The 129,110-nt window shown below is 36.8% G+C and overlaps 31 protein-coding genes across 31 annotated transcripts; 9 read left to right on the top strand and 22 right to left on the bottom strand.

Moving 5' to 3' along the window:
- Nucleotides 1-10,373: 10,373 nt before the first annotated feature.
- GCK72_012728 (uncharacterized protein) lies at nt 10,374-10,812 on the bottom strand (the record flags this gene model as incomplete). The annotated part of the gene is made up of 2 exons (XM_053729353.1): nt 10,374-10,637; nt 10,681-10,812. The coding sequence occupies 2 exons, from the start codon at nt 10,810-10,812 to the stop codon at nt 10,374-10,376; spliced, it is 396 nt and encodes a 131-aa protein (XP_053584125.1).
- A 4,855-nt stretch (nt 10,813-15,667) lies between these two features.
- GCK72_012727 (uncharacterized protein) lies at nt 15,668-16,279 on the bottom strand (the record flags this gene model as incomplete). The annotated part of the gene is made up of 3 exons (XM_053729352.1): nt 15,668-15,931; nt 16,074-16,142; nt 16,187-16,279. 3 exons carry the CDS (start codon nt 16,277-16,279, stop codon nt 15,668-15,670), a joined length of 426 nt encoding a protein of 141 aa, XP_053584124.1.
- Nucleotides 16,280-24,154: 7,875 nt separating this feature from the next.
- Nucleotides 24,155-25,758, bottom strand: GCK72_012726 (uncharacterized protein; the record flags this gene model as incomplete). Its single annotated transcript, XM_003089866.2, has 6 exons — nt 24,155-24,356; nt 24,405-24,786; nt 24,837-24,995; nt 25,100-25,235; nt 25,294-25,460; nt 25,569-25,758. 6 exons carry the CDS (start codon nt 25,756-25,758, stop codon nt 24,155-24,157), a joined length of 1,236 nt encoding a protein of 411 aa, XP_003089914.2.
- Nucleotides 25,759-27,077: 1,319 nt separating this feature from the next.
- GCK72_012725 (uncharacterized protein) lies at nt 27,078-31,863 on the bottom strand (the record flags this gene model as incomplete). Its single annotated transcript, XM_053729351.1, has 11 exons — nt 27,078-27,439; nt 27,486-27,539; nt 27,763-27,825; nt 27,869-28,069; nt 28,247-28,465; nt 29,339-29,548; nt 29,591-29,731; nt 29,779-30,039; nt 30,167-30,394; nt 30,787-31,215; nt 31,293-31,863. The coding sequence occupies 11 exons, from the start codon at nt 31,861-31,863 to the stop codon at nt 27,078-27,080; spliced, it is 2,739 nt and encodes a 912-aa protein (XP_053584123.1).
- Nucleotides 31,864-32,844: 981 nt separating this feature from the next.
- Nucleotides 32,845-34,077, top strand: GCK72_012724 (uncharacterized protein; the record flags this gene model as incomplete). Its single annotated transcript, XM_053729350.1, has 4 exons — nt 32,845-32,973; nt 33,018-33,147; nt 33,377-33,830; nt 33,879-34,077. 4 exons carry the CDS (start codon nt 32,845-32,847, stop codon nt 34,075-34,077), a joined length of 912 nt encoding a protein of 303 aa, XP_053584122.1.
- Nucleotides 34,078-34,779: 702 nt separating this feature from the next.
- GCK72_012723 (uncharacterized protein) lies at nt 34,780-36,358 on the top strand (the record flags this gene model as incomplete). The annotated part of the gene is made up of 6 exons (XM_053729349.1): nt 34,780-34,969; nt 35,062-35,228; nt 35,287-35,422; nt 35,539-35,673; nt 35,728-36,109; nt 36,157-36,358. The coding sequence occupies 6 exons, from the start codon at nt 34,780-34,782 to the stop codon at nt 36,356-36,358; spliced, it is 1,212 nt and encodes a 403-aa protein (XP_053584121.1).
- Nucleotides 36,359-36,685: 327 nt separating this feature from the next.
- On the bottom strand, nt 36,686-37,779 carry GCK72_012722 (uncharacterized protein; the record flags this gene model as incomplete). Its single annotated transcript, XM_003089863.2, has 2 exons — nt 36,686-37,215; nt 37,293-37,779. 2 exons carry the CDS (start codon nt 37,777-37,779, stop codon nt 36,686-36,688), a joined length of 1,017 nt encoding a protein of 338 aa, XP_003089911.2.
- Nucleotides 37,780-38,728: 949 nt separating this feature from the next.
- Nucleotides 38,729-39,990, bottom strand: GCK72_012721 (uncharacterized protein; the record flags this gene model as incomplete). Its single annotated transcript, XM_003097402.2, has 4 exons — nt 38,729-38,927; nt 38,976-39,429; nt 39,688-39,817; nt 39,862-39,990. The coding sequence occupies 4 exons, from the start codon at nt 39,988-39,990 to the stop codon at nt 38,729-38,731; spliced, it is 912 nt and encodes a 303-aa protein (XP_003097450.2).
- Nucleotides 39,991-41,384: 1,394 nt separating this feature from the next.
- GCK72_012720 (uncharacterized protein) lies at nt 41,385-42,381 on the top strand (the record flags this gene model as incomplete). Its single annotated transcript, XM_003090040.2, has 2 exons — nt 41,385-41,769; nt 41,846-42,381. 2 exons carry the CDS (start codon nt 41,385-41,387, stop codon nt 42,379-42,381), a joined length of 921 nt encoding a protein of 306 aa, XP_003090088.2.
- A 539-nt stretch (nt 42,382-42,920) lies between these two features.
- GCK72_012719 (uncharacterized protein) lies at nt 42,921-44,192 on the bottom strand (the record flags this gene model as incomplete). The annotated part of the gene is made up of 6 exons (XM_003097399.2): nt 42,921-43,312; nt 43,359-43,449; nt 43,497-43,561; nt 43,607-43,786; nt 43,852-43,974; nt 44,018-44,192. 6 exons carry the CDS (start codon nt 44,190-44,192, stop codon nt 42,921-42,923), a joined length of 1,026 nt encoding a protein of 341 aa, XP_003097447.2.
- Nucleotides 44,193-44,750: 558 nt separating this feature from the next.
- On the bottom strand, nt 44,751-48,336 carry GCK72_012718 (uncharacterized protein; the record flags this gene model as incomplete). The annotated part of the gene is made up of 10 exons (XM_053729348.1): nt 44,751-44,847; nt 44,895-45,246; nt 45,300-45,364; nt 45,414-45,735; nt 47,049-47,158; nt 47,208-47,541; nt 47,591-47,732; nt 47,781-47,911; nt 47,963-48,055; nt 48,111-48,336. The coding sequence occupies 10 exons, from the start codon at nt 48,334-48,336 to the stop codon at nt 44,751-44,753; spliced, it is 1,872 nt and encodes a 623-aa protein (XP_053584120.1).
- Nucleotides 48,337-48,735: 399 nt separating this feature from the next.
- On the bottom strand, nt 48,736-50,627 carry GCK72_012717 (uncharacterized protein; the record flags this gene model as incomplete). Its single annotated transcript, XM_053729347.1, has 7 exons — nt 48,736-48,757; nt 48,806-49,206; nt 49,254-49,480; nt 49,529-49,654; nt 50,124-50,282; nt 50,335-50,400; nt 50,453-50,627. The coding sequence occupies 7 exons, from the start codon at nt 50,625-50,627 to the stop codon at nt 48,736-48,738; spliced, it is 1,176 nt and encodes a 391-aa protein (XP_053584119.1).
- A 1,413-nt stretch (nt 50,628-52,040) lies between these two features.
- Nucleotides 52,041-53,840, bottom strand: GCK72_012716 (uncharacterized protein; the record flags this gene model as incomplete). Its single annotated transcript, XM_053729346.1, has 7 exons — nt 52,041-52,230; nt 52,282-52,576; nt 52,657-52,674; nt 52,723-52,855; nt 52,902-52,966; nt 53,447-53,605; nt 53,657-53,840. 7 exons carry the CDS (start codon nt 53,838-53,840, stop codon nt 52,041-52,043), a joined length of 1,044 nt encoding a protein of 347 aa, XP_053584118.1.
- A 640-nt stretch (nt 53,841-54,480) lies between these two features.
- On the top strand, nt 54,481-55,766 carry GCK72_012715 (uncharacterized protein; the record flags this gene model as incomplete). The annotated part of the gene is made up of 6 exons (XM_003097366.2): nt 54,481-54,511; nt 54,580-54,729; nt 54,796-54,981; nt 55,045-55,254; nt 55,316-55,456; nt 55,510-55,766. 6 exons carry the CDS (start codon nt 54,481-54,483, stop codon nt 55,764-55,766), a joined length of 975 nt encoding a protein of 324 aa, XP_003097414.2.
- A 5,630-nt stretch (nt 55,767-61,396) lies between these two features.
- On the bottom strand, nt 61,397-64,762 carry GCK72_012714 (uncharacterized protein; the record flags this gene model as incomplete). Its single annotated transcript, XM_053729345.1, has 11 exons — nt 61,397-61,424; nt 61,469-61,847; nt 61,901-62,041; nt 62,103-62,330; nt 62,394-62,591; nt 62,736-62,855; nt 62,969-63,109; nt 63,178-63,347; nt 63,554-63,607; nt 63,655-64,095; nt 64,479-64,762. The coding sequence occupies 11 exons, from the start codon at nt 64,760-64,762 to the stop codon at nt 61,397-61,399; spliced, it is 2,184 nt and encodes a 727-aa protein (XP_053584117.1).
- A 965-nt stretch (nt 64,763-65,727) lies between these two features.
- On the bottom strand, nt 65,728-67,917 carry GCK72_012713 (uncharacterized protein; the record flags this gene model as incomplete). The annotated part of the gene is made up of 5 exons (XM_053729344.1): nt 65,728-65,833; nt 65,879-66,232; nt 66,280-66,744; nt 66,793-67,245; nt 67,634-67,917. 5 exons carry the CDS (start codon nt 67,915-67,917, stop codon nt 65,728-65,730), a joined length of 1,662 nt encoding a protein of 553 aa, XP_053584116.1.
- Nucleotides 67,918-70,329: 2,412 nt separating this feature from the next.
- On the bottom strand, nt 70,330-72,012 carry GCK72_012712 (uncharacterized protein; the record flags this gene model as incomplete). Its single annotated transcript, XM_053729343.1, has 7 exons — nt 70,330-70,390; nt 70,439-70,938; nt 70,990-71,054; nt 71,105-71,419; nt 71,475-71,591; nt 71,636-71,773; nt 71,820-72,012. The coding sequence occupies 7 exons, from the start codon at nt 72,010-72,012 to the stop codon at nt 70,330-70,332; spliced, it is 1,389 nt and encodes a 462-aa protein (XP_053584115.1).
- A 3,389-nt stretch (nt 72,013-75,401) lies between these two features.
- Nucleotides 75,402-76,397, bottom strand: GCK72_012711 (uncharacterized protein; the record flags this gene model as incomplete). The annotated part of the gene is made up of 3 exons (XM_053729342.1): nt 75,402-75,621; nt 75,669-76,122; nt 76,169-76,397. The coding sequence occupies 3 exons, from the start codon at nt 76,395-76,397 to the stop codon at nt 75,402-75,404; spliced, it is 903 nt and encodes a 300-aa protein (XP_053584114.1).
- A 3,521-nt stretch (nt 76,398-79,918) lies between these two features.
- On the bottom strand, nt 79,919-80,364 carry GCK72_012710 (uncharacterized protein; the record flags this gene model as incomplete). Its single annotated transcript, XM_053729341.1, has 2 exons — nt 79,919-80,184; nt 80,265-80,364. 2 exons carry the CDS (start codon nt 80,362-80,364, stop codon nt 79,919-79,921), a joined length of 366 nt encoding a protein of 121 aa, XP_053584113.1.
- Nucleotides 80,365-80,650: 286 nt separating this feature from the next.
- Nucleotides 80,651-84,137, bottom strand: GCK72_012709 (uncharacterized protein; the record flags this gene model as incomplete). The annotated part of the gene is made up of 5 exons (XM_053729340.1): nt 80,651-80,829; nt 82,302-82,684; nt 82,729-83,106; nt 83,155-83,622; nt 83,671-84,137. The coding sequence occupies 5 exons, from the start codon at nt 84,135-84,137 to the stop codon at nt 80,651-80,653; spliced, it is 1,875 nt and encodes a 624-aa protein (XP_053584112.1).
- An 814-nt stretch (nt 84,138-84,951) lies between these two features.
- GCK72_012708 (uncharacterized protein) lies at nt 84,952-86,283 on the bottom strand (the record flags this gene model as incomplete). The annotated part of the gene is made up of 3 exons (XM_053729339.1): nt 84,952-85,227; nt 85,384-85,893; nt 86,107-86,283. The coding sequence occupies 3 exons, from the start codon at nt 86,281-86,283 to the stop codon at nt 84,952-84,954; spliced, it is 963 nt and encodes a 320-aa protein (XP_053584111.1).
- A 540-nt stretch (nt 86,284-86,823) lies between these two features.
- Nucleotides 86,824-88,509, bottom strand: GCK72_012707 (uncharacterized protein; the record flags this gene model as incomplete). The annotated part of the gene is made up of 8 exons (XM_053729338.1): nt 86,824-86,884; nt 86,933-87,432; nt 87,485-87,549; nt 87,602-87,675; nt 87,759-87,890; nt 87,943-88,087; nt 88,134-88,271; nt 88,317-88,509. The coding sequence occupies 8 exons, from the start codon at nt 88,507-88,509 to the stop codon at nt 86,824-86,826; spliced, it is 1,308 nt and encodes a 435-aa protein (XP_053584110.1).
- Nucleotides 88,510-90,185: 1,676 nt separating this feature from the next.
- On the bottom strand, nt 90,186-91,654 carry GCK72_012706 (uncharacterized protein; the record flags this gene model as incomplete). The annotated part of the gene is made up of 3 exons (XM_053729337.1): nt 90,186-90,461; nt 90,778-91,279; nt 91,467-91,654. 3 exons carry the CDS (start codon nt 91,652-91,654, stop codon nt 90,186-90,188), a joined length of 966 nt encoding a protein of 321 aa, XP_053584109.1.
- A 2,010-nt stretch (nt 91,655-93,664) lies between these two features.
- On the bottom strand, nt 93,665-94,939 carry GCK72_012705 (uncharacterized protein; the record flags this gene model as incomplete). Its single annotated transcript, XM_053729336.1, has 5 exons — nt 93,665-93,829; nt 93,873-93,992; nt 94,039-94,111; nt 94,154-94,326; nt 94,841-94,939. 5 exons carry the CDS (start codon nt 94,937-94,939, stop codon nt 93,665-93,667), a joined length of 630 nt encoding a protein of 209 aa, XP_053584108.1.
- On the top strand, nt 94,699-95,319 carry GCK72_012704 (uncharacterized protein; the record flags this gene model as incomplete). Its single annotated transcript, XM_053729335.1, has 1 exon — nt 94,699-95,319. The coding sequence occupies one exon, from the start codon at nt 94,699-94,701 to the stop codon at nt 95,317-95,319; it is 621 nt and encodes a 206-aa protein (XP_053584107.1).
- Nucleotides 95,320-95,341: 22 nt separating this feature from the next.
- GCK72_012703 (uncharacterized protein) lies at nt 95,342-95,686 on the top strand (the record flags this gene model as incomplete). The annotated part of the gene is made up of 1 exon (XM_053729334.1): nt 95,342-95,686. One exon carries the CDS (start codon nt 95,342-95,344, stop codon nt 95,684-95,686), a length of 345 nt encoding a protein of 114 aa, XP_053584106.1.
- A 2,790-nt stretch (nt 95,687-98,476) lies between these two features.
- Nucleotides 98,477-100,311, bottom strand: GCK72_012702 (uncharacterized protein; the record flags this gene model as incomplete). The annotated part of the gene is made up of 4 exons (XM_053729333.1): nt 98,477-98,683; nt 98,733-98,933; nt 99,791-99,884; nt 100,109-100,311. 4 exons carry the CDS (start codon nt 100,309-100,311, stop codon nt 98,477-98,479), a joined length of 705 nt encoding a protein of 234 aa, XP_053584105.1.
- Nucleotides 100,312-102,983: 2,672 nt separating this feature from the next.
- On the top strand, nt 102,984-106,113 carry GCK72_012701 (uncharacterized protein; the record flags this gene model as incomplete). The annotated part of the gene is made up of 15 exons (XM_053729332.1): nt 102,984-103,017; nt 103,062-103,220; nt 103,266-103,510; nt 103,557-103,681; nt 103,727-103,853; nt 103,899-104,038; nt 104,086-104,226; nt 104,270-104,369; nt 104,418-104,607; nt 104,655-104,747; nt 104,797-104,957; nt 105,003-105,206; nt 105,256-105,395; nt 105,451-105,666; nt 105,714-106,113. The coding sequence occupies 15 exons, from the start codon at nt 102,984-102,986 to the stop codon at nt 106,111-106,113; spliced, it is 2,475 nt and encodes an 824-aa protein (XP_053584104.1).
- Nucleotides 106,114-106,235: 122 nt separating this feature from the next.
- Nucleotides 106,236-107,484, top strand: GCK72_012700 (uncharacterized protein; the record flags this gene model as incomplete). Its single annotated transcript, XM_053729331.1, has 6 exons — nt 106,236-106,377; nt 106,423-106,643; nt 106,689-107,043; nt 107,087-107,282; nt 107,327-107,399; nt 107,443-107,484. The coding sequence occupies 6 exons, from the start codon at nt 106,236-106,238 to the stop codon at nt 107,482-107,484; spliced, it is 1,029 nt and encodes a 342-aa protein (XP_053584103.1).
- Nucleotides 107,485-113,033: 5,549 nt separating this feature from the next.
- On the top strand, nt 113,034-115,243 carry GCK72_012699 (uncharacterized protein; the record flags this gene model as incomplete). Its single annotated transcript, XM_053729330.1, has 3 exons — nt 113,034-113,307; nt 113,368-113,921; nt 114,578-115,243. 3 exons carry the CDS (start codon nt 113,034-113,036, stop codon nt 115,241-115,243), a joined length of 1,494 nt encoding a protein of 497 aa, XP_053584102.1.
- Nucleotides 115,244-119,868: 4,625 nt separating this feature from the next.
- GCK72_012698 (uncharacterized protein) lies at nt 119,869-124,380 on the bottom strand (the record flags this gene model as incomplete). Its single annotated transcript, XM_053729329.1, has 7 exons — nt 119,869-119,920; nt 119,970-120,571; nt 121,254-121,825; nt 121,876-122,139; nt 123,454-123,708; nt 123,757-124,014; nt 124,068-124,380. The coding sequence occupies 7 exons, from the start codon at nt 124,378-124,380 to the stop codon at nt 119,869-119,871; spliced, it is 2,316 nt and encodes a 771-aa protein (XP_053584101.1).
- Between the last annotated feature and the right edge of the window lie 4,730 nt (nt 124,381-129,110).

The raw sequence follows: 129,110 nt of genomic DNA, 5'->3' as shown, positions 1-129,110 counted from the left end.
AGAATAGACTCAACTTCTTTATGCAGAATCAAGCAAGTCTTCGGTCCGAGCAAATGTCTGGACTCCAAGATTACGTGGCCGGAGAAGAAAAAGGACCAGTTGGAGTACGGATAATACTTCCAGCTTCTCACACTGGATCTCCTCGAGACATGGTGCAGAAGTATCAGGATGCCATGAGTGTTGTTGCGAAGTACGGAAAACCGGACTTCTTCATTACCATCACGTGCAATCCGAAATGGGATGAGATTCAGGAATGTTTGGCGAATGGACAAACTGCGACGGATCGTCCAGACGTCGTGGCTCGAGTTTTCAAGATGAAAATCGACGAGATCAAACGAGATCTGTTCCAGAGAAATGGCCTTGGGGAGGTGATGGCATACATATATGTCGTCGAATTCCAAAAAAGAGGACTTCCACATGTCCACATGCTTCTGATAATGAAGCCAGGCTCCAAACCACGGTAAGTTTTGAAGTCACAATTCGGCATATTTTCTTTATCTATTTTCAGAACGGCTGCTGACGTGGACCGTCTGATTTCTGCCGAGATTCCGTACAAAGATAAGAATCCTCTTCTCTACGAGTTAGTAACAACGATGATGATGCATCGTCCATGCGGGGTCCACAATCCGAATTCTCCATGTATGCGAGGAGATGTTTGCACGAAGAAGTTCCCGAAGGAATTCAGAGAGACAACTTCAACCGACAACGATGGATTCTCCCTCTACAGAAGACGTGACGACGGACGATTCTTTGAGTACAAAATGGGCCGGAATCGTGTGAAGCTGACAAATCAACACGTGGTTCCCTACAATTCATGGTTTCTGATGAAGTACAAGTGCCATATCAATGTAGAAGTTTGTGGAGCTATTTCTTCAGTGAAATATCTCTACAAATATGTTTATAAGGGCACCACGAGAGCTTCTATCGTCCTTCGCTTCGATGAAGCTGGAAATCCGAATCAAGTGATTGATGAAATCAAACAATACTTGGATACAAGATACGTGTGCGCTCCAGAAGCCGCACATCATCTATTCGGATTTCCGATGTCAGAGAGAAGTGTGTCAGTCGTTCAGTTGCCAGTACATCTTCCAGGAGATCAAACAGTTCTATTTCAACAAGGACAAGAAGCTGAAGCTTTGGCCAGGGCTGAGTCCAAGAATTCAAAATTGACAGCATGGTTTGAAGCCAATAAGAAGTCTGCTGGAGCTGTTCTTCCAGATGGCACTTTTCCGCTGACTCTACGTGACTCCAGAAGCTTCTACTACCATGAGATGCCCGAACATTTCATCTTCAACTCCAAGACGGGTACCTGGAATTCCAGGAAGACGAAAGAGTTCTCGATTGGACGCATGTACTTTATATCTCCCAGGAATCGTGAAAAATTTGCTCTTCGACAGCTTCTTCTGTATACAAAAGGATCCACAAGTTTTGAGGATCTTCGGACAGTCCAGGGCCACAAATGGGACACTTTTGTGGAAGCAGCAAGAGCATCTGGATTCCTATCTGATGACACAATTTATGAGCAAACACTCCAAGAAGCTGCACTCTTCCATTCTCCGTGTCAGCTTCGTGGGCTCTTCGTGACTCTTCTCCTCTTCGAGACAATCGATAATGCGGAAGCCCTCTGGGATAAGTAAGAATCTGCACTTTGAAACGTTTAAAATATAGATCAATTTCAGATTTCTTGATGATCTATCCGAAGATTTTGAACATCAAGGATATTCAAAATCTGAATCTGAAGCTATGGCCTATTTCGACATGTTCGACAGAATGGAGGCAATGAATGAGGATCTCAAAAAGTGGATTAAAAAATCGTACACCCGAGTTCATCGATATGGACAAGTCATCGACTATGAGATGTGCAAGAAGTTAGGAGAGCAGATGAGGGAATCTCTCAACAAGGAGCAAGCTGAATTCATAGATGCAGTTCTGAATTCACTAGATGTCGGCGGTCTTTTCTTCTTAGATGGCCCAGGAGGCAGTGGGAAGACTTATGTCTACAACTGTCTCGCAAACATCATCATGGGAATGAAGAAGAAGATTCTGACGATGGCCTGGGTTGGTATCGCGGCCGCTCTTCTTCCGAACGGCAGAACTGTGGCTTCAATCATGAAGCTTGACATCAACAATGGATGCAAGACGTGCCGAATCAACCTGAGATCCGATCTGGCTAAATGGCTTCTGGAATGCGAATTTGTATTGTGGGACGAGGCTCCGATGTCCCCAAAGGCTTCTATGGAGACAGTCGACAGATTTATGAGAGAAGTCACAGGAATCGATCTCCCATTTGGTGGAAAAGTTGTCGTTTTGGGTGGTGACTTTAGACAGGTCTTACCTGTCATTGAAAGAGGTGGAGCGGATGAGCAAATCGCCAATTGCATCAGTCGGTCACTTCTTTGGAAAGATTTCCAGATCTTCCACCTCACCACAAACATGAGACTCACGGGAGGAGCTCTCGATTGGAAGAAGCGACTTCTGGAGATTGGTGATGGAAAAATGGGCGATCCTGTGACTGGAGAGATGCAGATTCCTGAAGGACTTGAATCAACTGGAGATTTGGCTGATGAGGTATTTGGAGATCTTTTGGAAAATGGAGACGTGGAGAAGTTGGCAAAAGTTGCCATTCTGACACCACGAAACAAAGAAGCATTGGAGATGAATAACTCAGTGTTGGATAAGATGCCAGGAACACTGAGAAGTTACTATTCGCTCGATGAAATCTCTAACAAGGATGGAAAACCAGAGATCCGTGACAGCATGCACTTCACTACGGAGTTTCTCAATAAGATGACGCCTTCAGGAATGCCTCCGCACGAACTTCGTTTGAAGGTATTTCATTACTGAAAAAATATTAAATTCAAATTTTCCTGTTTCAGAAAGGTGCAATCGTCATGCTCCTTCGGAATCTCGACGTCAAAAACTCTCTCTGCAATGGCACGAGATTCGTTGTGGTGGAAATGGGGGATCGAGTTCTTCAATGCAAGTTTGTCAGTGGAGCTCGACAAGGGCAGACTGTGCTCATCCCAAGGATCAAGCTCAACTACGAGAAGAATCTGCCATTCACAATGAGTAGATTGCAGTTTCCTCTTCGTCTTTCATTCGCGATGACAATCAATAAGAGCCAGGGTCAGACATTCGACAAGATTGGCCTTCGTCTGGATGAGCCCATTTTCAGTCATGGCCAACTTTATGTTGCTCTGTCCAGGACAACAACCAGAGAAGGAATCCACATTCAAGCGCCATCTGGAGTTGTCAACAACGTCGTATACAAAGAAGTCCTTCTTTAAATTTTTCCCTGTTCCTATTTGATTTTTCTAATTTTTGTTTTTACTTCTTCCTTTCCATTTTTTTTCGTAATTTTTCGTTTAAAAATATGTTCATGCTTTAAAATGTTTCTAATAAAAATAAAAATCTAAATAGAGGATTCTGAATGTGTCGTCTGTTTTTGAATTAATTACAATCCACTGCAACACTTAGAAGGGTGGTGTTTAGAAGGAGGTTTAGTCGCCGTTAGGCGACGTGAACCGACTGGTACTTGTACGATGACATAGAGTAGAAAAACTATAAAAACAATAGCGATGAAAAGCGCATCTTGGGTGTTTCTGAAGGCTCTTTTGAAACTCTGTGGCAATTGTAGAAGAACTCACTCATAACCATTTCTGGCAGTATACCAAGCTAGTAAGATGCAAAGAAGAAGCCAGCTTAATAAGTAATAGAATTTTTTGATTGTCTCATAAAAATGATTGATGACTGGAAAGATTGATATCTGAAATCATTGAAGTTGATTTGCTGAAAGGAGACATGTCATTTTATCACTCTCTCGATTAACTTTGATGACATAAATATATAATGGTAGGAGTATCAAACGAATTATAATGAATTATAGTGTTCCAACAAGAGATGCATATTTTACGCAGACCGCAACATACGCAGTAACATCTTCAATAGAAGTTTCTTTGTCGAATAAATCCAAAAACCCTTAAGCAAACGTTTCAGATTGAGATAAGTTGCTTGATAAATAACAATGCAATTATATATTTTATTTTATTAGTATACATAATTTGCTTCTAAACGGGTGTGAAGCGTGGACACTGAATACTGAAGATGTAGCACAGAGGAGAATGAAGCGATCAATACCTGGGATCACTTGACTCGATCGAATAAGAAACAAAGAAATTGCAGAAATCGAAGAGGAAATCGAGCTGCGCCTCAGACAAACAGACAAACACTTCTTGTCTTTCATATATAAGAATGATATAATTATGATATAATACAATTTCAAATCATTTAGAAATTTAGAATTAAGCTCTAGACATGTTTTCAACATTTTATTTAAAAATCGTCTGTGTACAAAAAATAATGAGTAAATTCGATTTATTCCGTAATATTAGACCACATACTGAGCACTTGACTGTGTAAAACTCATTGGTTGAACTGGAGCTTCCACCTTCAGATTCAGAATAACTTTGAGGAATTGAATTAGATCAAACGATGATAACAATGTTTTCACGTTCCTCTTGTTGCAAAACAAATATGAGAATTGAATTATCACAGGAATCACAAAAATGTCTAATACGTAAAACAAAAATTTTATCGAAAGGAAATTCGATTCCACGTCGCTCCACGCCAAGAAAATTGGAATGCAAGTCTACAAATCATTAAATTATCAGCTTAATTTTTTTTGGAACCTACTGATTTGAAAACCAAAGTGGCCACCATCTGTATTAGTATATATCGCTCCGGTTTGTTTTGTCTAGCCACTGGCAAATGAGATAATTTGCGAATGCTGATAATGATTGGTATATATAGAAGAGCAGACAAAACAAGAAGAAAATTATAAAATAACCATGTTACCTGAAATAAGAGTTCAATTTAACAATAACAAAAAAAAAGAAACACGCCAGAAAAAACATTTTCGCTTGAAATATCTTTCGTTCATTGCACGGATCAATCATTGGAACGAGAAAGAGGTTGATGAAATCTAATGCAATGAACAGAATGTACAAATACCAAATCTTGCTCAATATCTTATTCTGAACAACAACAAATTGTTTTTCGAACGAGTCGAATAGAAATAGTAGACATCTTTGAATAGCCAAGTATGATATGAGAAGGTGAAGAACTTCCACAATAATATGAAGTAGGAAAATGATAAAAATCATTACTGTTGACACTGCGTCTCGGGCTGTCCTAAATGTATTGCTCTCGAATAATGAACAAGTGATGAGATTACCCCTCATTGCTGATATAATGGACAAAAATTATGCATGGAATAACGCAGGACACAAGATAGTAAAACTTCTTTATCATTTCGTAAAGATGATCGAAAATTGGAAAGACTGCAATCTGAAATGAAAATAATGTAGTATTAGTGTTCGCACGACACGCTTCTTACAACCGCGCTCTACCGGAATCGAAAAAAAGTGTGCCAAATTGGGAGAATGAGAGAAAAAGAGAAATTTTTCAAGGGCATTTTCGTGGAGCGAAGTTGTAAGAACTTGCTGAGCTACCACAACCGTGCTCCATTGAACTTCACGGAAAGATGATTCAATAACTGTCAGCATTTAACCTTTTCATCTTGCTCTCGATTGATTTTGTACACATACGCAAAAAATGGAAGTAGCACGCAAAAACAGATCAAAACAAAAATAACTCCAATGATATATGCAAAGACGAGCAATTCTCGCCAGTGTTGAATATCAAACTCGTCAAAAAAAGCCATAAGTTTTTTTGATAATGAGTCTTTGAAGTGAATAATAGAGAATCGGATTGAAATTTTTATTTTAACATAAAACAATTTTGTGACGTTCATCTGTCGAAATCGCGAAAATCGAAAAGGAAATTTAACTGGGTGTGGAAGGTTGGCAACTCGGATGTCGGAAAGTTGTGACTTAAGATTTCAGAATGATGTGCACTAGATTTCAAGCGTGTTTGTGGTCGACCGATATTAAGGTGCCACCAGGATGAGAATGGCAAAATGTGACATCAAGGAGTGGGTTTTCTTCACAACTCTAGTTAAAAAGGGAAATATATACAACTCCCTTTAAGCTTTCAATTTTTTGACCCTGCCTGATAACTGAAATTCACCTGGATGTGTTGCGTCATGTTAGAGGGACAATGAATTTATGTCACATTTAGAGAGTGAAAAAGATTATCCGAACCACGGTGCCAAACATTATCATCGGTAGACAGTCGAACGCATAGAGTGTAGAGTGACTGAGAGACGACGGCATGCTGACCATTTCCTCTTCCTCATATGCACAGTAAAAATACATACATATACTGTAGTTTTAATACTTACAACCGTGTACTCGATTAAATAGAGAACACAGCTTACTGTAGAGAGGTTCACAGTTTCAAATCACAGTTTTAGTTAAATGCGTTTTGCCGTATCGAAGATCTATTCATGTTTTCAACGTGTTTTCAAAAGTCGTCTGTTTACAAGAGTTGATTTTAATTCTCAAAAAAACCCATTTATTCCGTAATATTAAACCACATAGCGAACACTTGAATGTATAAAACTTATTGGTTGGACTGGAGCTTCCACCCTCAGATTCAGAATAACTTTGAGAAATTGAATTAGATCAAATGATGATAGCAATGTTGTCACGTTCCTCTTGTTGCAAAATAAGTAAGATAATTGAATAATCACAGGAATCACAAAAATATCTATTATGCAAAACATACATTTAATCGAAAAAATATAAGACTCCGACTCACTCGTCGCCATGAGAATTGGAATGCAAATCTACAAATTATTGAATTATCAGCTACATCTATTTTAAACCTACTGATTTAAAAACCAAAGTGACCATCATTTGTATTAGTATATATCGCTCCGGTTTGTTTTACTTGGCCACTGGTAAATGAGAAAATTTTCGGATGCTGATAATGATCGGTATATAGAGAAAAGCAGACAGAAAAAGAAGACAATTATAAAATAGCCATGTTACCTGAAATAAGAGTTCACCTTAACAATAACAAAACAAAAGAAAACATGCCAGAAAAAACATTTTCGCTTGAAATATCTTTCGTTCATTGCATGGATGACACAATGGATCGAAGAACAAGTTGATGAAATCTAATGCAATGAACAGAATATACAAATACCACACTTTGCTCAATATTTTAGTCTGAACAGCGACTAGTTGTTTCTCGAACGAGTCGAATCGAAAGAGTAGACATCTTTGAATGGCCAAGTATGATATGAGAAGGTGAAGAACTTCCACAATAATATGAAGTAGGAAAATTATAAAAATCATTACAATTGACACTGCTTTTTGGGCTGTCCTAAATTTTTTGCACTCGATTGATGAACAAATGATGAGATTACCCACTGGAAACGGTCATCGCTGGTAAGAGAGACGAAAATGACACATGGAATAAAGCAGGACACAAGATAGTAAAACTTTTTTATCATTTCGAAAAGATGATCGACAATCGGGAAAACAGCAGACTGAAATTAAAATACTGTAGTTTCAGAACCGTGCTCCATTGAATTTCACGGATATATGATTTAATAACTATCAGCATTTTACCTTTTTATCTTGCTTTCGATTGATTTTGTACACATACGCATAAAACGGAAGAATTACGCAAAAACATATCAAAATGAAAAGAATACCAAAGTTGAAAATAGCATCGAGAAACGGTTTTGGCAGGAGGTGAATATCGAACTCGTCGAAAAAAGGCATAAGTTCTTTTTTTGTGTGTTTGAAATAAAAAATAGAGAATTGGATTGCAATTTTTATTTAATCAAAAAGAATTATGTAGAGTTCACCTGTCGCAGCAAACAATTTACTGAAGAGAGTTTTGCCTATTGGAGAGACCGAACTGGGTGCATTATCGCCAACAATAACAAATTCAGTAAACTGGAAATTAATATTTTCTGTTTCGACAAACCTTAAGGACGAAAGTTAAACAAAGTTCTATGTGATTTCAACACCTAGTTGAACTGTCTATATATTTATTTATTGGCAAGAAAAAAATCCATAGTGAACACTGAAGACCTGATCAAGCCCATCACGAGGCGACTGATTTTATTCTTCTCAATCAAAAAATAAATGAGATGGTCGGTAAAAAAATTAACCAACATTCACTCACAATAAAAGTTGCTTTCATGGAAAAATTCATATCCGGGTGAAAAAAAACTTTCAGATTGAGAGTTGCTTGATAAAATGATAATAAATTTATTGAATAGTATCATTCACCTACTGAAGAGAACGATTGACTTTCACTCTTTCTGTTTTCATTAGAAAAAAGTGATTGCATTTTTTGTATACTCATAAATATTAAATGATGTTTTTCAAGAGTTGTTTGCTGAGAACACAGCCTACTGTAGAGAGGTTCACAGTTTCAAATCACAGTTTTAGTTAAATGCGTTTCGCCGTATCGAAGATCTATTCATGTTTTCAACGTGTTTTCAAAAGTCGCCTGTTTACAAGAGTTGATTTTAATTTTCAAAAAAACCCATTTATTCCGTAATATTAAACCACATACTGAGCACTTGACTGTGTAAAACTTATTGGTTGGACTGGAACTTCCACCCTCAGATTCAGAACAACTTTCAGAAATTGAATTAGATCAAATGATGATAGCAATGTTGTCACGTTCCTCTTGTTGCAAAACAAGTAAGATAATTGAATAATCACAGGAATCACCAAAATATCTATTATGTAAAATGTAAATTTCATCGTAGTAATGTCAATGTCCCACTCGCTCCACGCCAAGACAATTGGAATGCAAGTCTACAAATCGTTAAATTATTAGTAGCATCTATTTGGAACCTACTGATTTGAAAAGCAAAGTGGCCACCATCTGTATCAGTATATATCGCTCTGGTTTGTTTTGCCTAGACACTGGTAAATGAGAAAATTTGCGGATGCTGATAATGATTGGTATATATAGAAAAGCAGACAAGAAAAGAAGAGCATTATAAAAAGTCCATGTTACCTAAAATAAGAGTTTAATTCAACATTAACAAAAAAACAAAAGAAAACATGCCAGAAAAAACATTTTGGCTTGAAATATCTTTCGTTCACTGCAAGGATTCATTGCACACATTGGATCTAACATAATGTTGATGAAGTCAAATGCAATGAACAGAATGTACAAATACCAAATCTTGCTCAATATCTTATTCTGAACAACAACAAGTTGTTTCTCGTAAGATTCGAATAGAAAGAGTAGACATCTTTGAATAGCCAAGTATGATATGAGAAGGTGAAGGACTTCCACAATAATATGAAGTAGGAAAATGATAAAAATCATTACTGTTGACACTGCGTTTCGGGCTGTCCTAAATTTATTGCACTCGATTGATGAACAAGTGATGAGATTACCCACTGGAAACGGTCATTGCTGGTAAGTGAGACGAAAATGACACATGGAATAAAGCAGGACACAAGATAGTAAAATTTCTTTATCATTTCGAAAAAATGATCGACAATCGGGAAAACAGCAGACTGAAATGAAAATACTGTAGTTTCTAGTAGTTTTTTTGGCTCTATTCCAGTTTAGATGTCTTTTAAAAACTGAAACGTCCCAAAAAACACTTAAACGTCCCTTAAAACACTTAAACGTCCTTTCGCACTCAAATTTTTTAAAACGTCCTTTCAAAAGTTTAGACGCCCCAAAAAACGTATAAACGTCCCATAAAATGTTTAGACTCCCTTGAAGTCCAAAAATACAGTTCAGAAGATTTAGACATCCCAAAAACATTTAGACGTCCAAAAAAGTATTTAGACGTCCCGTGAAAACTTTCAGTGACGTCTAAACATTTTTTGGGACATCTTAATGTTTTTTGGGACGTTTAAACATTTTTGAACATATTTGGGATCCGAAAGGACGTTTAAATGTTTCAAAGAACGTTTAAGTGTTTTTTGGGGCGTTCAAGTTTTTAAAGGATTCAGTACAACCGTGCTCCATTGAACTTCACGGAGGGATGATTTAATAACTGTCAGCACTTTACCTTTTTATCTCGCTCTCGATTGATTTTGTACACATACGCATAAAATGGAAGTAGCACGCAAAAACAGATCAAAACAAAAATAACTCCAATGATATATGCAAAGAGGAGCAATTCTGGCAAGTGTTGAATATCAAATTCGTCAAAAAAAGTCATAAGTTCTTCTTGATAATGAGTTTTTAAAGTGAATAATTGAGAACTGAATTGCAATTTATATGTTAGCATAAATTAATTGTGTGAAGTTCACCTGTCGCAGTAAACAATTGACTGAAGAATGTTCTCCTATTTTTTCAATAAAATAGGAGCACTATTATTTTTCAGTTTTGACATATCTTGAAAACAAAAATTAAACAAAGTGCAACAATGAAGTTGGTATTCCAGTTTCCAGCGCAGTTGATCTCATATTTCATATGAAAGCTTGGCTACTAGCAAATGTGAATTCAACACCCGGTTGAACTGTCGCCTGTCGTTTTCGATCTGACAGAACACGAATGAATTTGATCAAAGTAAAAGATGATATCAAAGTGTTCACATTCCGTTTGTTGCATCCCAAATAAGAGACTTGAATAATGAGAGGAATTAAGACAATATCAGCACAAACTAGAGTGAATATGATAGCCCATAAAGGGGTTTCAATGATGGACAGGTGAACGACACTTGGGAAAAAGCTCTGAATTTTTTGTTTGGAAGATAATTGTAGGTGTGCAGCTTACAAATTTGAATATCAGGATGATGACTGTCTGCCAGAGAATAAACTTCTGTGGTTTGTTATCCTGAGATGAGGGAAGATAGGAGAATTTCCTAATGCTCAGCATGATTGGGATGTAGAGAAACGAGGATGCCATGAGTAAAATGTTGAGGAATAGGAAGATGGACTGAAAAGGATAGCATAAATTATTAATTTGACTCAAAATGACCAACAAGAGAAACAGTTAATTACATAATTGCAATCCGGATCGAGACGGGACCGATACGGGCTAAAGTGTAACTCGCTTAAATCGCAATCTTATGAGCTGAATAATATACCAAAATGTAGATATCATAAGGAATCCTTTTAATGGTCCTTAATGCCAGGAAAAACGACTTTTTCACATACTTGTCACGGGCCGGGCCGGGCCGAAATCAGGAAAAATCTCGGCCCGGCCCGGCCCGGCCCGTGGCCCGGCCCGGCCCGCTCGGCCCGTTTTGAAACATTTTTTCAAAACATTTTGAGTTTTTGAATTTTTTTTGGAAATTTTTTGAAAAAAGTATAGTTTTCGAATAAACATTTAAAATTGAATCAAAATGTGAATATGTAATGATAATTTAAGCATTTTTACTTTTTTTTTTCGAAAAATTTCAAAAAAAAATTGGTAAAAATGGGTACCCATTTTTGAATCCGGGCCGACCGGGCCGGGCCGGGCCGACGGGCCGAGCCGGGCCGGCCCGATTTTTGACAAGTATGCTTTTTCAGATCAAAAGAAGATGTTTCAAAACCTATAAAGCAACTATATATTTTGTTTTTTAATGGTCAATTTTACAAACTCGAGAATAAGAAACTAATAGCTGTACATAAAAAAAGGAAAGTACTGAAACGGGAAAATTCTAGGGTGGAAGTTCAAATAATCTCAACACTTACAGATCACGGAAGCAACTTTTGAAAGTTAATTGATAGGTTTAAAAACATCCTCTTTCGATCTGCATGGGTCGTTTTTCCTGGCATTAAGGATCACCCAAAAGGTTCTTTTGTTAAATGACTCTCGTTAATGCGCCGTGGGCCGGGCAAGAATGGTTTTTTTTAACCATTTTCGCTTTTTTCGGCAGTTTTTCCCGGCCTGCAACATATCAACGATCCTTAATGGGTCACACACATAGAACTCGCTAAGATCTACATTTTGGTGTATTTTTGAACTCATAAAATTCAGTTTGAAGTTTGAAGTTGGTTGAGAAGTATAAATTTCCCTGCGTTCTTTAACTTACTACGTAAACGGCATTAAAAACAAACTTTGCATCCTCACTATAATCCAGGAACAAAGATAGGAATATCCAAACACCAGATGCTAATTCTTTAATTCCAAAAATGACATAAACCACCGTAATATGATTGTAAAGACTTTTTTGAACAGCTATTGCAGGTTTCTCAACTGCCGGAAAAAAGTAAATGAGTAACTTTTGAAGAGCCATCAACGAAATCAATAAGTGGCATACTTGAACAACAGTGGTTAGGAATAGTAGACTCAGAATGGTTACTATCATAATTCCAGAACTGATATATCTGAAATCTTGTAACTTTTAGTTGAGAGCGTGAATACTTAACTCACGTGTATTTCATGTTGTCGCTATAGAGTTTTTGCACAAAACAGGATACCATAAGATATAGGAATACCACATAAATTATTTTCATTAATTCGTAAAAATGACTGATTATTGGAAAGAATAGGGTCTGAACAAAACATTATATGGGCACTAAACCATCAAGTACTAACCGTTTCCTCCCGCACACGATTCACTTTATAGACATATGCATAAAATGGGAAAATAACTAAATAACCAGCAATAATTATTTGAAAGGCCACCTGTAAAACTGAGCCAAAGGAAGAAAGATAAACGTTGTGAATAGCGGAAGAATCATCGGAAGTATTGAGGAAATTCATCGGAGAGACTTATTGAGAAAAACAAGTGCGGAGTAAGATTAATAAACGATGAAAGCTCAAAAAACACCTGCATCAGGTAATTATTGGGTTTTCATGTGGTGGTCATGAGGTCTTTGGTAAAAATAAGAGATTGTAACGGAGAATCAAGGAGAGATTTTAAAAGAATATTTGTATTACACTCTACGTGCTATGGATCGCTTCTGGCTATTCGAAAATGTGAATATACAGGGTTGGAAACAGAAAATAATTTTTGTTTAATACTTAAAGGAGGATTGAAGTCATTTTTTAAAATTTCAGTTTATGATAATTCAGACAATTCTAAGAAACTTTCATCGTTGAAGTATATGCGAAAAATTGCTCTAAAAGCCCCAAATTCCCATACTCTTGACTCAAATGGAGTCATCATGGAAGATATTTTTCCATGCGGCCATGTAGTCCTCTCGGACAAGTCTTGCTGTTTTCCGCTTTTTTCCGTTTAAAAATATGACTTCAGCCCTTTTTAAATTTTGTCTTACTGCTTTCAGTTTTCGTACAGCTCTAATGGACCGCTAATGGTTTTTCAAAAATGAGAATATACACGGTCGGAAACAGAAAAATACACTGTTAAAACCCTATGTTAAAGTGAGAGATGTATGAAAATGCAGTACCATGAAATTTAAAATCATAAGTTTATAATTTTTCACACAAAAGCCTTGCTTTTTTCCACAAACTTGCATGGTTTTTTTTTCAATTTATATCTCAAAAAAAAACGAAAAACTAGGGAAAATTGTTGAAAAACGGTGAAAAAAAAAGAGAAATTGAACAGAAATCTTATCTGAGAGAACTACACTTCCGCGCTGAAAAACTTTTACACCTAGGGTCATTTCGAGCCAGGAGAATGGGAATCGTAGCGTTTATGGCGTATACTTTAATGATGAAAGTGTTGTGTAATCGTCTTAAAATCTGAAATAAAAATACGAATTCAGTCCTCCTTTAAGTTTGTCTTACTGCCCATTCAAAATGGATCGCTTCTGGGTTATACACGATTGAAAACAGAAAAATGCTGAAAAATATTTTACAATCCAAATTACATCATTGTTTCTGAAACCACGTGTTAAAGTGGCAAATTGATCAAAATGCAATACCATGAAATTTAAAACCATACGTTTATAAATTTTCACACAAAAGCAGGATTACTGGAATCTGTGAATTGGATACTTGGGTGAACTTCAGAATCTCTTTTGATATCCAGCAAAACATGAATAAACTTAATCAGAGTAAACGAAGACATAAACGTATTTACATTCCTTTTGTTACATCCTAAGTAGGAAATTTGAATTATCAAAGGAACAAGGAAAATGTCGCAGAAAATAGTGTTAAGGAAGACCATCCAAGCCGGAGTGTCGGTGAGGAACAAATGCATGGTACTGGGAATTGCGCCCTGAAATATTATTCATGCTACTTGAAAATCAGATGAATACAAGTCTTTACAAGTTTAAAAATGATGACTATTAGTGTTTGCCACAAAATGTACTTCTGGGGTTTGTTTTCATGGAAGGATGGTAGATATGAAAATTTACTAACGTTCAGCATGATTGGGACGTAGAGTAAAGAAGATATAATGAGGACGGTGTTGAGTATAATGAACGCACCCTGTAGAAATTAAGATTCTTGGCTTGTTCTAAAAACAACACTTACTCCAAAAATCATATTAATTCTCCACTTGACACTTTTGTTATAGTCGTGAAACGCGCATGACACATACCAAAGCGATGCGACAATATCTTTCATCAAGAAGAATAAATAAACTTTTCGAATGTTATTGTAAATACTATTCTGGGTAAATATGGAATATTTTTCAATTGATGGAAAAAAATAAATCAACAATTTTTGAATTGCTAGAAAAGCAACCAGCAGATGACAGACTTCCGCAATCACATAGAGCAAGAGCACACTAACAATAAGTATCACCCATAGTAACCAGATAAGAACGCTAAAAGCATAGATTAGAGATTTCCGAATAGCAGACTTACAAGTTGTCCTCCGTCAGAAGAAATGACAATCCGTATGAAGCGTAAGCACATAAAAACAAACCATAAACTGCTCTCATTACTTCATAAAAATGGTTGGTTGTTGGAAATAGTGGGGTCTAAATTTTTTCAATATCATACTGGACGTCGAAAAAAACTACTACCATTTGATCCCGTGTATATTTTATCTTATGAACGTAAATATAAAATGGGTAAGAAATAAGCAGAAGTAACTGAAACCCAAATTCTATTGCAGTCGATACCATAGTCACACTGTTATCAAAAAAGATATCAAAACTTGAATTTGTAGAGAATTGTATGAAGTTCATGGTGACGGAAAATCAAAAAAAGAATGATTTCTTGGAAAGTGATGAGAGTCAAAGGAGCAGGTGCTCAAAATTAATTGATAAATTCGCACTTGAAAATATGTGCATATATTATTGGACTATTCACCTGCTGAAACCGATTGACTCTTTTACTCTTTAGAGTTCTGATTAGAATAAAGTGATTGACTCTCATAAATATTAAATGATTTTTTTCAATAGTAGTTTCCTACTGTAGAGAGGCACACAATTTGCCTTTTTCCAAAAACTTGCATGTTTCTTTTTCAATTTATATCTCAAAAAAACGAAAAAATAGGAAAAATTGTTGAAAAACAGTGAAAAAAAAAAGAGAAATTGAACAGAAATCTTGTCCGAGAGAACTACATGGCCGGGTGGAAAAACTTTTACACCTAGGCCCATTTCGAGACAGGAGAATGGGAATCGTAGCGTTTATAGCATATAATCCAATGATAAAAGTCTATTGGTATTGTCTGAAAATCTGAAATTAAAATATGACTTCAGTCCTCTTTTAATTTTGTCATAATTCCGTTTTTGATTCTTCAGAGCTCCGCATTGTATCGCTTCTGGGTTTTCGAAAATGTGAATATATGTAACGGTGGGAAGCAGAAAAATACTGAAGAATATTTTACAATCCAAACTAGATCATTGTTAAAACCTCGTGTTTAAGTTAAAAATGCAATACCATGAAATTTAAAATCATAAGTTTATAAATTTTCACACAAAAGCAGGACTACTGGAATCTGTGAAATGGATACTTGGGTGAACTTCAGAATCTCTTTTGATATCCAGCAAAACATGAATAAACTTAGTCAGAGTAAACGAAGACATGAACGTATTTACATTCCTTTTGTTACATCCTAAGTAGGAAATTTGAATTATCAAAGGAACAAGGTAAATATCGCAGAAAATAGTGTTTATGATGATCGCCCATGTTGTAGAGTAGTTGAGAAACAAATAAATGGTGCTGGGAATCGAGCCCTGAAATATGATTCATGTCCGTTCAAACCAGATAAATACAAGTTCTTACAAGTTTAAAAATGATGACTATTAGTGTCTGCCACAAAATGTACTTCTGGGGTTTGTTTTCATGGAAGGATGGTAGATATGAAAATTTACTAACATTCAGCATGATTGGGACATAGAGCAAGGAAGATATAATAAGGACGGAGTTGAGTATAATGAACGCACCCTGTAAACATTAAAGTTCTTGGCTAATAAAAAAACAGTACTTACTCCAAAAATCATATTAATTCTCCACTTGACACTTTCGTTATAGTCGTGAATCGCGCATGACAAAAACCAAAGTGTGGCGACGATATCTTTCATCAAGAAGAATAAATAAACATTCTGAATGTTCTTGTAAATACTATTCTGAGTAATTACTGCATATTTTTCAATTGATGGGAAAAAATATATCAACAATTTCTGAATAGCTAGAAAAGCAACCAGCAGATGACAGACTTCCGCAATCACATAGAGCAAGAGAAAACTAACAGTGAGTATCACCGATATTAAACAGCCAAGAAGGCTAAAAACAGAGATTAGAGATTTCCGAATAGCAGACTTACAAGTTTTTCCCCGCCAGATGGCACGATAATCCGTATGAAGCGAAAGAACAGAAAAACAAAAGATAAACTGGTTTCATTACTTCATAAAAATGGTTGGTTGTTGCAAACAGTGGTGTCTAAATACTTTCAAGATAATATTAGAGCCCGAAAAAAGTACTACCATTTGATCCCGTGTATAGTTTATCTTATGAACGTATATATAAAATGGATAAGTAATCAGCAAAAGTAACTGAAACCCAAATTGTATTGCAGTCAATACGATAGTCACACCGTCACCAAAAAAGATTTGGAAATTTGAATCTGTGGAGAGTTGTGTGATGTTCATGATAACAGATAGTCAACGAAAGAATTGTTTGTTGGAAAAAATAAAGCCGAAGGAGCAGGTGCTCAAAATTAATTTAAAAATTTTCACTTGAAAAATAGGTGGATACAAAGTTGGACTCTGGGAAACCAAAAGCAAAACGAATATGTTTCAACCACTACTCAAATGCTATCCTTGTTTTTCCCATACTTGTCAACCGGGCCGAAACGGGCCGACCACGGGCCGAAACGGTCCGACACGGGCGCGCGCGTAACTCGCGTCAAACTCAATATATATGAGCTGAAAAATATACCAAAATGTATATTTATGCGGTTTGCTCTGTTGAACTGAAGGTAAGTAGGATAGTTTCTGAACTTGAATCATAATTGGGATGTAGAGAAATGCAGAAAATACTAGAAGAAAGTTGAAAACTGCGAATGTCAGCTGGAAAATCAGTTTAAGCAATTTTATTTTTACGGCTAGACATGTCTTACCAGATAAAATGATTGATAAGACGAACAACTGTTTTCAATTTTATCACTTTGCATACAAAACAATAATAAGGCAATCCCAAATAGGTCTTTGAAACCCACAGTTATATACAGATACCGAATATTTGTATGCAATTTCTTTTGTACGGCTAGAATAGTTTTTTCAGCAGATGGAAAAAAATATATTGCTGATCTTTGGATTGCTAATAGAGAAGTTAGGAGAGTGCAGGTCTGGACAATTATGAAGATAATTACATGGGTTAGAAGAATCAATGCAAAGAATATAGCACATAAGGGACTGAAAAATATGCATACTTATTTTGAAAAAAGTTTAATATTGAGGACTTACGAGTTGCGATTTGCAAAAATAACCATCAAAACAGTCCAAGAGATTGAAAGGAAGAAAAGCATATAAATAACTTTGATGATTTCGTAAAAATGATTGGTGATGGGAAATACGATTGCCTGAAAATTGACAGCATTATATAATACATATTGCAAAATATAGCATACCGTCTTATCCCGTTCTCGATTCACTTTATTGACGTATAAATAGAATGGGAACAGTAGAAAAAAGACAGAACACAAGTTACGCAAAGGATAAAGTAAAAGAATGCAACATAGAGAACATTTGAGTGAATTTTTTCGTTTTCGAGTAAGGCTGTGATATTCATTGGTTCGAATAAAGAATGATTAGTTTGCGGTCACATTGTGAAAGGGAATTTGCAGATGTTTTTGGTTAATCTTCGATTAATATGCTCTGTTTAATTGTGTCTAACATAATAATCAGAGACTAAAGTTAGTTACTTTGGAAATTATGTTATGAATTTATTTGGGCAAAGTGTAAGGAAATCATGATCTTAACAAGATTTGGACATGTTTTGAATTTTTCTTAATGGTTATGATTAATAAGAAAGAAAAATGCAATGTTTTCATTGAACTAAAAATCAAGATGTTCCTGAGTACACCGGCTGTATAACAAACAAAACCTTACGCTTTTTCAGATGAAACAATTGTGATGGGAACAGTAGAAAAAACAGCAGAACACAAGTATAGCATAGGATAATGTAAAACATTACAACAAGGCTGAAATTTGTGGGAATATCTTCGTTCTCGATTAAGGCTGTAATATTCATTGTTTTATATAAGATTCATTGTTTTATGTAATATTCATTGTTTAATAAACCACCTGTCACCTGTCGCTGTGACTTTTAGTTGGGCGTTAGATTTTAAGAAAACAAATCAGAGATGAAGTGCTAATTAAGAGGAATCAATGAAAAGTGGAAGAATAAATTATTAGTTTTGCAGCTGTATTCAATCATAGTAGTGAAATGTTTAATTGAATCACAGATACTGAAGAGATCATCGAAATATGTAGCGTTCGAAAAGATAACTAGCAAAAATGAAACTGGAGTGTGAATTATTCGATTTTGAATTTATTTGATTATCAGTTGTTCTGAAAATATGATTCGGTCGATATTAACCGGTTGGAGAACAATTTTTGAGGCAAGATTTTGCATCGAATTCATATAATAAAGTTGATTCAGAATTTAAGACTCGGTGAAACGGGTAAAAACCCATAGGGCGTGATGAAGCTTTGAAATTTCTCATCTTTAAATTTTAAAATTATTCATTTCCTGTGAAGCGAAACAACTGATGTCAGTTAGTCAAACATGTCGACCCTGCGGAATAATTTCAAAAATCAAACTGGGAATTTCTAGAAACAATGATACAGTGAACATTTTTCTCAGTAATTGTGTGCTTGTGACATATAAATGAGCTCGTCTTTATTGTCTAGTAGAATCTCCAGAGGCGAAGGTCAGTGACTCCTGAGGTGTCACTGTCGATTCCATTTTTATATTCAATAATACTGCAACAAATGTCTCCAAATGAAACGATTGTAGCAATGTGGTGAGGTTCCGTCTGTTGCAACCCAAATAGGAAACTTGGATTATCAGTGGAAGAATAAAAGTGTCGGTTATAACGAAATAGAATAAAACACCAATTGGAGAAACGGGATTAAAATATTGATTTACAATAATAAATGGCAGAAAGAACTCGAATTTAAAAAAAAGTAAATGTGTATGTACATATTATAACTTTTTCAGAACTAACCGATTTCAAAACTAGAATTGTGACGGTTTGCCATAAGATATACTTATGCGGTTTACTCTGCTGAACTGAAGGTAAGTAGGATAGTTTCTGAACTTGAATCATAATTGGGATGTAGAGAAATGCAGAAAATACTAGAAGAAAGTTGAAAACTGCGAATGTCAGCTGGAAAATCAGTTCCAGTTATTTTATTTTTACTGATAGATATGTCTTACCAGATAAAAAGATTGATAAGATGAACAACTGGTTTCAATTTTATCACTTTGCAAACAATACAATAATAGGGCAATCCCAAATAGGTCTTTGAAACTCACAGTTATATACAGATACCAGATATTTGTGTGCAATTTTTTTTGTACGGCTAGAATAGTTTTTTCAGCAGATGGAAAAAAATATATTGCTGATCTTTGGATTGCTAATAGAGAAGTTAGGAGAGTACAGGTTTGAACAATTATGAAGATAATTAGATGGGTTAGAAGAATCAATGCAAAGAATATAGCACATAAGGGACTGAAAAATATGTATACTTATTTTGAAAAAAGTTTAATATTGAGGACTTACGAGTTGCGATTTGAAAAAATAACCATCAAAACAGTCCAAGAGATTGATAGGAAGAAAAGCATATAAATAACATTGATGATTTCGTAAAAATGATTGGTAATGGGAAATACGATTGCCTGAAAATTTATAGTATTATATTAGCACGGCACGCTTCTTACAATTGCGCTCTACTGAAACTAAAGAAAAGTGTGTGGGAAATTAAGAGGTGGAGCGCAGTTTTAAAAACTGTGTCGGGCTAATACATATAATAAAATATATCATACCGTCCTATCCCGTTCCCGATTCACTTTATTGACATATACATAGAATGGGAAAAGAAGAAAAAAGAGCAGAAAACAAGTGAAGCATAGGATAATGTAGAAGAGTATAACAATGCCAAAACTTGTGTGAATTTCTTCGTTTTCGAGTAAGGCTGTGATATTCATTGTATCAAACAAAGAATGATTAGTTTGCAGTCACGTTGTGAAAGGTTTGTGAATTTGCACCTGTTAATGTTGGTTGATCTTCGATTAATTGTTAATTGTGTCTAACATAATGATCAGAGATTAGAGTAAGGTGCTCTGGAAAGTATGGAATAAAGTTCTTCCCTTTACTTGAGCAAAGTGTTCTTTGAAATATGTGAAAACCATGATTTTACCAAGATTTGAACATGTTTTAATTTAATGTTTTCATCGATCTATATATCAAAATATTATTAAGTACACCGTTCAACAGTCGATCAAACAAAATACAAAACATGTAAAACGTTATCAAACAAAACCTTGACACATTATTTTCACATTAAACAAATATGTAACAATATAGAAACATTCCTATTGTTCGAACACATACATATGGTATTTGAATGATCATTGGGATAACATAGAACCACAGTGACTACGATACATTATAATATAGCAAATGGACTGTCGCCAGAGTAAACTATTTAGTATTTCCCCTTGATATATTATTTGATATTTTACGTGAAAGCTATTGTTTGCGTACCCTTCATTTAGCACGACAGAATGATGAAAAAATGAAAAGGAAGGCTAGCAATTGAACTGCAGAATATTTACAATGAGGTTTTTGGAGAAAGAAGGAACACTTTGCAGAGTTAATGAAACGTGAAATGAGGTTCAGATTGGATCAGCTGCTCATTCAACAAATGAGTCGCTTGTTTATCACATCATGCACATTATGCAACAAATCACGCAAAGCTATGAAAATATTTTTCAAACTACATGCCTTCAATTTTCCTGGATGCACTATTGTTTGTTCATGTTTCAAACAATTATGATTTAAAGACATGTTCTGTGTGCGATGATTTTTGAATAAAGGTTACTCCAACAAGTTAATAAATTATCTTTTTCTTTTGCAAATCGAGCAGCGCTTTGTAACTCAAAATTCGAAGAATTTCAGATCGGGAAGTTTCCGCATGACATTTTTTGTTGTTGAGATATGTTCAATAATAATATCCAAACCAAATAGAAACAGTGTTTATTGTCTAGTAGAATGTCTAGTAGAACTAAAATTAGTTAAAGTTATCTGCGGCTCAACAGTTGTTTCCACTTCAAAATCTAACAAAACTCTGACGAATCTGGTCAAATTAAATGAATGAAACAAAGTATTGATATTCCGTTTGTTACATCCAAGATAAGAGATTTGTATGATAAGAGGAATTATTATGATATCCATGGATGCCACAAATACAATCGAATAGTTTATGGAGTATTCGAGAAGCAAGAATACGATGACCGCGGGGACACAAGCCTAGAAGTACTTAAAATTGAAATACTGCTTGTTGGAAAAAGTTCCAATTATGAAAACTGTTGGAAACTGAAAAAAATAGCTTACCGATTTGAAAATCAAAATTACAACTGTCTGAAAGAATATATATTTCTGTGGTTTGTCCTGATTCATGGTTAAACTAGTTAGTTTCCATATGCTCAGAGTGATAGGAATGTAGAGAAGAGCAGATGTCACGAGGAAGGCGTTGAGGAAGAAGAAGGTGGACTGGAAAACATAATGTTTCAATCAGAAATAATAGGCTTGATATAGAGAGCTAAATCAAAATTTTACTTACCAGGTAAAATATCCTGAATGTCATCTGCTTACTTGGATTACAATCCGCAAACGCGCACACACAGAGGCATACGATTCCGATTATCTCTTTCAAACCAAAAGCAATGTAGATATACCAAATGTTTCCGTATAATTTATTCTGTACCCAAATTGTTTGCTTTTCCATGGATGGCACAAAGTAGATCACGAGACGCTGCACCGCTAGCAAAGAAATCAATAAATGAAATACTTGCACAATAATGTAAAGAGCAAAACATGTTAGAAAAGATGTGAGAAGGGCTAGGAGCACATAAGTTCTAAAAATTAAGAACATAATCTAGAATCTAGAAACTTAAATACTTACGATTCATTAAATGCAAGAACAAAAAATAATATGAAAGAAATAACAAGATACAGAAATAAGAAATAAGACTTTTTGACCATTTCATAGAAGTGATTGGTTATCGGGAAAATGAAGATCTGAATTCTTGTCCATTAACCTCAATTACTGGTTAGTCACTCACCGATTCATCTCTAACCCGATTTACTTTATTCACGTAAACATAAAATGGGAGGAGACCAAAGAAAATCAGCATAAGGACCATGAAACATATTCCATATGACAATGCAAATCCGTTTTCTGCATATTCCAACAGTTTTTTGGATGTTAGTTGGTTTAATGGCACCATGACAAAGTTTTAAAAATTTTCCAGTTAAGAAATGTTGTTCACAAAAAAGTGTCAAGTGACTCGATCTTGTTCTGATGGTATAAGTTAAAATCACCTGTTTTCGAAAGTTTAGAAAACAAAAGTTTATTGGTTTTTGTGTTTTTTTTGAAGGCTTTATTTAATTTATTTCAACAACCTTCGAGATTTGAACACCTGCTCACAGGATATGGCAAAAGCTACGTATGCAAACACGCTCTAAAATGTTTGTTAAAATGTTAAAAATACACGTGGTCCGCATTACGTGGCGGTGAACATTTGAAACAATTTACCTACAGGAATTTTTAGGGTATGTGAAAATATGAAATTTACAAGTTTTTTTTCTCATTGGAGCGTGTTCGCATTGGTAGTGTTTGTCATATACTGTGAGCAGCAATTGAATTATTGGATCAATTAGAGATCGATTGCCTTTTCGAACATGCAGTACAGTACGCTAGTTAGAGAATGCTTCACAATACACGCGATTTGAAATATAATTATCATAAAGTCTATTGTATATTTTATATTTCAGGTGACCGACAACTTCATGAACATTGTAAGACTTCTGTTCCCTCAATAATCCATGTACCTACATATACACCATAATCTTTTTCCCAGGTGCATATTTCTATGTATCCGTAATTTCCCTCTTTTTTTGCCGTTTCAGCTACATTATTCCCAGAAACAATTTTAGTTGATTACTAGTTTAGTTAAATTATAAGAAAAAACTATATTTTTTCTCGACTCAGAATGAAAGTCGAAAAACTTCTGAAGTAAAAATTGATCAAATGAAATAGAAAAATAACCAAAATGAGAATTTGAGTCTAGGCAGTTTCTTGAGATAAGACACGTAATGAGCAACCGGTAACGGTCTATCTATGGATGCACATGTTCCGTTCTCACAATCAGTTACTTATCGTATTCTGCTTTCTGGTGATTTTGGCCATCACTTTCCGTTTTCCGTCTTCCGTGAAATTTATTTCATTTCCGGCTTCCGTCTTCCGTCTATTTTAGAATTGTATTCCGTGCATCACAGATGCACATCAAGAAAAATTTCGAATGCCAAATTGCATCAAAACTGATATTCAACGGTTTTTCTAGCTTAGTTTCCTTGAAAATATACTAGAAACATCTGAAAAGTAAAAATCTGTGCTAGAAAAGCAAACTTATTCCTAAATGAGAACAATTGCATTCTCATTTTTCACCTCCGCGATTGCAGGGTCTTCCGCCTCGAAAATTGTCTTCCGTTCATAGTTTTCCTTGCATAACCGGTTCCCTGTTTAGTGCAGCCATAGACATCTTATCTGGGTTTCATGAAATTTTAACCATCAACTAGCCAACCAAAAAATTTCATAACGACATTACATAATACAAGTCAAAATAACAGAAAAAATTAATCAGAAAACCACATATAATCACATAATTCACATTTTATCATCGTCTTTCTTGAGATTCTTTCGATAATTGTCTAAGAAAGCCTCGACACTTTTCACTGGAAGTTGAACATGTCTCGATATTTTTTCAATCACCGCCTCTGATGGATTCGGGCATTGGGAGAAGATTTCGGTGAGGATAGTTTGTTGCTCGAAATAGTTCCAGTCATTGCATTTTCCGATTGACACTCTGCTGGAAAAAAGTTTTAAAAAATAGTCAAATTTTGATAATAGAACTCACAATTTAGGCTTATCATTCTCTCCATAAAGATCTAAACCAATGATTTCTTGTTTTATGCTCTCCGGTGTAATCATCCAATTGTATAATTTTTTATACAGATCTCTCCTCTTCCTCAATTCAAATGGATTGTCTACAAGATTTTTGTATGTTCCTTTTGGTTGTCCCAGAATTTTGGTATCCATCAGTGATTCGTGTTGCGAGAGTAGATCATCTCCATACCGCCAAAATTCGATTTGCTTAATGAGGTGTTGTGAAGGGGGAAGACCCAAAAAGCTATCATCAGTTAAAATTAATCTTGCCCCTGGGGCCGACATTGGTGGGATTGGGAATTTCAATTCTGAAGTGCTTCGAGTGAGAACTTGATCCTTCTTTTTGTTAGGTTCTGGAAAAAATCAGAATGATAATTTGTTATACAGAAAAAATACAGAATACCTCCAGTTGCCACTTGGTGGAATGTTTTTGGAGAAGAAGAAGATTTCAGTGAAGTCGAATTGGCGTGTTTCTTCTTTGGTGTAGATGTCAGATTTGAAGGTTTTCGAGTGACAATTGGGTGGATAGGACTCACGTACGGATTGGAAATCTTGTGGAAATCTAAAAATTGTTTGGATGAGAATTCAGGAAAACAACTGATACCCAGTCGTTTCTATTTCCTTTCATGTCCTCATTGAAAAACAATTTCACAAAAAACCACTCACTTTTCTTTTTCACAACCTCTTTTTGATTGACTTCTCCCAATGGTTTCCTCTTTCCTTCCTCTTTTGGTTTTCTAACTGACAATTTACTTAAATCGATTTCACTGATTCCAGCAGAATTATCGGGAACATTACCCTTCTGAAACAAAAAATAATTTTCAAATTTCTTTTTCATCGATTCCCTCTGAATAACTCACCTCATTTTGATTTTCTTTCGAGTCTCTTTCACGTCGAACCATCTCACGTGACCATGGTGAATCGTCCAGTAAATCCTCTGGAAATGTGTCGTCGACTCCACTTTGGACAAGTTTTGAGTAGGTGTTTCCATGGTGTTTCATCAGGTACCAGGGAAAGGGAATGTCTTCTGAAAGAATTGACGGTTTCAGTAAAATAATTTGGTAATGATTTTTTCAGGCAATTATTGAAGTACGGAACTGTTTTATTCCGATTATAAATCTTCATTTGCACTCACCGGAAGTGGAAGGTACAAAGACCGGAAGTGGAAGGGACAACACTTCATCAGAAGTCGATGGATTTTGTTTGCGAGAAGAAGTGGTAGGTGAATATATCAATTGAAAATATGGATCTTCATCTCCGGAAGAGGCACTTGTCACACCGTTCTTCGATTTTTGTGGTCGGTATGTGGGATTCATGTTGGACATTTCTTCTGGAAGAAAAATTTTTAAATTAGTTGAAATCAAGTCAAACAAAAATGAGTCATTTGCGAAATGAGGAAAATCGATTGAAGAGAACTGCGGTCGACATTGGGAAGAAGAGGAAATGTGTTGGCGGGTAGGTAGATCAAATGGTCTCGCGACGATGGGAATGGTCAAAAAGAATTTATTTTTTGTTTTTGGGAATGAAGATTCGAGCTTGGATGAACAATATTTTTTGGTATTGACTCTTTTGGGATTGCAGATTTTGGTGGTGTGAAGGGTGTTTTTTGTGCAGATGCCAGGTTTGAAGTACTTCGAGGGATAATTGGTTTGGTAAGACTCGCACACAGAGTTACCTTTTTTTAGGAATCTGAAAACAATTTTGTTGTGAATTTCTTGGTGGAATTGATGACCAGTCGGTTTTCTTTGCTGTTTCACTTTTTTGATAAAAGTTGAAAAGTTCACAAATATTAGTTTTCGATTTGCCTGCCGCGATCACTCACTTCAGAGCTGTGCGGCAGTGTGGTCGGGAATTCCGACTTCCGACTTATCTCATTTCATAACTGTGGAATTTACGAAGTGTAAATATCGCAGAAATACTTGGAAAAATGGTCTAAAAGGACAGAAAATAGGCTTTTCTTCTGCCAAACACGAATTTTTCACAAATTTTTACAAATTTTTTGATCTTTTCTCTTGGAGTTTGTGAGTTTTTGCGAAAAAATATATACTTCCGACTTCCGACTTCCGGTTAAAGAATTTTTTACTTCTCTGCTCTGCGGAAGTAAAATTTTCAAAACGGAAGTCGGAAGTAAATTTTTTGAAAAAGAAGTAGAAAGTCGAAAGTCGGAAGTCGGAAGTGAAGAAAAGCCGGATTTTGAACAAAAAATAATTCAAATATTTTCAATTTCAGTTGATTTATTATACATAAAATGATCAATTTACTATCACAATTTTATACCGAAAAATACAACAAATAACCTTAAAATATACTTAAACAATCAAATATATCAAGTAATCATGAAATATATCGATATTAAAGAAGTTATTCAAGCTCTCGCCCTCTTCTTCTTCTTATTTTTCTCCTTCTTCTCTCTGATTTTATTTCTACAAAAATTATTGACTGACAGAAAATCCAGTTTCTTCTCTTTTGCGATTTGACGCATTTCTTTATCACTCAGGGCACTTCCCTTGAGATTTATTTTCTCCTTTAAGAGTTTTCTTATGTCTTCAGGCAACATCGGTCGCTCGTATTTACCCTCCAGTTTGTTAGGATGTTTCTCTCTGAAATGTTACTCATACCGTATGAGAAATGATAATTTCAGCGATTACCTATATGCATTTAGATCCAACGCCAAAACTTTCTCCTTCTCTTCTGCTGATAACTGCAACCAATTATGCATCCGAAGGTACAAAATCTTCTCCTTTCCACACTTGTCCCATGGCTGAGGTGTGACCAAATAAGCGGATATTGTTCTCCCATCCATACCGAAAATTTTCTTAATGTTGGCATTACCAGGACGACGTTCTTGTCTCCAATTCTTGTATTTCTTAACAATTTCTTTGGGGTGTAGAGGATTCGGCACGTTGTAATTATCTATCCTTTCTACTGCATTTTTTGTAGCCTCCGCATTGTCACAAATAAGAGATTTTGGATGCTGGACGGTATTATCTGGAGATTGGAGAGCACCTGAAGAAGTCATCGATATATGTAAATTTTTTGATAGACAACTTACCCATTGCTCTTTCATCATCCTGTGGGACAGAGGTATCTGGGGACTGGAGAGCACCTGAAAATAAAAATGTAATAAAATTAGATTGAGAAACTCACTTTCGCTTCGATCTATTGAAGGAGACTTCACTTCTTGGTAATTCCCTCCATCATCGTCCGAGAACCATACTTTTTTCAAATTCTGATAGGTTGGATTGTGTGTGGGACTGTAGAGAGTTGATGGATCTTCTGAAAAGTGATTTCAATTTTAAGAAAGGTATTACAAAAACTCAAAAACTCACGTCCAGTCGAAGACGTCAGATTTGGATTCAAAGGATTGTATACTGTTTCTGTTTGTAGGATATCTGAAAGTGAGACATTTAAAAAAGTTCACATGGATGAACTCACCTTGTTCGATGGACGGATGTAATTTCTTCATCTCAGATAATGCATCTCTTAAGTTCCAAGTATTTGCTTCCTGATTCCACTCATTAGAAGTGGAGGGGGTAGGGTCTAGATTCTGATGATAAATTGAAGGAGGATGGTCATTTGATCCGTTGTTTTCCGATTGTTCTTCTTCGACATTCGAATCCATGTCAGATATGTCTTCTGGAAATTTAAATTTTTAAAGCCATTCGAAAAATTCTTTTTGATCATGTCTGGAGTCTTATCTCTGGAATTTCAACGTCTGCAGTCTCAAAAAAAAAGCGTTAAAAACTGAATGAGCTGAACATAGAAAGGAGAGACGTTGGTGGACAAGATCCATATAAAGAAATCTCAACCCACGTTCCTCACTAGACGACTCTTGGCTCCTGAAAGCTGTGTCGGATATCAGGTTCGAATCACCGGGAGTGAAAGGAACAGAGACCGTCATCTGATCAGAAGTCGATGGAGTTTGTGTGTGAGAGGAAGGGGTCAATTGATAATCTGGATCTCCATCTCCGGAAGATCCACAATTCTTCGATTCTTGTGGTTCGTCCGGAGGATTCATAATGGACATCTCTTCTGGAAAACAATGATTTTTTAAAGTGCTATTATCGAAATAAAAAAGTTCCGACATTTTTTCCTCGTCGGTGTTTGCGGACTCAAGCCAAAATTTGATAATTTTGGCTTGAGTCCGCAAACACCGAGGGGGAAAAAATGTCGGAACTTTTTTGTTGCGACAATAATCATATTGAAAAAAAGGAATTCCTTGTGAAAACAGAAATAATGATTGAACAGAACACCGGTTGACATTGAAAAGAAAAGGAAATGTGTAGCCGGGTAGGTAGATCAAATGGTCTCGCGAGGATGGGAATGGTCGGAAAGAATTTGAAAATTAGGGTGAGAAAAACAAAGATTAATTTATTATCACAATTTAAGAACAAAATAAAAACAAAAATAAAGAAAACTTAAAAATTGACAATAAATAAATTGAAAATAATATTTTACTTAAAACAATATCAACAACACATATCAGATATTAAAGCTACCTCATTTCTTCTTCTCCTTCTCTAAACTTCTACAAAAGCCTTTGACTGTCGGAAAATTAAGATTGTTGGAAATTGCTATATCGCTCATTTCTTGAAAAATCAGTGGCCTTCTCATGAATTGAAACTTGTTTGTTATGAAATTTCTCATGCCATTAGGCAATCTGGTTCGTGCGTATTTAATTTTCGGTTCCATACAATATTTGCTTCTGAAATATCAAAATATGGCAAAATAAATTTTTGTACCAATACCTGTATTCGTTTAGTTTCAATTTCATAATTTGCTCCTGCTCATCTTCTGGTATCTGGAACCAATTATGCATCCGAAGATAATAAATCTTCTCCTTTCCACACTTGTCCCATGGTTGAGGTGTGACCAAATAATCGGATATTGTTCTCGAGCTTTTACCGAAAATTGTCTTAATGTTGACATCACCAGGGCATCTTTGATCTTTCCATTTAATGTATTTCTCAACAATTTCTATAGGGTGTGGAGGGTTCACTACATCGAAATTATCTATCTTTTCTACTGCATTTTTTGTAGCCACGAAGTCAGGGTCGTCGTCAGAAAAATGAGTTTCTGGATGGTGGAGCGAGGTATCGGGAGACTGGAAAGCGCCTGAAGAAGTTATCGGTATAAATATTTCAATGGAGAACTCACTCATTGTTTCATCATCACATTCAGTAAGAGACCTTCTTGACAAAACTTCTTGGTAATCCAGTGGATCGCTCGAGAAGTCAACTGATGTCAGTATATGAAAGATGGGATCGTAATCGGAACTATAGAGATTTGATGGATCTTCTAAAGAATATAAATTTAAAAAAGCGACTAGTCAATCAAAAACTTACGTAGGACAGATTCAGATGTGGAGGAATTGCCTACTGGTAGTTGGAAATCTGAAGGTGAGCGTAGAATAAACTCACGTTTTGCAATGGATGGATCTAATCGCTTGACCTCAGATAATGCATCTCCCAAATTCCGAATATTTGTTTCCTGATTCCACTCATTGGAAGTTGAATGGGCAAGAGCTGGATTCTGATGAGAAAATCCGTTGTTTTTCAATCTTTGTGGATCTTCTTCGACATTCGAATCCATGTCAGATATGTCTTCTGGAAATTTAAACTTTGGCTGAAAACCTGGCTGAAAAGTTCACTGGAGTCTCAAAAAAGGTTGAAAACTGAATGAACTTCAGCCACAGAAAGCAGAGATCCATATTTTATCAAAATCTCAACTCACGTTCCTCACTAGACGACTCTTGGTTTCTGGAAGTCGTCTCGGATATCAGGTTTGAATCGCCGGAAGTGGAAGGAACAGAGGCCGTTGTTTGATGAGAAATCGATGGAATTTGTGGGTGAGAGGAAGTGGAAAGTATCGATTGATCATCTGGATCTCCATCTCCTGAAGTGACACTTTTCGATGAGTTCGTCTCGTCGTTTTTCGGAGGATTCATGGTGGACTTCTTTTCTGGAAAAAAGAAATTTTCAAAGTGCTAATCATATTGAGAAAAAAAACATTACTTGTGAAAACAAAAAAGATCGATTGAACAGAACACCGGCAGACATTGAGAAGAAGAGGAAGTGAGTTGGCGGGTAGGTAGATCAAATGGTCTCGCGAGGATGGGAATTATCAAGAAGAATAAATGCGGGAATAGTAACCGTATTTTTATGATGAAATAGGAAACAGAACATTTCGAAAAAATAACAATTTATTCGAATAAAAAGTTATCCCAAAAACAATAGAATGTATATTTTACAAGTTAGATTTCTTGGCACGCCGACGTCTGTTCAGGAAGAAGTCCTTGATTTGATTGGAAGTGAGATTCAATTTAGCTGCAAGTTCATCAATTAATTCCTTACCTGGACGGTCGTTGACCTCGTATATTCCCATCAGAACCTCCATCTGCTCCTTCGGGAAAGTGAACCGAGTCTTCTTCTTTTTTTCCTGTAAATTATTTTTCTCACTCACCTTCTCAACACTCAGAATCTTCATCTTCTCCTCATCCGACAACTTCATCCAGTTGTGCATCCTTACAAAGACTGCTCTTCCGGGTGCCAAGAGCTCCTCCCATGGTGCCGGATTTCTTGAGATCACCGAATAGTGTCCTTGCGTTTTTTCCAGCACCTTCTCCGCGAACTTTGTTTGATTGACACGATTCAGCTTCAACCAGTTATTCACATCTCCAACTGTTCTCTTCGTGTCGATGGCGTCGGCGACTGGAGAATCGAGGATGTGTCTGACTTCTGGAGCGGTGACATCTCGGTGGACTGAAGCATCAACTGGAGCTGCTGAAAATATAACTATTGGGAAATGAGAGTTCTATTTTTAATGACCACAGGTAAAGTTAATTTTTGGAATAACTCACCAAGTTCATATGGTTTCGAAACTTTCTTCTTCTTTTCCGTCTTACGAATTGGTCCAACTGTAGAAGCCGCTTGTTGATTTGGGTAATGCCCAAACAAAACATTATTGTAGGGTTGTTGTCCATAAAAAACATTTCCGAAAGGATCCTCGTTTTCATCGATTTCCTTTTCGACAGCATCTTCGGTGCAAATTTGATCCAACATGTGAGAGAGAGGGTCTTCTGGTGCACCGGTTGATTCTTCATCCAAGAAGTAATCTAGAAATCCATCCAGGTGTCCGGTTTCAGCTTGTTCGATGATTTCTTCTAGATTTCCATCCTTGCCAATTGAATCCATGTTCTCCTTGTTTTCCTTCTCCACAGCATCTTTCTCGCAAATTTGCTCCAACAAGTGACACAGTGGGTCTTCTGATGCTGATCCATCTTCCAAAAAATAATCCAAAAATCCGTCGAGGAGTCCAGTTTCGGCTTGCTCGACGATCTCTTCCAGACTTCCTTCCTTTCCAACCAACTCCTTGATTGTCGCCTCTTCTTCGATATCCATAGCAGTCTTGACTCCGTTAGCGGTGTTCATTTTGATAGTGATCTAAAAATAGCTTGAATTAATTGAAATAGAAAAACCAGAAAAAGGTGATAAAGAGGGAGGAAAACTAGAAACAGTGGGAAATGATAGAGACACGACCGTCAGAAGACTGACGACTGAAGTGTGCTCCCATCGGAAAAGAGGGTCATAACGTGGGCGGGGCCAAACCTATATGACTCCACCTGCCTGACTTCCCATTACGCTAATTATATGCATACTGCCCGCCCAATTCACACGTTTTATCATCACATTTTCTTTGGGAAGAGTTTCGAATAGTTGGAAAACAAAAAAGAACATCTGCCTATAACAGTGGGAGGAACTGTGTTCTGGGAAACAATGCATCTCAATTTTCACCTGTATGTTGTAAATTAAAACTAACATCTGTCAATACGGATATGAGAGACTGCATAGTTATCGTAGGTATTGAGGACAGCAAGTGTGAGAAAAAAATCTTTATAAAAGTCTCATCTTAAACATATCTTCTGGATGATAAGACTGTTAGGGACACCCTAAAACAGAAAAATAAAAGAAACTGACAACGGAAGAAAAAAAACGGTTTGGCGTGTAAGTACATGAATCGGAAGTTGCTGAAAGCAGAACTATTAGATCATAAAATTATCAATGCTGCAACAATAAAATTCATTCCCAAGACCTTTATGACCTACCTACCCGCCAACTTATTCATATTTCTCCAAATGTCTTCTTGTGTCCAACTCAATTATTTTCACTAAATTCTCTCCTTGACTTTTCAAAGTGCTATTTTCTTCTTAATATCTAATTGAAATAAACAATTAAACATTTTCATCTTCTTTTTCGAAAAATAAAGTTGTTTCGATAGTTGCAAGACCATTTGATCTACCTACCCGCCAAGACTTCTCCTCTTTTTCTTAATGTCAGCTAATTTATTTTTCTGTTTTTCACAGTTTCTTCTTTTCAATATCTATCTGAAAAAACTGTTATTTTCCAGAAGACATGTATTTCAACGACCCCGGAAACACGTACCAAAAACATCTCCAAAGTGGAGTCGACGGCACTTTTCCAGAGGATTTTCTGGACGATTCATCATGGCCACGTGGAAGAGACTCTGAAAATCATTATCAGGTGAGTGATTCAGAAGAAACTGTTTAAAAAATATTTCGTTTCAGAATAAAAATGTTCGTGATGGCTGTGAAATCGATAGAATCAACTTCAATGTGTTTTCAATCGGAGAATCACCAAAAAGAAAGAGGAAACCATTGGAAGAAGTCAATCGGCAAGGAACACTGAACAAGAGAAGTGAGTGGAGTGGAACGTTTCGCAACCAGACGTTTGGAAACTGAGACATTTCGACATTAAACGTGGAAAAAATCGGGAAAAATGGGAAAAAACTTGAAAATAAACTGAAAATAAGTCATTTTAAAGCAATTTTCTTCACATTTAGTCTCAAAATGTCTTGGTTTCGGAACGTTCTGAATCAAACACATCACCTCCACCTACAAATTATTCTCCATTAAATCATTTCCAGATTTCCTTCAGAAAACACACATTCCACGCGAAAAGCCCCCCATTCAACCCATTCTTCCTCAAAACACTTCAAAATTGAAATCTACACCTAAAAAGATCGCTCATCCAACCCCTCCGAAATCCCCTTTTCCAAAAATGTCGATCCAGATGGCAATGATGATTCTGACTGCAGATGTTCCAGAAGAATGGATGCTTCCAGATGCGAATAGACTCCTTTTTGAAGTGGAAACCTGGCGGAGAGGAGACGATGTATTCTCGAAATGCCTCACACTAATCGATACGAAAATTCTGGGATGTCGAAACGAAACATACAAAAGTCTGCTGATGAAACCAAACCGTTTGACTAAGAATAGCGATCTGTATTTGAAGCTTTACAATTTTTTGAAAACACCGGAGAATATGAAACAAGAGATTATCAGTTTGGATGTTTATGGAGATGAGGATAAGGTGAAGTTGTGAGTTCATAAAACTTTTAAAAATATGATTATCATTTTCAATTCCAGCAATGGAGAAGTCATCAAAAAACGTAAGAACTGGTATTCTTTTGAGCAGCAATTCGTCCTTACCGACATCTTCCACGAACGACAGAATCCAACGGAGAAGTTTTTGGAAAATGTATCGGAACAAATCCATCTTCCAGTGGAATGTGTCAAGGATTTCTTCCACAATTCTCGTCGGAATCTCAAGAAATATTATGATTGAATATGAATTTTGTGAATGTTTCTGATTTTTATATGTATTATATACTGTATTCTAATTTTTCAATTTTCTTTTCTTAACCCCGATTTCCATATACTAAGGCTGTTATATAAAATATGATATTATTTAAAAAGTCTCCACATTTTCAGATTCCCAGTATCTCTCAACAAAAAAGTGATGCAAATCGTAATGGGTCGAAGAATAACATTTATGAATTTCTCAACTCTCATCAAAAAATGAAACAGAAAAAAACCCACCAATAATACTTTTTGAAAATTCCCATAGTCGCTGGACCTTTTGATATACCTGCTAGCTAAACCGCGTTCATTTCTTCCCAATATCGATCAGGTGTTCAGTTTTGTTATTTCTTTTGTTTTCAAAAGGGATCCATTTTCGTTTGACCCGATTTGCACTTATTTGAAAATCTTTCATCCCGAAGAATTTATTTATTTTAATTTTAATAAAAGTAAACTTCCAAAAACTGTTATCTTTTTTTCAGCCTATAATAACGATTACTACCACCGTTTAGTTCATTTTGAAAATTCACTTCGACCAAGACCATTTGATCTACCTACCCGCCAACACATTTCCTCTTCTTCCCAGTGTCGACCGGTGTTCAGTGTAGTCATTTCTTCTATTTTTGCAAGGAATACCTTTTTGTTTGGCTTGATTTTCACATATTCAAAAATCTTTCTTCCAGAAGAGATGCCCAACATGAATCCCACATACCGACCACAAAAATCGAAGAACGGTGTGGCAAGTGCCTCTTCCGGAGATGAAGATCCATATTTTCAATCGATATATTCACCTAGCACTTCTTCTCGCAAACAAAATACATCGACTTCTGATGAAGAGTTGCTCCTTCCACTTCCGGTCTTTGTTCCTTCCACTTCCGGTGAGTGCAAATGAAGATATATTGGAATAAAACAGTTCCGTACTTCAATAGTCATTACCAAATTATTTTACTGAAACCGTCAATTCTTTCAGAAGACATTCAGTTTCCCTGGTACCTGATGAAACACCATGGAAACACCTACTCAAAACTTGTTCAAAGTGGAGTCGACGACACTTTTCCAGAGGATTTACTGGACGATTCACCATGGTCACGTGAGATGGTTCGACGGGGAAGAGACTCTAAAGAAAATCAAAATGAGGTGAGTGATTCAAAGGGAATCGAAGAAAACAAATTTGAAAATTATTTTATGGTTTCAGAAGGGTAATGTTCTCAATAATTCTGCTGGAATCGGTGAAATCGATTTGAGTAAATTATCAGTTAGAGACTCGAAAGAGAAAGGAAAGAGGAAACCATTGGGAGAAGTCCATCGAAAGCAGGTTGTGGATAAGAAAAGTGAGTGATCTACACAGTATTAATGAAATGTTTACTTTTTCATAGAGAAAATAAAAGGAAGTAAAAACGACTGGATATCAGTAGTTGTCCCGAATCCTCACCCAAACTATTTTCAGATTCCCATCCTATCCAACCAATTGTCACTCGAAAATCTTCAAATCTGACATATACACCAAAGAAGAAAAACGAGAATTCAACTCCACTGAAATCTTCTTCTTATCCAAAAACATCACTCCAAGTGGTAACTGGAGGTACATATTTTGATGTTGTTCTGTACAACAAATCATAAATCTGACATTTTACAGAACCCAACAAAAAGAAGGATCAAGTTCTCACTGAAAGCACTTCAGAATTGAAATTTCCAATTCCACCAATGTCGGCCCCAGGGGCAAGATTAATTTTAACTGATGATAGCTTTTTGGGTCTTCCCCCTTCACAACACCTCATTAAGCAAATCGAATTTTGGCGGTATGGAGATGATCTACTCTCGCAACACGAATCACTGATGGATACCAAAATTCTGGGACAACCAAAAGGAACATACAAAAATCTTGTAGACAATCCATTTGAATTGTTGAAGAGGATAGATCTGTATAAAAAATTATACAATTGGATGATTACTCCGGAGAGCATAAAACAAGAAATCATTGGTTTGGATCTTTATGGAGAGAATGATAAGCCTAAATTGTGAGTTCTGCTATCTGAATATGAATATCTAAATAACTAATTCTCAGCAGAGTGTCAATCGGAAAATGCAATGACTGGAACTATTTCGAGCAACAGACTATTCTCACCGAAATCTTCTCCCAATGTCCGAATCCATCAGAGGCGGTGATTGAAAAAATATCGAGACATGTTCAACTTCCAGTGAAAAGTGTCGAGGCTTTCTTAGACAATTATCGAAAGAATCTCAAAAAAGACGATGATAAAATGTGAAATATGTGATTATATGTGGTTTTCTGATTAATTTTTTTTCTGTTATTGTGACCTGTATTATGTGATGTCTTTATGAAATTTTTCAGTTCGTACGATGGTCAGAGGAACACTTATTGAGAATGATAACATAATGATAAGGAATGATTTTCCATTTGCCTGTCGGAAACGTGTTGGTGTGTAGTAAGATCGAATGACCCGCAACGATGGGAAATGTCAAAAAGAATAAAACCGGGAATAGTATCCGTATTGGTATGATCAAAAAAGAAAACATAACATGTCGAAAAATACTTATTTATTCGAAACAAAAAAATTTAATTTTGTAAAAAATTACAAGTTATATTTCTTGGCACGCCGACGTCTGTTTAGGAAGAAGTCCTTGATTTGATTGGAAGAGAGACTGAACTTTTCTGCAAGATCTTCAATTAATTCTTTACCTGGACGGTCGTTGACCTCGTATATTCCCATCAGAACCTCCATCTGCTCCTTCGGAAAAGTGAATCGAGTCTTCTTCATTTTTTCCTGCAAATCCTTTTTCCTACTTACCTCCTCTACACTCAGAATCTTGTTTTTCTCCTCATCCGACAGTTTCATCCAGTTGTACATCCTCACAAAGACGGCTCTTCCAGGTGCCAAGAGCTCCTCCCATGGTGCCGGATTCCTCGAAATCGCCGAAAAGTGACCTTGAGTTTTTTCCAGCACCTTCTCCGCGAACGTTGTTTGATTAATTCCTGCCTTCTTCAACCATGTTTTGGTGTCTCCCACAACTTCTTTCGTGTTGATCACTCCGGAGACTGGGGTATCCAGGATGTGTGTGACTTCTTGGGAAGAGAAATCCGGGTTGACTAGAACTGGAGCTGCTGAAAATAAAACAATTAGGAAACGGGAATCTGATTTTTCATGACCAAAGATAAACTTAATTTTTGAAATAACTCACGGATGTTATATGGTTTTTTAGCCTTCAAAATTCTCTTCTTTTCCCCAGATCGAATGGCTCTGATTGATGAATCCTTTTGTTGATCTGGGTAAAGTCCAAACGAGGCAACATTGTAAGACCAACGTGCACCCAATCCATTTCCGAAAGGATCCTTGTTTTCCTTGTCGACAACATTCTCCCGCAACATTTTATTATCAGTCGTGAACACGTCTGGATTCAAAATTGTTCCCGAGACATCCGATGGTGGGGATTCTGAGCAAATGTCGTCGAGCATGTTGATGAGATTCTTCTCCGTGCATTCGTTGTCTGCTGGTTCCACTGCTTCGTCATTCAAAAAGAAATCCAAAAAATTCGACGAAATAATGTTTTCAGAATCTTCGATCACATTTTCAATGTCTCCATTCTTGCCAACCAATTCCTTGAGCGTCGCCTCTTCTTGATATCCTTCGAAATCCTTAGCAGTCTTGATTCCGTTCGTGGTGTTCATGTTGATAGTTATCTGAAAATAATTGGAATTAATTGAAATAGAAAAACCAGAAAAATGATAAAGAGAAAGGAAAACTAGAAATAGAGGGAAATGAGAGAGACACGACCGTCAGAAGACTGACGACTGAAGTGTGCTCCCATCGGATGGGTGGGTCATAAAGGGGGCGGGGCCAAATCTATATGACTCCACCTGCCTTACTTCACATTCCGCTAATTATATGCGTACTGCCCGCCCAATTCACACGTTTTATCATCACATTTTCTTTGGGAAGAGTTCCGAATAGTTGGAAAACAAAAAAGAACATCTGCCTATAACAGTGGGAGGAACTGTGTTCTGGGAAACAATGCATCTCAATTTTCACCTCTATGTTGTAAATTAAAACTAACATCTGTCAATACGGATATAAGAGACTGCATAGTTATCGTAGGTATTGAGGACAGCAAGTGTGAGAAAATCTGCGATTGTGCTGTAATCTTGCATTTCCAGATCAAAGAAGAGGTTGTCAAAAGATGAAGGAAGTGGAACAGTGGCTTCTTGTTATCTAGGGTATCAATTGTCTATGATTTTCAGTTCTGTTTCAGGAATCATGAAATCGGGGAGCTAACAGGAAAAAATGTGTGGATTCCCTTGGAGATCCAGGAATCAGGACGGACGTGTTTGGAGACTGGAGGGCACCTAAAAATGGAAAGTTATTCGAAAATTTTAATGAAATACTTACTCATTGCTCTTCTATCTCTCCAGCGTCAGAAAAGCGTAGTGATGTCAAATATGATAGGTGGGAAATAGTCTCTGTACTGGGAATCTGAAAATGTGGAGACTTTCTAAATAATATCATATTTTATCCAGCAGGCTTAGTACATGAAAAAAAAGGTGTTGAGGGGGAAATGAATAAAAAAGTAGAGTACAATATACATATATAAAGAATCAGAAACATTCACAAGATAAATATTCAATCATAGCATTTCTTGAGATTCAGGCGAGAATTGTGGAAGAAATCCTTGACACATTCCACTGGAAGATGAATTTGTTCCGATACATTTTCCAAAAACTTCTCCGTTGGATTCTGACGTTCGTGGAAGATATCGGTAAGGACGAATTGTTGCTCAAAAGAATACCAGTTCATACGTTTTTTGATGACTTGTCCATTGCTGGAATTGAAAATAATAATCATATTTTTTAAAGTTTTAAGAACTCACAATTTCACCATATCCTCATATCCATAAACATCCAAACTGATAATCTCTTGTTTCATATTCTCCGGTGTTTTCAAAAAATTGTAAAGCTTCAAATACAGATCGCAATTCTTAGTCAAAGGGTTTGGTTTCATCAGCAGACTTTTGTATGTTTCTTTTCGACATCCCAGAATCTTCGTATCGATTAGTGTGAGACATTTCGAGAATACATCGTCTCCTCTTCGCCAGGTTTCCACTTCAAAAAGGAGTCTATTCGCATCTGGAAGCATCCATTCTTCTGGAATATCTGCAGTCAGAATCATCATTGCCATTTGGATCGACATTTTTGGAAAAGGGGATTTCGGAGGGGTTGGGTGAGCGATCTCTTTTGGTGTAGATTCCAGTTTTGAAATGTTTCGCGGAAGAATGGGTTGAATAGAGGGCTTTGCGCGTGGAATGTGTGTCTTCTGATTGAAATCTGAAAACGGTTTAATGGAGGATTCGTTGGAAGAGCCGATGGATTGGATCCAGGACGATATAAAACCAGACGTTTGGAAACCGGGACATTTCATGAAGAAATTTCTTCAAAATGAACATGAAGAAAATTTCTTCAAAATGACATATTTTCAGTTTTTTTTCGTTTTTTTTTTTCCATTTTCCCCCGATTTTTCTGCGTTTAATGTCGAAATATCATGGTTGCCAAACGTCTGGTTTCGAAACGTCCCACACCACTCACTTCTCTTGTCCAATGTTCCTTGTCGATTGATTTCTTCCAATGGTTTTCTCTTTCTTTTTGGTGATTCTCCGATTGAAAACACATTGAAGTTGATTCTATTGATTTCGGAGCCATCGCAAACATTTTCATTCTGAAACGAAATATTTTTTTAACAGTTTCTTCTGAATCACTCACCTGATAATAATTTTCAGAATCTCCTCCACATGAACATGGAGAATCGTCCAGAAAATCCTCTGGAAAAGTGTCGTCTACTCCACTTTGGAGATGTTTTTGGTACGTGTTTCCGGGGTCGTGGAAATACATTTCTTCTGGAAAATAACAGTTTTAAAATTCTAAAAGAAGAAACTGTGAAGAACAAGAAAATCTTTTGAGTTCATTGGTCGACATTGAGAAAATGAGGAGATATGTTGGCGGGTAGGTAGGTAGATCAAATGGTCTTGCCACGACAGAAACAAATTTAGTCTCAGAAAAAGAAGATGAACACATTTAATTGTTCATTTCATTCAGAAGAAACTAGTAATATTGAAAATTCAAGCAGAGAATTTAGTCATAATAATTGAGTTGGACACAAGAAGAAATGAGGAGAAAGAGGAATACTTTGGCGGGTAGGTAGGTCACAAAATGAGATTTTCATGGTCCAATAATTTTGTTTTAGGCAACTTTAGTGACACTACCGGCTTTCCATTTTTCTTTTCAAGTTTCAACATGATAAGACCAATTGATCTACCTACCCGCCAAACCATTTTTTTTCATTCATTGTCGACAACTGTTCAAGCAAATCATTCTGATTTTCTTTTATTTTTCTGTTTTTGTGTGTCCTTAAAATTCAATTTTTCCAGACGATATGTTCAAATTCGTTGGATTTTGGAATAAAAACAAACTTTCAAATATAACGTCACTGTCTACTTTTCCACCACAAACTTCTTCAACTTCTCATCAGAATCAGCACTCTACCCCCTTAACTTCCAATGATTATAATCTGGAAACAAAGTCTATCTAAGAAATTTATCATGTCGAAATTGTTCTATTAATAACTCTATTTTTAGGTGCTCTCTAGTCTCCAGATATCTTCTTTCAGCATCCAGAATCTCCCGAACCAATACACACCTCTTCCTAATAGAGCCCTCAAACAAAAAATGATAAATAATTGGATCACCTGATCCTACTGTAGCCGTTCATAGTCAATCCAACATTTATTTCTCCCACAATGCTGATTATAAGTTAACTTACAGATTCGGTATATTTCTCCCACTTCCTGTGTTTAATCCCACAATAACTACGCGGTCTTTCCTATCTGTATTGGCAGGTGTTCTTTTTAATTTACAACATACAGGTGAAAATTGAGATGCATTGTTTCCCAGAGAACACAGTTCCTCTCACAGTTATAGGCAGATGTTCTTTTTTGTTTTCCAACTATTCGGAACTCTTCCCAAAGAAAATGTGATGATAAAACGTGTAAATTGGGCGGGCAGTACGCATATAATTAGCGGAATGGGAAGTCAGGCAGGTGGAGTCATATAGGTTGGCCCCGCCCACTTTATGACCCTCCCATCCGATGGGAGCACACTTCAGTCGTCAGTCTTCTGACGGTCGTGTCTCTCTCATTTCCCCCTGTTTCTAGTTTTCCTCCCTCTTCATCACCTTTTTCTGGTTTTTCTATTTCAATTAATTCACGTTATTTTCAGATAACTATCAACATGAACACCACGAACGGACTCAAGATTGCTGTGGATTTCGAAGAAGATGCGACGATCAAGGAGTTGGTTGGAAAAGATGGAAATCTTGAAGAAATCATCGAACAAGCCGAAACTGGACTCGAGGACGGATTTCTGGATTATTTTTTGGAAGATGGAGCAGCATCAGAAGACCCATTGTGCCACTTGTTGGACCAGATATGCACGGAAGATGTTGTGGAGAAGGAAAACGATGAAAACAAAGATCCTTCTGGAAATGGATTGTATGGAGAACAACACTTCAATGCTCTCACATTTGGAGTTTATCAAAATCAACAAGTGGACTCTTCAATCGGACCGATTCGACAGACGGAAAAGAAGAGAATGTTTTCGAAACCATATGAAATTGGTGAGTTATTTCAAAGTCTATTTTACTTTCAGCCATAAAAAATATGATTCCCATTTCCCAATAGTTTTATTTTCAGGAGCTCCAGGTCATGCTGCTGTCATCCGGGATATCACTGCTGAAGAACTCAAAAATCGCCTGGACACTCCAGTGGCCGACGCCATTGACACGAGAAAAACTGTTGGAGATGTGAAGAATTGGCTGAAGATGAACGGGATCAATCAAACCAAGTTCGCGGAGATGGTGCTGGAAAAGACTCAAGGTCACTTTTCGGTGATCTCGAGGAATCCGGCACCATGGGAGGAGCTGTTGGCACCTGGAAGAGCGGTTTTCGTGAGGATGCACAACTGGATGAAGCTATCGGAAGAAGAAAAGAACAAGATTCTGAGTGTTGAGAAGGTAAGTATGAGAAAGGATTTACAGGAAAAAATGAAGAAAACTAGATTCACTTTTTCGAAGGAGCAGATGGAAGTTTTGATGGGAATCTACGAGATCAACAACCGTCCAGGTAAGGAATTAATTGAAGAACTTGCAGCTAAATTCAGTCTCTCCTTCAACCAAATCAAGGACTTCTTCTTGAACAGGCGTCGGCGTGCCAAGAAATCTAATTTGTAAAATATAATCTTTTTTTTTTGGGATAACTTTTTTTATTTTGAATAAATTGGTATTTTTTCGAAATGTTGTGTATTCTCTTTCATCACACAAATACGGTTACTATTCCCGTTTTGATTCTTTTTGGAAAATTCCCATTGTGGCAAGACCATTTGATCTCCCTACCCGCCGACACATTTTCTCTTCTTCTCAATGTCGAAAACTCTAGATGAGTAAGAAATTCTCCAAAAAGACGCGAGAGACGCTGATAAAAACCGTACCGTTTTCATCTCCCTTCAGACATTTTTCTGAAAACGACCTGAAATATATGTTCAATTTTTCTAATTTGAAATAACACTTTTTGTAAATATTAAAATATCAGAAATTAATTGAGAATAAAACAATACATGTGAATATAGCCACCAGAAGATAAATAATACAGAAATCACGGCGCATCATTGCCTTTTCTCTTCTTTGCCAAAGGCTCGCTTTTCAGCTTCTCCGCTCATTATCAACTTTTTTTCATTTACCCTGAAATGATGGAATGTTTTACACTTGAAAATCTAAATTGCTCCGTACCATGCCTCTCTCACTTCTTCATGGTACACTAACATCGCCTCTCTCTCATTTTCCTTCAACCAATTGTGCAATCGTAAGCATGCCATTCGCTGATCTACATAATCGTATTGGGAGATGGCTGTTGCTAATAGATATCCTCTGTCTATTCCAAGTGTATCACGGAATTTTCGTCTTTTCTTTGAATTATCCTGCCACTTTTTGAACTGTGCAGCGAGTTCGTTTTTATCTATAGCTTCTCCCTCTTCCAGAGGCTTTTCCAACTTCTTCACAATTTCCAGAGCCTTCTCGCGTTTAAATTCAGCTGATTTAATATGAGATTCGATAAATGAATAGACAGTTCCGGGGTTGAGTTGACTTCTTGAACTCGTAGGATGTTCTGAAATCAAAAAGGATTTATGAGGCTGAAAATAACAACAACTCACGACTAAATTCAGCTCCACCAAGAGATATCTCATTTTGCGCCTGTATTCCAGCTGGCAGACCATAATGGTTTCTATCGTATATTGGCTGCATCTGTAAAATATATCATCACCATGTTTATCTAGATTGCGATTGCATACCGGGACAGGATTAGCTAGAAATCTCTGGGGCTCATTCGGATAATTGTATTGCATTGGCGGATTCTCTGAAAATCTGTTGATAGTGATGACGTTGATGATTGAAAACTCACGTTGTGCATTCCATGGATTCTGGTACATTGAGTGTTGAGTTGGGATGAAAGCGCCTCTCGGATTGAGATCTCCAAGAGGTTGGTTGCGATCGACAAGAGGATTGAATTCACCAGAGAAAAGCCTCTGCAGTGGAGGATAGTGATTTCTCTGTTGAATGTCCTGATAGTAGTTTGGATCTTCTGAAAATACAAGAATTTAAGACAAGAATTTAGAAAGAGGCAGATTGATATTGTCTTTTACTTACGTCCATGGGGATGACCCATCGGCCCGCTTCCTGCGTGAGATATCATTGGTCCACCAACAACATCAGCAAATTGAGGATTTGGGCGATTCTGTGGGGGAATGGGGTAGCCAGGCGTCACGTTTTCTGTGAAATACTATTTTATAGGAATTGCTAATTAAGAACTTACGTTGCACATTTGGAGGTACCCATTGGTCTCCCGATTGTTGGACTCCCCAAGGGTTCCACGAATTAGGATTCCACAGTGAAGGTGGTTGAGGCATTGGATTTTGAGAAGGGTCTGGTCCGTTATTCCCACTTTGTCCTGGTTGATCGTTCACGTTTCTAGGATGCATGTTAGACATCTCTACTAAAAATATGAACTACATAAAAGTTTGGAATGAGTGGAAAAGGGAAAATTGAAAACGGAGCACGTAAAATCCAAACAAACGAACAAAAAAAAGAAGAAGAAAACGAGTGGAAAATACTTTAATGAAACAGAAATATATTATTGTGGCGGGCGGGTAGATCAAATGGGTCTCACCACGATATGTGGGTTTTTGGATCTTGGTGTCTCTCTCTCTCTCTTTCTCTCTTACTCTTTCATCCAACCTGGTTTTTGGACGAATTGTCTTTCTTTTCTTTCTTCGGGTTTCAGATATTTTTCAAATCGACATCGTAAAACATTCCATGATCTCTAGCTGGTCCAAAAGACGCAAGACGCGCTGAGAAATGTTTTGCAGATGAAGACGGTACCGTTTTCATCTTCCTTGGGCATTTTTCTGAAAACGACATGAAAAATCCACATTTCTAATTTAAAATAACACTTTTTGTAAATAAATAAAATATCAGAAATAAATTCACAATAAAACAATATGAATAAACCATACAATATAGCCACCAGAAGATAAATAAATAAAAAATCACGGCGTATCATTGCGCTTTCTCTTTTTTGCCAATGGCTCCTGCTCTTCCATTCCTCTCTCTTTTTTGATCATTATCAACTCGCCTTTCGTTTCCCTGAAATGATTCAAAGTTTACAATTAAACATCTAAATTGCTCCGTACCATACTTTCCTCACTTCTTTATGGTAATCTAACATCTCCATTCTCTCTTCCTCCTTCAACCAATTGTGGAATCGTAAGCACACCTGTTGCTGATATTTATCGGCGCATTTAGTGATAGCTGCTCCAAATTGATAGTTTTCACCGATACCAAGAATATCACGAAGTTTACTATAATGCCATTGTTTCGTCCAACGACGAAATTGTTCAGTAAGATGATTTTTATCGATACTTTCTTCATCTTCCAGAGATTTACTTAATTTCTTGACTATTTCCAGGATTCTCTCGGTTTTGGGTTCAGCTGTGGGCAGAAGGTATGTTTGAGAGACTTTGACCAGTGATATCGATTTATTGTCTGAAATTATTAAAAATAGTCCTATGATATTTCTAATCCACTACCATCAGTACCCGGATTTTGTTGCACTTGCGATTTGCGTTTCATACGATTCTCCCACTTCCTTGTGTCTTTTCCCCTGAAGTTTTGAAACATTCAAAATTTGTAAATCGAGATTTTATCTGTACCTCGCTTTTATCAATTCATTGCACATATTCATAATCTTTTCTCTCTCTGCGTCATCACAATCCAACCAATTGTGCAATCGCCTGAAGATGTTTTTCTGCGCACCTTTCATTTCGCTGTATTCTTTCGGGTTTTCAATGTCAATAAAATGTTTTTTGAAATCCCTTAGATCGACACCAACCATTAAAGATATAGGCGTTCTTTTGACCACATCAAGATGTATCAAGTGTTTAACTCTCTTGGCAACATCACGAGTATCGACACTTTCGGTTGGTTCATCCAGCTGTTTGCTGACTTTTAGAGCTTCTTCTCGGCTGACACTTTCTGCAACAGAAGGTGAAGGTTTGTATGGTGGAAAGAATACTCGGAGGTACAGTACCGGTCAAAAGTTTATGTACTGGCCGCTTTAAGTTGAAATTTTCAAAATTTGAGAGTGTGTCATAGTCATTCTGATTGTCACACCACGTAGGTTTTTAATGAATCATGCAGATCAAAGGTGGAGCTTCATTTTTGTAGTTCACAGTCTCCCAGACTCCGAGTAAGAACTGCAAGGAAATTTTTGATCTACCCTCATGAAACGAAAAATTTGAGAAATTAGCAGGTCTAAAACGTTATTACTTTAATTTTTAGCGTAAAGCTCAATGTCAGAAGTAAGAAAATTTCAGTTTTAGAATTATTCTGAGAGCATTATCCACCCATTCAATCCAAAAAATCCTCGTTTTAGATACTTTTTCAAGTCGAAAAGGCAATTTTTTATTTTGATTTCGGAAAAATCTACGGGATTTGTTCATTTTTCAATATTATCCAACGAATGATAGCTCAAAACGTGCTCCGGAGATTTGTACACATTTCTGTAGGACGGTTTTTCAATTTGCTCATTAGTTTTCGAGAAATCGATCAAATTCCGAATTTCTTTCAATTTTTTGTTATTTTCTCGAAAACTAATGAACAAATTAAAAAACCATCCTACAGAAATGTGTACAAATCTCCGGAGCACGTTTTGAGTTATCATTCGTTGGATGATATTGAGAAATAAACAAATCCCGTAGATTTTTCCGAAATCAAAATAAAAAATTGCCTTTTCGACTTGAAAAAGTATCTGAAACCAGGATTTTTTGGATTGAATGCGTGGATAATGCTCTCAGAATAATTCTAAAACTGAAATTTTCTTACTTCTGACCTTGAGCTTTACGCTAAAAATTATAGAAATAATGTTCTAGACCTGCTAATTTCTCAAATTTTTCGTTTCGTGAGGGTAGATCAAAAATTTCCTTGCAGTTCTTTCTCGGAGTCTGGGAGACCGTGTAGTTGACAACTTTTTTGTGCGGACACTTCCTAGCGGGTTATAGTCATTTTAAGAATAAAGCTCAAAAAAGATTTGAAATCAGTCGCAGAAATTACTTTGTCGATAACTTACTAGGAAAAACCAGTACAAAAAAGTTGTCAACTACAAAAATGAAGCTCTACTTTTGATCTATATGACTCATCAAAAAACTACTGAGTGTGACAATCAGTATTACCATGACACTCTCTTAAAGTTGGACAATTTTAACTGAAAACTGCCAAAGTCCTTATTCTTCTGACCGGTACTGTACATGCAAAAAAGACCACTTCTCAATCAAAGCCTTCGAACTTACGAGTCCTATCGAAAGGTCTTGCTGAATTGCCACTATCGAGTCCACGATCATTAGAAGCGCCCTCGTTTTGTGCGTACTTCTCCCTGCTCTTTTTTTTGGTCTTTTGTATCCTGAAATAAAAAGAAGATTTAAATTTGAGCAGGGACTATTCTTTTTTACCATGCTTCCGCCATTTCCTCATACAATTCTAGAATAGTTACGATTCCTTTGTTACTAAATCTCAATAAATTGTTCAATCGCGAGTACATAACTTTCTGTTCGTTATTCATTTCGCTGTAGACTACAGGTGTTTTTATTTGGGCATTGAAATAATCCAAATCCGTATGAATCGTCATGGCAAGTTTTATTCTGTTATCTGGATAACTGCCGTCCCATTTGATAAAATTCCTCGCTATTTTCTTAGTATTGAGTGTTTTATGCATTTTATTCAACTGTTCGACATAATCTAAGGCTTGATTTTGTCTGGAACTTTTAGGTGGACTTGTAGAGTGTTCTGAAATAGAAATGAAACTAATGAAATCAATTAATACAATCAAACTTACGACTCGTAGAGCAAGGTCCTGCTAACACTTCTTCATCGTATTCAGAATTACCGAGAGTTTCCTCACTTTGCGCGTCTCTTTCAGCTGGTACATCTCTCTGATCATTATAAATGTTTTCGTATGCATCGATTGTCGGCTCGACCTAAAAAAATGTATCATAACCATGTTCATTCGGATTGCAACTGCAAACCTGATGTTCATCTGGATAATCACGCTGTAACGCTTCCAACATTTCTTTGTCAGCATCAGAAAAAATGTCTTCTTCTGGAGCCGGAAGATTTGGTCGCCTGTCTTGAATGTCCTGATAGTAGTTTGGATTTTCTGAAAGTGGAAGAATTGTTCTGATATATGGAAACATGACTGAAAACTCACGTATTCCAACTTCAAGCCTCATTGATTGATCATCAGGTACTTGAGCCAGAGGAATGAATTGGTGGGGATTATGATAAGGAAGAACTGGATTCTCTGAAAAAAAGCATGAGTGTCTGGTAGCTACATATAACTTTGAACAATCACGTACGTTGTATGCCTAACATCACGTAATCCCGAGCAAAAGCTAAATGATTGATATTCATTCTCTCATATTCCGAGGGTTGCAATCCTCCAGTGGCGTTATGCGGTTGATTAGGATTCATAAAGGGAGGTTCTTGGTGATGTTGAGGTGGAGGATTTGGGAAGAAATATGGTGGGTTTTGTCCCATTTCTCCAGGTTGATTGTCGAGGTTTTCAGGATACATGTCATCCATCTCTACTGAAAATGAGTACTAAAAATTATAGAAAATGGGAATTTCAACAGAAGGGCTGTAAAAGCAATAACAGACGAAAAAAGCAATAATGACTAAAAACGACAATTCTGGACATAGTGTGAAAATGAGACCGGTACACAAGTAGATCAAATGGGTCTCATAACGAATTTGGTTTAAAAACAGAATAAACATGGACGGTACCTTGTCAGATAAGAAATAGAACTCGTGTAAACTCAGAAAACTTTTGCTCTCTCAAATTGAAAATCTACATCAATATAATTGATTAAATGGAAAATATTCACAATAAAAGATACAAATAACCGATTAAAATAATAATAAACTTGAGAATTCATCATATGAAAGTGCTGATTGTCCATATTGTTGCGTATCGCTCATGATTTAATAACGGTTCGGCCTGTTTCTGAATGAATTGAACTATCATAATTAATCAAATTCCCATAGAACTTACTGTTCAATGTCGGGAACCACAGACACAATTCTTAATTTAACATCTTCGGTATTATGCCACCAATTGTGCATTCTCTTGTATATCTCTTTGTACTCTTCTGACATCAAGTCGAAATCTTTAGCATTGTTCATTATAGTTCCAAAGTTTTTATTACTATTAAGGACATTTCGAGTAAGCTGTCCTTTCAATTGTTTCGATAGTTTAAACTCTGCGAACTCTGAGACCTCTTTCTTGAGCTTCAACGGATCAATTTTCCCAACGATACGCTTCTTCAATATCTCGAGAGCTTTCTCTTCAGTTATTAAATAGTGCTTTGGTAAACCGGGGATTAGCTCCTCAGAACTTGGAGACGTCCGGTATTGTGGATAATTTTCCCCGTGAACATCATGGTGCGGTGGGGTCTGAAAGAAATTGAAGAGACATAGAAACTTGAATTACAATTGATTACCTGAGGAAAAGGTGCTGAGAACATCTGTTGAGAAACCTGCCGCTGAGCTTCTGGCCATGTGTGAAAATTGGCAGTGTGCTCAGGCTGGCCTGTCAAACTGGGTTGTCCTTGGAAAGGACCGGAAGTATCAGGCATCTGAGGTTGTCTTCTTCCTGTCGGCCTATTGCCTCTCCGCGAGTTGACAGTTGGTGGATTGCCTTGAGGAAAGTATGGACTCAGCTGACGTTCTGAAAATTGCCACGTCATCGTTTCACCTGATAATGTCTTCAACTTACGTCCAGGGTGTTGACCCATCGGCCCGGTTCCTGGGGGAAATCTTACTGGTCCACCAACACTAGTCGCTGGAGCCTGGTGAATAAGTGGATTCTGTGGGGGAAACTGATAGTCAGGCGCCATATTTTCTGCAAAAAAGAGCAATTACAGTACCGCTCAAAAGTGAATTAATTTTTGCCTTTTTCAGTTGAAAATGTCCAACTTTGAGAGTGTGTCATAGTAAAACTAACTGTCTTTCAAAATAATTTTTATGGGATCAAACAGACCGTGAATAGAACTTCATTTTTGTAGTTGGCAACATTTTGCACGGCGCTCTAGCAAGTGACATATCGTCAAAGTAATCATCTCATTTCAGTGCAAAATAGAGTGATTTTTGAGCTGTCCAGTTAAAATGACTATATCTCTCTGGGAAGTGCTTGCACAAAAAAGTTGTAATGCAAAAATGAAGTTCTATTCTTGGTCTGTTCGATGCCATAAAAAGTTATTTTGTGGGACAGTTAGTTTTACCATGGCACACTCTTAAAATGGGCATTTTTAACTGAAAAAGCAAAACTTAAAACACTTTACTGTGTATATGCTAGGAACTAATAAACTTACGTGGTTGATATTCTCCAGGAACAGTTTCCGGTTGATAAGGTTGCATGTGAAGTTCTCGAAGAAATGAGTGTTGAGGATTTGGGAATCCATCAGGTTGGTTTTGTTCCATTCCTCCAGGTTGAGTGTCGGGGTTCCGAGGATCCATGTTAGCCATCGGTTCTGAAAATACTAAAAATTGTATATCTAAAGAATGAGCATTTCATGAACATACGTTGTACATTTGGCAGTGCCCATTGGTCCCCTTGTCCTGGTTGATCGTTCGGGTTTCGAGGATGCTCTGAAAATACTAACAATTTTATTCCTAAAAAATGGGAATTTCAAAAACATACGGTGCATATTTGGTGCTACTATTTGGCTTTGAGCAGGCCATTGTTGGGCTCCCAAATGAGGGTTCCACGGGGGGTGGAGGTGTTCGATAGGAAGTGGAGATGTTCGATTTTGGGGAGGGTTCCGTCTGTTACTCCGTCTTTGTTCTGGTTGATCGTTCGGGTGTTGAGGATACATGTTAGATATCTCTTCTGAAAAATACTAGAAATTTTAGTAGAAGTGAAAACAAAACATCTGAAAATTAGCCGAGACAAAACACAAAAAATTCAAACAAAATCGATGAAAAAGAGAAGAAATGACCGATGGTGAGATGGAGACGAATAGTTTTAGGTAGATGTAGGTAGATCAAATGGGTCTCACCACGATTTTAACGTTTCAAAGTACGGAGGGTTAGGCATCTATTCTGAGAAGGTAGAAGTTTTGGAATAAAGAAATATTATTTTCCAAAAACATGATGAAAAATATCTGAAAACCGAAGAAAATAAGAACATTTCGGCCAAGAACCAGGTTAGATGAAAGAGAGAGAGAGAAAGAGAGAGCAAAATTAGCGGGCAGGTAGATCAAATGGGTCTCACCACGATTTTCACAAGATTGAAAACCAATCTTGAAATCTTTTTCCAATAGAGAACCGGAAATTGTTTAAAAATTCAAATACTGTCGAAAAAATAAAGTTTCGACAAGGATTTTCAAAAAAAATTTCGCGCGCTCAAACGCGCAAGCGCATAAAGTTCTGGGCGGAGCTTAAACTGCAAGCGGCGCGGTTCTTAATTTGGAAAAAACAACTGGAATTAGAACCGCGCCGCTTATTTAAGCTTGCAGTTTAAGCTCCGCCCAGAACTTTATGCGCTTGCGCGTTTCAGCGCGCGAAATTTTTTTTGAAAATCCTTGTCGAAACTTTATTTTTTCGACAGTAAGTATTTTATTAGAATTATAAAAATGAAATAAAATTTATAAATATTCAAAATTATGTTAAACCAGCCTGGCTGCCGCGCCTTCGGCGCTTCATCCGGCTGGCCTCTCCTTATTTAAGTGTTCACCTTCTCTGAAATGTGTCCGCGTGGCCGAGTGGTCCAAGGCGGCGATCTCTGCGCAAAGAGCGCAAGTTCGATTTTGGGCCCGGCCGCCTTTCTTTCTCATTTCTCAAAATTTGCGGACATTGGGACAGATGGACAGACTCCACATGCGTTTTATATATAAGAATGATATCACAACCTTTTTTGAAAAGTTTCTTCTTATAAGCATGGTAACTCTTGACTTTCGGAAAATCGAGTTGATTTGTCTTCGAATATTTCTTCATATATGGCTCATTCAAAATGTGACCCTCTGCATTTTTCATTTCGTTCAAGATAAGTTCCTTCACTTCATCTGGCAAGCAACCAATTGTGAATTTCTTCCGTTAATGAAGTCGACTCAAAGCTTGAGAGTAAAACAGGAAACGAGTGAGCGGACGGGCAGGAGTAGATCAAATGGATCATTTATGTATCGAATTCTAAAATTTCAAAATAAAACCAATATAATTAAGAAATAACATTTGAAATAAAAAATAACAGACCAGATAACAAGTGATACAAGAAATAACAATTATCAGAATTACTTTCTTCCTTTCATCAATGCTTTTTCCTCTCGCGTCTTCTTTTTCTCCTCTTTTTTTCTTGCGTTCTTCTCTTCTCTAACCCGATTTTTCTCGTCTACCGCATCACTCTTCCTTTTCAATTCCTGGTTTCTCAGTTTCAGCTTATTTTCGATTCTTTCGGCATTTTTCGCACTTCTCATGTTAAACCTGAAATGTTAAAAATTGCAATTTGCAAATAACAATTGAATGCTCTCCCACCATTCAGTTTTAAGCGTTTCATGCATATTCAATATCGATTTTCTTTTCTCATCATCCGGAATATTCCACCAATTGTACCACCGACGAAATACATCTTGCCCTTCTTCATTCAATTCCTTGTACTCTTTGAGATCATAGAAAACATCTATGTACTTTTTATAATTTTTCATTTTGCCACCAACACATTCGAAATATTTTCCTTTTCCGGATGGGGTATTGTTTATCAAATTCGTAATCTTTCTAGCGACCTCTGCAGTATCAATACGTTCTCCATCTCCAAGAGGTTTTTCCAAATCTGAATCACTTTTCGAACTGTTAGTCGTTCCCAGTTAACCGGGGAATCTGGAGCGTTAGGGTGGAGTGGATTCATAGAACCTTGCGGATTTGGATTATCTGGAAAATATAGATATTGAAAAACCGTATTCCTCACGTCAAACTCACGTCTCATATCTGCTAAACCTCCCATCTCGAATCCTCCAGCAGTCATAAGCCTCGCATTTTGCGCGTAATTTTCACCGAATGTGAATGGTGGATATCCTTCGGTGTTTATATTGTTTGTCGGATGAGTCTGAGTCTGAAAAATCACTGAAATTCAATGAATTTCAGTTAAAACTGCATACCTGGAGTGGAGGAGTAGATAAACTATGTGAGCTGCTTGTATAGTTGGCTCGAGTTGATAGATATTCTGAAATTTCGAAAACTACAGTATCGACCAAAAATATTTCCGATTTTTCTTTTTTCAGTTGAAAATCTCAACTTTGAGAATGTGTTACGGTATCAGTGATTGTCCCACCAAGTTAATTTCAAATCAATCATACATATCAAAAGTTGAGCTTCATTTTTCTAGTTGACAACTTTTTTGTATAAACGATCCCTAGTGAGTTATGATCATTTTAAGAGGACAGCTCAAAAATCATCAAAAATCGATTTAAGGGGAATTTACTTTGTCGATACGTAACTTGTTAGGGACTAACTACAAAAAAGTGAGTTATCAACTACAAAAATGAAGTTCTATTCGTGGACTGTTTGATAACATAAAAAGTTATTTTGTACGACAGTTAGTTTTACTATGACACACTCTTTAATTGAGCATTTTTAACTGAAAATGGCAAAACATAATATACTCTTAAGGTACTGTATATATCTTTGGAACTAATGAACTTACGTGGTTGATATTCTTCAGGAACAACTTCCGGCTGATAAGGTTGCATGTGAAGTTCTCGAAGAAATGGAAGTTGTGGATTAGGGAATGCATCAGGTTGGTTTTGTTCCATTCCTCCAGGTTGAGTGTCGGGGTTCCGAGGATCCATGTTAGCCATCGGTTCTGAAAATACTAATAATTTTATACCTGAAAATGGGAATTTCAAAAACATACGGTGCATATTTGGTGCTACTATTTGGCTTTGAGATGTCCATTGTTGGGCTCCCAAATGAGGGTTCCACGGGGGATTGAGTTGTTCGATAGGAGGTGGAGGTGTCCGATTTTGGGGAGGGTTCTGTCTGTTACTCCGTCTTTGTCCTGGTTGATCGTTCGGGTTTTGAGGATACATGTTAGACATCTCTTCTGAAAAATACTAGAAATTTTAGTAGAAGTGAAAACAAAACATTTGAAAAATAGCCGAGACAAAACACAAAAATTTCTAACAAAATCGATGAAAAAGAGAAGAAATGACCGATGGTGAGATGGAGACGAATAGTTTTGGCGGGTAGGTAGATCAAATGGGTCTCACCACGATTTTCACGTTTCAAGGTACGGAGGGTTAGGCATCTTTTCTAATAAATAGAAACTTCGGAATGAAGGAAAATGATATTAATATCTTAAAGCAAAAGAAAATAAAGAACATTTCGGCCAAGAACCAGGTTAGATGAAAGAGAAAGGGAGAAAGAGAGAGCAAAATTAGCGGGCAGGTAGATCAAATGGGTCTCACCACGATTTGAGGATTTTTGGAACTCGTGTTCACTCTCTCTCTCTTTTTCTCAAACGTTTTTTCAATTGCCGAAATGAAAACGAGTAGAAATTACTGACATGTAAACAAGTAGAAACATAACTTCCTGGAAAAATCATTTATCCGAAAAACAATATTCAATCATGTAGTTTTCGGCAAATAAATGGAATATGAAAGTTACTTTGACTTAGAGAAATACACGAAATATACAGGAAAATATAAAAATAATCTACTCACTCCTGATATTAGAATCATGCATTACGCAGCCCAGCATAGTATACCAGGTGAGTTTGTAAATGGTCAACACACAATTTGACGAACTGAGATGATTATCAGTTTGTTTTATTTTCAGATCACCGAACGGGACCTGATATGTCACCAGATTCATTTGTAAGATGGGAAGAATTTATGTCGGGTGTCGATATTACTAGATCAATGCTGAGATCACCACATCCACCTCTTCCACCTGGCCTCACCCCCGACCCCCTGTACAGTGATCTACGTGAGTTTGTGGGAGACCATAGGATAGAGATAGAATACTAATTGATTCAATTGTTTTTTTTTTCAGCAACTCCCACCTTCGATGAATATATGCACCATCTTGCTAAGGTGTATTCGAATCAAGAAGTGCCGACTGCAAACACCCCACCCGTTAAATGCGAACCTTTATTTCCTTTCGATATCCAGGGAATACCACCAATTGGACCTCCTACACCTGGCTACCACCCTTTCCCGGTCTTGTACCATGATCAACGTGAGTTTGTGGGAAACCGGAAGATGGCTGAGTGAGTTATTCCTTAATTATTCTTTTTTTCAGGTAATCCAGTAACAGATGAGATCTTCGATAAATATTTCCTCTATCTTAAAACTTGTTCTTCTCAGTTTTTACCTCCTCGCAGAAGATACAGTTTTCCCTCTTTTGATGTTATGAACTACGATCCTAGTGGCTCACAATATTCATCAGATGGAGGTTTCTCGCAAAATTTCTCGGGTGGTCATGAATCAGGATTGAGACCCGATATGAGACGTGAGTGAAAGGAAATTAGATAATCTTCGATGGCATTCCATGCTCATTTTGATATTTCCAGAATATCTGCAATTGCAGTACAACTATTCGGGCGGTCCCCAAAGTTCATCAGCTGAAAGACACACACAAAATGCCCCAGGTGGTCATGGTCAGGATCGTGGATTCGGTACGAGCGACTCGGCGACAATTTCACATAGGAAACGTGAGTGAACGAGCTAGATTGTCAGCTTCATCACGAGCTTACGAAATTTCCAGGAAAGCGATCGAACACACATCGAGGTGATACTTCTTCAGCTCAATCGGAACCTCTCACTGTTGACGATATTATCGAAAAACTGAATAGACCGCTTGAAGATGAAAGAATTGTTCCCGAAGACGTCATTAAAAAAGTCAAGGATTTCATAATTCAAAATGGAGCAACCATAACCAAAATTTCTAAGTTGGTTGGAAAAAAAATATCACGTTTTAAAAGATCAAATGGGGCGTGGCAAGGCGAAAAAACCTTCTTATGAAAAGCTGGCGAATCCTAATCTACAAGAGCTATATCTGCGATTGTTCAACTGGTTGGAGCAGTCTGACGACAATGAAAAGAGAAAAGCGGTTGTAGATTTTCATGAGGAATTAAATGCTCGACGGTAAAATACATTTTATTAGGACATGTTCGATTTCAAAATTTCAGGGCAGAATTGGATGAAAAAGAATTAGATGAGGAAGAAGAGAAAAGGAAAAAACGAAGGACAAAGTGAATAAACAATAGTTCGAGAGCCTATCTACGTGATCATTTAAATATTTTTCGGTATATTTTTGTACTACATTCATAAATTCATTTTGTTTTATTGCGAACTCTAACATATTTTCGTGTATTTTTCTAACTCCAAGTAACTTTGATAATCCATTTTTTTGTAAAGAACTACATGATTGAATATTGTTCTGCGAATTTTGAAACTAAATCAATAAATGATTATTCTCCCGTACAAGTCCCATCTTTACTATTATCTTTACTATTAACAAACGCAAACGGCTGTATGTTTGATTGTGTGTCGCCGATCCTACAGCTCTTCCTACTGGACCGATTTTTTTCGAACGTGGACCAAAAGATCAGAAATTTCCCCCGCATGATGCCCGTCTTTTTCTTTTTTCAAAATTCTCAAAATCATGTCTTTTGGATTAAAAAAAACTGAATTTCAAGCCAAATTCGAAGAGAGAGAGAAGGGGAGGCGGTCGGCAAAACCCGTGAAACGTCGGCTGCTCACTTTCGTCTCCACCGGGTGACACCTTCTCAGTGGCGCGAGGATAAAGGGGAACGCGCCGTCCGTCCGATCTGGCAAATTAAGCAACGTTGACTACAGGTAGTTGGTTCAACCCCGGGCACGAAATAATAGCGTTTTAAATCATTTTAATTTCATCTCTAATGTAGCCAGCGGCTGCATAGCCGTCTGGTAGCAGTACAGTCATATTCAGGTACGGTGCTCTGGGAAACTTTGTACTGCACACAATTTCAGCTAGCCATGTTGCGGGCCGATTTTCGCCATATTTGTTTTTTTTTGCGGTTTTCATTACCGCTTTTCATTTCTCGGCAGGCTGTTAATTTTTTTCACGCAGCTTTTGTATTGAAAGGAAATGAAATATTATTTTAACCAATGAGAAAAAATATTTTTGAACATGCCTCACTGGGTAACAGTGATGAACCTCGCGAAAACGCGCTCCGTTTATACGAGAGCCGCGTCGCCTCGAACGGAATTAGTCGCGACGCGGCGGATGGCGATGGCCGCATTTGAAAAAGCTAAGTTCCTTCACTAAAACACAATAAAAAGGTGTTTGTTTCAAAGAAAAAGGTAAAATCAACTAGAATTACATTTTCCTGTTTCAGAAAATACAATTTTTTATATATAAACTTTAAAAAATGCGACAAAGACAGAACATTTGAAAAAGATTTCAGACAAGGAAAACTATGAGAATACTCACAACTGGTAATGCTTACAACGAAAAACTTTAGAGAAACAACAATTTTTTATTTAAAAAAAGGGAAAAAACAGGCAAAATTAGAAAAATAGTTAATAATTTACATTAGAATTTGAAGAAGCTTGGTTGAAGTGAAGTTGCGCTGAAGATTCACAAATTCAGTGGAAAGATGAGGCGTAGAAGAAGATGTCTGAAATTTTTATTCATGAAACTACGGGAAAACTGCCTAATCGGAACTAATACGTGGAAAAAATAACCTGAAATGTTCGTTTTGACTTGTACGTTCATGTTGTACATTTTTCGCTGCATAAGTTGACTGAAAATAGATTTTTTCGATTCTATAATATTATTTTGAGCAAAAAACAAAGAGAATGTACGAAAATCTGGTTTAAAACGACCAAATATGAAGAAAATTAAACTTTTTGACAAAAAAACGAGCTTCGCGGCTTATCACTTAAAGGGAGCCGCGAACACGTCTCTCACGGTTTCGATTTACGCGATTGAATTCGAGGTTCATCGCCAGTACCCCGTGACTACTGACATCTAAATGGGAAAGATATTATTTATTCAGTTTATTAAAATCGACAATGAAAGCAATAAAGTATTATATGGTACCACAGATTGGACTGAAAAAAACAAGAATTATAGTACAAGTTAGCACCGACATCCTACCAAACAATGATCCAAAACATAACCGGGTGGCGATCGACGATAGTTGCCGTGACATTTGATCGCTTTACATCGAAACCTCCCTTCATAGTATGAGGAGTACGTTCTTCACTGAAAATCAAAAATTTCAGTCGCTACGAAGCAAATATCACTTACTCGACATAAACTCTTTCCACATCTCTTCCTCTTTCCGTAAACTCCACACCATCTAACACAGCCGCATAATCAATTGCTTGCTCGACAACAACACGTAATTCTATCAATTTAGAACACCCTCCAGCCAGCCAGTGCTTCAAGAACACGTTGAAATCTTGGGTGGTCAATTCTGAGTCATATAACCAAATATACTTGCAATCCATTGCCAATAAATGATGTTGTTTAATCCAATAACTATACCAAAGATACCAAGTTTCAATTTGGAAGTTCGGCATTTTGATAGGACAAAAGTGTTCTGATGGTTTCACGAGAAGTTCCAGCTTTTCAGTGTATTTGAAGTTTTCCAGTATACAATCGAGATCATTATCGACTTTTAGTTTAAACTCACAATGCAGGCTTTGAACAGACTTTTGTGATTTTGTAACCCACTCAGCCGCCCGTCTATGGTCATCATCTGCGCGCTTATCAAAAATAAGTACTTCATAAATATCTTGATTGAATACTTCACGAGCATAGTCTCCTATTTCAGTTAATCCAGTCATTCGATTCTCCCAATATGTTACAAGATTTTCTCCCCTCACAAATCCTTCTTTCATTTTCACTGCAACTTTCTCAAAACTCCCAATTCTGACAGTTTCCAGTGTCTCATCCATCGGAAGCTTTTCTGTTTCTTCCACTGTCAACAGTATGTTCCCATAAGATTCTTTTGAGTCTTGCAGACAATCCCATGATCCAAATTGTAATTTTAGCTGGACACGTTTTGAAGGGCCTCTGTAGGAGACTGCAATACGTTTTGATCTCAGAGAACAAAGGGAGAGAATAATTCTGAAAAAGAGAGTTTGGCAACATGAATATACTGAATTAAAGGTGGACTAAGGTCAACTCTGATATTTTCACAGAATAATGTATGTGTACCTGTGAGTTCATTTACATATCGAAAAAGTTTTAAAAATCGTTCTGAAACCCGCTGAAAGCGATTCCCGGCGAGTTTGGGCATTTCGTTGGCTGGTGAAAATTGGCGTTATGGCCCAGAAATTCGACTTCGGTCGTATGTTAATTTCTTCATTTCTCTGAGTTCATTCTCCTACCGAAAGAATTTTTCAATTCGGTCCAACCCCCCGCTGAGAACGAGTGGCAAAACAGTTTGGGCATTTCTGTAGGCGTGGACCATTCTAGAACTTTTTCGAAAATGTGTTTTTTTTTGCAAGTTTTCATCGTTTTTTCTAATACTTTTGTAATAATTCCATCCACTTTTGCCTTTAACATTCAAAATTATTGAAAAAAAAATCATAAAAATGAGCGAAAATAGCGACAAAATTCGAAAAAATCAACATGGCCGAAGTCGAATTTCAAGGCCACCGAAATGCCCAAACTCACCGGCGATCGCTCTCAGCGGGTTTCAGACCGATTTTACAAATTCTTTCGATATGAAAATGAACTCACAGGTAAACATACAGTATTCTATAAAAATATCAGAGTTGACCTTAGTCCACCTTTAATAGAAACTTACAGGGCCTCCGGTCCGAAATTATCCAAAACTTGTTTAAGGGGTACATATGGAAGAGAGAAGAGGTGGAAGACGGTTGACATCGAGGGAGACGGGGGGATGACTGAAGCAATCTTCTATACGAACAACAAACTGTCCTTCGATTAGCAGACTCTGCTCAGAATGGAATATGCAGAAAGACAGACATTACCTCCAAATGCGTAAATCCTGTAGTAATAATCGATCGGTCTGTGTATACGTCTGTCTAATCAAATAGAAGAATAGAGGACAGTATATCTGGGAGACTGCGTCCTTCATTCATTCATCCCCAGTCTCACCCAATGCCAACCACCTTCTCCTTATTCTCTCTTCCCTCCCTTGTGAATATGACAATCTAACTGTTATTCTAATTGATTACTGTGTGTAAACGCACATTTTTGGCCGTTCGGAGAGTAGTTCGAGATGGCAGACAATGACTACGTTGCACATTTGACAGTGCGATTGCCTCTTCCGCTGTTCATTGAGGGAATTCCCAAGAAGGGTCCTGCATTTGATGATGTACAGTACTGGTCATAAAGAATGCGACACTTGCAGTATTTAGTTGAAAATGGTCAACTTTGTGAGTGTGAGACGGCCTCCCTGATAGTCTCACAATATTGATTTTTTATGGAATGTATAGATCAAAAGTAGAGCTTCGTTTTTGCAGTTGACAGCTTTTTTGTACGAGCATATCCAAAGAAGTTACAAGCAGTCCATGTAAACATCTCAGAAATACCTCCGTTTCGCACTGAAAAACGGCAACAATTGCGAGAAATTTCTTTGACGATTGATAACTTCTTAGGATGTGCCTGTACAAAAAAGTTGTCAACTACAAAAATGAAGCTCTACTTTTGATCTATACGTTCCATAAAAAATCAATATTGTGAGACTATCAGAGAGGCCGTGTCACACTCACAAAGTTGACCATTTTCAACTAAAAACTGCAAGTGTCGCATTCTTTATGGCCAGTACTGTACATACTGTGGGAGGTTATGGGGGAGGAAGAGGTGGGGGAATTGGAACGGCACCCTGTCTGTTAAAGAGGAAAACTTTTTTTATTGATTATTTTAGTCTAGTATTTCCAACGACTGTATGTTTGTTTGTGTGTTGCCGATCCTACCGCCCCTTCCTTCTGAACCGATTTTCTTCAAATTTCGACGAAAAGATCAGAAATTTTCCCTTCATGAATCACGCCTTTTTCTTTTTCAAAATTCTCAAAATGACGTCTTCTGGAATTAAAAAAAACTAGTGTAAAATATGAAAATTAAAAGACGGCGAGATGGTTGGCAAAGCGTCGTATCTTCTTTTGTTCCAAGAGCTTCGCTCGCCCGAAGAACATCGAGGAAAACCCGTTTCGCCCAACTCTATTCCTCGAAAATTGGTTCTAATTCATCTAAAAACTCAAAAATCCAAACGCGTTCTATTTGAACAAGAGCTCCATTTTGTAGGAGCTCTATTTTCTCACAGTTTTATTTTGTAGCAGTTTTCCTAGGAGCTTGGCAAACGAATATCGCCGAAACTAGTCAAAAACCAGATTGGATGAGATATAGAACAAAATTAGCGTCCACGATTTGAAAATTCTGAACCGAAGCTAGTAGAAACAAAAATTCTTGGAACCATCCTTTATTCGTGAAACAATATCCAATAATGAAGTTTGCAGCAAATAAAAAGAAAATCAAAGTTACTTTTAGTTAGACAAATACACAAAAATATGTTAGAATTCACAATAAAACAAAATAAATTGATGAATATTGTACAAAATGTTACCGAAAAATATTGAAATGATCACGTAGATAGGCTCAGGAAGCTGTAGTTTGTTCACAATGTCCTTCATTTATTCGTTTTCTCAAATTGGGACCTGAAATTTCGAAATTGAACATGTTCTGATGAAATTTATTGTACCATCGAGCATTTAATTCCTTATGGAAAGTTAGAACCGCTTTTCTCTTCTCATCGTCTTCATAGTACTTCAACCAGTTGAACAATCGCAGATATAGCTCTTTTAGATTAGGATTCGGAAGCTCATGATATGTGTCTATTCTCCTCTTCTTTTCATCTATTTGATTTCTAAAAGTGTCCCATGATTTTCCAACCGATTGAGAAATCGTTATCCTGACTGCTTTATTGTTCTTTATGAATTCCTTGACTTCTTTAATGACGTTTTCGGTATTAATTCCCTCATTTCCAAGCGGTCTATTCAGTTTTTCGAAAATATCGTCAACATTGAGCGGTTCCGATTGAGCAGAAGAAGTATCACCTTGATGTGTGTTCGATCGTCTTTCTGGAAATTTTGTGAGCTCGTGATGAAGCTGACAATCTAGCTCGTTCACTCACGTGTCCTATGTGAAACCGTCGCCGAGTCGCTTGTCCCGAATCCACGATCCTGACCATAACCACCCGGGGCATTTTGTGTGCATCTTCCAGCTGATGAACTTTGGGGACCGCCCGAATAGTTGTACTGCGATTGTAGATATTCTGAAAATATTGAATTGAGCATGGAATGCCATCGAAGATTATCTCATTTCCTTTCACTCACGTCTCATATCGGGTCTCAATCCTGATTCATGACCACCCAAGACATTTTGTGAGAATCCTCCATCTGATGAATATTGTGAGCCAATAGAATAACCATAGTTTGTTAGAAAATTAGAAACACTGTAGTTTCTGGCAGATGCCATATTCGTGGGAGGAGCTAAAATCTGAGGAAGAAAATCTTGAAGGTAGAGGAAATAATTATTCCAGATCTCATCTGTTACTGGATTATCTGAAAAAAAGAATAATTGAGGAATAGCTTACTCAGCCATCTTATGGTCTCCCACAAACTCACGTTGATCATGGTACAAGCCCGGGTAAGGGTGGCAGCCAGGTGGAGAAGGTCCAATTGGTGGTATTCCCTGGATATCAGAGGGAAATAAAGACTTGAATTGAACAGGTAGGGTGTTTGCAGCTGCCATGTTTTTGTTAGCTCTCAGTTGATGATCTTCACCTTGATGTCTTTCCACGACGTTGAAATTTCTTAGAGATGCTGAAAAAGAACAATTGAATCAATCAGTGTTAAAAGGGATCACTGTTGATATATTCAAAAGTAATTTCAGCGCATTTTTCAGCTGAAATAAACTGATAGTCATCTCAGTTCGCCAACTTCTGTGGTGACCATTCAGAAACTTACGTGATATATAATGCACGGATTCATAATGGGTGATTCCAATATCATGATTGTGTACAATTTTAATTGACTTCTTTGAAATCGGTGCATTGATTACAGAATGGAGTTGATCTTCTAATTTCCCTGTAAGTTTCATTCTTGGCTATTAAAAATTTGACATTCTTCCAGATTTCAAGAACATATCTTATTTCTCCGGCACTCATTTAGAGAACAAACAATTTGCACAAAAATCTCACATTGAAATGTCTTCTCTTGGTCTTTCATCATGTTCACTATCTGGACTGGTACATAGTTCGGTTTACTTCTCGGTGCTCCGCCAGCAAAGCTTTGTGTGGGAGAAGAAGTGGAGAGCGTTGCCACAATTTTTTGGATACGACCTTCAGGAAAATGATAAACTTTTATAGGAATCTGAGTAGTTGTTGCTCATTTATTCGAAAAGACTCACGCGTACTTTCCGTCTGCATTTGAAGTGTCTTATCAAAAAGTTGTCTGTTATTGTCACGCTGTATTTCCATTGGTATTCCATGTTTCCAATATGGATAAAAGATCAGAGCAGGTTGTGGAGGATGAGAAGATGAAGATGGTGTGTTCGACGCATCGTAGCTCTCCTCTTCCCTAGGAAAAAACCGTAAGAATTTCAAGTTTCGAAAAAAAATAAAATAAATTTCAGGGAAAGTCGGAAAATCACTATTTTTGTTACTTATTTTTAGAAAAGTTTAACAGAAATTTCCAAATTTTTTCGATTTTTTTCTCGATTTTTTCAAAAACTATCCTAAACATTTTGCCATTTTCGCCAGTAGTCTGATAGTATTGCAACTTACATTTCACGTCTTATATCTCCACGGGTCTTATAGTATCTTCCATCCACATCTTGCCTTAAATTTCAACATTTTTATATGAAAATCCATAGATTAGACTGTACCATCTCTTCTCCAGTTCCTCATGCAAATCTAAAACCTCTTCTTTCACTTGACTATCTTCATAGTATTTAAACCAATTGAACAGTCGCAGGTATATCTTTTGTTCTTCTGCCTTCATGTCCTTGTATTGAGCCCCTTCGTCGCGAAACTTCATTTCAGTGCAAATGTGTACCCAAATTCTTCCAATCGAGGCAGCAACTTTTTCGCCATATTCATCTGTGAATGCTAGAACTTTTTCAGCAAGCTTATCCTCATCAAGATTTCCGTCTTCGACAGGTCTTCTCAAGGTTTTAATGATGTCTTCAACAGTAACGGATGATGATGATTGGGTGGAAGAACCGCTTGAGATTGGTACAGGTTGTGGAGGACGAGAAGATGAAGATGGTGTATTCGACGCATCGTGGCTTTCCTCTTCTCTAATTGTTTCCATATTCGGATTTTTCCTGAAAAAAACCGGCGAATTTATCTACCTTCATTTCCCCGTGTCCGTTTGGTTCACTAGAGAAGGTCATGGAGCCAGTTTAGAGGAATGGGTCAAACTTTCATTAATGGGAAAGAAGTTCTAATAATTTACATTACGTCAAAAATGTTTTGTAAAAATTCTTTGAAAATTTGCCATTTTCAGAACTTCAGCTTGCTTTTTTCGAATACCAAGCTTCGGGTGCAAAAACAGAGTATACACTTGGAATCAGCGTTTTCGTAGCTTCTCAATGATATTGGTGACGTCCCAAAACTCCAAACTGACTCCATGACCTTCCCTAGTCAGCAAGTCATGAGCAGGAAGTGATTATTTCTTTTGCCTCTATTTTCCTGAATTCCAACCTACATTTCGAGTTTTCTATCTCCACATTTCTTTTCGCCATATTCCTCTGTGAATGTCAGAACTTTTGCAGCAATCTTATCCTCATCAAGATTTCCGTCTCCAAGGGGTGTTCTCAAGGTTCCAATGACGTTTTCAACAGTGATGGATGATGATGATTGGGTGGAAGAACCGCTTGAGACCGGTACAGGTTGTGGAGGACGAGAAGATGAAGACGGTGTATTCGAAGACAAATCGCTCTTCCGTTTTCTATTTCTGTTTGGTTCCGCCGGAGGATCGCTGTCAGACATCTTTTCTGAAAAAGTAACAGATTTTTTTGGAAATTACTGAAAAAAAGAAGAAAAATACGTGATAAAACAAAAAATCATAAATAGAAAAACGACGAAAAAGAGAGAAGAAATGAGAGACTACGAACTAGTCAAAACAGAAAAACGGGTGAAAAAAGCGGGCGGGTAGATCAAACGGGTCTCGCACCGACCAACAAAAATTTTCGTTTCAAAAAAAAGAGGGAAGTCCATCTCTTCTGAAAAAGTAACAGTTCGCTATTTGAAAAATTGGAAAAACTGAAGAGAAACGACAAAAAAAGAAAAAAACAAGGCTACGAACTAGTTGAAATAAAAAAGAGAGTGAAAAAGCGGTCAGGTAGATCAAACGGGTCTCACCACGACTTTTTTGATAATTGAAAGAAACATCAATTTTCGAAAAGAAGGTAGAATATTGTCGGAATAAAAAAGTTCCGACATTTTTTACCCACCACGGTGAAAGTGAACCTGTGAAAAAATAGCCGATAAAGCGCAAAATTTGCGAACGAAATTGATGAAAAATGGAAGAAATGACCAGGCTACAAAAGGTTGAAATGAACAAGGCGAGGTAGATCAAATGGGTCTCACCACGATATGGAACTTTATGAAAATAGTTTTTTCGTTATGCATCTCTTCTGAAAACTAGAAAAACTAAAAAATTTTAGTTGGAGTTTACAGAAAGCAAAAAATCCATGAGAAAGAGCAAAATATGAGAATTTCATGAAATGGAAAGAAATGGTTTCGGCGGGTAGGTAGATCAAATGGGTCTCACCACAACAAAATGTTTTCACTTTTTAGTTGCAATGGGAATCTGTTAAACCATAGAATATTGAAATGGCCATTTATTGATTTAGTTTTAAAGCTGAAGAAACAAAAATGATATCATATAATATTCTTGAAATAAATAAAATATCCAAATTGCTTTAAGGTAATAGACGAAAATATATTAAAATTCAATCTAAACCTAAATCAAATCGATGAGCGTCGTGAAAATTATTAAGACTGGATTTGACTATCCATTTCGTTCTTTCCTTTTGCTTTTCTTCTTCTTTTTCGGACCTGAAAATTCAAAAATTTTCATGAGAAAATTAAAAAAAACAATACCATTCTCTCCACAGTTCTTTATGCATTTGTAAAACCGATACTCTCTGCCACTCTTCCTTATATAATTCCAACCAATTGAACAATCGGACGTAGAGTTCTTGTAGGCCTGGAGTCATTTCCTCGTATCTTTTTCCGGAGGGATGTGCCATTTGATGTGTAAAAGTTGCATAACTTTTACCAATCGAAGGAGCGATTCTTTTCATTCGTTTTCTATATGGTTCAGTGAATCTATTGACTCGTGCAATGACATCTTCAACATCGATTGTTCTAATTCCAAGAGGTTTCCTCAGTTTTTTCCAAACGCCATAAATGGTAAGATTATCTTTCCACTTCTTTTCGTATTTTATTTCTAACCTGAAATTTCACAATTTCTTAAATTAGAAATTGAAGAAGAAATGTACCATCTCTCGTTCAGTTCCAGATGCAAGTTTAAAACTTCTTCTTTCACTTGACTATCCTCATAGTAAGCCAACCAGTTGAACAATCGCAAGTACATTATTTGTTTTTCCTCCTCCATATCCTTGTATTGAACCGCTAAACGAAGATTCATTTCCTCTCGGACTATGTCCCAATTTTGCCCAATCGATGCAGCAACTTTTAAACCATATTCCTTTGTGAATGTCAGAACTTTTTCAGCAATCTTATCCACATTGAAATTTCTTCCTTCAAGGCGAGTACACAAGGTTAAAATGACGTCTTTAACAGTGATGGACAATGATGATGGGGCTGAAAAACCGCTTGAGATCGGTACAAGTTGTGGAGGACGAGAAGATGAAGACGGTGCATTTAAAGACGAATCGCTCTTCCGTTTTCTATTCCTGTTTGGTTCCGTCGGAGTATTACTGTCTAACAGCGCCAATACTTCCCTGAAATTTCAAAAATTGTCGTAAGAACATCTACAGATTAGGCTTTACCATCTTTCATACAGTTTCTTGTGCAAATTTAGAACCGCTTCCTTCTCTTTACTTTCCTCATAGTACTCGAACCAATTTGTCAATCGCAGGTACGGAATTTGTTCTTTCTCGCTTATTTCCTTTTGTCGATTCGCATGAGTGAATGGATGAATGCGATACTCCATTTCCGTTCGAATCGTTGACCAAGTTTTCCCAATCGAAGCAGCAACTTTTTCGCCATATTCAACTGTGAATTTCAGAACTTTTTCAGCAATATTTTTCACATTGAGATTTCTTCCTTCAAGGGGAGTACTCAAGATTACGATGACTTCATCAACAGTGATGGATGATGATGATTGGGTGGAAGAACCGCTTGAAATCGGTACAGGTTGTGGAGGACGAGAAGATGAAGACGGTGTATTTGAAGAATCGTGGCTTTCCTCTTCTCTAATTGTTTCCATAAACGGTTTTTTCCTGAAAAAAACAGGCGAATTTATCTACCTTGATTTCCCCGTGTCCGTTTGGTTCACTAGAGAAGGTCATGGAGCCAGTTTGGATAAATGGGACAAACTTTTATTATTGAGAAAGAAGTTCTAATAATTTATATTACGTCAAAAATTTTTTGTAAAAATCATTTGAAAATTTGTCATTTTCAGAAATTCGACCTTGTTTTTCTCGAATACCAAGCTTCTAGTGCAAAAACAGAGTATACACTTGGAATCAGTGTTTTAGTAGCTTTCCAATGATATTGGTCACGTCTCATAACACCAAACTGACACCATGACCTTCCCTAATCATCAAGTCTTGAGCAGGAAGTGATTTTTTCTTTTGCCTCTATTTTCCTGACAGTATTCCAACCTACATTTCGAGTTTTCTATCTCCACATTTCTTTTCGCCATATTTCTCTGTGAATTTCAGAATTTTTGCAGCAATCTTATCCTCATCAAGATTTCCGTCTCCAAGGGGTCTTCTCAAGGTTCCAATGACGTTTTCAACAGTGATGGACGATGATGATGGGGCTGAAGAACCGCTTGAGACCGGTACAGGTTGTGGAGGACGGGAAGATGAAGACGGTGTATCTGAAGACGCGTCGCTCTTCCGTTTCCTGTTTCTGTTTGGTTCCGCCGGAGGATTGCTGTCAGACATCTCTTCTGAAAAAAAAAACCGATTTTTTTGGAAATTACTGAAAAAAGAAGAGAAATAAGTGATAAAACACAAAAAATCATGAACAGAAAAACGACGAAAAAGAGAGAAGAAATGAGAGACTACGAACTAGTCAAAACAAAAAAACAAGTGAAAAAAGCGGGCGGGTAGATCAAACGGGTCTCGCACCGACCAACAAAAATTTTCGTTTCAAAAAAAAGAGGGAAGCATTTTTATTGATTATTTTAGTCTAATATTTCGGACGAAAATATCAGTAATTTTCCCTTCATAAAGCACGTCTTTTTTTTTTCAAATTTCTCAAAATGACATCTTCTGGAATAAAAAAACTAGTGTAAAATATGAAAATTAAAAGACGGCGAGATGGTTGGCAAAGCGTCGTATCTTTTTTCGTCCCACGAGCTTCGCTCGCCCGAAAAACATCGAGGAAAACCCGTTTCGCCCAAAAATTCTTAAAATGACGTCTTCTGAGAAGGGCAGTTCAAACGGCCGTTTTACGGCGGCAATCGCCTGTTTCATTTCCGGCGATTGCCGCCCACGCCGGAAATGAAACCGGCGATTGAGGCAAATGCAATTTTCCAAACCTGCTTTTCACGCCGGTTTTTATGATTTTCATTCATTTCCAGTATATTTTCCATTCAAAAAAAACGGCGCTTGACGCCGGTTTGGAAATGAAAACCTGCGATGATACAAGTTTTGGAAATTAACTTGCTTTTCATGCAATTAACGTAAAAATAGGCGGCGCCAGCTTGCCGTCGATTGTCGCAAGTAACCTACTTCTGAGTCAGAAACTCTAATAAAGTATGTGAGAATCGACAGTGGAAACAGTTCTTCTCTCCGAGTTCCAACTATTAGAAACGAAAATTCTTGGAATCATAATTTATCCGAAAAACAATATTCAATCATGTAGTTTTCTACAAATAAAAGAAATATCAATGTCACTTTGACCTAGACAAATACACGACAATATGTTAGAACTCACAATAAAGCAAAATGAATTGATGAATATAGTACAAAAGTATACCAAAAAATATTGAAATGATCACGTAGATAGGTCGGTGATGATTCTAGAAAACCAGCCGGTGCACGTCGCCTTACGGCGACTAAACCTCCTTCTCTTCACCACCCTTCTAGGTGTTACAGTGGATCGTGATTGACCCGGAAAGGAATCCTCTATTCAATCCGAAAACGGAGGACACGTTTGGAATCCCTTATTTTTTCTGAATCCGATGATATCAAAAAGTCTTTCACGTCGTCACTTTTTAGAAAACAGCTCGTATCTTTTTATGACGTGGATCAATCTTGAAACGGAGGAATCCCCTATTTTTTCTGAATCCGATGATATCAAAAAAAATGTTCACGTCTCGACATGGGTTGGAACCAACTAACTGTAGAAGACGCCAATTTGAGAATTTTGTAGGAAGGGCGGTAGGATCGGCGACAGACAGACAAACATACAGCCGTTTGCGTTTGTTAATAGTAAAGACGAGGTTGTGCTCCAAGACCAGATGAGGTTGTGCTCCAAGAAGCTTCCCATGAACATGTGACCGGCATAACAAGCGGTTGGGCCGATGGAAGTGCAGGGACCAGTAGGAATGATTGTTACAGAGGTGCCGTCGGTGATGATTCTAGAAAAAGTTACATACAGAAACGGAATCAAATTCTTGAAAACTTGACAGAGTATTTGGAGCCGCTGGAACAGTTATAATTGTTTTAAAATTTTCTGAAGATTAATCTCGCTAAATAAATAAAATGATTCAATTCCTTCTGAAATTGACGCCGGATTGAATTTATAGATACAATTTTAAGTTGCAAACTTCCGTCTCAACGCTTACCTCTGCATGACAAATAAATTAGCCAATGATGACATGATATCTGTCAACGACTTGTTGGTGATAAGTGCAGAACATGGACGCATGATTTTCGGTGACTTTGTCAGCGCCAGGTACAACAGAAAGATATTGATTCCAACACCGAAGACTGAGAGGAATGTGTGAATGGACTGGTAGAGAACTCTATGATTGAATGTTTGAATGATTCCGGTTTCAGAGAGTTTGTGAGAAGAAAGTCGAGATGAAAAAATGATCGATGATTGAAAGATGTTTAGTATGCATTCTCTAGCCAAAACGTATGACCGGAAATTGGGATTGTCAGAGAATAACTGTGTTTTTTATTAGATAAAAAAAGAATCTTCTCGGTGGGCTGCTGAAAATTGGTTAACTTTGTGAAGCCGGGCCTTCAAAACCTCCCCGCCTTGGCAAGTATGGTTTTACGTCGTCAAGCAATCAAGAATTGATAGAGTCAATTATTTACAAACTAATTAACAAAATAAAACAATATCAATATCCGAAAAATATAGCAACCAGCAAATAAATTACACAATAAACAAAAATTTAGTTATTTCGATGATTCCGATCCTTTCCTACTGCTGACGCCTATCGTTTTCTTAATTTTTGCCCTGAAATGTTGAAACAATTTTCAATTAAAACTCAATAGTTTTTCGTACCATTTCTGTTTCATCTGTACCGAATATTCCAACATTTTGTCTCTCTCATCATCCTTCAAAAAGTTGACCAATCGTCTGCACACAGCGTCCATCTCTTCATCCTTATTAACGGCTTCCTTGAGAACTGCTACTACCAAATCTCCGTTGTTTACACCAATGGTATCACGAAGATTGAGTTTCCTATAAGCATGCTTTGGTATATCCGCCCATTTCTGATATAGTTCAGGAAGTTTTACTGTATTTTTAGTTACTCCCATTGGAAGAGGTTTATCCAACTTCTCGATAAAACGGTCACATTCTTCGGAACGCTCTTGCATTAGTCTTTCATTTCGCGCAATGCGTATCGGGCGGTTCTTGGCATAGGATGATGACGGTCTAGGGTAGGTTGCATTCAGATAGTCTTTGACTGGTAATCCGGAGATCTGCTCTTCAGAATTCGATGACATCTGGCGCTGAGTCGTCGAGTCAAATTTAGGGAGTGGAGGGTATATCGGATGGTTCTGAAAAAAAATTGGGTAAATATCCGTATTTTTTTCATGCCAATTGCATACCCGAAATCCAAGAATTTCTGAATTCTGTGGATCGTTCCAACGACTGGTTTGTATCATTGGATCATCTGGAAGTTCTTTATTATGTGAATGTTTTGTTTCAAGTTTCAGAACTTACGGTGTGTATCCCCTTCAAATTGATCACCCATTCCCGGAGAATCACAATACATAGGCTGCGAGCGGAATCCCCAGCTGGAAAGATCGGTGTTGGACGCATTCATATAGAGTTGAGGTAAAGAAAGGGCTTTCTTGAGGTCGACTTGATGAGAACCAACAGGATTTCCACAGTAGTCGTGTTGGCTCGTTGTCCAATAGTCGCTAGCAATGGAGATGCCATGATTTGACGCATTTTGAGGCATCAGATGCATTCCGTCAGTTGTTGGTTCGCCTCTTGATGGGTGACTTGGTCTAGCGTATGGACTTGGTGATCTTTCTGAAAATTGACACTTTATTGTTATACCTGATATCGTGGTTTACTGCAAACTCACGTCCCGGAAGATGGCCCATCCCACCTCCTGCCGGAGATCTCATTGGTCCAGCAACACCACTATGAATCGGAATCGGAGCACTTGGATGATACTGATAGACAGGCGGCGCCAAGTTTTCTAAAAAAAATTGAAATTTCAATTAGAAGCCGTTGAGAACTTACGTTGCACATTCGACTGTACTATTTGCCCTTCAGCACTCGATTGTGGAGTTGCGAAATTTTCCGGATTAGCGCAGGTCTCCCACCACTCTTTTAATGCTCGTTCCGTAGCTCCGTCATCATCACTTGGACGGTTGCCTTCTGAAATTTAAGTTTCACAGTGCTGAAACCAACTTTGTGAACTCACGTTGTAATCCGGACAATTCGATGCCCCCTCCTTGTTGGAAACTCAATTTTGAAAACTGCTCATTAGAAGTTGATTGAGGATATCTTGGTGCAGATTGTTGGGGAACAGGAGGTGGATGTATTGGATTTTGAGGTGGATTCGGTTTTTTGTCTTCCATTTTTTCCGGTTGATTCTCGACGGGTGGAGGATTCATTTTATGAATCTCTTCTGAAAACTACTGAAATGTCGTGAACAAGTGAAAAATAGCCGACAAAGCACAAAAATTGCAAACAAAATCAATGGAAACTGAAAGAAATGGCCAGGCTATCAAAATGATGAGATGAACCGTTTTGGCGGGTAGGTAGATCAAATGGGTCTCACCACGACAAAATGTTTTTACTTTTTTGTTGTAATGGGAACCATAGAATATTAAAATGGTCATTTATTGATTTAGTTTTTAAACGGAAGAAACAAAAAAGAGATCATATAAAATTCTTGAAATAAATAAAATATCCAAATTACTTTGAGATAACAGACGAAAATATATTAAAATTCAATCTAAACCTAAATCATATCGAAAACCGTGAAAACCTTGGTGTCAACTTCCGAGCGATTCTATGAACTAACATTTATGTAGAAGAATGCAGTGCAACATTGCAAAGTTGTTTTTTTTTCCATAAGCTTTCAAAAAATTTTAAACACAGTGAATCCAACCTCCGAAAAATCAAATAAATAAACAAATTAAAAATCTGAAACTGGACTTTTTCTTACATGGGCATTTTCCACCACACAAAATTAATATTTATTGAAAAATAAAACGATTTCAATCTCCCACTTCCTCTCAAGCCATCGATTTCTTCTCAACACTTCCACAATTCGACGAGCTTCCACAGATAGAAGTGGTACTCGGTGTCAAAAAGTTCCGATATTTTTTACCGACCATGGTAAAAGTGAACATGTGAAAAAAATAGCCGATAAAGCGCAAAAATTGCGAACGAAATTTATGAAAAATGGAAGAAATGACCAGGCTACAAAATTGATGAGATGAACAAATTTGGCGAGTAGGTAGATCAGTTTCACCACGATTTGAAATTTTATGAAAATAGTTTTTTGTTATGCATCTCTTCTGAAAACTAGAAAACCTAGAAGTTTTAGTGGGAGTTCACAGATATAAAGAAGGCAAAAAATCCATAAAAAAGAACAAAATATGAGAATTTCAAGATATTGAAAGAAATGGTTTCGGCGCGTAGGTAGATCAAATGGGTCTCACCCCCAACAAAATGTTTTCACTTTTTTGTTGTAATGGGAATCTGTTGAACCATAAAATATTGAAATGGCCATTTATTGATTTAGTTTGTAAACGGAAGAAACAAAAATAATATCATATAATATTTTTGAAATAAATAAAATATCCAAATAACTTTGAGTTATACAATGAATGAAAATATGTTGAAATTCAATCTAAACCTAAATCATATCGATGAGCGTCGTGAAAATTATAACGAATGCATTTGGCTATCCATTCCTTTCTTTCCTTTTGCTTTTCTTCTTCTTTTTGGGACCTGTAATTTTGAGATGAGAAAATAAACAGAATGAATAAGCAATACCATTCTCTCCACAGTTTTTTATGCATTTGTAAAACCGATACTCTCTGCCACTCTTCCTTATATAATTCCAACCAATTCAACAATCGGACGTAGAGTTCTTGTAGGCCTGGAGTCATTTCCTCGTATCTTTTTCCGGAGGGATGTGCCATTTGATGTGTAAAAGTTGTATAACTTTTACCAATCAAAGCAGCGATTCTTTTCGTTGGTTCTCCATATGTTTCAATTAATCTATTGACTCGTGTAGTGACATCTTCCACATCGATTGTTCTAATTCCAAGAGGTTTCCACAGTTTTCTCCAAACGCCATAAACGGTAAGATTATCATACCACTCCTGTTCGTATTCTATGTCTAACCTGAAATTTCACAATTTCTTAAATTAGAAAATGAAGAAGAAATGTACCATCTCTCGTTCAGTTCCAGATGCAAGTCTAAAACTTCTTCTTTCTCATCACTATCCTCATAATAATGAAACCAGTTGAACAATCGCAAGTACATTATTTGTTTCTCCGTCTCCATATCCTTGTATTGAACCGCTAAGCGAGGATTCATTTCCTCTCGAACTATGCCCCAATTTTGCCCAATCGAGGTAGCAACTTTTAATCCATATTCCTCGGTGAATTCCTTTACTTGTTCAGCAATAGCATCCTCATTGAGAATTCTTTTTTCAAGGGGTTTACTCAACTTTCCGATGACTTCATCAACAGTGATGGGTGATGGTGATTCGGTTGAAGATCTGATTGACATCGGTGAAAGTTGTGGAGGACCAGAAGATGAAGACGAATCGCTCTTCCGTTTCCTGTTTCTGTTTGGTTCCGCCGAAGGATTACTGTTAAGCATCTCTAATTCTTGCCTGAAATTTCCAAAATTGTCGTGAGAAAATCTACAGATTAGGCTTTACCATTTCTTTTCCACTTCCTTAAGAAAATCACTATCATTCCACAGCTGTTCGTAATCTATATCAAACCTGAAATGTCATAAATTTTACATTAAAAAATCAAGAAATGTACCATCTCTCGTTCAGTTCCAGATGCAATTTCAAAACCTCTTCTTTATCTTCACTGTCCTCGTAGTATTTGAACCAATTGAACAGTCGCAGGTACATCATTTGTGCCATCTCCCACGTTTTCTCGCATGTATCCGGATTACCAATGCGATGCCTCATTTCCATTCGAACTAATAGCCACGTTTTCCCAATCGAGGCAGAAACTTTTTCGCCATATTCCTCTGTGAATGTTAGAACTTTTTCAGCAATATTATTCGCATTGAGATCTTTTTTCTCATGGGGAGTACTCAAGGTTAAAATGACGTTTTCAACAGTGATGGATGATGATGATTGGGTGGAAGGATCGCTTGAGATCGGTACAGGTTGTGGAGGACGAGAAGATGAAGACGGTGTGTTCGAAGAATCGCTCTTCCGTTTTCTATTTCTGTTTGGTTCCGTCGGAGGATTGCTGTCAGACATCTCTTCTGAAAACGTAACAGATTTTTTTGGAAATTACTGAAAAAAAGAAGAAAAATAAGTGATAAAACACAAAAAATCATAAATAGAAAAACGACGAAAAAGAGAGAAGAAATTAGAGACTACGAACTAGTCAAAACAAAAAAAACAAGTGAAAAAAGCGGGCGGGTAGATCAAACGGGTCTCGCACCGACCGACAAACATTTTCGTTTCAAAAAAAGAGGGAAGCATTTTTTTTAATTTTGAAAAAAATCATGAAAAAGAAGGAAAGATGAAAATTTCATGAAATGGAAAGAAATGATTTTGGCGGGTAGGTAGATCAAATTGGTCTCACCACGACTTCTTCGATAATTAAATAAAGAAGTGGGTAGGTCAAATGGTATCAGAGAAAATATATCTTCCAACAGAATGAAACAGTGATAATAAAAAGCCGACCAATTAAAATTAAATCAAACTTTATTACCAATAAATAATCAAAATCGTGATAAATTAACAAAGAATGATATTACATAGATTAGAATAAATGACAAATTATTTCAGATCGGAAATCCCTCTCTGATACGAGACCTCATATAATGATGGAAATTCTTAATTGGAGGGTAATTAAATCCCTTCTCAATTGCCCATTGTCTCAGATATGGTTCATTCAATACTTGGTCCGGCGCTTGTCGCATTTCATTCAAAATCATTTCTTTTACATCATCCGGCAAGGGGGTTATGATGGCTTTGGGTTTTTCAGGGGAACCATTCTTGGCTCTGAAATTGTTAAAACAAGATGTTGATCATGAATAGAGCGCGATTACCTCTCCTTGGCCAAATCCATTTCCCATATGCGTTCCCTTGCTTCTGAAGAGAGTCTCGTCCAATTGTGCATTCGCAAATAAATCATTTTCTCATATTTCAACTCATTCCATGGCTGAGGAGTGACACAGTAATCCCGGACCGTTGTCTTATTCACTCCGAGGATATGTGTGGCGATGTGAGCCGCGTTGTTCCCATTCGCCATTCTCCATCGATTGAAAGCATTCACAATTTCCCGGGTGTCCGGTGGGTTCGATTCATCGCGGAGTGGTCTATCCAATATCTTGATTGCCATTTCAGGAGTGATGTCGTTCGGGTCAGCAACGGGCGAACGTGCTGCAGGAAGATCGGGAGGAGTAGGAGGATGGAGACCCGAGACGGAAGCTTCCGGAGCAGGTGACGGACTGCGCTCCGGGAACTGAGGGTACTGTACAAGGAGTTGTGGTGGGGGTGCATCTGAATATGGAATAAACGTTTATCGATGGAGCGCGTCTGCACTCACGTATCGAATATATCTGAGTTTCCTTTTTTGCAAACACAACCTTCAGCGGTTTGTCTTCCTCTGGTATCATTTGAATCGGTTTCAGTTTTTCGGTCGTTCCATCGTGAAGATGTTGTTGATAGTGGTCGAATCTAGTGTCCGGGCGAGGGGTGCTCCGTGCCAACATCTCTTCGTAACTTATCGCTGGTGTCCATTTTACAGAGAATGGGGAGGCGTCATCGATGGACATTATTCTCTAAAAATTGAAAAATTAAGTGGAGACCAACTAACAAATTTGGAAAATCAGAACTAAAATCAGAACTAAAAATAAAAAAAATTGATGAAACAGTCAAGAAAAGGATGAGAAACACAAAAGAATGACATTATTCGAGAAAATCTGCAGGAGAGTTGGGTTTCAGCGGGAGAGGGTAGGTCAAATGGTCTCGACACGATTTTTGAGGTGGTAGGTCTAGGAATCCTTTTCTGACAGGCAATCAGTAGAAACACTTTCGGGAAATAATAAAGCATCTTTATTTGATGAGCAGAAATTGGGAATTCAAAACAGAAAGAAAAGTTTCTTAACTTAGATTTTTCTTAAATGATTCCCTGTTTCAATCACAAGGTTTGTTGAATACAATGAAAACATGCTTCAATTCATCTTCGAGTATTTGGAGAGACTCAATTTTGAACAGGTCGGCAAAATGAGATTGGTATCAGCACTGCACGTTTCTTACAACCACGCTCTACCGAAACCGAAGAAAACTGCATGCAAAATTGAGAGACTGAGAGAAAAAAAGAGACATTTTTCAAGGGCAATTCGGTGGAGCGCAGTTGTAAGAACTGTGCCAAGCTAATAAAAACTTGTACTGTTTTATGTAAATACCAGCCTGTCTCCCCCGCCTTCGGCGGTTGAGCCGGCTGGTCTCTCTTGATTCACGTGGTCATTGACTTTCGAATGTGCCCGCATGGCCGAGTAGTTTAAAGCGGCGGTCGTTGTCCAAAGCACGCCAGTTCGGTTTTGCCCGCTGGCTCAGTTTCTCTTCTCTTTCCAAAACCGTTGCGGACATCGCCTCAGACAACGCCCAATTGTCTTTTATATATAAGAATGATTGTTTTTTTTCTCAGATTGATAATTTAGTGGAATTGGCATGGTATTGATGGATGAGACTTTTGAAAATATCATAGTTCCTCGGAAGTGGAGATGTGAAAATCTAAGAATTTTTTGTTATAAATGCGCTTATAAGAGGTCAGATCTTCTATTCACCAATCCCAACTTCAATTTTCATGTTTCAAGATTATTGTTTTATCATCATTTGAGTTTCGAGATGCTGAAAGGCTGTTTGTCTTTTCTTTCGTGATTACTTCGACATCACATAAACTGATACTTGCAAATTATTACTGTCTCAGGTCTCCCATATATTGCGATTACCCAATCGAAGCAGTTAAGCTACTGCATAGATTCCAACCTCTTACGTATATTTATAATCAGAGTGATTGGGCTAGTTTAGATCGGCTAGTTTTTTGCGTTAAGTTTTCTTAAGAGTCTCACATGTAGAGTCCCGAAAAACCTATGCAGATGCGCTCTATTGCCAAGGAGGTTACACATTGTCGTAGCGGTGAACTTTAGAAATTTCTGTGCATACGTTGAATAAATTCTAATGTTCACACGGTATGTACCAGAGTTGCATGGAATTCCGACTTCCGACTTCCGACTTCCGACTTCCGGGCATTTTTTCCATTCCGACTTCCGACTTCCGACTTCCGGATAAGAAAATTCACTTCCGACTTCCTACTTCCGACTTCCGGATAAGGAAAATCGCTTCCGACTTCCGACTTCCGACTTCCGACTTCCGGATAAGAAAATTCACTTCCGACTTCCGACTTCCGACTTCCGGATAAGAAATTTTCACTTCCATGCAACTCTGGTATGTACAGAAATTTCTAAAGTTCACCGCTACGACAATGTGTAACCTCCTTGGCAATAGAGCGCATCTGCATAGGTTCTTCGGGACTCTACGTGGTCTCAATAACCAATGTTTGGTTGTACATAGTTGTTTCGGAAAGTTTTTTTTTGATCCCGAAGAAATACTCAATGTTTGTTTTTTTCAGCAAGACTCACTCTTTTACAGTGGAATTAAATGTGGCTCTAGGGTTGGTACTCTAGTATTTGAACTTTATAATTTCAGGAATAGTCAAATCAATTCCAAATGCGATTAATAACTTAACTGATCAACAAAAAATTTGTGATTGAAACATTCTGTTGATACTTTTGAACAATTATGAGTTTAAACCGTTTCAGGAAATTCGTTAATGCCTGATCAGTTTTTTATTTCAGTGGACGAGCCTTTCCGTCTCTTTTTCCGTGTGTTTGAAAAAATTTCTGTTGGTTTGCCTAGAATTACAACTTATAAGGAATTGCAGTCAGTAAGAAACTGGTGAGAATGAAGCACCTTTATTTGAAAAACAGACATCTAACGCTCAAAATAGGAAAAAAAAGACTATGAATTTTTGAAATGAATTTATATACATAGATTTCTTTTTTAATGCTCCCCGTTTCAAACACAAGGTAACTTGATTATAATAAAGACATGTGTAGCCTCAACGGTATTAGAAAGTTTCATAACAGTTTCATTTTTTAGAAATTAGCAAAATGAAATATAAATGGATTCATAACACAAAAATGTTTTGTTTGAAAACTTGCACTGTTTCAGAAATATGGTTTTTCAGACTGACAATTCATTGTCAGTTGAACAACGATCGGAGTTTACAAAAAAAAAGAATTGATGTTCCGAGACTTGGGAAAATAACATTTTTTGAAAATGTTTTCTAAACTCACACCTGCTGTCTCACATCATCGATCAATCACTCATTCCATTTTCAATGTTTCAAATATTCCTTTTTGTTTTGTTTCGGTTTCATTCATAATTGCTTTGATGTAAATAACTGATACTCACAAATTTCACTGTTCCAAGTATCCCATATCGCGAGTCACCAACACTTACACTTGTTATACGATCGTTAGGCATTTTCTCGTAAACCACATCCGTCTTCTCATTTTTCATAGAGTTTGGTAGATTTTGTTCCACTAATTCAAAGAAACAATCTCAGATCGTTGACTACAATTTGCGTTCAGAAATTTTGAAGAGAGTCTCTTATGGCCATGAAGAAATGAACTTTTTTCAGCACAATTTACTCTTTCACAAAATATTGAACTGTGGCTAATGCCAGGGTATCTAATTCCATTTGTTGGCGATTTTGTTTTTTTAATGTTTTACTCTTATTGCCCATCAGGAACATTCTTATGGAAATCGGAACATTAGACTAAGATTCAATTCCTTATCATGGGAGAAACACGAATTCTACTGAACAACTAAATTGATGTTTCAAAAACTTTTCAATTGATTGATCGGTTTTATTAGTTGCTCGCGTTGTATTTCTTTCGACATATTTTCTTAATGAGACATCATGTTTCTAAAATCACTGTTACAGATGTTTCATTTTGATTATGTGTTTCTTGAACAACAATACTGAATCGCTTCCTATTCATGTATGTTATTTCCATATCTATACATGAGCAATGGCAAGAGCATTACTAGAAATTTTACAGTTTCCAGTTTGACATGTAGTAATTTCGAAGCAGAAGAATACAGTGGGAACGTCATTAATGCGAATATTATTCAGAGGTTTTCAACTTCATGTCCACTTTTCATCACAAAATAAATATACAAATTATTGTTTTATTCAAAAAAAATTAGCTCTCAAGATTTCTTCTCAACACTTCCACAATTCGACGAGCTTCCAGATAGAAGTGGTACTCGGTATCACATATTTCTTTCCGATACAGAGATTCCAGTAGTGAGGGACAAAGAAGATGTAGGCAAATGGAGAGATGACAGGTGCCAACATGAAGGAAATAGTGATGGAGTACTGTAGAATGTCTGGTTGAGCATTCTGGGTGTACATGGCAAGGAAGAAGAAGACTCCGAGGAAGATCCAAATGGGAATGCACACTTGGAACGTGAGGAATTTCATAAGATCTAAACATTAGTTTTTTGAAAATGAATTTTTAATTGTAGGGATTATGAAACGGTATTTACTAAAGCCGCAAAAATGATACTTTTGATTGATAAATCACGGACGTAAAGGATGTAGTAACGGAATAGATAACAAGCAATGAGCCAGATGAGGTTGTGCTCCAAGAAGCTTCCTAGGAACATGTGACCGGCATAGCAAACAGTTGGGCCGATGGAAGTGCAGGGACCAGTGGGATGATCGTGACAGACGTGCTGTTTTTTTTTAAATTCTAAAAGATGAAATTAAACTTTGGAAAACTTGGTAGAGTATTTGGAGGCAATGAAACAGTCAATCATTTTTGAAATTTTTTCACCAATAAGTAAAAATGTTTCACTTGATTCTGAAATTGATATCGGTTTGAATACATTGATGGAAGAGACTTCGAAACGTCACAAATTTCTCAACACTTACCTCTGCATGACAAATAAATTAGCCAGTGATGACATGATATCTGTCAACGACTTGTTGGTGATAAGTGCAGAACATGGACGCATGATTTTCGGTGACTTTGTCAGCGCCAGGTACAACAGAAAGATATTGATTCCAACACCGAAGACTGAGAGGAATGTGTGGATGGCCTGGTAGAGGCCGAACTCCATCGTTGTACTCTGGAATTGTGATTCCTGTTTCAGAGATTGAAATAGTATAGAGGTGAGAATGAATTCATGTTATATGATTGAAACAAATTGTTTGTTATGTACTTTCTAGCCGTGACCGGAAATTAAGATTTTCAGAGAATAATTGCTCAGGTATTTTTGGGCAAGGGTTGGGCAACGAAACTTTCAATTGGGCCATGTGGCCCGTGAATAGGGCACAGTGCCCGCAAAAAGGGCCACATGGCCCAGTGGGCACAGGTTGGGCGCAGGTTGGGCCACAGGTTGAGAGTTAGGAAATACTTGGTGGATGTGGGCACAGGTTGGGCGCTTGGTGAGGATGGATGGGCGCAGCATGGGCACGGAGTGGGCACAAGTTGAGAAATCGCGCTCTACTGCGCACTCTGATTTTTCGCCACGATTTTTCTTATTTATATCGTTTCTTTTTCAATTTTATCGTCCTTTTATATAATTCTACTTATTTCGCACAGAAAATGAAACAAATCTAAACTCGACTTAACAGGTAAGACAGTATTTTTTATTTGTTTTTGTTTACTTTTGGTGAAATTTCAGCTGAACAAAAAATGATTTCAACAACACAAGAATCATCACCAACTACGCCCTCCAGCTGCTCATTTTCTTCTATCTTTAATTTTTTGCATTTACTCTGAATTTTTTGTTGTAATTTGTATATTTGTAGTTTTCACGAAAAATTATTTCCTTTTCCTGTATCCCTATGTTCCATCTTCTAGTTTGACCAATTTCAGCTTATCCTATTACTTTCCATAATTATTGAAATAATTCTTTTGTGTTTGAATTTGACAAATAAATAGTAGAAAAGTACAAAAATGTGTAATCTTGTTAATTATTGTGATTAATGGGAAAGAGAAAAGGGAGCTGAATGCTGCGCGTTGAACCGAATTTCGGCACTTTGCCCACGAAATGGGCCATGTGGCCCAGAATATGGGCATGATGGCCCGCGTAGGGCGGGCCATACTGCCCATTTGGTGGGCCACATGGCCCATTTCGTGGGCAAAGTGGCCCAAAAATACCTGAGTGTGTTTTGTTTTCTGTAATATAAGTTTAGGTTTCAGAAAAAGTGTAAAAATGATTTCCCTTGGATACAGAAGCTAATTAATGGCGGAAAGTCAATATTCTTTTATAGGACCTCTTTTTACATAGACTTTTTTCATCTCCGTTTGTGCTCAATCAATTTCAAACATCCCCTTCTTGTGAATGATCATTTATTGAAAAAACAAAAAAGATATCATGTAATATTATTGAAATAAATAAAATATCATAATTACTTTGAGTTAGACAATAAACGAAAATATATTAAAATTCACATTAAACTTAATCAAATCGTAAAGCGCGAAAATTATAAAGAATGTAGGAGATCATCCTTTAACTCCTTCCCTCGCCCTTCTCCTTCTACTTCGGAACTGAAAATTCAAAACTTTTCGTGAGAAAATTAAAAAAAACAGTACCATTCTCTCCACAGGTGGTTTGAATTTTATGAAGATCCATACAGTTTATAACCCCTGCTCTCTGCCAATCTTCCTTATAGAATTCCAACCAATTGAACAATTGCAGGTAAAATTCTTGGAGGTCTAAACTCATTTCCTCGTATGTTTGCTCCACGAGATATATATTTCTTTTTCGTGTAAAAGTTGCCCAACTTTCACCAAACATAACAGCAATTTGTGTTGTTGGATTGTCATGTCTTTTATATCTTTCAATGAATTCATTGGCTCGTAAAATGACATCTTTAACATCGAGTGTTCTATCTCCAAGAGGTTTCCTCAGTTCTTCGAGAATATCATCAACTGTGAGATTCTCTATCCACTCCCATTTGTGTTTTATGTCTAACCTGAAATTTCACAATTTCTTAAATTAGAAAATCAATAAATTTACCATCTCTCTTTCAGTTCCAGATGCAAGTTTAAAACTTCTTCTTTCACATCACTATCCTCATAGTAATCCAACCAATTGAACATTCGCATGTACATCCTTTGTTTTTCCTCATCCATATCTTTGATTCGAACCGGTAAGCGAGAATTCATTTCCTCTCGAACTATGTCCCAATTTTGCCCAATTGATGCAGCAACTTTTAAGCCATATTCCTCTGTGAATTCCTTTACTTGTTCAGCAATCTTATCCTCATTGAGATCTCTTCCTTCAAGGCGAGTACTCAATTTTTTGATGATGCGATCAACAGCCTTTTTCCTTTTTGTGACTTCAATTTCCTCTTTACTTTTTTTGCTTTCTTCTAATTCTTTATCCATTTTTCTCCTGAAATTTCATAATTTTTATTAAGAAAATCCATAGAATAGAGTGTACCATCTCTTCTCCAATTCCTTGTGCAAATCAAGAACCGCTTCTTTCACTTGACTTTCCTCATAATTTTCGAACCAATTGAACAATCGCAAGTACACCATTTGTTTTCTCATCGGCATTTTCTCGTATTGACCCCCAGAATGAATGCAACGATTCATTTCCCTTCGAACATTTGACCAATTTTTCTCAATCGATGCAGCAACTTTTTCGCCATATTCATCTGGGAATTTCAGAACTTTATCAGCAATATTGTTCGCATTGAGATTTCTTCCTTCAAGGGGTTTACTCAACGTTCTAATGATGTCTTCAACAGTGATGGATGATGATGATTGGGTGGAAGAACCGCTTGAGATCGGTACAGGTTGTGGAGGACGAGAAGATGAAGACGGTGTATTTGAAGAATCGCTCTTCCGTTTTCTATTCCTGTTTGGTTCCGTCGGAGGATTACTGTCTAACAGCGCCAATACTTCCCTGAAATTTCAAAAATTGTCGTAAGAACATCTACAGATTAGGCTTTACCATCTTTCATACAGTTTCTTGTGCAAATCTAGAACCGCTTCTTTATCTTTACTTTCCTCATAGTACTCGAACCAATTTGACAATCGCAGGTACGGAATTTGTTCTTTCTCGCTCATTTCGTTGCGTCGATTCGCATGAGTGAATGGATGAATGCGATACTCCATTTCCGTTCGAACCGTTGACCAAGTTTTCCCAATCGAAGCAGCAACTTTTTCGCCATATTCAACTGTGAATTTCAGAACTTTTTCAGCAATATTGTTCACATTGAGATTTCTTCCTTCAAGGGGTTTACTCAACGTTCTAATGACGTTTTCAACAGTGATGGACGATGTTGATTGGGTTGAAGAACGTCTTGAAATCGGTACAGGTTGTGGAGGACGAGAAGATGAAGACGGTGTATCTGAAGACGAATCGCTCTTCCGTTTTCTATTTCTGTTTGGTTCCGCTGGAGGATTGCTGTCAGACATCTCTTCTGAAAATCAGCTCCAGTTAATTTTTTTTCGAAAAAATGGAAAAACTGAAGAGAAACGACAAAAAAAAAATGAAAAATGAGGCTACGAACTAGTGAAAACAGAAAAACGGGTGAAAAAAGCGGGCGGGTAGATCAAACGGGTCTCGCACCGACCGAAAAAAATTTTCGTTTCAAAAAAAGAGGCAAGCTTTTTTTTAATTTTGAAAAAAATTCATGAAAATTTCATGAAATGGAAAGAAATGGTTTTGGCGGGTAGGTAGATCAAATTGGTCTCACCACGACTTCTTCGATAATTAAAAAAAGAAGTGGGTAGGTCAAGCCAGAGAAAAAATCTTCCAACTGAATAAAACAGTAACACAAGGTATCTTGATATCCATAAAGACATATGTCATTTCATCTTCGGATATAATAAGCAGAATTACGATTGGAGTTGGTTTAGAGGAATTGAAAATATTTTACTTTATTAGTTTTTGAATACTTTCATGATATCTCACATCAATCACTCATCCCGCTTTCCATGTTTCAAGTATTCCTTTTGTATTGTTTTGATCTCATTCATAACTATTATAGCTTGACATCACTTGAACTGATACTCACAAATTACACTGTTCCAAGTATCCCATATGTCGCGAGTCACGTGCACTTATACGATGGTAATGTTAATTTAATAATTATTCTGAAGCTCTAAAAATGTTTCAACCCGCGTATACGGCCAAATAGAAATAACAACAAAAAATGTCCACTTCATGTCCACTTTTCAGAACAAAATAAATATACAAAGTATTGTTTTATTCAAATAAAATTAGCTCTCATGTCATCGATTTCTTCTCAACACTTCCACAATTCGAAGAGCTTCCACAGATAGAAGTGGTACTCGGTGTCACATATTTCTTTCCGATACAGAAATTCCAGTAGTGAGGGACAAAGAATATGTAGGCAAATGGGGAGATGACAGGTGCCAACATGAAGGAAATAGTGATGGAGTACTGTAGAATGTCTGGTTGAGCATTCTGGGTGTACATGGCAAGGAAGAAGAAGACTCCGAGGAAGATCCAGATGGGAATGCACACTTGGAACGTGAGGATCTAAAGATGATATCTTTAGTTTTAAAAAATTGTTAAAAATTTATAGAAGTTAGGAAACGGGATCTACTGTTTCAATTCAAAACCTTAGCTTTAGAATAACTCGTTTTTTTTCTAATTTTGTTTCTTCCCCTAGAGTCCAACAAGCTCCAAACTCACCTTGACCAACTGCTTATTGATAATCTTGACATCTTTTGAAAGTGTTGCTCCCATACTCAAAATAAAGTTAATCAACACATTCCGGATCCATGTATAAGCAATCACAACAAGAATAGCAGTGATTACAAGTTGGGCAAAAACTACAAGGGAACTCCAGTAGACTGCAGAGCCAGTCAGTATCATTTCAGAAGACTTTGATAGTGATGAGTTGTCAGATCCAGTAGAATTCATCATCGTGTCTTTGGGCCCCGAATCGAATAGCTTAATCCAAACCGCCATATGAATAAAACTTGGGGTGTAAACCACTAACGCCGCAAAAATGATACTTTTGATTGATGGGTCACGGACATAAAGGATGTAGTAACGGAATAGATAACAAGCAATGAGCCAGATAAGGTTGTGCTCCAAAAAGCTTCCCATGAACATGTGACCGGCATAACAAGCGGTTGGGCCGATGGAAGTGCAGGGACCAGTGGGATGATCGTGACAGAGGAGCCGTCGGTGATGATTCTGGAAAATGTTACGAAAAACAAAATGGAATCAAATTTTTGAAAAGTTGGTGGAGTATTTGGAGGTGTTGAAACAGTCAATATTTGATGTTTTTCTGATCTTCAAAGAAATAAGTAAAAATGTTACACTTCCTTCTAAAATTGAAAGCGGGTTAATTTATTGATTCATCAATCGTTTCCGTTGCAAATTTCTCAACGCTTACCTCTGCATGACAAACAAATTAGCCAGAGATGACATGATATCTGTCAACGACTTGTTGGTGATAAGTGCAGAACATGGACGCATGATTTTCGGTGACTTTGTCAACGCCAGATACAACAAGAAGATATTGATTCCAACACCGAAGACCGAGAGAGATGTGTGGATGGACTGGTAGAGACCGAACTCCATGATTGAGTGTCTGAATGATTCCGGTTTCAGAGAATTTGTGAGAAGAAAGTCGAGATGAAAAAATGATCGATGATTGAAAGATGTGTAGTATGCATTCTCTAGCCAAAACGTATGACCGGAAATTGGGATTGTCAGAGAATAACTGTGTTTTTTAATCAGATAAAAAAAGAATCTTCTCGATGGGCTGCTGTACAAAAATTTCTGAAACTTCTGAAATTTTTTAGCGAAAAAGTCGCATTTTCGACTATGGTTCAGAATTCGAAAAAATTCTGAAAAATCATCAAAAATGTTCACATTTTCGGTGAGAAGTTGAAAAAAATTGGCTAACATCTTGAAGCCGGGCAAAAAAACTTCCTTGAAATATCTAGAATATCCGAAGCTACTTTCAGTTAGACAGTACATGAAAATAATTAAATTAAACGAAATTCATAGAATTGATAAAGTCAATTATTTACAAACTAATTAACAAAATAAAACAATATCAATATCCGAAAAATATAGCAACCAGCAAATAAATTACACAATAAACAAAAAATTTAGTTATTTCGATGATTCCGATCCTTTCCTACTACTGCTGCCAATCGTTTTCTTAATTTTTACCCTGAAATGTTGAAACAATTTTCAATTAAAACTCAATAGTTTTTCGTACCATTTCTGTTTCATCTGTACCGAATATTCCAACATTTTGTCTCTCTCATCATCCTTCAAAAAGTTGACCAATCGTCTGCACACAGCGTCCATCTCTTCATCCTTATTAACGGCTTCCTTGAGAACTGCTACTACCAAATCTCCGTTGTTTACACCAATGGTATCACGAAGATTGAGTTTCCTATAAGCATGCTTTGGTATATCCGCCCATTTCTGATATAGTTCAGGAAGTTTTACTGTATTTTTAGTTACTCCCATTGGAAGAGGTTTATCCAACTTCTCGATAAAACGGTCACATTCTTCGGAACGCTCTTGCATTAGTCTTTCATTTCGCGCAATGCGTATCGGGCGGTTCTTGGCATAGGATGATGACGGTCTAGGGTAGGTTGCATTCAGATAGTCTTTGACTGGTAATCCGGAGATCTGCTCTTCAGAATTCGATGACATCTGGCGCTGAGTCGTCGAGTCAAATTTAGGGAGTGGAGGGTATATCGGCTGGTTCTGAGAAAATAATTGGGTAAATATCCATCTTTTTTTCATGCCAATTGCATACCCGAAATCCAAGAATTTCTGAATTCTGTGGATCGTTCAAACGACTGGTTTGTATCATTGGATCATCTGGAAGTTCTTTATTGTGTGAATGTTTTTTGTTTGAAGTTTCAGAACTTACGGTGTGTATCCCCTTTAAATTGATCACCCATTCCCGGAGAGTCCCAATACATAGGCTGCGAACGGAATCCCCAGCTGGAAATATCGGTGTTGCAGGAATTCATGTAGAGTTGAGGTAACGAAAGAGTTTGCTGGAGATCGGCTCGATGAGAACCAACAGGATTTCCATAGTAGTCGTGTTGGCTCGTTGTCCAATAGTCGCTAGCAATTGAGATGAATGATTTGACGCATTTTGAGGCATCATATGCATTCCTTCAGTTGTTGGTTCGCCTCTTGACTGATGACTTGGTCTGGAGTATGGACTTGGTGATCTTTCTGAAAATTGACACTTTATTGTTATACCTGACATCGTGGTTTACTGCAAACTCACGTCCCGGAAGATGGCCCATCCCACCTCCTGCCGGAGATCTCATTGGTCCAGCAACACCACTATGAATCGAAATCGGAGCACTTAGATGATACTGATAGCCAGGCGGCGCCAAGTTTTCTAAAAAAAAAATTGGGATTTCAATTAGAAGCCGTTGAGAACTTACGTTGCACATTCGACTGTACTATTTGCCCTTCAGCACTCAATTGTGGAGTTGCGAAATTTTCCGGATTCGCACAGGTCTCCCACCACTCCTTTAATGCTTGTTCCTTAGCTCCGTCATCATCACTTGGACGGTTGTCTTCTGAATTTAAATTTCACAATGCAGAAACTAACTTTGTGAACTCACGTTGCAATCTGGATAAATCGATGTCCCCTCCTTGTTGGGAACTCAATGTCGGAACCTGCTCATTAGAAGTTGATTGAGGATATCTCGGTGCAGATTGTTGGGGAACAGGAGGTTGATTTATTGGATTTTGAGGCGGATTCGGTTTGTTGTCTTCCAATTTTTCCGGTTGATTTTCGACGGGTGGAGGATTCATTTTATGAATCTCTTCTGAAAACTACTGAAATGTCGTGAACAAGTGAAAATTAGCCGACAAAGCACAAAAATTGCAAACAAAATCAATGGAAAATGGAAGAAATGGCCAGGATATCAAAATGATGAGATGAACAGTTTTGGCGGGTAGGTAGATCAAATGGGTCTCACCACGACAAAATGTTTTTACTTTTTTGTTGTAATGGGAATCTGTTAAACCATAGAATATTAAAATGGACATTTATTGATTTAGTTTTTAAACGGAAGAAACAAAAATGACATCATATAATATTCTTGAAATAAATAAAATATCCAAATTACTTTGAGATAATAGACGAACATATATTTAAATTCAATCTAAACCTAAATCATATCGAAAACCGTGAAAACCTTGGTGTCAACTTCCGAGCCATAATTTTTCTAATTTCAGATACAAAGTAGGTAATTTATCTTTTTGGTAAATACATTTCTTAATGGTTCAATTCCAAACAGGTTAGCGAAATGAGAGCTATTGGCTATTAGCTTGGCACGCTTCTTACAACCGCGCACTACCGAAATCAAAGAATATTGCGTGCGAAATTAAGAGACTCAGAGAAATATAGACACTTTTCATGGGCATTTCGGTGGACCGCAGTCTTAAAAGATTTCACATCATCTATCAATCACTATTTCAGTTTTCATGTTTCAAGTGTTCCTTTTTATCATCATTTGAGTTTCGAGTTGATGTTCTTCATTTCTTTTATGATTACTTTAACATTACGTAAACATACTTGCTAATTTTTACTGTCTCAGGTCTCCCATATGTTGCGATTACACAATCGACTGAGATCAGCAATACACAGATGAAGGTTATTTGCAACCTGAAGAAATGAACTTTTTTCAGCACGATTTACTCTTTCACAAAATATTAAAATGTGGCTAATGCCAGGGTATCTAATTCTTCGAGAACGACTAAATTACTGTTTCAAAAACTTTTCTACTGATTGGTGGGTTTTATTAGTTGCTCGTCAAGTTGTTCCATCATTAATAGGACAAAATGTTCCTAAAATCACTGTTACAGATGTTTCATTTTAATTTCGTATTTTGGACAACAATAATTGTACAAGTGTTTGTTTCAATACATCTGAATCTTTTCATATTCATGTATGTTATTTCCATTTCTATACATGAGCAATGGCAAGAGCATTACTAGAAATTTTACAGTTTCCAGTTTCACATGTAGTAATTTCGAAGCAGAAGGATACAGTGGGAAGGTCATTAACTCCACTTTTCAGCACAAAATAAATATATAAAAAAGAAATCATTAGATGTAAATTAAATGCAATTATCACTGATGAGAGAAACACGAATTCTTCTAAACAACTAAATTGATGTTTCAAAAACTTTTCAATTGATTGATCGGTTTTATTAGTTGCTCGCGTTGTATTTCTTACAACAATAACCTATCCTTACGTTTTATACATCTGAATCGCTTTCCTATTCATGTTATTCCCATATCTATGTATGAGCAATGGCAAGATCATTACTATAAATTTTACAGTTTCCAATTTCACATGTAGTAATTTTGAAGCAGAAGGATACAGTGGGAACGTCATTAATGCGAATATTATTCAAAGGTTTTCAATTTCATGTCCACTTTTCAGCACTAAAGTATTGATTTATTCAAAAAAAAATTAGCTCTCAAGCCATCGACTTCTTCTCAACACTTCCACAATTCGACGAGCTTCCACAGATAGAAGTGGTACTCGGTGTCACATATTTCTTTCCGATACAGAAATTCCAGTAGTGAGGGACAAAGAAGATGTAGGCAAATGGAGAGATGACAGGTGCCAACATGAAGGAAATAGTGATGGAGTACTGTAGAATGTCTGGTTGAGCATTCTGGGTGTACATGGCAAGGAAGAAGAAGACTCCGAGGAAGATCCAGATGGGAATGCACACTTGGAACGTGAGAATCTTGAAAAGATATCGGTTTATTAATTGAAAAACATTTTTGACAAAACTATGGGGGTTATGAAACGGTATCTACTGTTTCAATATTTGAGTTTTAGAATTACAAAGTTTTCAGATTTGCTATAGAAGATCCAGATGGGAATGCACACATGGAAAGTGAGGATCTAAAGATCCTGTCATTAGTTTAAAAAAATTGTAAAAAAAATTATAGAGGTTGGGAAACGGGATCTACTGTTTCAATTCAAAACCTTAGTTTTAGAATAACTCGTTTTTTCTAATTTTGTTTCTTCCCCTAGAGTCCAACAAGCTCAAAACTCACCTTGACCAACTGCTTATTGATAATCTTGACATCTTTTGAAAGTGTTGCTCCCATACTCAAAATGAAGTTGATCAACACATTCCGGATCCATGTATAAGCAATGACCACAAGAATAGCAGTGATTACAAGTTGAACATAGACTACAAGAGAGCTCCAGTAGACTGCAGAGCCCGTCAGAATCATTTCAGAAGAAGATGAATTGCCAGAACCAGTAGAATTCATCATCATGTCCTTATTCTCCGAATCGAATAGTTTAATCCAAACCGCCATATGAATAAAACTTGGCGTATAAACCACTAACGCCGCAAAAATAATACTTTTGATTGATGGATCACGGACATAGAGGATGTAGTAACGGAATAGATAACAAGCAATGAGCCATATGAGGTTGTGCTCCAAAAAGCTTCCCATGAACATGTGACCGGCATAGCAGGCGGTTGGGCCGATGGAAGTGCAGGGACCAGTGGGAATGATTATTATAGAGGAGCCGTCGGTGATGATTCTGGAAAAATTTACATAGAATAGAAACATGGAATAGGTTTCATTAATTTTTGAAAAGTTGGTAGAGTATTTGGAGCTGCTGAAACAGTTTTTACTTTTGAAATGTTTCACTTCCTTCTGAAATTGATAACGGTTCAAATTCATTGATTCGAGTGATTTCAAAACGTCACAAATTTCTCAACTCTTACCTCTGCATGACAAACAAATTAGCCAATGATGACATGATATCCGTCAACGACTTGTTGGTGATCAGTGCAGAACAGGGACGCATGATTTTCGGTGATTTTGTCAACGCCAGGTACAACAAGAAGATATTGATACCAACACCGAAGACTGAGAGGAATGTGTGGATGGCCTGGTAGAGACCGAACTCCATGGTCTGGAATAGTAAGTTTTCCTGTTTTAGAAAATTAGTGAGAAGAAAGGCGAAAATGAATTCATATTCCTGAGAAAAGTTTTTTTGCCCTGTACTCTAGCCACGATCGGAAATTAAAATGGTCAGAGTTGTGTTTTGTGATCAGTCAAAAAATCAACTTCTCCATTGTTCACTGTAATAAAAGTTCAGGTTTCAGAGATAGTGTAAAAGTGATTTCCGTTAGGAAACTCATTCCTCTTTCTCCTCCTCTTCCTTTATATACAAATTTTCCATCTCCGTTTGTGCTCATTCATATTCAAACATCCCCCCCCCCCTTATGAATGTATCCTTAATTTTTGAAGGTGAGCTAACGAGGGGAAGAAGTTTGATGTTTCACCTACATTCATACTTTAGAAATCTTTAGAAAACGGATATGACACATTTGATAGATCACAAGGTGTTTATATGTATTCTTGGACTTTTTCTGGGGTATCAGATTCCGAAGATCGAGGTTTTCAAGGGATGAATAGAATGCAAATTGAGTGATTTTTGATGGAAGGAGTTTGATCTGACCTCCTAAAATAGAACTTTGTTGACTTCTATGTTTTTGTGTCGCAAATTGAGATCCTATTGAAGAAATACTGTATTCAGTGAATTTATTACCTACGAAAAACAGAAAAATTGTTACTAATTATTGGTGTTTGCAGTTTTGATGATGGTATTTTTAAGATTTGAAAGCATAGCTTTACTATCACTTTTGTTGAGTTCTTTTACTCTGATTCGCCTTTTGGAGTGTTTTAAAAATGGGTCTTAAAATCAACCGCGCTTCGCTGAAACAGGCAAAAATCGGCTCACAAAGTAGTCGATCAAGCTGCGTATCGAAATACCTCAGAGCGCAATTAACAGAGATAATAAAAGTTTCCTTTTGTTCGATTAGTAAGATGTAACCGAGAATCGAGGAATATAAATTTATCCGGACATAGGATTTGTGGATTAATTGAAACAGTTTCCATTAAATAACGAGTGAAACTTTTCAGTTTCACTTTTATTTTTATTTTCAGTGCCACATATTGAAGATTCTATTTAAAAAAAACTACTTGATTCGATCAATTAATGTCTACAAAAACACTGTCTACAAAAAAATAGAAAAATTATTACTAATCTATTCGTGTTTGCAGTTTTGATTATTTTTATGATTTTGCAAACAATTACTTGCTATCACTCTCAATATTGAGTTTTTTGAAACTTTTTTTTATTGTTTCATATCAGCATGGAATTGTGAAGTTGTCAAAAAAGTCTGTGATGTGATACAAATTTCATATTATTCCTATTTCAGAAAGAGCACAATTATCAGAGATAACAAATGATTTTGTTTTTATCTGAGCCGTTAGAAAGTCTGATATCAAAAACAAATTTTGTTCTGAAAATGTATAATTTTTTCCCTTTTTTATTGAATTCGATTTTTGTTTCAAGTTTAATCGAAAATAGCAAAAAAGTGGAAATAGTGAGCTATATTTGAAAATTTAACTCCATATTGTTCGTCCACGTTATAAGCACCCGATTTGGCTCAGCGGCGACTCAACTGGCAGCCTGCCAAGTGAATCGCCCGTTTTTAGTTATTAGATTGTTGTGGAAACTTTGGTACTTTATGGTTTAACGGGTGTTTATTTAATTAACGGGTGTTTATATAATAAACGGGTGTTTTGAGAATTAACGGGTGCAATACCAAAATCTAAGAATAAACGGGTGTTTATAAATCATTTTTTCAGCAGTTTTTATTTTTTCTATTCATTCACTGTTTTACCGTTTTTTGTTATTTTTTATCGTTTCACATATATAATTTCAATTATTTCGTCCGCAATCACTGATAAGAGTCTCCGAATAGAACTGATAAAAGATTGTTACTAAATTCGTAGTATTGTAAACTTGAAAACACAGATGATCGTCTGATATTCTCTAAGAAGTCTTATATATATATATATATATATGTTTATTCATAGATAACTTAAAAGGATATAATACAAATATTTTTCATTCTTCATAACTTCCATATTCCGCTTCGTTCTCCTCAAGTCCAGAATATTGATAAAGTTGCACAGTTTGTACCATTACGTCTCCGAAAATAGATAAAGTGTGTGCAAACGCCAAACTCATTCGTTTTTCATAGATCATTACCCAGTCATTATTGATTGTAACCTGAAATAAAAACACTAGTCAATGCCTTGTAAAACTTTCAAACCTTCCAGCCGATTTTTAACACTTCAAAATTGATCAAAAGTTGACTAGGAAGGACAAACGGGATTCTTCTTTTTTCGTCGTAATCAAAGTCTTCAAATTTTCGGGAAGTTATGCTCAGTTCCTGTAAAACTATTTATTAAACATATGAAAAATGAAAAAAAAAACACCTTTTTCCAGTGATTTACTATCAATGCAATTGGAACAAAAAACTCATTATCCGAATGAATGAAAATTTTGAATCTGAACTTTTAGGTGCATAAATGAATCTCAATTTTTACTTACGATTGTTTTGCATAAATAACGATTTCTAAAACATCTCCGACCGCTAGTGGTTTGATACCAACTGAATGCACTACTTTTCCATGGACTGATTCTATTCTTGAAGACGGAACAGAGCGACTTTCAGAAGATCGCACTGCCGTATCCAATATAGATGCGAGACCAGTGAAACCAGTCTAAATATCAGAGAATAAAATTTTGAGTTCTTACCGCCAGTGCATTAATAGAAACTGCAACAGTAGAAACCGAAAACAAAACAAAAATCAAAACGAGCAGCAGTTTCATCTGGTCAATCTGTTAGTTGATTTAACGTCAATAGAATCTTGTTTTATAGTGGTGATTATAATTGATATATGCATGGTACGGAACCTGGAACGGCTCTTGTTCGATGTGCCTAGCACAATTGCAGTGGTCAAGTAGCCCATATGTTTTTAATTGATAAATTGATCACATTCGGGAGAAACACTGAGATAACAGAGCCCATGTTATCAATTGTTTACACGCAATTGATATAAGCATGGTACGGAACCTGGAACGGCTCTTGTTCGATGTGCCTAGCACAATCACCACTTGATGGTTCGGAATCCTCTTCATCTGGCTCTGGTTCGTCCGGAAGTGAATACCTACTCCCCCGTTTATCCCGACTTGGTCAATCTAGAAGATCTCAGAAAGAATTTCGACAATCTTCACGGTCTCAACAATCATCTCAAGAACCATCTGGGTCGGGACTAATCGGAACCAACAGCAATCTTCATTATCCGACATCAAGATCTCCCAGCCGTTCTGCATCGAAGCAACGTTCCAATGGTGTCAAAGAGAGCCAACGATCTGACAAGTCAGAGAAAATGGACCGCCAAAAGAAAACAAATCTTGTTGCACCTGTTCAAGCATTGTCTGTGCGTGGAAATTCAAAATCGACAGTTAGACGTACAATGAGGGGACGAGGACGAAAAGAAGGAATGCAATTCAGTGCGGAGATGCGTCAGCGGTTTCTTGATAACAAAAATAGACTGCAGCAGAAAGAAACCGTGAGAGGAAGAGGAAGCAGAGGCGGCAGAATTAGAGATAGACTCATCAATCAACGAATGGTACTCAAAAAGGAAAGGAAACAACAAGAAGACGAACTGGAGCAGTCAGAGTTCGCGGAGGAAAGAAGTCTCTCGCCATAAGGAATGTCAGATGAGCAACAAAATGAAAAAAATCATCAGCTGTCGCGTGGGCTTCGAGGAGATAGAAATCGGAAACATCAAAGAGGACTATGTGGCCGCTCGCAGAGAAGAGGACCATGTGGCACACAGGTGGTCGATGGACGCAGGAGCCCAATCAAATTGCGTGCAAGACCACCGACTGAGGCTCCTACGACAAATCAACGAGGAGGTGGCGGAAGAGGAGGAAGAACAAATGGTGGAAGAGGAGCTAGAAGACATTTTGGAAGAGGGAGAAAAAACTGAAGTTTTTGGTTGGGAGCCAAAAAAGCATCAAAAATCTCATTTTTATAAGGTCCAATACTACAACACTAGCATTCATCTATTGTAAACTCGTTGCCATGAAACCACATCTACCTCAATTATTCTGAACTATACTCGGTTGTATTTGATTTGATTCTTTTCTTCATGCTTCTTTAGACATACTTCAAACAAATAAAATAACAATATACAGGTGTTGGTTTACAAGAACTACATAAGCGTCATGGGGTTTTGAGCTTTAAAAAAAAAAGATTTTTTTGATCCAGAATCCTTTACATTATCATTGACTGATTTGTCAAGACGTAGTATCTAATTTTTTGGAAACAATACATTGATTGAAATGAAAAAATCAAAGCATCGGTCTATTTTACTTTCAAGTGTGACAAGTTCTGTCTTCAAAACGATTTTAACAGAAAATAAAGCGAGTGAAAAACCGTTTTTGGAATAGTGCTTATCAGTTCCACGCGTGCAATGCTAGGAGACTCTTATCAGTGATTGCGGACGAAATAATTGAAATTATATATGTAAAACGATAGAAAATAACAAAAAAACGGTAAAACAGTGAATGAATAGAAAAAATAAAAACTGCTGAAAAAATGATTTATAAACACCCGTTTATTCTTAGATTTTGGTATTGCACCCGTTAATTCTCAAAACACCCGTTTATTATATAAACACCCGTTAATTAAATAAACACCCGTTAAACTATAAAGTACCGAAACTTTCAGATTTGTTCAAAAGTTTACGAACCGGGGTGGTTTTGGCTGGAACTTTATTCATTGTGATGCTCTGAAATTTTGAAAAACATTTTCGGGCACAAAAAATATTGTAGCGCATAAAACTTTACTCATAGATTTTCGAAAATCTAAAAAATACGGAAAATCGACTTTTTCAGTTCCAGTCATGGTTTTATCGAAATATATGTCTAAAAGTGGGATAATGTATATTTTTACATTGATCAAGTCTAAATCTTTATTTTTTGAGACATTTAATCGAATTGGATGGCAGAAACAGACTTCCAGAAATCGAAACCATCTATAACCAAATTTATTGATCGTTTGAAAGCCACGTCTCTATGACTACCCTTGCCAGTTTCACTTATTTTGTTCTTATTCAACGTACATATATAATGGAAAAAGTTATCAGCATCAGTATTTATTCAATGTAGTTTATTAATAAAATAGTGTTTTCTCATTGTCAGAGCTTCTCTTGTTCAAACATAGAATATGAAACAGTAATCCAAACCGAATATACATATGCATCAAAAGGCCTGTTTCAGTAGTTAAACTTCAATAGAAACTCACAGATGTGTTCATTGATGATGGATAGAATTTTCACTTTCCAATTTTCAGGATTTAAAGTTATTCCTTCTTCCTTCTTCCGACTTCCTTTTAGAAAATTTTACTCCCGCACAGCTCTGCTACACGATAATAGTTTCAGGAAGCTTGATTTTGTAGTCAATGTTTCTTGAAAACACCAATTCTTTTTAAGTTTTCATAAATTATTCAATAATTCAGCGAAACAGAAAAGTTTTACGTTTCAGTGTTTTTGTAACTAGCTTCACTTTTTTTTTCAGTAGTTCGGCCATTGGTGTTCCAAACATCTACTCATTCAAAGCTGTTTGCGATATTAGAAAAAATGTTACTGTAGTTTTATTTCAGCCGCTCATTTTCTGGGTCCAATCGATTTTTGTGGCGACCTCTAACAAGTAAGAAAAAATATGTATACTTTTGTGAGATTTCTCGGAATAGTAATTGCCAATCAGGGCTGGGCAAATTATTTGAATTCTTGTTTTGAATGTTTGATATCTTTGGTGAAAGTTGACCAATCCGATCAAAACTTTCTCGGCTGTTTTTAATTACCAATTCTTACATTAGGTGACTCAATTCAGGGCACAAAGTTGTGCGGTCACGGTGAACTGAAAATAGCGCTCGAAATGGGGCGTCCCAGATTTTTTCCGGTCATTTTGGAAAACAGTCAACTTATGTGGGGAGTAGTCAAACTTTCTCAGAGCATGAAGACATAGCTGGGGACGCGATATCCAAAGTTTCAAGAATATTGGTTCATTTTTAACCGTTTTATGACAATCCGGGACGCGCGGGACGGGGACGCGGGACGTCCCACCGCGTCCCATTTCAAGCCATAACTGAAAACGTGGTCATATAATTTGCCCAGCCATGTTGCCAATGTTAACACACCAAACTGTGGCATGCACAATAACGATTTGTGGATTAATTGAAACAGAATCCGAACGTATGACCATAAAAAATCAAGCGAAACATTTTAGTGTCATGTTTTGTTATTTTTTCAATGCATATAATGGGAAAAGTCATCAGTATTTATTCTAAAACCCTAGAACTATTGCTTTTTCAGATCTCTTGTTCAAACATAGAATATGAAACAGTAATCCAAACCGAATATATGCATCAAAAGGCCTGTTTCAGTTGTTAAACTTCAATAGAAACTCACAGATGTGTTCATTGATGATGGATAGAATTTTTACTTTCCAATTTTTAGGATTTCAAGTAATGTCGTATTAATTATTTTAAGTATGTTACTACACGACAATAGTTTCAGGAAGCTTGGTTTTGTAGTCAATATTTCTTGAAAACACAAATTCTTTTTGATTTTTCATAAACTATTCAATAATTCAGCAAAACAAAAAAGTTTTACGTTTCAGTGTTTTTGTAACTAGCTTCACTGTCTTTTACAGTAGTTCGGTCATAAACGTTCCAAATGTCTACTCATCCAAAGTTGTTTGCGATATTAGAAAAAAATGTTACTGTAGTTTTATTTCAGCCGCTCATTTTCTGGGTCCAATCGATTTTTGTGACAACCACTAACAAGTAAGAAAAAATATTTATACATTTGTGAGATTTCTCGGAATAGTAATAGCCAATGGCAATACACCAAACTGTGGCATGCACAACTCATTAATAAAACTGTATTCACAACATCTGGAGCACATTTTGTTCGGTTCAATGTTGAATATTCTGAATCCATATCTAGCAATCTTTTGAAGCATCTCCAAGTGTTCCGCCGGCCACCCATGGATTTCGATAAGGATCTGAAAGTTCAATCAACTATTCATATACTTTTATATTTTCTGAAAGTACCTGACAGACATAATACTTTTGCAGGAATGGTTCCAAACCAGTATGCTCTCCACCTTCTATATCGATCTTCAGAATTTCCAATTCCGTCTTGAATTCCTGTTCCATCATATGAGAAATCGTTAGGTTATCAGGAATTTTTCCAGCGTAGACGTGAGCCCTCATTGCAGCAAAAATACGGTAGGTGTTCATGTTTTGGGGGTCCTGGGAATTTGAGAATTAAAAAATATTGTTAGTGTTTCAACAATTTTTGAAAAGAGAGAAACTTTTGGTAAGAGAATCCAATATGAGCGTATTTTGCTATAAAAGAAAAGAAAAATAATAGATAATAGATACATACAATTTTCTGTAGCGGATTTCTCATATTAGAATGTGAGTTTCGTGTGGAATATTGATATAAGTCGGGTATGAATTGTAAAACTGAAATGTTAAATGTTTTCTTGAGAAAAAGTACGGCAGAGAACAGGCGTGAATCGAAATTCCACACGAAACCGACACCTCGTCTAAAGTAAGGACCGAACTTGGCGTACGGGTAATAGAAAAACATTTTTATGACAGTCAGAACAAATGACCATTTTCAATTTAGTAACTGGTATTACATTACTCCAAGAGCATTTGTTACGGCTTCACAGACAATCAACTTTGTGTATGCATAACTTTCCTGTATGAGTTTGTTTGAAAAATAGGAAGACACTGATTTCATTAACATAATTTTCAAAAATTAAGATCTGTGTACATTGTATCGTTATCACACCGTCAAAATTCACCATATTCATCACAAACTTTTGAAACAGATTATGTTGCACAAAATTAATATGTACTACGGGGTTATTAAAAGTGATTGTGGCCGATTTTCTGCAGAAATTTTCACTGTTTTTTACCTATTCTCTTTTTTTTCAAAAGCTTGTTTTGGAAAAAAGTTGAAAAATAGCGAGAATATGTCAAAAACAGTGGAAATCTGTGTGGGCGTGAGAAAAAAAAACTCTTCGTCTCTCGCCGATACTCTCTCGTTTGCGATGGAGCGCACATGTAAGAAGGGGTGCGCTGCTAATAACACCTACCATATCCGCTGCAATATAGTCACATTTCCGTCCTGTTACATTGTACATCTCTTGATCAAACTGTACTTGATTGTTGAGCCCCAGTGACATCAGTCTGGAATTGGCATGAAAATTAATCAGTGTTTCTAGTTTCTGATTTCTGGTTAAACTGGTACTATGTAACTGATGTTATGATCAAAAATATTTTTCCACAGTTTCAATATCGTATCATTATCTTTTCCAGATTATAAAAATTGTTATTGTGATATTCAGGCTTCGCTTCAGTGCTCTATTTTTGGTGGTGAATCCTCTAAATAGGCTCAAAAAAATCTAACTCACGTGCAATCCTCCTTCACTGCCTCCGGATCGCACACAATTTTCCCTCCGTCCTCTTTCCTCTCTCCAATTTTTACTTTCTTCTGGCAAAATGCTTCCGGCCTTAATTTCAAGTAGAAATTCTTATTATCTTTCCCAACAGCATTCTCTAAAATGTCTCTTTGAACTTGATCAGCCGATAGGAGAGCAGCTTTTCGGAGTTCCATAATCGGGGTGAGTTCGTCGATGAGAGGGATGTCATGAGGTTTCAGGCGGTGCAGTTTCTTTTCTGAATCAGTGTTGAGCGGAATGCGGTTTTTGAAATGGCGGAAGGCGGAAGGCGGAAAGCGGAATGAACATTTTTTGGGCGGAAAGCGGAAGGCGGAAGGCGGAATTTAAAAAATATCGGCGGAAAGCGGAGAGCGGAAGGCGGAAGCGAAAAATTTTTGGCGGAAGGCGGAAGGCGGAAAGCGGAATGGAAAAAAAATGCCAAAAGGCGGAAGGCGGAACACAATGTCGCTTTCAAAAATACGATTTTGGCCTTATTTTGTAGTAAAAAACACTAAAATGGTTAAATTTGAGTTAAATTTTGTTTTTTTGATAAAAACTGATAGCTTTGCTGCAAAAAACCACAAAAATATCAGTAAATTGGAATAGGTGATCAAATTTTTCAAGCTGAGGAAAAAATCTTTGAACAGCGGAAGGCGGAAGGCGGAAAGCGGAAATAGGAGAATGTTTGGCGGAAAGCGGAAAGCGGAAGGCGGAACAAAACATTTTTCGGCGGAGAGCGGAAAGCGGAAGGCGGAAAGAAAAAAGTGGCGGAAAGCGGAAGGCGGAAGGCGGAAGGCGGAATTCCGCTCAACTCTGTTCTGAATGTGAAAATGGAAAAAATACGACAGTTCCAATTGTAGCGCCGTAAAGTTCAAACCCGTCAAAAAATGACTTTATGAAACCGAAAATTTCTCAAAAAAACCCACCAATATCCTCAAACTGGTAGACCAAACTATAATAATTGGCAACTGAAAATATCAAGATAATAACTATAATAAAGTATCCGAAGCACTTAATTCCAGAATAACTAGCTACCATTGCGTCCGATACTGAACAATCTGAACAATTAGATCACTGCTCTTTTGGAAAATAACAAAAGAAGAGCTCTGTGTAAATAAATTAGCGGTGTGATTGTTCAGGGGAAGGGATACATTGTGTTTTGATGAGAGATTGGAGGAGAGTGCTAGGAAGAAATAAGGGAAGAATGGACTAGAGTGGAATTTATTTGGAACAACGATCCAGAAATATATCGCTCGTCTGAAAATATACGTATTTTAATTTAGTTGTGCAACAGAAAAAAAAGAATGTGCTCGAAATTTTTCTGAAGATTTGTGGTGTGTCCAAAGTTGCTACAACGACAAATCTGCGGCGTCCAAAGTTGATTTGTAGGTTTGTAGGTTTTGCAGGTTTTGCAGTTAAAAAATTAAGGATGAGCAATAACGCATAACTGCAAACCTGCAAATCTACAAATCAACTTTGGACGCCGCAGATTTGTCGTTTTTGCTGTTTTGTAGCAACTTTGGACGCACCATTGAAATACTTGATTATATCGATACTACCGGTATTGAATTGGTGTACAATATTTTTCCTGACGTATAACAGTAAAAAACGATTCAGTGAAACTGTATTTTGAAACAAATGTTTGATTATTTACTGTATCAGAAACCAATGATATCAGAGTTGAACATTTCAAAACGATGTGATAAATTTGTTTTCATGTAGTCTATTGTAGTTTTGCACTAATTTTTTATGGTGCGTCCAAAGTTGCTACAAAAAGCAAAAACATCAAATCTGCGGCGGCCAAAGTTGATTAGTAGATTTGCAGGTTTGCAGTTATGCGTTATTGCTCATCCTTAATTTTTCAACTGCGAAACCTGCGAAACCTGCAAATCTACAAATCAACTTTGACCGCCGCAGATTGGTTTTGTAGCAGCTTTGGCCTCACCATTAGAAGAAAATGTCGTTGAAACCAGAGGAGGAATTTGAATAAAAAATTCCACTTTTCTAAACTTGTTTTTTTTAACTGTGTTTTGTTGAACTGGTACTCAAGAAGATGATCCTGAAATAATTTTCGTTATCTCCACATTGATTGACAATGAATGATTGATGTTGATAATTCTCATTTCTCATAATACAATTTTGAAACAGGATGGTTTTAGTTACAAAATTATATTTCTGTTTATGAAATAACTTATATCGGAGAGGAGGATTTCTCAAAACTTTGTGACCATTTTTTACAAACTTATTTAAAGAAAAATTCAGTCAGGCAGTCAATAATGAACCGGCAAGAAATCAGATCAGCATGTTGTTTTGTATTCAATAGACTGTTTCAGTAGCAAAATTAGTCTTGATTGATACTCCCATAAAATAATTCAAACATTGAAATAAAACTATGAATAGTACTCACAGAATTTTGGGCGCGAGGTTGGGACCTATTTGGTAGCTATCTGGGAGTTTGCCACGTGAAATGGGAGATAGCCATGTCAAACGGGAGTTAGCCGTGTGAAACGGGAGTTAGCCGCAAAGAATGGGAGTTAGCCATATCGGCAGCTGTTCGGGGCATACATGGCGTTTAGGCAACGAGCGAACAGTGGATGCCGCCTTCGGGGCTCAGTCGGCGCGGATCCGGGGTTTTTGGAGGGACCTAGTCGGCACCTATGTGGCGTGCAGACGGGGCGTAGTCGGGACCTAAACGGGGTGCGCAAAGGAAAGTGCTGACCCGTTTTTCAAACCTGATTGCAAATATTGATTTCATTTTTTTACGATTTTTACATGTTTTAAATAGGTTTTGCAAACGATTTTTGATGTTATTCCCGTTCCAACGTGATTTCATTTTTCAGATCGAAGAATGAACGTTCCAAGGAGAAGCAGTGATCGAATAAGTAATTGAAATTTAGGTCTTTTTAATACCAAAAATCGGTTTAAGAATTGGAGCAAGCGGATGGGGAGTCAGGCAAAGATGATGTAGATTCAGGCGGAGAAGACTCGAATCAATCAGAACAACATGAAAATAACTTGGATGAAGGATGTGGGACAGAAGATGAGGAAACTTTGAATATTTCGGACGAGGAAAACTGTGAAAGAGGTACAGCTTTTGTGAAATCCATAGTGAAAAATCCGAAAAATTCAGAAAATTGGAACGGGGAAATACGCCAAGTGGAAAATTTCACTGAAATGGACAATCTGGAGTATGACGTAGAAACTGCAAATGTGAATGAGAATCGAGTTATTTTGGAAAACAACTATTTGGATGAACTGGATTACCGTCTGCAAGCTTATGTGAATTTTGTTGTTAGCGAAGGTATTTCGAACAAATGTATTGAACGTATGGACGGTTTGATGACTGTGTTGTATGGCAGTGAGCCTATCTTTTCGGTGAGGACAGCAAAAGGGAAATGAAAAAGTTTATAATAATTTACAGAAATCTGACGTGCTGAATGTAATATCTGAGATGAGGAAATCAGTAGTAATGGAAACGAAGTACTACTGTAACCGATGTGGTGGCAAGAAAACAGGGAAGAGAGTGAACTGCAGCAAGTGCAAGTTGTATGTTTACAAGGATGTCGACTAATTCTTAACATTTTCATTTAGTTCAGCAAAAAATTTACTGGAAACCGTAACGTTTGTGAAGTGTGATGTAAACTGGCAACTGAAGCAGTTTCTGAAAACACACGGATTCGAAATCGTTTTGGCCCATCAAAAGATTCATAACTCACTGGTAAGTATTCTATTGATGTTATATTCAAAGTTTCATAATTTCCAGGAACAATTCAGACCACAAGATATTCGTCGATATCCGAAATACAGAAGCCTAATGGAGACTGTCGAGCAGTTTGAAAGGAAACAGTTGAATTTGATGTGTACGTACTCTTCTGACGGTGCGCTTTTCAAGAGAATTTCAAGGTTGACAAGCGTAACAAGAGGATTGTAAATACATAGTTTATTCTCAGAAGGGAAGCTACACCAGTATATCTGAATATTGAAGGAGTGGACATCGAAACGAAGAAAGCAGGAAATGCAATCTCTCTATTGGCCCTATCTTTCAGTGATGGAGGAGTTAAAAAAAGCTTAATTCAAGAGATAGTGGAAAAGTTAATTAACCACGTTTTCAGATTCAAATGTTAAAATGTTCAGAACTTTTGGGCCACTCGAAAATTTGAAAATCGAAGTTGATTTATTGGGGAACAAATACTCCTTCAAGGTTCGAGTGATGAGTGTTTTATGTGACATGAAAGTAGGTTGAATAAAAATTCGTTTCATTCTGGAGCAGTTCATGTTCCAGGAGCAAGCTGCCTTAACATCCCTCCCTAACTGGAATCAGATTCAAGGTTGTTCAAAGTGTTTGACTGTTGGAAGGAAGAAAAGCAATGGAAAAGTAACTTATGACAACTACTATCAATCAAGATTAAGAACTGATGACGAAATGCTACTTTCTTCCGAAAACCAGGAGCATGGCTACACTTGTGAGACCGGTATGAGTTTTACTTGTTCAAATTCCAAAAATACAGTGAATTTTCAGTTCCAGAAATATACAGATACGTTGTGCCCACGTCTGTTGATGTTGATCCCTTTCACATTAGAGGAATGGGTGTGTCCAAACAAATCGTTTCTGGTAACATACATTCTATTTATCCTGGTTTTTTACTACTAGCAAACTATAGAGTTTCTGAAAGTGGACAAATGGAGAAGTTGCCGAATGAACGATATTGAGAGGGATATGTTAAAACAATCTATCGATAATATTGTACCGTTTACATCTGAAACTGTGAAAACTCAGTCGTTCAAAAAATTGAGTAAATTGACTGGTCGGGAATATGACAAGGTGAGATTCGGCAGAAATGGAATTGATGATAATAAGAATATTCAGCTAGCCCTCAACTTGTGCGCTCTCATTGGACTCGTGGGACCGTATCAGTGCGTTGATTGGAATGCTTTGTACTTGGGTTGGCATTTCAGTTTGGAGTTTTTAGGCTCGGTACTTGGTGTTCCATTAAGTATTCGAGATTTGTTGAACTCCTGCTATGAGATGCATGTATTTCTCGAAAAGGACTCAATCACTATGAAATGGCATGTAAGTTGTAAAATTATATAACAATATATACATTTGTAACTTTTTGCAGTCGTTCTATAGACATCTACTGGATCACGAAACCCAGTACGGTGCGTTGCACACTACAGAAATTTACGAACGAGAGCACAAAACTATGATGACGACCTTACATCATCAGAGCTCGAACTGTGAGAACATTGTAGTGTCGCGGTAAGTAACACGTGCTCAGAATTACTAATATCAACTGGAACATGAAAACTTTCAGATATTGTGCAAGAAAAATAATGATGGAATGTCTTAACTTCAAGCTTCCGGGTCTAACACCATCAATCAGAGAAAATGTAGAAAAAAGTATGAGAAGATCAGATTCATTCATTTTTGATATTTTTAAACCGTCCAATACGTTGAGTAAAGAAGAACTTATACGTGAACATCAAGCACTTCTCGATCATTTCAACCTTCCAGTAGACGTGAAATTCCAGTAAGTGTAATAACTCATTTATAGTATAAACGTTTTGTGTTTTGCAGTAAACGTGCTTATGCGACTAGTGTAATAGGATCTTACGCAATTTCTGCTGATGCCTACTGGAAAAACGAACGATCGGCATCTTCTTTTGTAATGTTCACTGACTCAATTTCCGGAGCTTTCAAATTCGGACAAATTCAACTTTTGTTTTCACACACGTCGTCTACCTACCTTTTATGTACCGAATTCGAATTAGAACCTCTATTGTTGACCGTCCAGAATTGGAAAAACTCTAATATGTCACTCATTGCTAGAAAAGTTGTAGACGCTTGTTTAGCTTTCCCATCGACTATCGGAAAGATTGTCGGTGAGAAATACTCTATTGTATCATTATCTTCTGTTATCTGTCCATCTATTATCATTTCTTTTGCTGGTCACAGATTTATTAAAATGTCATCTTGAGAAAGTGATAGGATTTCTGTTATTTTGGTTTATTTTTCCACTCTACCTTCCAACAGAATACGTTCAACGTCTCTTATCTGTTTTAGATGAGCCAAAATCCTTCTACTTCAATTCCTCATAACATGAACCAATCATCGTCAAATAACCAAGGTTTTGATGGATCCGGAAAACCATATGTCCTACCAAGTATCCCCAACTCACTGATGATGACGCCACTGCCATCTCCAGTTGCGACAACTCACTCGGATAATCAACAAACTTACAGTAAGCCTATTTTTCTGTCTATTTATAATCATGTTCTAATTTCAGAAGATTTGGTAGCTTCTATCGACAAATCTGTTCTGAATATCTATGAGGCTGGATTAGCTATTCATAATGGATACGCGAGGGGTGATTCAACAATTCAACACCAAGTTACGAAGTTCGTCGAAAAATATGCGTCGCGCATTTCTGGGTCATTAATGCCTCCTCCTTCACCAGTGATGGACCCGCACTACCTTTTCATCATGACTCATGGATATGGATGTCTGGTACGTTTTCCAGAAATATACAATTGAACAAAACAAATTTTGCAGACTCAACTATCATTCCAAAATTCGGTTCATAGTCGAAACAAGGCAGAGAAAGAATCTATGGAATTGGGTGAATTGACGGGAGCTGTATGCAATCTCGACGAAAATACGCAGTTTTTTTATCCTATAGAATCGCCGTTTTCTGGAAAACGTATCGATTTGCGAGTGGAGATGCCTAGAAAAACTAATGTACCAGCACATGTGCTCATTAAAAGGCTCATCTTCACCATACTGTCAAGATCATGTACTATTCCAACGGATATTCAGGATGTAACCTGGTCGGTGCCAGAAGACTCAACTTCTCTCCGAACCTTGAATCCAACACCTTTCCCTAGAAGTCTTTACGATGACATTCAGAGTAAGGGAATCGTGTACTTACTTCTTATAAATCTGATGTTCAGGTCTCCTTCTCCAATACTTTCGACTCGATGAAGACTTGCTGTCTCGTGGAAGTTATGACAACGAGACATGCAAAGATATGCGATGCCTTCTAGGAATAACGGATCCCAGTGCCAGAAAGTCGAGATATATGACTCTTCACAGGGCGAAAATTACATTTATGACAACTACATATCATGTTCAATTCAAATCAGCACTGTCAGTTTTCATAAATCGAAATAATTACTTATAAATTCTTACAGGACGGACTTAAAGCGAGCTACTTATATCCCACCGTCAATGGGACAACAGCACGGAGTTTTCAAGTTGGAATCAGTACGTTTCTAAACTATCGACCTAGAAATAAGATTATTTTCAGCACGCAGCGAAACGTCGGAGAAATGATGGAGAGGACGATTAGCAACACTCTCCCGATCCCACCCTCAACCATGTCATCTCTCACACCTGTAATCTCTGTTCCAATTGTTATCTCACTTTTAATTGTTAGCCCACTTTCATATCTTCTTATTGATCCACTCTTTTCGTTTTTATAACCATTTTAATCAATAAATGTTCCCGTGCTGGCGAAAAATGAATACACATTTGGGGTCTATTCGGGGCACTTACGGGGCGCTTATGGCAAAAAGTGGGGGAGGCGTGGGCGCCTGGCTGCTGGCAGTTAGCCGCTGAAAACGGGAGTTAGCCGATGAAAACGGGAGTTAGCCGCCCGATTCGGGGTCGGTCCCAAAAGCTTTTGGGACCGACCCCGAATCGGGCGGCTAACTCCCGTTTTCATCGGCTAACTCCCCGGAAATTATGTGAGTATTCAAATAAATGCTTTATAAAATAATATTTTTGAAATGTTATTATTTTGAAACTGGTTGCCAACATAGAGAAAATTCATTCAGGTTTAGAAATAAGATACACAAAATTAAATTGTCCGCGGACATCTATCAGATCATTTAGATGTGAAACTGATTCTATTTTTTATAAAAAATAATTTTTATTTATTACGTATTTTACGTTCTGTTAGTTAACGCCCTTCGTCCCTGTCCCTTCAACGCTATTTCAGGCGGAAGTAATTAAATTTCATTCAAATCGCCGCCATTCTAATTGTGTCTGCGTCTCTCAAATCAAAGGCACACACTATTTCCTCGTCGGGTCTCGCCACGCGCTCCATCTACTAAACGACTGTGACCGTACACCGACACTTTCGCCTGGCCTAAAGCCATTTATACAGCATTCTGTTTTGTCTTTTATTTAAGAAATTGTTCGTGAACGCTTCGCTGTCGTTTCTTTGACTGATTCGGAGGATTTCCTAGAACACGTCTGCGCTTTTTCAGTAGTAAAATTCGTTTTGATAAAAACTTCCAAAAGTAATTATGTAGATTGAAAAAATGAAAGCATCGTAGTTTTCCAATAAATATTTCATAAATTAACTTATCTGAAACGTTATCATTTTGAAAACAACTGTTATTTTCCGTTTCTGAAATTATCGTTGTTAGATGGAAAATTTATCAAAACAATATTTGCGCAATTAGTATATTTCCACATATATTTTCAAAATCAGGTAAGCAGTTGGAAAAATGAGTAAACCAAGCAATTTTCTTCAGCTTCATACATTATTTATATTTCAAAATTATTGAAAAGTATCTAAAGATCAGGTCGGAGTGCTAATCAGATGCCTTATTTCAGCTGAAAAGTTTTTGAAAAAAATAACATTTTTCGATTTTAGCTCGGATGATAATTTGTGTAAAAGGCCCTATGTTTATATGGGATGGAGAGAGCAAAAATAGTACATCATTTTTGTAGTTGATCATTTTTTTGTATGAACACTACCATGAAAGTTACAGGTAAAGAAACCCTTTTTTCCCTGAAATCGACTAATTTCAATGCAAATTAGCGCAATTTTGGAGATTTTCACTTTGACAATCTATAACTTTCAAGATAGTGTTTCTACAAAAAAATGGTCAACTACAAAAATGATGTACTATTTTTGCTCGGTCCAATCCATTTAAATGAAAGTTTATCAGACAATCAGGTCAAAGTTGGTCATTTTCCACTGAAAACAGCTAAAGTTTATACCTTTTTGTCCGGTACGGTATAAATACATTTTGAATCAGTTGAAATATACTAACGTTTCAGAGATGCAATTTGTCAAACGCTTTTTTGCTTTTTTAATTCGTAGAACTGTTTCGCATTAACTAGGTGAAAGTTGTAAATTGCATTCCGCTGATCGACACAAGTTACTGTTTCATTTCCATACCAAAAAAACACGACAATCATTAGAATCAGTTTGATCTATAAAACCCTGAACGACTGATCTGAACGACTGATCTTTCCAATCGTAAATCGACACGATCTCTATTCCGTTCGAGACCACTCTCACTTCCTCATCCTAGTTTTGATGCGCAGTAATTTTTTTCGTGTTCGGAAATAGCATTAATTAAGTTAGTGATAGTTTTAGTTGCTGAGATCTCTGTGAATTTTCAAATTTCGATTAAAGTCATAGAGGTACATAGGATTTCTGACTATTTTTGAAATGCCATAATTTTCACGAGAAAATAAACAGGTTGGCATTCCGTTGATCAACACAAACTACTGTTTCGTTTCCGTTCCAAAAATACAACATTATTATTGAAAGCAGTATCTTCTTTTTTTTTTGAAGGGTATCTTTAAAATGCAGTTGACAACAGACTTTTGTATGAATAAACTAAAAACTGCTAAAATCGAGAAAATTAATCTAGCTCACAGCGAATTAATTAATTTGTCCGCCGACGACACATAATTCAGATGTGAAACAGATTTTATTTTCACTAAAACAAATGTAATTATATATATTAGCGGCCCACCACCTCTTACAACTGCGCCCCATCGCAAACGAGAGAGTATCGGTGAGAGACGCAGATTTTTTTCTCGCGCGAACAAATATTTTTACCATCTTTGACCTATTTTTGCTGTTTTTAAGAACAAATTTCAAAATTTTCGAAAATTTTCACTATTTTTGACCTATTTTCACTATTTTTCGAAAGTTTTTATGTAATTTGTTCTTAAAAACAGCAAAAATAGGTCAAAAATGGTAAAAATATTTGTTTGCGCGAGAAAAAATTCTGCGTCTCTCACCGATACTCTCTCGTTTGCGGCGGGGCGCAGTTGTAACGAATTTGCTCGGCTAATATATATATATATATTCATTTTCCCAGTTTTGATGGACATTTTTTTTCTCCGATTTTGAAATAGTGTTAATTCGGTTAAGGTTAAGGTAGTGTTAGTTTTAGTTGAATTCCGTGTCTCTCTAAAACTAATCTTGCGACGGCCCTGGTCGACTATGTTTTCAAATTCGGATAAAAGTCGATAAAACATTGAATTTCTGACTGTTTTTGAAATTTTTTCACGTGAAAATAACGACGTGATAATTGTCAACCGCATTCCGTTAATCGACACAATTGTAAACTACTGTTTTGTTTCGGTGTTATAATCGGTCCGAGTATCATTGAAATAAGTTTGACCTCTTTTCTTGAGAAGCCAGTGAAACCGGAGTTTTATTGACTGTAATAACGAAGCAATAGAAAAGTAATGTAAATAACCCCTTTGAAATGCAGTTACTGTGAAAAAAATAAAGTTTGGCCAAGGCTTAAAAAATATTTTGCCCGCGAATTTTTTTTTTGAAAATCCTTGGCCAAACTTTATTTTTTTCCCAGTAGCGTCGACACAACAAAATTATCCACCGACAACTATCAGATCAGATAATTCAGATGTGAAACAGAATTTGTTTTCACTAAAACAAATAGGCCTTGCGATAATTATAGAAATAAACTTTTCCTGAATGACCGCTCTTGTTAATTAAATCTCCCGCCTTAAATCGACACAGTCTCAATTCCGCTTGAGACCACTCTCACTTCCTTGCCCCAGTCTTCTTGTCTCCTGTTTCGAAGTAGCGTTACATAAGGTAATGTTAGCTTTAGTTGCTAATCTGCGATTTTTAATTTTAAGTTTGAAAAAAATATTGAATATTTTGCAAAAATGTAGAGTTTTCGAAAATAAGAACGTTTTAATTGCAAATCACATTCCGTTGATCGACACAAATCACTAAGACAAGATCATCATTGAAATCAGTTTGATCTCTTTTTTCAGAACCCAGTGAAACCGGAGTTTGATTATTGACTGTCATACGGAAGCAATAAAAAATAATCTTCGAAATAATTAAATTATCCGTCGACGACTATCAGATAATTCAGATGTGAAACAGAATCTGTTTTCACTAACTTGAAATAAATACGTACAATAATTCTATAAATCAATTTCTCTTGAATGATTGTTAATCAAATCTCCGGCCGTAAATCGACATTCACTTCGAGACCACTCTGACTTACTCGGCCCAGTAATAATTTTGTCTCCTGTTTTACATAAGGTAGTGTTAGTTTTAGTTGCTATGCTGCCATTTAGAATTTTAAGTGTGCAAAAAGTAGAGTTTTCGACTATGTTTTCAAATTTCTATTTAAAGTCGAATGTACATCGGATTTCTGACTATTTTTGGTGAAAATTTCAACATAAAAAAAAGACGAAAACAATTGTACACATTTTTTGAATTCGGGCCGAGAAGTATGCTATACCGACGAAACCCACTATTATCATATACGCTCCGGTGAATTTAGTTTACATATTTACCGCGTTTTTTCCCGATCGGACTAAATACATTCGACTGCTGACTGTTCTCTATTCCCTTTTGTCTGCACTCTCTGCGTTGGCGTATTTGCAGGGCGCGGTCGTTAATCGATAATGCGCAAAAACATACAATTTTATTTTCCCTCATTTTATTTTTGTTTTTTTGTGCGATTCATTAGTAGAACTTTTACGAGTTCGACTGAAAACAAATAATTGAAACATATTTCCACATTTAAAACTTGAAAGTTTGTCAGTTTTTAATATGAGCAAGAAAATTATTGCGAAATAGTTTTTATTTTCGATTTTCTGGAACATTTCCTCGTTTCGAAAACAACTTTTTTGTTTGTTTTGTTATTTTCAAAGGTTGATCGATGATTTTTAGAGTTTCTTTCGTCGGGAATCACATGTTGTTTGTCGGTAACAATTTGGGTACAGAAAAATATTGGTGTTTAGTAAATTCTTTCAGTTTGAGCAGTAGTTTGTCACTTTTAACGACAACTTCAAATTATTTTTTTGTTTTTTCACTGTTTCTTGTTGAATTCTAATGTTTAGACGGTATTCTAAAAACGATGGTTTCACAAAATTCATTTTGAAAAAGAAACGTGACGTCCTATTTTTTTGAAGTTCACGGGATTTCAGTCTCCAAAAAAACAATAATAATATTTTTCAGTTTTCCCTTGACAAATTATTTCCTGCAGTCGTGTTTCTTTCCGTTCCCTGGAATCCGAACAGTAAAAGTCAGTTTAGCCCTAAGTCTCAGTTTTCTGCGGTTTCAATATTTCCTTTTCTCAAATTTGAGTTTTCGCATGGAATGTCTGAAGTATTAGCCAAAGCAGTGCATGGTGCCAAAAAACTTGGCTGGGTGCAAAATTCAAAATTCAAATTTTACGTTTATTTATCGTATCTTTTAATATAAACCGCGACGCGCACGCGACGCGCTCGCAACGCGATCCGGGAAAAATTCAAGACTTTCCGTTGCAGACCTTACGCTTCGCACCCCTGTGTTCCTGTGCCCTAAGTCTCAATTTTCTGCTGTTCCAATATTTCTATTTCTCAAATTTGAGTTTTCATATAGAATGTATATGTACATCGAAAATTCAACTATCATTCAGAATTAAAAATTCTGGAAAATCCTGAAAAATTTTCACGTCTTTACTGAAAAATGGAAAAAAACCTGAAAATTTTTGAAAAAAAAGTTATTTTTTGAACCGGCCTTCCCCGGGGCGGGATCCTTGGAAATCTCCCATTGTTCCTCTTTCTTCCCCCCAAAAAATATACTTCCAGGTAGCTAATCAAACTATCGATATGCTCTCCGAGTTAACCCACCCAAGTACCCCAATGGTCTCGTCTCCACATGACTGCGACAACTTTTCCCCCTCGCCTAACCACACCACGTGGAACCTGACACCTACCAACACTTCACCATCGAATTGCTCGACGGATTCTGGAGATGTTGAGGTGGAGCAACCGAAGGAACAAAAGAAGACTCCGAATCGGAAAAGTCGACGTCTGCACAAGGAGATCAATTCGGATGACGATGAGTTATTGGCTAATTACCATAATGGTCTTGGTGTTGTTGGTGAGTTTTCTAGCACTTTTTATTTTAAAATGATTTTTATAATAACTTCACTTTTTTCAGAACGCGGAACCAAGATTCCCATCGGACTAGGCCACACCCCCTTTATTCTTAAAAAGAAGGATTCAGAAAAAGTAGAGCGTCAGAAGAACAAACTCAAAATCGACATGGTTCCAGTTTTTAACAAGATGGGTTCCACTTCTGGAGTCGACACAGGAAAGACCCCGTCCAAATATCTCCAAGCAAGTTCATCTGTAATTCAAATTGGATCCAATCACCAAGCTGAGATCCCACAGATGGAGGAAAATCGCGAAACTGGACCTGATAGAGAGGAAGCAATGTGGATACCACCAAAAAAGCATATTGACTACAATTTCTGTCGTAACGGATATTGGAGAGCAGTTTGGAGGCAGTTTGAAGGACAGATTCCATTTGAGACTGCACTTCAGAATCTGATGAAAAGAGGATACTCGTTCGGAGAGAGTCTGGAGACAATCGACCAGAATCTGAAGACTCTGCCTCAAAAGTTCAAGCCGTTGGGAGAGAATCAGTTCAAGGTGTTTGAGAAGTTGCTGTTGGATAAGAACATGTCGAGACGGAAACTTCAGGAGAAGAGTGTAAGTTGTTGGGGAACATCTTGATCTAGAGCGGGAGGCGGAATAAAAAATCATTTTTACAAGACGATTTTGACCTTACTTTGTTGTAACAAGCCCCTAAGAATGGTCAAATTTGTGTTAAATTGCGTTTTTTTGGTAAACCCTCTAATGGTAAACGGAGAATCTGTTAAAAAATGAGTTGGTGGCCTAAAAATCCCAATTTCTTGGCCAAGCAATATGCGTCTATTTTTCAGATTCTCGAATAATTTCCAGAATTTTTAACCCCATGTTGACCCACTTTGAATAGTTTTGATTTGGTAGCCTAAAAGCCTCCATTCCTAGGCCACCAAACCCAAAACTTCCTATTTGCACTGAAATATGTCGATATCGCGCTCAAATTTTCGGAAATTTAATGAAGACTCTGAAAATAACGTTCATTTAAACCATAAACGTCTAAATCTCAAGAAAAATCTGTTCAAAGTGAGCTTGGTGCCCTAGAACCCCAAAGCTTTGCTGCGTGAAACCTCAAAAATATCAGTAAATTTGAGTAGCCGAACAAATTTTTCAAGCTGATTTTTTCTAGGCAAAAAAACTGAAAAAATTCTAAAATAGTGAAAAACGGTGTTTACCTCAACTTGATATAGAGACAACATTTACCAACTAATCATAATTTTCAGATGAAAAACCATCATATCGCTGAGGTCTCCAAGTTCTACCACAATTTCAAAAATTTCTACCTTGGAGCCGACAGCACTGAAGGATGTAACTATCGGGGCCCCCTCTGCATGAACCTCAATTTCGTTCCCCGCTGGGCGTGCTCAAATTGCACCAAGGCTCTCCGAATGTCACTGGCTCAAGGAGATCTGTGTTTGATTTGTCAGACATATCTACAACTCACTGGAAAGATTCGTCCAGCAAGCAACGTTGTGTTTAATGACGAGGATTTTCAGAAAATTCAAGACTGGAATCAAATGGAAATCTCAGAAGGAAGGAGTATCCAGATGGTTGAATTTGAAAAGATTCAAGAGGAGAAGATTACCAACAGATGGATGAGGAACGAGTTGACAGAAGAGGAGGAGGACATGATCGACATCCCTCATCGCGGTCGCTGGAACAAGCTGACAGAGACGGAGAAAATGGAAATTGGAGCAAAGATCGTCGAGCAACTCAAGCCACACCCACTCCCTCTGTTCAAAAAGTGTCAGTGTGAGGATGTGGAGAATGTGCCGATTCGAGCGCCTTCTCCGGTGAGAGTCATGATGTCACGAGAAATGATTCTGAAGTCGTTCCTAAAGATTGATGTGGAAGTCAAAAAACCGGCAGCCAAGAGGAGGAAGATGTAAAAGGTATGTACAGTACCGGTCAAAAGGTTGTAAACTTTAAACGTTTTCATTTGAAATTGTCCATTTTTGAGAGTGTATCACGGTAATACTGATTGTCACACCCAGTAAATTGCCAATGAATTATTCATATCAAAAGTAGAGCTTCATTTTTGTAGTTGACAACTTTTTTGTACGGGCACTCACTAGTAAGTTACATATTGACAAAGTTATTTCTCCCTCAAATCGACCAACTTCAGTGTGAGATAGTGCGAATTTCGAGCTGTCGTTTTAAAATGACCATAAATCTCTAGTGAGTCTCCGTACAAAAAAGTTGTCAACTAGAAAAATGAAGCTCTACTTTTGTTCTGTATGTTTTATACATAATTTACTTTGTAGGGCAATCATTAATACCGTAACACCCACTCAAAGTTTGTCATTTTCAACTGAAAACGCCCAAAGTTTACAAACTTTTGACCGGTAATGTAAATGAAGTTTTTGATAGTAATCGAAATTAAAATATTTCTTTTTTCAAGGAATCCAAAACAATCATCAGCGGACGTCAATCTTCACTGCTGCTCTGTTTAGTCCTCGCTCCTTAACTGCTCCATTTCTTATAACATTTCTAATTTCCCCCCTTATATCGTAAATTTATTTTAGGCCCCCCCCCCTCCCCATTTCCCCTCGTTCCTTTGTCAATCCTTCACTTTTCTCTGCTTAACAGGTGATATATGATACGGTTATATGTTTTCCTTGTATTTTTCAGTTTTTTTGTTCAAGTAAATTTGGTTACAAATATTCAAATGATTTTCTAAGAAAATTGTTAAAATGGGAAGTAATTGGAAAATTCAGTGCTCCACGTAATATTATGAATGGCTAGTTAATCCGAAAAAAATATTATCTAGAAACAGTATTACAGAATAATTTGAAACTATGAAATCAATAATCGAATTGTTTTTTGAGAAAAAGAAAGTTCTTTAACAAAAAGTGAAACAGATAAATTTGAAATGAATACAGTGTTCGTTAAACAAACTTCCCACATAAAAACATCACAGCTCATCTAGAAAATATTCCAACAAGAATATTAAGCTGTCGCTTAAAATTTCCAGGTGTTTTTTAAGGATTTCTAGTAAAAGAATTGCTCTTCTGACCAACCGGAGCATGAGAGTACCGATTTATTTTAGTAAATACTATTACAGTTTCACAGTTCTCTTGTAGGCGTAGTCTGTAAGAACCATGAATAATATATGACGGACTGGTTTAAATAAGTTTGGTTACTTATATTTTCAAATTGTGCAAAAGAGATGGTAAGGAAAATAATTTGGGTGACAATGAGTAGATTCTAACAAATTGAACATCGAAGAAAAGAAATCTGGACCACTGTTTCGATGAAGATATGTGAGACATAGTTTACGTCAAAATTGGTTTAACGTTGACAAAAAAAAAAGTTCCGACAATGATTTTCAAAAAAAAATTTCGAGGGTTGAAACGCAAGTGCGGCAGGGAATAGTGGCCGGAGCTTGAACTCCATGCGGCACTGATAAAAATTCCATTTCGTTTTTTTTAATTTCATGATAATTTCGTGTATTAATTGATTAAACCTGAAAAATATGCAAATATACAGCGTGTAAAACGGCGAAACCAAACCATCGATTAAAATACGAGTTTATCTTAAAATTCAATGTACCTCGTTAAAAAATCAGCAGGATTTCCATCCTTACCGCTTGCAGTTTAAGCTCCGCCCACAACCCCCGGCCGCACTTGCATTTCAGATTTTCCTTTCACAGTAGTGATAATTCCTAAATCATCTGAAAACCGAAAAAATCAATTTATAATTTTCTTGTTATCAAAAATAAACGTCTAGAAAGAGTATTCAAGTATTTGAAAAATATAACAATTTGAAAACCTTTTACATGAAAAGCCTTGAATGATCAAACAAATACATTTTTTGCTAATCTCTTACATGTTTGAAACTGAAATTTAATTATTTGAAGATAGTTTACTTATAACGTTCCGTGGGTATCTATGCTGCTTTTGCTTAAAATTTCTAAGTGTTTTGGAAGGTTTTCCAGAAATTAAAATATGACAATTCGGAGCATGAGGGTTTTGGTTTATTATACATAAAAAATATTATTACACTTTCACATTCCTAATTTAGCATTAGTCTGTAAAAATCATGAATGATCTCATGAATTGAATTAATAATAACGGCACAAATCGGTCACTGTTGCATTTATGTCATCAGTTGAAGAAACAGTAACTCTGAAACTGTCGAATTGTAATTTGTGGAAACAATCGTCATTTGGTCTCCCACTATTAACTGATTTTTTATACTTTAAAAAAATGAAGTTCCGGCAAGGATTTACAAAAAAAATTTCGCGCTCTGAAATGCAAGTGTAACAGGGGGTAGTGGGCAGAGCTGAAACTGCAAGCGGCGCGGATGAAATTCCAGCTTATTTTTTTCAATTGCAAGACAGTTTCGTGTTTTAATTAATTAACAATTAAAAATATGCAAGTATACATCATAAAACCTGGAAAACATTGATTAAAATACGAGTTTATCTTGAAATTCAATGTAGCTAATTGAAAACACCGCTTGCAGTTCAAGCTCCGCCTACGACTTGCGTTTCAGTCCACGATTTTTTTTTTGAAAATCTTTGGCCAAACTTCATTAGTGTAGTGATGAGTCCTAATTTATCTGAATAACTCAATATCAATTCACAATTTTATTGTTTCACGTCTAGATAAACGTCTAGAAACAGTACTCAAGTTATTGCAGAACAGAATAATTTGATAACCTTTTACATGAAAAAATCAAGCAAACTGATCAAACAAATAAATTTTGTGCTGATCTGATACATGCTGGAAACTGAAATTTAATTGTTTTAAAGGTTAGTTTACTTATAATGTTCCGTGGGTATCTATGCAGCTTTTTCTTGAATTACCAAGTGTTTTGGTAGGACTTCTAGAAGAAGAATTGCTCTTCGAAGAAACGTCTTGAAACAGTACTTAAGTTATTGAAGGAAAGAATAATTTCAAAACCTTTTACATGAAAACATCGAGCATAAACTGATCCAATAATACATTTTTGTGCTGATGTCATAAAGATTTCTAGAAGAAAAGTTACTTTTCGGACAATTCGGAGCATGAGGTTGCTGGTTAATTATAGTAAATACCTTTACAGTTTCACATTTCTCTCTTAACTATAGTTTGTAAAATTCAGTGATTAGAAAATAGTTTGGGGGACAACGAGTAGTTCCAAAAAATATCTGCATTGATGAGAAGGAATTTGGACCACCGTTTCAATGAAGACATGAGATACATAGTTTATGTCAAATTTGGTTCTTCCTCGTAGTGAGAATTCTTCACTTATCAGAAATAACGAGTGTTCAATTGACAATTTTATTCTTTTATCAAAAATAAACGTCTTGAAACAGTAATTAAGTTATTGAAGGAAAGAATAATTTGAAAACCTTTTACATGAAAACATCGAGCATAAACTGATCCAATAATACATTTTTGTGCTGATGTCATAAAGATTTCTAGAAGAAAAGTTACTTTTCGGACAAGTCGGAGCATGAAGGTGCCGGTTTATTATAGTAAATACTGTTACAGTTTCACATTTCTCAGTTAAGCGTAGTTTTTAAGAATCATGAATGATCTCACGAATTGAATAATAACGGCCCATTACAACCATAATGTCACTGTTACATTTATGTCACCACTTGAGGAAATAATACCTATCGAACTGTCGAATTTTGATTTTTTGAAACAATCGTCATTCGATCTCCAACTATTTACAGGTTTCATTATATATAAGCAAAATGATAAGGAAAAATATAAAGCAAAGACCCGAAAATAACAAAAAATGAAAGAAATACGATAAATTTTGGTGGAAAATGATCAATTAATAAACCAAAGCAAAACAAAAACACGTAATAAGCAGCATTTGATAAGAAAAAAGTGGGAAGAGCAATCTGGGGGTGGGGTGAGCAAAAAGAAAAACTAGGCAAATAAAAGGCAAAAAAGGAAGATAAAATGATAAGGAAAACAATATAAAAACAAAAAAAACAAAAACCCAAAAATAAGAAAAAGAAATAAAAGAAATACGATAAAGTTTGGGAAAAAATTGAGCAATAAAAGATATGGGACAATGAGCAATAAAGACATGAAGCAAACCGAGAGACTAGAAAAAAATTGAATAAGAAGGTGTTGGAAACATGGGTATTGTATTGTATTTTAATTATTCAGAAAAAAAAATCCATGTAAGGGGCGAGAGGCTGAGAATGAATGGCACCGTAATATAAGAATACAAACTTAAAAGACATTTCGGGTGAAGAAAAAAATTATACGGGGAAGAGTGGTGTGAGAGTACGTCTAGTCCTTATTCGAGTACAGAATTCGGAAAGAAGACAATATGAGGTCTGGGCGGCAATGGCGATCCATAGGAGAGCAGTGGAGCAGCGGGGGAGAAGAATCAGATCAATTGGGCGGAGCAAAGAGGAGAAATTGAAAACTCGAAAAGTGGAACTCAAGGCTGTCAAAAAGGCCGTGAGGCAATTGGAAAACGAGTACTCAATCGAAAAAGCGTTTGAAACAGGTCGAGGATCGAAGGGCACAACTGGAAGAAGCGGCTGACCAGAAGTTCGTTAAGTCGCGGCCTCGCCATTGTCCTTCGTCCGGCTTGATCCTTGCGAGGAACTGAAAATCAGTAAATAATTAAATATGTCTCCTTAATTAATCAATTTACCTTTGAATGCAACTTCGTTTTGGTCGTGGTTCTGCTTTTTCATTCATCACATCATCCTTGCGGTTTTTCACAATAGTATCGATTTTCGTCGTGGATGGGTGGCAATTTTTTAGGAAGGGGTTGTCAATCTCCTTCATCCAAAGTTCCATAGTCTTTTCGGATCCTTTGGGAAGAGATTGAACTAATCTCTTTTCCTCCTCCGAGAAGCGTTCTTCTTCGATTCGTTTTCGCTCCTTTTCTTTTAAAAACTTCTCGAAGTCCTCCCTTGGAACCTCCTTTTGAAGTTTTTCTTCCAGTGATTTCCAAGCCAAGATTTTTCTGACTTCTTCACCGCTCCAATAAGAGTCAGAAATTGGGCGAGATCTTCCAGTCTTCTCCTTGTACGCCTGACATATGAGACAAAGGCGAGGAGATGCCATTTGCCTCAACTGGCCGGTACAATTTGCACAAGCCCATCGCGGCTCAAAAGTGAGCTTCCTGCAAAAGAACTCCTTGCAGACGCAAAGGTTCCGATGCAATCTTTGGGGGGCAATTTGTCGCGAATGGAAGAGAGCATAAAATTCCTTGACTTCGACCAAGCTGTACTCTTGGGGAATACTTTCCTGAAATAGTTGAATCAATTTTTGTTTTTGCAGAAAGATTGTTTTTTTGTGGTGCAAAATTTTTTGATTTTTAAGACTAAGGAATCTTTTTCGGTTGCGAAGTTACGAAATGACGTACAGTACCGCTCAAAAAGTATGTATATTAAGTTTTGTCTTTTTCAGTTAGCAACACCCAACTTTGAAAGTGTGTCATAGTAAAACTAAATGTCCTACAAAATACATTTTTATTAGATCAAACAGACCAAGAGTAGAACTCTATTTTTTTAGTTTACAATTTGTTTGTACGGATATTCCCTAGCAAGTTACATATCGACAAATAGTGCGATTTTTGAGCTGTTGTCTGAAAATGACCATAACTCTTTGGGAAGTGCTGGTACAAAAAAGTTGTCAGCTACAAAAATAAAGTTCTACTTTTGATTTGTATGATTCATCAAAAATCTACTTGATGGGACAGTCAGTATTATCATGACACACTCTCAAAGTTGGACCTTTTGCATTGAAAAAACCAAAACTGAATTTGCACAATAGTTTTCTAGTCTTCAGTTCGTATAAAAAAACAAGCTGTATATACATTTCATTTGCTCAAAAACCTGACTGCTCGCTTATTAAAAAATGCTAGCAAATAATCATGGCATATATGTATAAAAAGCACTAAAAACAAAGAACTGTAAATAAAACTAACCTCATCATACACCTTATTGAAGGATTGCTCATCCAAAAGCTGATTGTAGTGCTCCATATGAGCTTCTCGAAGGTGCTTCCGTGGAGAGTATCCCCACTTTCGCAATAACTCTTCAATGTTCTCAAACGCTTTGCATGTGGAATAGTTGCTTTCCATGAAATGTTGGAGAGCTGCTTCGTATGGAATTAATCCTTCAAACTGTCGCCATATTACGCACCAGTACTCATTTCGAAGAGTGGATGTGGCGATTAAAGTTTCTTCGTCATCTGGGAGTATCCACGTCGTCTCTTCCCGATCTGGACTTTCGGAGTCACTCGTCTCTTCTGGGATGTTGACTTGTTGTTTGGAGCCGACTTTCGGTTTTTTTCTGGGCAGGGCTTTGGGGATTCTTTTGGACTGATTTGGTTTCTTTTTATTGGCTTTTATTTCACGCATTGGTGTTGTAATCCGTGGCTCCTTATCTTCATCTGGTCGTTCATTTTGGTTTTTCCTTTTTCTGGACGATCTCCTTGGCGGCGCACTAGGTGGGCCCATCAGTTCAGATGTTGATGCATCTCCATTTTGTTGAGCAGCTGAAAATTAAGAATACTTTCGAAATAAAACAATTCTGAGTTGAACTCACCAGTTTGTTTAGAACGACATGATCTCTTCAAGGCAGCTCGTGGTGGAGGCATCACAGCTTCTGAGCTTGATTGGGCCGATTGTGACTCTTCCACTTGTGTTTTTTGTGGTTGTGGGTGCACAATTTGAGTCGCTCTTTTCTGTTCTGCTTCTGATGATCCAGTCTCTGGAGCAGGTAGTAAATCCGCAGACGTAGATTGCGATGATGCAGTCTGTCCCGATACTCCAGCTTGGGCTGGTCCTACTTCTCCCGACTGTGAACGATCTGGAAATTGAACGATTTAGTTAATATACCCACAAAATCTAGGGAATGTTTTAGAGATACAGCACCTGAAAAACCATACTTGTCAAATCACGGGCCGGGCCGGGCCCGCTGAAAATTTCAGGGCCCGGGCCGGCCCGCAGGGCCCGGAACCAAAAAATTATTTTTGAAAAATAGAATTGAAAGTCTTGGAATTAAATTTTTTCTTCGGTCTATACTAAATCAAGGTCGGGGGATTCGATTAGACTACTTTCAGAAGCCTCCAGCAAGTTCTTGATCCTGATTCTGATCGTCGGCTGATCATCACAGAGACTTTGAGAGGCTCAAAGTTTATAGTGACAAAATAACTTATTCTGACAATCTCTGTTTGCACTTGTTGTCTTTTTATAATTTCTAATCAATAATATGTTTGCCATAAAGTAGTAAACGAAAAAACAATGGGAAAACGACGAAAATTTTTTTTTCAATATTTTGACGGGCCGAACGGGCCGGGCCGGAAGATTTTTTTAGCGGGCCCGGCCCGGCCCGGCCCGGCCCGGCCCGTGACAAGTATGTGAAAAACAGGTATCAGCTTTGGCTGTTTTCAGTGGAAAATGACCAACTTTGAGAGTTTACCATAGTAATTCTGATTGTCACACCAAGAAAACTTTTAATGGATCATACAGATCAAGGGTAGAACTTCATTTTTGTAGTTGACAACTTTTTTGTACAGACACTCCCTAGTAAGTTACATATCGACAAAGTAATGTTCCCCTTAAATCGACCATTTTCAGAGCAAATTAGTGCTATTTTTGAGCTATTGTCTTAAAATGATCATAACTCTCTCGGGAGCGTCCGTACAAAAAAGTTATCAACTACAAAAATAAAGCTCTACGTTCAATCTATATGATTGATTAAAAATATTCATGGTGTGACATTCAGTATTACTAAGGCACACTCTCAAAATTGGCCATTTTTCACTGAAAACAGCCAAAGTTGATACCTTTTTGTCTGTAACTTGAAACCGAGATATATGCATGTATTATACACCATTCCCTGTGCAAAATTGCATGTTTTTAAATCGATTTTTAACATTTTTGTGTAGTACGTGTAACGTTTTCTGATGAAAAAGTTTTCAGAAACAGTTCTGCCAAAAAATGAAAATTTTTCTCTGAAAACTATTTTCTGGGGCTAAAAATTGATTTCAAGAATTTCGAAAAATGTAATTTTTGCATAGAAATGGGTTACATATTCGGAATCGGCGTGTTGAAAACCACTTAAAATATGAGCCATTTTGAAAGCCGGTGTTCCGTCTGGAACATTCTCAAGTAAACTCACCATTTGATTTCAACGCAGGGGTTGGTGAACTCATTGAAACAAATCCTGGAAGTCTCGCCGGTGTCGTCGGGGATTGCTTAATTGGACCGGTCTGCGATGTAGTTTTCACAAGAGTCGAGCTCGTCACTTGCGTCATCTGTGATGTTCCAGCTGGAGCAGTCCGCAATGAATTATTCTGCGTGGAAGTAGACGGAGTCATCATTTGGGTTTGTCCCGTCTGTCCTGCTTGACTCATCATCTGAAGCTGTCCAGCACCTGAAAGATAGATTAAAATTACTTTTAAAGTGAACAAATTGAACGCACGAGTCCATTTTCCCATTTTTGGTGAATTCGCTGCTCCTTGTGCAGGATATGGTCTCTTGAATGCAGGTCGGGATGGAGCCACTGCAGGTCCTGCTTGTCCCTGCTGAGATTCATCTGCTTTTGGGTCCATGAGCCCATTGTTTGCTGGGTTTGCTGGCACAGCAAATTTCTGTCCGGTTTGTGAGGAACACGGTTTATTAACAGCTGGAGAATCCACTCGCACAGGTTGGGATGGTGCGGCTTGTTTTGGCGAAGCATCTGAAAACTAATCAATTTAATCAAAATAAACACAGAATCCGAACTGAGCTCACCATTTGATTGCAACGAGGGTCCGGGTATATCTACTGGACATGTTTGAGCCCGCAGAGCTCGTTCAGACGAATTCAGCTCTTCAGTTTGTGTCGAAGAACTCGTTTGATTTTTTTGCTGCTCAGCACCCACAGCTCTCTCTGGTGTATTTTCAAACAGAGGATAGTTTGGGGAAGAGTTTGAAGTGCCGCTTATCGGTGATGCTGACACCGAATTCATGTAGGAACGATTTGAGCTGGTTCCTGGGACGTTCATAGGCGGCTCAAACGATTTCGTGGTTGGGACTTTTGATAATGTTGTTTTTGAAGGTGACATTGTTAATTGCTACCTGAAAAAAGAAATTCATGAGAAGAAGGGCGGAAAGGGTAGTAATAGCATAAAAGAAGGCTAATTGTATTGACAACTAATTGAAACAGAGAAAACAAGAAAGTATGTTTTATCACAACCAAAATAAAAGGATAAAACATTTTCCCCGCTCTCGAAAAAGAAGTAGATAATTATTTTCAGTGCGCTTATCAACAAAAGAAATATTACAGTAAGACTCGATAAGCTGGGTCCAGTGATAAGATTTTGATTATAGATTATTATTTTTAGACCTAATCAACTTAGCAGCCAGAAAAGTGATCAACCGTTTCCGCAATAAGTGTGCAGAAAATAATTTGACCAATTTTCAATCGACAGATATCTGTATTTCTAATTCAGCGTTTACCCCAACCGGGAAAATCACGATCAATCTAATTCCCATCAATTGTGAAGACCCCTTTTTTCAACGTATTATTAGCTGAGAACGGAAGGACGAAGAGAATCGAAATGAGGTGCTGATTTGATGTACCCGGCAATGTAGAAGAGAATAAAAGAATATTAGACTGGAAGAAAAGGAACTGCCTACACTATTTTTTTCATACTATAAATCTACCAGTCTCCGTTATCGCGGTAACGAAAATCTCCGCGTGACGGCCATGCAGAAATTCGGCAACATCTCGTTTCGATTGGTGGATGAGGGAATTATTTTGATATTTTTTTCTCGTATTTCTTGCTGTTTTTTAAAAACATGAATTTAGCCCCTAATTCACCAATTTGGTTGTATCAATGTTTCACAAAACTTCCCATTATCCAAAACAAAAATAGGAAACAGTACAATAGATTAGGTGTTCGACTGTAACTTCTCAGAATGAACCTTATTGAAAATTTGGATAAAGGATATACGAACAAAATTGAAAATATTAGGAGCTCTTAATAAAACGAGATGGAACAGTAAAAAGAAGGACAAGCCTCAAGATTTTTAAACAAAAAATTGGAGAAGTGTGTGCGGGGAAAGGGTTAAGCACTTTTATACAACTAAATTCAATTACTGATGGTGCTGAGAAATTAACATGAAAACCAAATAGTTATTTAACTCAAATCAGTGGAACAGTTAAAAAAAATACATACTGTTTTATAATGCCTATTGATTGTTCAATGATACGGCAACGGTGTTTCTCAGAAATGTGCAACATTATTCAGATGACAATCCCTTCGGGACCAATCAACTTACTAGCAGACTTGCAAAATTCGGGGTCGGCCCGGATTTGTATTTTTTGACTTTTTCACTACTTTTTTTTCTGAAAATTCTTCATATTTTTTCTCATGTATATTTCTCAAAAAATTAGGCCGTGACCTAGAAAAAATAGGTCGTGACCTGCAAAAAAGTAGGCCGTGGCCTAGTAAAACGTAGGCCGTGACCCCTATTTTTTTCAAAAACATCTTTGGAACCAACAAAAAATCAGTCAAGTTTTTTTTCCAAAAAATTTGGAAAAGTTTCGAAAAAAATTGAATTTTTTCAGTACTAAAGCCTTTTGAACTCAACAAAAACTCTATAACCAGAGTATTCACGAGTTTCTAAAAGAATGGATTACAACAAATAATTTTACCAGGATATTTTTATCATTTTTATGATTAGCCATTTACAATTGTTCAATTTCTACTGTCAACTACTTCTGTTCCATTTTCAATAAGACTATTTTGAAACTGTAACTTTGCAAAACAAAAACGAAAAAAAAACGATAATTTTCGGATGAATAACTAATCACACTGCTACGGCGGCTCGTTTTGCTAATTCAGAAAAAACACATTAATCCAGTTCTCAGTTGGATTATACGGCAATGATGAATTATGACGACGATGAGATAATTTCACTTAATTTCTAAATTCTTGAAAGCTGAAACAAAACGTTGAGGATGTTTTTCAAGTGTCTTATTCAATGAATTCTGAGAAAATAGTTTTTTGTTGACAGAGTGGAAAGTTTCCGAAAAACAAATTAGACTCATCATAAACGGTGTTCAAGTAGAGAAGTTAACATTTCTATGAAACTGCAATATTGTAATACCAAAATGGGCGAAACAGTAGTTTCTCATGATTCAGATGATCAGGTTTTGCACTTTATTGTGTCCTTATTTCAGTCGTGGGAATAACCAAAACAGGAAGATAGCATGCCGACTTTTGATAATATAATACGTACTTTTCAAAGAACCGTATTGACACCAGAATCATCTCTTCAATTCATTAACTAACGGAAACTGCAAAATTTGGGTTTAGGTTGTCAGGAACCATTGAATACCTAAGAAACAGCGCAAAAATTTGCAGAAATTCTCAAAATACGCTCATACTTTGGAGTGACAATTGAGGTTCAATCAAAATCAAATCTATTTTTGTCAACGGAATAAAAAACTAATTTGAAACAATTAAAATACTGTAATCTTGTTAGAGACATTGCTCTTCTATTCTACCCGTTTCTTGACTTGCACAAATATTCTGAGCAAATGAATGTTCAGTTGAAAACGATTAAACTGTAGTTTCTTTCTTATTGCTTCAAGTTTTCATTGAACGACAATTGCTGTAGTTAGTGCATTATCTCATCATTAATTGCTACGTTATTGTCAGTTGAAAATAACTTGACGAAACTGTGAAATTAGGAAACTCTACTGTGTATTAGTATTTTTTATCAGCATGCAAGCTTTTTGAAGAAATAATTATCTCAATTACATTATCAAAATCTCATGTACATACTTTGTTAGTTCATTACTTGACTGGAACAGTCATTTTCTCCTTGAAATTTCTATAAACAATTGAACAAACAAAATGAGAATGGCATAAACAAACCATGAAGATAACATGCAGAATAGTGATTTAAAAAAAGTTGTTTTCATATATCGGATTTTGCTACATATTACCGTATAAATCGTCTCTTCAATTCATTAACTAACGGAAACTGCAAAATTAGGGTTGAAGAAACCATTGAATACCTTAGAAACCGCACAAAATATTACAGAAATGTTCAAAAACACGCTCATACTTTGAAGTGACAAGTAGGTGCAATCCGAATGAAATCAATATTTGTCAACAGAACAAAAAACTAATCTGAAACAGTTGAATTAGAGCCATTGCGGTTTCTATTCTACCCGTTTCTAGATTCCACACACATTCGAAGCAAAATAATGTTTAAGTTGACAATCATAAAATTGGAGTTGCTTTCTTATTGCTTCGAATTGCTCATGGAACAAAATATGTTATATTTAATGATGCATCATGGATTGCTAGCTGACGTTATTGTCAGTTGAAAATAACTTGACGAAACAGTAAAACTAGGGAACTCTACTGGTCATACTTACAACGGGCCGGGACGGGCCGACGGACCGAGAAGGGCCGGGCCGATATTTTGCAAGTATGCACTGGTGACTAGTGCCATTTATATCCACACGTCTTAGCTTTTTGATGAAACATTAGGCAATGTCTTTTGAGGATATTTTTCGGCAATAAAACACAGTCTTATCAATTGCTATGGAAATTTCAATCTTATTATTATTTTGCTGAAACAGTAATGTTCAAATTGCTAGAAACAAGCACACAAAATGAGAAACTGCTGTCAGGAGAACTTATAATGAATTGAGCCGTAAGAGACATTGAAAAATATAATTTCTTAAAACTGTCAAAATACTGACATCTCAGAGCCAACATGATGGCTTTCTTCCATATTTTACAAGTTCCGAGAACAAATTATCTCTATAGAAATGCCAACAAGCAGTAAAACGACGACACGTGATTTTCACAATGAACCCCATTTCAGCAACATCCATATTTCCACTGTTGCAAAGTTAACATTTGTTTGAAACTGCAAATGGATGATATAAATTGTCAAAACCTGTTTCAACAAAACAATTATTACTATTCTAATCTCTTGTTAGTTCAATTAGTTCAATGAAACGTTGAATTAATTTATATTGAAAAATCTGATGGAATAAGGAAAGTAAATAAATCTGGGATTTGATGATTCAACATTTTTTGGTTAGTCGTTCTAATCAACTGGTACTTTGGCAATTCTTCGGTTGAAAAAATGCAACATTTCGATTAAGTTGTCAAAGCAATCTATAATAGAAGCAAGATGCTCAGTTGCAGAATAGCTACAAAAAACTACGCATTAGTGTTTTGCCACTGTGACTTATCATTGTTTTGAGCAATAAATAACTACTTATCTATCATATCCCTCTAAATTTTATACTGTTCAACAGTATGTGTTAATTGTGAGGACCAGTGCTAGTGGACAAGTCTTACAGTCCCTACGATAATGAAGTTATTAATTTTATAGAATATATACTACTATGAGTTAAAGCTATGGATCCAGGGTTAATCATATCATATCAATTTATTGACTGGTTGAAACAGCAACATTCCAGTTGAGTTTGCCAGAAACAACTAGGGAGAAACATAGAAAAGCAGAATAGCTACAAAAACTGCAAATAAGGTTGCAATTTTTAACGTTTTACACTTGAGAAAACTCTCGCAGCTTGAGATAAAAACTGTTATCTACTTGTCAGAATTGTGAGGACCAGAGCCAGTTGACACAGTTTACATTTATTTCAGTTACAAATAGTTGCCAAAGGTTTTCACTAATACGCCGAAGTAGTTTGAGACAAAATTGAATAAGCTTATAAAAAAACGTAATATCAAAGAAATCTAGAGTTTTATGTATTTATTTGAAATCTTAGAAAAATCTAAACCTTTTAATAGCT

This window comes from Caenorhabditis remanei, chromosome IV (genome assembly GCF_010183535.1).
Source record: "Caenorhabditis remanei strain PX506 chromosome IV, whole genome shotgun sequence".
Classification (NCBI taxonomy): domain Eukaryota; kingdom Metazoa; phylum Nematoda; class Chromadorea; order Rhabditida; family Rhabditidae; genus Caenorhabditis; species Caenorhabditis remanei.
This window is presented reverse-complemented; position numbering and strand designations above follow the sequence as displayed.